At 40.0% G+C, this 144179-nt stretch overlaps 1 pseudogene; it reads left to right on the top strand.

The window, feature by feature from the left end:
* The first annotated feature begins 14150 nt into the window (after positions 1-14150).
* On the top strand, positions 14151-101159 carry LOC127484103 (nuclear valosin-containing protein-like pseudogene; annotated as a pseudogene).
* The last annotated feature ends 43020 nt before the right edge of the window (positions 101160-144179 follow it).

Genomic DNA, 144179 nt, shown 5'->3' on the forward strand with positions numbered 1-144179 from the left:
GATGGAGAAAAAGCTGGAAGTATTTTGGCTAAGATCTGGAACCAAACAAGGATCTCCATCGTCATCACTTTTGTTCAATATAGTTCTAAAAGTTTTATTAGAGCCATTAGGCAAGAAAAAGAAACCAAAAGAATGCAAACTGGGAAGCTGAAAATAAAATTATCAGGGTAGATGATTCTTTGAACTAGGAAACAAAAAGACCCCTTGAGAGACTATTAGAATTCATAAGATAATTCAGCAGTTTCAGGATGCAAAATCAACACACAGAAAATATCATTCATACATACCAACAACTACCTGTTTGAGAAAGGACTTATAAGAACCACCCCACTTACAAAACTACCAAAATAAGGACAAATTTAACAAAGGATATGAAAGATCTCTACAATGAAAATTATAAAATGTTAATGAAATAAAGAGAAAATACAAAAAATGAAAAAAATTATGGTTCAACTATTAAAGGAATTAATGTTATCCTGAATTTCCACACTATCACCAAAATTTACAGATTCATTGCAATCCCATCAAAACTTCAGGAGCATTTCTCATAGAAAAAAATCCTAAAATTTAGATGAAGATACAAAAGACATTGGCTAAAATTGTATTAAATAGTAAAGACAAAGATAGAAGCATCACAATACTGGACTTCAAGACACATTACAGAACTATTGTAATCAAAGCAGTATGTCATTGGCATAAAAATAGACATGTAACCCAAAGGAACAGAATAGACACACGAGAGGTAACTATGAACTTTTACAACCAATATTGGACAAAATTGCTGAAAATTTCCTGGAAAAAAGGTATTGGGAAAAATTGGATTTATGCATGCAGAAGTTTGAAACTAGATATCTACATTATACCCTGTACAAAAAATTGACTAAAACTGAATCAAGGATCTAACCTTAAGATGTGAAACTATCAAATTACTAGAGGAAAGCATAAAGGAAATATTGCAGGTCATTGGCCTAAGCAAAGGCTTTTTGTATAAGATCACAGAAGCACCGATAATAAAACTAATAACTTAGCTTCACAAAAGAAATTTAAAAATATTCTCTGCTTATTTCTACTTTGCATATGTCTGGGAAACATAGCTTTTTTTTGCTTTCTTGGAAGGTAAGATCAGGAATTTTAATAGTGTGTAACTTTTTTCCTCAGTTGATTGGTTAGAGTTTTCAAATCCTGATTAAATATAATTGATTATATAGGAGTTTTCCTATTTTATGTTATGCGGAGAGAATAACTATAATGATACAATATAAACAGAAGATTATCATTTCATTAATTAATTTGATAAGCTTTTATATGCTTTTTTAATAAAGTGGTCAGATTTAGAAAGAAAAAATGTCACCCATAGATTAGAATTTGAGTTAAACAACATAAATTTCAGTTTGATTATGTCCCACACAGTATTAGGGTGCCCTACATTTTATCTGGAAGACCCTCTCTTATAGCAATGCAATGTGAAATACACATATTGCATATACCTATTATCTCCCAAACATGTTTAACTTAAACCTATAAGGATTTTGCTTTAAAATTGTGTTCCTGAGGGGCTTTCAAAGTATAGAATAAAATATTCAAGAACAGCCTAAGAGAATCCAGCCAAAAAATAATAAGGTGGGATTTGGGAAAACTGGTCTTTGTTTCTAGTAGGTCAATGAAATTTTAAATACTAACTGACACAAATGAACTAAAAATAGGTCCAATCATTTGCCCTGCTTTGTTCCTTTGGCATGTCTGATATGTGGGGAAAAAGCTTGAAAGTAATTGTTCTTTGGTAAATTATAATAAATGTATTGCTGAACAAAAATAAATATTCTTGAAATCAGATAACTGTGATAAATATAGAATGTTCTCATACTGGAAAAAAGTAATACTGTATTTCATGATAAGATCTGGGATGGCATGAGTCTTAAAAATGATTGAAAATATACACTATGAGAAAACTATGCATAGATTTAAATATTGTTGCACAAAATACTTATCTGTCATTTAATTCTATTTTACCAAAATCTCAATATTTCCTTGTGTATGTATGCTAAGAAATCTCCTATGAATCCCGTGCTGTTTTTGCACTAGCAAAGTGAGTTTTAACCTACTTGTTCCTCTAAGGTTGGACCTTGTTAATAAAAAGAAATAAACATTATATCTGCAGTTGTTAAATTTGGGACTTCTTTGTTTTTAAAGGTTTATTTATTTGAAAGGCAGAGTTACAAACAGAGAGGGAGAGACAGAGACCTTCCATCTGCTAGTTCATTCCCCAGATGGCCACAGTGGACAGAGCTGGGCTCATATGAAGCTAGGAACCAGGAGTTTCTTCCTGGTCTCTCACATAGGTGCAGAGGCCCAAGTAGCTGGGCCATCCTCCACTGCTTACTCAGGCATATTAGCAGAGAGCTGGAAGAAAAGTGGAGCAGCCGGGACTCAAATTAGCACCCATATGAGATTCCAGCACTACAGGTGGTGACTTTACCTGCTATGCCTCAGTACCAGTCCCAAAATTTTAGAATTTTAAATCAGAAATTTCATTGATTAAAAATTAAAGATGTTGGTCATTCGTTCTCTCATATATTTTTGGCACTGATTACCAATAAACTCAGAGTTCCAAACTTCACTATTTGGATTGCTGTCTATTCTGATATGCACCCACCGTCACCTGTCTCTTTCATGTGAAATTTGATTATACTTAAAACACAAAATAACACAAATACCGGAATTGCTGACACACATGCAATTTATTGTAAAATAAGTTGCAAGTCTGTAGTTTCTGTTTCATGATGTAAATTTTCAAAGCAGCAAAGCCAACAAGATTAAAATGAGGAACAATAAGACTCAAAGACAATACTTAGCAGTACTTCTAATGTCAATAAGGTTAACATTTTAGTTACAGGCTCCATACCAATTAAGTCTTTCAAATTCTGACCCAAGCATACAGACCCCCTAGAACTACCTTAATGTACATTTAGAAATCTGTAGTCATGTGTAGAAAAGTGCTAATATAACCCAGCCCTCATTTGACAAGAGAAAGCATGAGAGTCTAGAAAGTGTACACGGATATAACACAGTAACAGTGAAAGAAAGCCAAGGCAAGTCAGTCCAAATGAGGAAAATTCTGCTTATTGCAATTTCAGATAATAAACTTTACAGTTGTTTTCATAGATAGTCTACACATACATAATTATCTTTCACTTTCAAAAATTTCATTTTCTAAATGGGGACAAAATGTATCAGTAAGCTTTTTGAAAGGCATTGCAAAACTGACTAGCCAATCTTTTATGTGAGTAAAGTCTACACATTCATTTCTCCAAGCTGGGACAATGAAGATACTTAACTAGCAAATGATCTGAATCAGGACTCCTAATACCCATTAAAAACACTTACGTCAAATTATTTGCCTAAACTTTATTTTTTTAGTCAAATTAGATAAAACTCAAAAGAGAAAGACTACTTTAAGCTTCTCTCTACTCTCACAATATTCTAAACTCTCCACTCAGGTTCTAAAACAAAAGTGCCTCAAAAATTTATTGTCAACACAATAATACTAAGAATATAAATCAATGATGCACAGGAATTTGATTAGCTATATTAAAAAAAATTTGTAGCTAGAGATAGACAGTGAGAGAGAGTCAGAGAGAAAGGTCTTCCTTCTGTTGGTTCACCCCCGAAATGGCCGTTACGCCCGGTGCTGCGCCGATCCGAAGCCAGGAACCAGGTGCTTCTTCCCGGTCTCCCATGCAGGTGCAGGGCCCAAGCACTTGGGCCATCCTCCACTGCCTTCCTGGGCCACAGCAGAGAGCTGGACTGGAAGAGGAGCAACCAGGACTAGAACCCAGTGCCCATATGGGATGCCGACGCTGCAGGTGGAGGATTAGCCAAGTGAACCATGGCACCGGCACTATATTAAAATTTTTTAAAGAATAAAGAAAATACTGAGGGGGCAGCAGATGATATGGTTACAGTAGTCTTAGATTAGTCCTATATATGATTCACATTCACAAATAGGCATACGTGTGGCCAAAGCTCTAAAATAAACCTTAAATCTATATTTCTTTTTCTACATGTAACTTTACTATGCTTTTAATCTTATTTGAAGAAAAAAATCTTTTGTAGGCATATATTCATTATATTACTTGTGTGATGTTACATTCTTTTTAATACGTATGATTCTCAACACATTCAGAATTTTTAGATCCTTTTTTGAGCAGCCGTTATTGCCTTCTCATTTAAGTTAGCTGGAAACATCACTCTAACCTCCACACTTAACTTTTTCAACATTTATGGTTTCTGATCTCTAGGGTTTTGCTATTTATTTGTTTTCTTTTTTTTAGATTGTTTTTTATTTTAAAGAGTTACAGAGAGAGGGAGGGAGGGAGAGAGAGAGAGCAAGAGAGAGAGCGAGTTTCCATCTGCTCCCATGCAGGTGCAGGGGCTCAAGGACTTGGGGTCATCTTCTACTACTTTCCCAGGCCATAGCAGAGAGCCGGATTGGAAGAGGAGCAGCCGGGATTAGAACCGGTGCCCATATGGGATGCTGGTGCTTCAGGCAGAGGATCAACCTACTGCACCGCAGTGCCAGCCCCTTTTTTAAGATTTGATTACATCATCCAGAATTTTTATTTTATTTTTAATTTTTATTTGTTTTTCAAATAAAGTATTTTTAATTTCTATTTATTTTTCAAATAAAGTGTCTTTCACTTTATTTGAAAGCCACAGACAGGAGAGAGAGAGATCTCCTATTTGCTGGTTCACTACCTCCAATATTCATAACAGCCAGGGATGAATCAGACTGAAGTCAGAAACTTGAAACTCTGTCTTGATCTTACATGTGAGTGACAAAGATACAGGTGCTTGAGTCATCACCTGCTGCTCTCCAAGGTGCACATTAGCATGGAGTGTGATAGAAAGTAAAGGAGCTGGGACTCAAACCCTGCAATCTAATAAGACATAGAGCTATCAAAAGTGGCTTCTGAACTGCTGTGCCAATCACCTGACCAAAGTCTTTAAAAAAAAATATTGAGCCAACTTTTGAGCTTATTCAGGGGAAAATTAATGATTGTCCTAATAGCTTTGTCAGACTACAGTTCACCTTGGCCTTTTTGCTGGAACTAGGATAGTGCAGCTCAGTGAATCCAAGCAGTCTTACACAAGAAAGAAAACTACATGCCCGTTTACTTGCATATTAATTTTTCCTTTGGTTCTGAAATAATCTTGTAAATATTCACATCACTTCTATAGAGACTATCCAATTAGAGTGGTTATAGAAAGTGTTTTCTCTTTGATACCAGCAGTATAATGATATACACTTAAAACGAAGAAAAAGTCGGATAGAGGAAACACTTGTCATAAAGATAATAGTTTTTAAATTTTTTGCCTTTCTTAAATAATGTGAAACCTTTATAACATTTTGATAACTTTTCTGAATAAAAATAGAACAGTGTCTGAACAGTAATACTTTCTTCACCCTTTAATGTGTAACTGATAGGTGATAAAGCAAAAACAATGGAGGGTGTTGCTCTGTTACCTTAGAAACTCACTTTAGTTACACACAGAGAGAATAAAACTCATTTCAAATAGATAATACATGCATAGGACTGCAAATTTCAAATTCATTTAGAGTAAAAATATTTTTTGTGAAGTTACATAACTCCCAGCATTCTTATTCATGTCAAGGTAACATAAAATTCCAATATTTCACAATTTTCGAGGAAACATAACTAGCAACATAATAACTAGAGAGAAAGAATGTTATAGTTGGAACATCAAACCTTTTAAGTATGCCTAGAAGTTCCCACACCATCTGAACACTTGAGCCTGAAGGGGTTCCCATTCCACCCACTTATATCCATTAAAACAAGTTCAAACCATAGCTCAGAGCCAATTCCCATTTATAGACAGAAAATATCAGAATTTGAGAAGAGTTGAATATTATACCATAGGTTGCAATAAGGATGAGAAATATCATGAAATATCTGACTTTGTATCTCATGATCATTTAAATTTAGTATGATACCTTCAAGTCCATCAATGTACTCCATTAAAAATTTATAAAATTTTTGGAAATAAGGTGAAAATAGTAGTTTGATAATAATATAATTATTCATGATAAGTGTTTTCATTCAACTGTTTTATCAATACCTTTAAATTTTATTAATGATGTTGTCATTAAAAGTTTTAGAGCTACCAAACTAAATCCTTAAATGTGTAAATGTATTTTATATTTGAACACACAAATAATCTTTGAAATTATGTTAATATGCTTTTTGGAAAAGTTAAATTGAGGATCTTCATCAAACAGTAAGAAAATTCAATATTTTAATATAGTTCCTGGAAATATGTACTGTACTGTGATGCTATACTGCATAAGTTTTCTATTTCTTCATTTTTGTATGATTTTCTTTATTTTCATTGTTTCAATATTCTTGGGAGTACAATAATCAGTTTTACAGTTATAAATTGATGGCAGCTTTTATTTTCATATATGGTTGAAATAATTTTTCCCATTTATTTCTTCCAAAATTATTTATTCTACAACTTCTTAACTGTTGAGAAATAGATTAAGCAGCCTTATTCTTTATATTCATTTTGTAACAGTAAATTGTGCTGTGTCATGACACATGTCCTTCAACACCTAATTTATGGAGGGATCTTTTTTTTATCATGAGAGGGAGTTGAGTCTTATCAAATGCTATCTCTTCATTTATTGATATAACCACTATCGATTTTGTTCTTCATTCTGTGGATGTGATTTTTGACATTTATTGATTGTTGGGCTATCTTTGCAGTTCCAGTAAAATCCCACTTAATTGTGATGTCTGGTTTTTTATGTGGTTTTGGATTCAAATTTGCTAATATTTTGTTGGGAATCTTTGTTTCTATGTTCATTAAGGATATAGGTTTGCAGTTTTCATGTTGTGTCTGTCCATTTTTGGTTCAAAGTGATTTTGGTCTCATAAAAAGAGTTTGGCAGATTTCCATACTATTCAATATTTTGCAAGAGCATGAAAGTATTGGAGTTACTTTCTCATTTAATGCTTTGTAGAATAGAGTGAACTCTTGAGGTCCTGAATATTTTCTGTTTAGATTGTCTATAACTTCTTGATTTAAACTTTATAGGTTATTTTTATCCAGGAATTTATCAATTTCATTGAGGTTCTCTAGTTGATTAGCTTATAATTCTTTATAATAGTTTCTTATGATCCTTTGAATTTCAATGTTGTCAGTTGAAGTGTATCAATTTTCATCTCATATGTTATTTCTCTGTGTTTTTCCTTTGTTAGTCTGACTAGAGGTTTATCTATTTATCTTTTTTTTTTTGACAGGCAGAGTGGACAGTGAGAGAGGTGAGAGAGAGAGAGACAAAGAGAAAGGTCTTTCTTTTTGCCGTTGGTTCACCCTCCAATGGCCGCCGCGGCCAGCGCACAGCGGCCGGCGCACTGCACTGATCCGATGGCAGGAGCCAGGTACTTATCCTGGTCTCCCATGGGGTGCAGGGCCCAAGGACTTGGGCCATCCTCCACTGCACTCCCGGGCCACAGCAGAGAGCTGGCCTGGAAGAGGGGCAACCGGGACAGAATCTGGCGCCCCGACCGGGACTAGAACCCTGTGTGCCGGCGCCACAAGGTGGAGGATTAGCCTAGTGAGCCGTGGCGCCGGCCTATCTATTTATCTTAAAAACGTTTTCCTTCTTGAACTTTTATATTTATTTTAGTTTCAATTTGATTTATTTCTACTCTGATCCTTACTATATATTGCTTCCTAGTGATTTTGGGTTTGGTTAGTTGTTGCTTTATAAGTATGTGAGATGCATCATTAGATCTTTAATTGGAAAAATTTCTCTTTTTCAATGTAAGCACTCAATACTATAGAATTCCCTCTTAATGATGCTTTTGCTCTGCCCCATAGGTGTTGATATGTTGTGTTTTCATTTCCATTTATTTAAAGTAAATTTTGATTTCCTTATTAATTTATTTAATGACCCATTGACTTTCAGAAGTATGTTGTTTAATTTCTAGGTAGATATGAGTGTTCTATTGTTCTTCTTGTTCATTTCTAGTGTAATTCCTTTATGATCTGATAAGACACATGGTATGAATTCAATCTTAGATTTACTGAAACTTGATTTGTGACCTAATGATCTATCCTGGAAAATGTTCCATGTGCTGATGAGAAGAATATATGTTCTGTAGTTGTAGTGTGAAATGTCCTATAAATTTCTGTTCATCCATTTGCTCAATAGAATGTTTCAACTCCAATATACATTTATTAAATTTCTGTCTGGATAATCTTTTTGTCCATTTATGAGATTGGGGTGTTGAAGTCACCCAATATTATTGTATTGGAGTCTACTTCTCCTATTAGGTCTAATAGTATTTTCTGTATATATCTGGGTGCTCTTGTATTGGGTGCATATATATTATGATACTTATGTCTTCTTGCTGAATTGAACCTTTCATCAAAACATAATGTCCTTCTTTATCTCTTTTTTGCAAGGTGATAAGTTTTTATTGGGGATAAAGCATCCTTCAGAATGAAAGGGACAGAGAGAGTGTTCACTCAGACTGAGGGAGGGAAGGTTACATGGTTGAATGGAGAGAATACACCTAGGAAGGCCAGGTGGGCTGCTCAGCAGAGAGGCAGAAGGGTGAATGCCTCTTTATTTCTTTTTATGCCTTTTAGTTTAATATCTGTTTTATCTGATATGAGGATGGATATTCTGGCTAGTATTTTGGTTTCCATTGGCCTGGTATTTTTTTTTAGCCCTTCAGTTCTTTCATTCTGTGGATATATTTGTTTCTGAAGTGAGTTTGTTACAGACAGAACATAGTGGGGATTTTTTTAATCTATTTGACCAACCAAAGTCTTTTAGTTGGAGAATATATTCTACTTAAATTCAAGGTTAGTATTGACAGATAAGAACTAAGATATGCCATTTTGTTGACTAGATACTGCTTATATATACTCTGTTAGTGAATTTGGTATTATTGTGTGTTTTCATACTGTTTACTTTTTAAAAAAATTTTATTTATTTGAAAGGTAGAGTTACAGACAGTGAGAGAGACAGAGAGAAAGGTCTTCCTTTTCCGTTGGTTCATCCCCTAATGGCTGCTGCAGCTGGTGCACCTTGCTGATCCGAAGCCAGGAGCCAGGTGCTTTTCCTGGTCTCCTATGCGGGTGCAGGGCCCAAGCACCTGGGCCATCCTCCACTGCTTTTATGGGCCACAGCAGAGAGCTGGACTGGAAGAGGAGCAACCGGGACAGAACTGGCACCCAACCAGGTCTAGAACCTGGAGTGCCGGTGCCGCAGGTGGAGGATTAGCCTTGTGAGCCACGGCACTGGCCCCAAATAAATAATCTTTAAAAAAAGAAAATATAATATTGCTTTTTTCCAATATGACAACATTCTATGTGTACAATAGTTACCTAATTTAACAATATTTTTGTTCAACAATGCATTTCCATCCCCTTTAATGAGCAATAATTACTTCAATTTTTCCTATATCAGACACATCCAGGGGACAAATGCAGGGCAACTGACTGGATTTTCTCTTTGATGTATAAGTCATTTAGTCTTGCTCATTCCCATTAACAGTTCATGATGTGCTGGAGACAAAGGACAGCTCTCCCAAAGCCAAACTCATTCTCTACTTTTTGTCTGAATTCTCTTGGGTTGCCTTTGACTATTTCAGTCAATTTCTTGAATAATCTTGAAACAGGAAGACAAACCTTTATAGGTTCAAGTTAAATATGCTTGACTGGAAGACAATGTGTATATGCAATATATGCATCACACATTGCACTGCTACAAGAGTGGGTCTGCCAGGAAGATGCAGACATCTTCACATGATGTTCCTTCCAGTGTTTCTTGTGGCAACAATCAATCAACAAATAAATAGGAAAAAGCTGGAGGTCAAAATTCAAATCTCCACCAGAAAAACAAACAAACAAACAGATAGGTCGTTGTTGGTGCACCCAAAGAGATTAGTCTCCAAACTGGATTCTAAAGTCTAGTGTCAATAAGATAAGTGATCTCTTAAAATCATCACAAACAGGGCCGGCGCCATGGCTCAATAGGCTAATCCTCTGCCTGTGGCACCGGCACACTGGGTTCTAGTCCCAGTCAGGGTGCCGGATTCTGTCCTGGTTGCCCCTCTTCCAGTCCAGCTCTCTGCTGTGGCCTGTGAGTGCAGTGGAGGATGGCCCAAGTGCTTGGGCCCTGCACCGGCATGGGAGATCAGGAGCAGCACCTTGCTCCTGGCTTTGGATCAGTGAGGTGCGCTGGCCCCAGTGCGCCAGCCGCAGTGGCCATTGGAGGGTGAACCAACGGTAAAGGAAGACGTTTCTCTCTCTGTCTTTCTCTCTCATTGTCCACTTTGCCTGTCCAAAAAAAAAAAATCATCACAAACAGAAAAAAGATAGGGAGATTACTGATGCCATAAACAAGAGTGTCAAATTGTTAAGTCAACAACAGGAGTCACTGTGTACTTACTTCTCATGTGGGATCTGTCCTTAATGTGTTGTCCCATGTGAAGTAATGCTATAACTAGTACTGAAACAGTATTTTACACTTTGTGTTTCTGTGTGGGTGCAAACTGATGAAATCTTTACTTAATATATACTAAATTGATCTGTGTATAAAGGTAATTGAAAATGAATCTTGATGTGAATGGAATGGGAGAGGGAGTGGGAGATGGGAGGGGTGCGAGTGGGAGGGAAGTTATGGGGGGGAAGCCATTGTAATCCATAAATCATACTTTGGAAATTTATATTTATTAAATAAAAGTTAAAAAAATAAAAAAATTCCACCAACAGTCTCATTTTATGCTTCTTATTTATTTATTTGAAAACATAAAAATAGAATTCAATTAAAATCAGAATTAAAATATATACATCATATATTCATTTATTATTCACTATAGATATTTTGAAATGTCTGAGGTGAAAGAAATTCAAAGGAAAGTTTATTTTGGTGCAAGAAAATTTGAAATTCATGAATGTGAGGCATCCTTAAAAACTCATTGACATGTGTATTGCAAAAAATCTGTATATGGATTCAAGTGTTTTTGAACCAAAATAATCTCTTAATTCATTTTACAGGAATTTTTGAAGTGCCATTGTACATATTGTTTTGAAATATTTACACATTGTAGAATGCTTAAAGAAGTGAACTAACATACACATTATCATGTATATTTTTAAAGGTTATAGTTCCTTAAATCTATTTTCTCAAAAATTTTGTAAAATACAATACATTGTTAGTAACTAGAGTAACCATGTTTCATCTTTTTCTTCATCTTCCAGCTCAGTCCTCTTTTATCCTTTGATTATACACCTGCATTTTTCTTCTCTTTATTAAAATATCTAAATTTGTTGTTCACTTCATCAGCTTACATGTTCTTTTCTTAGCTTCCTCATTGAAAGTTACTCCCCATTGTTATGTTTTAAGATCATGTATTATCCATTAGTGAGGACTTTCAACTATTCTGGCTAAAGCAATGGGACATTATTTTATTTTTTATTCAGAGTACTTCAAAAACTTAAACTATTTTTACAAAAATATATAATTCATGCCATCTTCTCTTCAAATGTGCTCTATAAGGGCATAATTTTGCCATTCACACCACTCCAGAATGTCATGAGAATTAACAGAAAAATCAGATATATGAATCTCTTGTGTCATTAGCATCGACACAAGTTGGCAATTAACAGGCAGCCCTGTAAAGAAAAAACACCTGACAATCAGAGCAGTTCCATTTGATATGAAATGTTGATATGGAACCTCACACTTCAGATGTTGTCAGTAGTTTATGTGGAAATGTCTAACTTAGGATATCTGGGAAATTGTATCTGCTTCTCTGAAAGAAATAAAGATATGATATATTTTAAGGGTCCATAGTCCTTTTGCAGACTTGGAAAGGGTAGTTGATGGGCTGTGATTACCTGGGAACACAAGTGTAAAGAATGGGTCTCTAATGGTTGAAGCACTAATCTACCAATCAGTACATATGGGTTTCAGAACTGGAGACACATGTAACCTGTGATGGATGCAGGTACATGGAATCAGGGATTCTGGGAGATGGACACGACTTGCACATACAGGTGTTGGAAACACAAGAAGGAATACTGAGGATGGAGTGCTCAGAGATAATTTATAGTCAAATGATTATATTAGAATAAAACACTCAAAATCAATCATTACAACTTCCTTGTTAAGAAATATAAAGAAATTCAAAAAATATTGAAGAAAAACAAGAAAAAAGATAACAGCAGACATCTATGAAGTGCTATAAAATGTACCACAAATAAACAAAGGCACGATGACTTTTTTTTATGAAAAATGTTAACAAAGTTAATAAACCATTAGGAAAAATAACTAAGAAACCAATGTGGAAAGTAACAAAAATAACCAGTTTAGGAATTAAAACAGAATCATTCCTTTGTAGATTATAATTTTGACCAAGGCGCTAGGAGAAAGGTATGAAATTCTTAGAAGTAAATTTGACCACAGAAATCAAAATCCACCCTATATTGAAAATCAAATTTGCAAAACACAAGTATAACATAAAGTAGGAAAACTATATAAATCAAGTAAGTTAAATCATATTTTGAAAACTCCAAACAACCAATCAAGAAAAAAATCACGAATCAAAATTTCAGGCCCAGAATTACAGAATACTCCAAAATTTTAGAGAAGAAAAAACAAATCTACACGTCAAAGACCCACCCAAAGTGCAAATAAGCAGAGCTTTTTTCTTAGTTTCTTTTGGAACACCTGCATTGCAGTGAGGATGATGCAAGCAGACTACGATTTGAAATAAAAAATAAGGTTTTGGACCAGGACTTGAAATAAACATTAAGTTTCATTAAAAGCATCCCGTTCATAAACAGAGCTACACATATCCACATCAAAATATTAATATAATAAATGAAATAACATATCAATAACAAGCAGGACTTAATAAAATACACAATAGTAAAGATTCTCAGACAAGCCATGCAAGTAGGTAAAAAACACAAGAAGAAAATCACATGGTTATTTAGATTACATGTTGGAAAGCTTTAATGAAGTTCAGCATCTAGTAAAAAAGAAAACTGCCTGCAGAACAACAAAAAAGTCAGTGACTTTGTTACTCTGATCAAGAGTGCAATGAACATACAGAAAACACCACAAGTAATACAGCATCATTGAAGCTTTTTCTCCCTGGGAGTAAACTTAGACCACGATTCCTGTACTCTCTTGAGCTTTCTACTTCAAGGGCAGTAAAGAAATAAAACAACAAAAAGAAATTATATGGTGTAAAGATCAATTTATAAGTTGTAAAATGTAAAATATTGTAAAAATGTAAAATATTGGATGAGGTTTATATACAGAGATAATCCAGAAAAAGCTAAAAATGAGATTAAAAAGCTAAATTAAAAGCTAAATGAGATTACTGGAAAGATTGTGTGTGTGTGTGTATGTGTGTGCGTGTATTCTAAGTGCCAGGAAGAAGCAAATAGAAAATAATATTAAAGAACAATAGGCAAACTAGAAATAAACGTGCAAGTAAAATTGGAAAGAAAGGGTTAAATTATGTTATATCTTTAAACACTCTTTAAATCAATATTAAAAAATAACATAGAAGATTCATTAGACAAAAAGTGTCACATATATGATAAAAAACAAAGGCTCTTAAGCCAATAAACAGCCATTCAATTGTAGCTGACCTGCATGATGTTCAACCTCCAAGCAGAAGCCACTCAGGAGGATGCAAGAGGGCGTCCAGTGGCTGGCAGGACCAGAGAAGAGAAGAGAAAATTCCTCCCACCCCCATTGCAGGGAGGTGGAGCCCAGGAGGTCCTAGTGTCAGAAATGAATCCCAAACTCCCTCTTGTTTTCCCATCCAGAAAGACCGGAAATTATGCATCAGCGCTATGGAGGATCCTGATTGGCTGCGTCCTTTATGTCGTGATGCGTCCCCTGGTATGCAAGCTGTCCAACCAAATCACGCGGGATGTTGACGCCATAGTAGTCCTCCCGTTCCACTGAGGAGAGAGGCCCCAGGACCGGGCTCCAGCATTCCCTGGAGGTACCTGGCATCCGCTGCTCCGTCTGTTCTCTGCCCCTCTTCCGTCGCAGGACACCAACCCCTGAGACCCGGGACGTGGTGATGTGTGGGGCCAAGCCTGAGGGGCCGGGAAGGGGAGTTGCTGGACGTTGCCAGAAAAGGCTGGCAGGACGCGAGCTTCCCAGAGGTCGGCTCTGGGGTCTGTGGGCCCCATCTGTTGCTGGCACGACCCTCCCCTCAGTGTGGGGCCAGTGTCAGGGCTGGTCTGCAGGAGGGGGGCTGGACTGGCACCCGGGACTCCAGGCGTCCTGTCCCGTTCCTGCTCACAGCACGACCCTCCCCTCAGTGTGGGGCCAGTGTGGGGGCTGTCTGCAGTGTGGGGCTGGACTGGCACCCAGGACTCCAGGCGTCCTGTCCCATTCCTGCTCACAGCAATCACAAGGGCATAGACCAGGTAAGTTAACCAAAGCAGCTTTATTTCAATCAGGGTTTTAGTCTAGGTTTTAGGGGGTCACGAGGGCGTTATATTTTGGTACTTCGACGTCATCTTAGCGTTTACATGTTCACAAGACATAATGTGATCTGTCTCTGTACTTTAAAATTGGAAATTATAGATAGTCACATTTACAAATGTTTTAAAACTTTCTGTTCCACGACAGTCTTTCCAACCACAAAGATATAACTCTAGATTCCTAAGTTAATTTTAATTTTAATTTTGATGTAGGGTGATTTTTTCAAGGTTATTGGAGTATAATTGACAAAATTTGTATATATTCAGGGCCTGCAATGTGATGTTTTGATTTGTGAGGGGACTTTTTTAAAAGTTTATGGAAAATTCCCTTTATCTTTTAATCTAGTTTTTCACAAGTCTTTTGGAGTTCCCTTGTACATGTACGTTATGAAATGATTAGGACAATCAAACTAACATGTCCATCACTTTACATAGTTTTTTTTTTTTTTTTTGACAGGCAGAGTGGACAGTGACAGAGAGACAGAGAGAAAGGTCTTCCTTTTTCTGTTGTTTCACCCCACAAAGGCCACTGCGGCCGGCGCACCACGCAGATCCGAAGCCAGGAGCCAAGTGTTTCTCCTGGTCTCCCATGTCGGTGCAGGGCCCAAGCACCTGGGCCATCCTCCACTGCTTTCCCGGGCCACAGCAGAGAGCTGGACTGGAAGAGGGGCAACCGGGACAGAATCCGGCGCCCCGACTGGGACTAGAACCCAGGGTGCCGGCGCCGCAGGCGGAGTATTAGCCTATTGAGCCACAGCACCGGCCTACTTTCCATAGTTTTTAAAAGAATAATATCTTAACAAGTTTTGAGTAGTGTATTCATTTCACTTCTGTGCTGTGTGTTAGGTCTCAAGGAGTTAATTTATCTCCTAATGATAAATGGGTGTCGTTCAACTAACATCTTACCATTTCCTTCACTCTCAGCCCCTGGAAACCACATTATTATGGTCTGTGCTTAAGTTTGATTTTATTAGGTTCCACAAATAAGGGAGATTGTGTGATATTTATATTTCTGTGTCATACCTCAATCAACTTAATATCCACATTCATACTTTTGAATCCAGGTTATGACAAAATGTCAGGATTTCCTTTTTAAGGTTGAATGTGATTCTAGTGTGTGTGTGTTTGTGTGTGTGTGTGTGTGTGTGTGTGGCATTTTCTCTATTCATCCTTTGATAGACAATGTATTTATATATCTAGTTCTTGTGAATAGTGCTCACATGAACATGGGTGTGCAGATGTGTCTTTCAGATAGTAATTTTATTTCTTTAGGTACACATCCAATAGTGCACTGCTTTATCATTTATTAATTCATTTTTAATTTTGATTGAGGCAATTCTGTAGTGTTTTCCATAGTAAGTATACCAGGTTGCATTTCTGAAAATAATTTATCTGTTCCCTTTCTCCATTTCTGTTTCAGTACTTGTAGTTTTTATTTTTTGATAATAGCCTTTTTTACATATGTAAGATCATAACCATTGTGTTCTTGATTGGCAATGCTGAAAGCCCATTTTCAAACACTTATTGGCTGCTTGTGGAAAGATGATCAGATCCTTTGTCCATTTTTTATTACAATATTTCCCTTTGAGTTGTGTAAGTTCTTTGTATTATTCTTTAATCATACTATGATCTACCAATATTTTCTCCTATTCCTTGTTTTCACTTTTCAGCTTTACCTTTAGGATGCATAATTTTTTATGTTTTTTTGCAGTCTTACTTTATTTTTGCTTTTTGTCACCTGTGCTTTTGGTGTTATTCCTAAATCGTTGTTGAGATCTGTCACAATCAGAGTTGTAGGCATTTGTGAAGTGAACCAGTGGGTGGGAGTGTTCTCTCCCCCTCTCTGTTTCTCTATGTGTCTTTTTTTCCTTAAAACTAATCAATTGGGCCGGTGCCGTGGCTCACTAGGCTAATTCTCTGCCTTGCGGTGCCGGCACCCTGGGTTCTAGTCCCAGTCGGGGCTCTGGATTCTGTCCCGGTTGCCCCTCTTCCAGGCCAGCTATCTGCTGTGGCCCGGGAGTGCAGTGGAGGATGGCCCAAGTACTTGGGCCCTGCACCCAATGGGAGACCAGGATAAGTACCTGGCTCCTGCCATCACAGCGCGGTGAGCCGGCCGCAGTGCACCGGCTGCGGTGACCATTGGAGGGTGAACCTTTCTCTCTGTCTCTGTCTCTCACTGCCCACTCTGCCTGTCAAAAAACAAACAAACAAACAAAAAAACCTAATTAATTAATTTAAAAAAACTACCTGGAGAGCTCTTCTCTTTTTGGATAAGTTAGATGATAGATGAGTTGGATGAAAGGAGTGAGTTCCTAGTGTTACATAGCATGGTTGTGTGACTATAGACCATAGTAATCTATTCCTCTTTCAAAGGAAAGGTGCTCAAAGGCCATGATCATGAAATGTAATGTCAGAGAAGGGAAAATGTTGTTTACCCTGATTTGTTCAGGACACATTGTATGCATCAATTAAAATCTCACACTGTAGCCCATATATATATATATATAAATATAATTATTGTTGTCGCTCCCCCTCTTCGTGGAGGAACGACACTAAACCCTGCATAGGTTTCCTATCCGAGTCACGGCACCATTATGTCGCTCCCCATCTTCGTGGAGGAACGACACAGGACCCTGCGCTGTTCTTTCGTCTGCTCGGCCCTCCCCGGGTTTGCTGCTGGTTCTTCCTGGGTTGGCTACTGTCCCTTCCACCTCCGTGGAAGGGCGGTTCCCCCTGGCCACTTTCCCCACTTCCGCAGGGGAGCGGCACACCGCCGGCCGGCTCTCTCGGGGGCTGCACAGGTGTTCCCCTTAGATGTTCCCCTTAGATGTTCCTGGTGCATGCCATCTCTCTCCTCCTATATAGTCCTCCTCCGCCAATCCTAACTCGGCTGCCCACACGCCGAGTACGCTGCTCTCCTCCAATCAGGAGCAGGTTCAGCTCCTGGAGGTCATCACTCAGGTTGGCAAGAGGCAGCTGCGTAGAAGCTGTTTTCTCCTCTCCCAGCGCCATATTGTGGGAGAGCAGATGCATAGAATAAGTCTTAATTCCAGTAACTCAGTCCAGTCCGGGTTGCTCCCCACAATTGTCAATAAAAAATAAACTCAAAACATCATCTTTCTTGGTGTATATGGTTAAAGGGTGTTAAATTAGTATTACAACTAATAATATTATGATCTTTGGAAGGAGTTTATTAAGACAAACATAATCTGGAAATAACTGAATTGGCATTTTCTCATTCTAAGTAGAGTGATTAGGAGGAAATACTTTATCTTAAATTGATGATTAATGCATCTTTTAAATTGTTTCATGTAACAAAAATGAAGCAGTTCTTTAAGTATATATTCAATTAATTTGAATTAGGGCAGTATCAAACAAGAAATATGGAATTAAATCACATGTCAAAGTATGAAACAAGACCCCTATCTTACACCATATACAAAAATCCACTCAACATGGATTAAAGATCTAAATCTATGCCACAACACCATCAAATTAATGGAGAGCATAGGGGAAACCCTTCAAGATATTTGGGCTATTTAGATCCTTTGACATTCTATATGAATTTTCTGTATAGTTTTTAAATTTTTTTTTCTAAAAATAACTATTAGGATATTATAAAGAATGATTTGAATCTAAGGATCACTATGATCATATTGATTTCTTATATATATTTTATAATCTGTGAACACAGGATATATTTACATTTATTTGTGTGACATAGTTTTCAACATTTAGGTATCTTATTTCCTTGGTTAAGTTTATTCCTAAGTATTTTATTCCCTTTTATGATTTTGAAATTGAATTATTATCTTTTTTCCTTTTGATTTATTTGCTTGTTTTTAAATTTTTATTTATATAAGGGGAAAAAATTTAATGCATTTCATATATTCAGATTTTGGAGCATAGTGATACTTCCTACCCTAACCTCTCTCCTGCCCAGGCTTGCAGCTTCCTCCCTCCTTCATTATTATTTTACTTTTAATTTTTCAAGAACATCCTTTCAGTTTATGTTATAATCACAAGCTTAACCCTCCACAAAGTAAAGGATTCAACAAATAGTAGAAGAAAATTCACTGTTCCTGAAAAGAATAGAAAGAGCCATCAACAGGGGCCAGCATCGTGGCGCAGTAGATTAATCCTCAGCCTGCGATGCTGGCATCATATATGGGCACTGGTTCTAGTTCCAGCTGCTCCTCTTCCAATCCAGCTCTCTTCTATGGCCTGGGAAAGCAGTAGAAGATAACCCAAGTCCTTGGGCCCCTGCACGCACGTGGGAGACCAGGAAGAAGCTCCTGGCTCCTGGCTTTGGATCGGCGCAATTCCAGCCATTGCAGCCATTGCAGCCATTGCAGCCATTTGGGGAGTGAACCAATGGAAGGAAGACCTTTCTCTCTGTGTCTCTCTCTCACTGTCTGTAACTCTACCTCTCAAATAAATAAATAAAATCTTAAAAAGGAGCTATAAACAATAATCTCAAAATGTCTATTTTACTCCTATCCATAACATTTTTGGACTCTATATATTAGTAACCATATATCACTGAAATCAGGATGTTTGTATTTTTTGAGACTGGCTTATTTCACTGAGCATAATGATTTCCAGTTTCATCCATTTTATAGCGAAAGCATAATTTCTTTATTCAGTTATCAGTTGATTGACATCTGGGTTGATTCCATATCTTAGTTATTATGAACCGAGCTGCAGTAAACATGGGGACACAGATAAGTCAATTATGCGGATTTCACTTCTTTTGCATACATTCCCAGGAGTGGGATGGCTAGGTCATATTGTAGATCTGTTCTCAGATTGTACTGGAATCTCTACATTGTCTCTAGTAATGGTTGTACTAGTTTATATTGCCAGCAAATGTGTATTAGGGAACTTTTCTCCTCACATTCTCACTAGCATTTATTGTTTGTGTGTGTGTGCACGTGAGTATGCCATTCTAACTGGGGTGAAGTGAAACCAGATTGTGGTTTTTATTTGCATTTCCTTAATGGGTACTGATCCCAAGCAATTTGTCATGTTTCTGTTGTCCATTTGAATATTATTTGAAAATGATTGTTCATATTCTTTGCCCATATCTAAACTGGATTGTTTCTATCATTCCTATTGAGTTTCTTAAGCTCTTTATAAATTCTGGTTAATAATCCTTTATTAGTTGTATAGTTTGCAAATAATTTTTTGCATTTTGTCAGTTGCTTCTTCACTTTGTTGAGTGATTCCTTTAGCGTGCAGAAGCATCTTAGCTGATGTAATTCCATTTTTTCTCTTTTTGTTTTTATTTTTATTACCTGTATTTTTAGTGTCTTTTCCAAGATCAAAGATCTAAGATATTTTTCCTAGATCTAAGAAGAATGCCATTGGTGCTTAGAATTTAATGTATAAATTACTTTTAGTAATACGGACATTTTGATTATATTAATCCTTCCAATCCGCAAGTGTGGAAGATGTTTCCATTTTTATGTGTTGTCTTGTATTTCTTTCTTTAATGTTTTGTAATTTTCCTGAAGAGAGCTTTCACATCCTTGGTTAAATTTACTCTGAGGTACTTAGATTTTCTGTAGCTACCGTGAATGGTACTGATCTTAGAAATTCTTTCTCAGCCATGTAATTTTTGTAAACAAAGGCTATTTATTTGTGTGTTGATTTTATATTCTGCTAACACTTTTATGAGTTCCAGTAGTCCCTTAGTGGAATCTTTTGGTTTCCCTATATATTGGATCATGTCATCTCAAACAGGGAAAATTTGACATTCTCCTTTCCAATTTCTATCCCTTTGATTTCTATTTCTTCTCTAATGGCTCTAAAACTTACAGAAATATATTGAATAGCAATAGTGAGAATAGATGTTCTTGTCTGCTTCCAGAGTTTAGTGGAAATGCTTCCCACTTTTCTTTCATTCAGTATGTGGGTTTGCTTTGATTGTGCTAAAGAATAAAAGTTTTTTTTTTTAATCATGAGATGAGGTTATATTTTATCAAATGATTTCTCTGCATCTATTGAGATAAAAATATGGCTTTTATTCTTCTATTTCTTAATGTGATGTGTTATATTTATTGATTTACATATGTTGAACCATTCCTTTATACCATAGATAAATACCACTTGGTCCAGATTAACAATCTTTTTGAAATATTGTTGGATTTGATTCCCTCATATTTTGTTGATTATTTTTGTATCTATGTTCATCTGGTATAATGGTTTGAAATTCTTTGTTGTGTGTTTTTCTGGCTTTTGAATTAATGTTATGTTGGCCTCATGGAAGGAGTTTGAGAGGATTTCCTCCCTTTCAATTGTTTGAAATACATTGAGATCAATCGGAGTTAGTTCTTCTGTAAGTTTGGTAGAAATCAGTGGTGAAACCATCCCGTCCTGGGCTTTTTCTATGTTGGAAGGATCTTTATTTATTATTCATTCTCTTTCTTGGTTATTGTGTTGTTTAGATTTTCAGTGTGTTCATGCCTCAATTTTGGTAGATTGTACTTGTCTAGAAACCTACCTATTTCTTCTAGATTTTTGAATTTGCTGGCATGTAGTTTTTGTCATAATTCCTGATGATTTTTTATTTCTTTGGTGTCTGTTGTAACATTTCCTTTTTTAAAAAATTATTTTATTTATTTGAAAAACAGAGTTACAGAGGTAGAGACAGAGAGAGAGAGAGAGAGAGAGAGAGAGAGAGAGAGAGAGAGAGGTCTTCCATCCACTGGTTCACTCCCCAGATGGCCACAATGGCCAGAGCTGTGCCAATCCAAAGCCAGGAGCCATGCCAATCTGAAGCCAGGTGCAAGGAGCTTCTTAGGGGTCTCAATGTGGGTGCACGGTCCCAAGGACTTAGACCATCTTCTACTGCTTTTCCAGGCCATAGCAGAGAGCTGGAAGTGAAGAGGAGCAGCCGGGACTTGAATCAGCGCCTATATGGGATGCCAGTGCTGCAGGCCAGGGCTTTAACCTGCTGCACCACATCGCCGGCCCCAGCGTTTTCTTTTTATTTCTGATGTATTAATACGTGTCATTTCCCCTATCTTTTTAGATTAATTGGGCCCATGGTGTATCATTAAAAAAAATCTTGCTCTTCAGTTCACTTTTCTTTTCTTTCTTTTTCATCTCAATTTTATTCCTTCCTTAATTTTTAAGTATTTCTTTCCTCATAGTAATTTGGAATTTGGTTTATTCTAGTTTTTCATGTCTCTGAATATGTTATTAGATCATTTGTTTGATCCCTTTCCAATTACTTTAGGTAGGCACTAATTGCTAAAAACTTACCTCTTAGTACTGCTTTTGCTGTATATCATACATTTTTATATGTATGTTGTCATTTTCATTTCTTTCCTTTTTGATTTCTTTTTTTCATTTTCAATTCTCTTTATATACAGAAGATCAATTTAGCATATATTAAGTAAGTATTTCAACAGTTTGCACCCACATAGAAACACAAAGTTAAAAATACTGTTTGAGTACTAGTTATAGCATTAAATCACAATGTACAGCACATTAAGGACAGAGATCCTACATGATGAGTAAGTACACAGTGACTCCTGTTGTTGACTTAACAAATTGACACTCTTGTTTATGGTATTGATTTCTTCTATGATCCACTGTTCATTCAGGAGAAGGTTGTTCAGACACCATATGTTTGCGTGCTTCTTAGAGTTTCTTTTTCTTTTTTTTTTCTTATGTTATTAATTTCCAGGTTCATTCCATTGTGGTCAGGAAGAAGACTTAGTATGATTTTTTTAACACTGAGCCTTGCTTTATGGCCTAGCATGTGGTCTATCCTAGAGGAAGCAGCCACCATCCACTGCTTTCCCAGGCACATCATTATGGACTGATGATAAGAATGTGTATTCTGCAACTGTGGGATGAAATGTTCTGGAGATATCAATTGAGTCATTTGGCCCCTAGTGTATATTAAATTTGTTCTTTGTTGATTTTTTGTCTAGTCGTTGTGTATATTGATGAAATTGGGATGTTTCAGTCCCCCATTATTATTGTATTGGAATCTATATCTCTGTTTAGATCCATTAATATTTGTTTTAAATAATCAGGCACTCTGGCATTGGGTGCAAATACATTTACTGTACTCACATCTTTCTGTTGGATTGATCCCTTGATTATTACATAATGCCCTTCTTTGTCTCTTTTAACAGTTTTTACTTTAAAGTCTGTTTTGTATGATATTACCATGGCTAATACTGCTCAGTTTAACTTCTTGTTGTTATAGAATATATTTTTCCATCCTTTAACTTTCAAAGTCTGTGTGTATCTTTGTTGCAGAGATGTGTTTATTGTAGGCAGTAAAAAGATGGGTTTTGTATTTTAATCCATTTAGCTAGTCTATATCTTTTAATTGGAGAATTTAGGCCACTTACATTCAAGCTTATTATTTATAAGTAATGACTTGGCTCTGCAGTTTTTCCATGAATATTCCTATTGTTTGCTTTTGATTTCTTTGTACTTTGACTAGGAGACTAAGCTTTTATGGTTTCATAATGATTGTCTTTCTCTGTTTCTATGTGTAAGCACATCCTTAGGCATCATGTTGACAAATGGTGACAAAGTCTTTCAATTTCTTTTTTATTTTTTGGAAGGTCTTCATTTTTCACTGCATTTGTAAATGGGAGCTTTGCAGGGTACTTTATTCTGGCTTGCCAATATATTTTTTTTAATACTGGACTGTGTCTTCCCATTCTCCCTTAGTCTATAAGGTTTCTGATGTGAAATCAACTGGGAGTCTAATTGCAGATCCTCTGAAGGTAATCAGGCATGTCTCTCTTGCACATTTTAAAATCTTTTCTTTATGTTTTACTATTGATAATTTGACTATAATGTGTCATGGTGAAGATCTTTTCTGGACATGTCTATTAGGAGTTCTATGTGCTTCCCGTACTTGGGTGTCCCTTTCTTTCTTCAAATTAGAGAAGTATTTTTTTTAAAAAAGATTCATTCATTTATTTGAAAGTCAGAGCTACAGAGAGGCAGAGGCAAAGGCACAGAAAGAGAGATCTTCCTTCCACTGATTCACTCTCCCAGTAGCCACAATGGTGGGAGCTGAGCTGATCTGATACCAGGAAGCTCCTCCAAGTCTCCCACATGGGTTCAACGGCCCAAAGACTTGAGCCATCTTTTGCTGCTTTCTCAGGCATATCAACAGGGAGCTGGATTGGAAATGGAGCATCTGGAACTCAAACTGGCATCCTTATGGGATGCCAGCACTGCAGGTGGCAGCTTTACCCATTGCACCACTGTGCCAGCCCCAGGGAAGTTTTTTTTTAAAGATTTTATTTATGAGATAAAGCTACAGAATGAAAGAGAGATGGAGAGAAAGGTCTTCCATCCACTAGTTTCTCCCCAAATGACCACAATGGCTGGAGTTGAGCTGATCCGAAGCCAAGAGCCAGCAACTTTTCTGGGTCTCCCATGCGGTGCAGATGCCCAAACACTTGGGTCATCCTCTAATGTTTTTCCAGGCTATATCAGAGAGCTGGCTCATAAGAAGAGCCACTTGGACAGGAACCACAAGCGGAGGCTTAGCCTACTATGCCATAGCGCCAGCCCCTTAGAGAAATTTCCTGCTATTATTTCACTGAGCAGGCTTTCTTATACATTCTCTCTTTCCATACTTTAAGAAACTCCTAGAACATGTTTGTCAGATCTTTTCATGTTATCTCAAACACTATTTTCAGTTTTTCTCATTTTTTTAAAATTTTTTTGTCTGACTGAGATATTTCCTAAGATTTGTCTTCTAGATCAGATATTCTTTCTTCTGTCTTACCAAGTCTATGTTAAGGCTTTCCACTGTATTTTTATTTTGTATACTGAATTCTTCATTTCTCATATTTCAGTTTGATTTTTCAATGTCTATCACAGGCATGTTTTTCATCTATGTTGTGTGTGAATTTCTTTAAATCATGAATTTACTTCTCATTGTTTTTGAGTAAGCTTATGATCATTCTTTTGAATTTCTTTTCAGGCGTTTAATTAATTTCCTCATCTTCACATCCTAATATTGAAGTGCTGTGGGTTTTTTGTTTGTTTGTTTGTTTTGCTGGGAGTCATATTGTCTTTCTTGTTCATGTCTCTTATTTTCCTATGTTTATTCCTAGGTTTTGTGGAACTGCTTGTTGGTTTCTCCTCAGTGAACTATGCTTCTGTGGTTTGGTGGAGTGTCTGCTTCTTCAGTGCATATTCAGATGTGTGTGTTGGGTGGGGCCTCAGGGTAAGGGGTCAGTGTAAGGATGGTGCAGGAGTCCAGGGTGACACCCTTGTTGGATGTGGTAGAGCTCTATCATCAGTATGGAGAGGATATCATGCTGGCTGCTGTGATCACTTATTTGCCTCCTCTCTGCCCAGGTGGTAAATGCCCTGGATGAGCCCATAGCGGCTACACACCCTACACACACATTCACATGAAAAGCAGGAAAGATCTTTAGCTCCTCAGAGTGAGCATAGACTCCTCTATAATCATCCACCCAAGGCACCATGGAACTCTTGGGCTATGAGGACAGAATCCATGATTTTCCAGAAGCCCAGCTACCTACACTCCATGCCCTATCATGCAGTCACAGAATTCTGCAGTCACAGAGAATACGGCATCCACTCTCAGCCCTGAAAGGCTGCTCCATCCATGAAGTGAGCCAAGGCACTCCCAGAGCTAGTTGTCAGTGTTCTACTGTGGCAGTTTCAGTACAGGCACCAGTGATAAGGGAGCACCTCATAGGCCTAAGTAGATACCACACCCCTGCCAACCTTCTCAGCCAGATTCAGTCAGTAGGGACTGCAAGTTTATCCACCACATTAAATCCCCTAGTCACAAGCATGCAAACTGCAGTAGCCTGTACATGCCTTGTGAAGGTGGTACTTCCTCCCTGCTATTCACCAGGAGCCTTTGTGAGTTGTATTGGAAGTAGACGATGTGCTCCTGTTTCACAGGGTTAGGTGGACACCCTATCCCCAACTAACACTCCAGGCTGGACTCAAAGTCTGAGTGATCCACAAGATACTCTCTCAGGTGGTATTGCCAGTGATGTGGGATGCCATAGTCTCCTCTCATTTCTCTTTAAGAAGATGACATCTCATGATGTTGATTCCGATACTAGTACGAGTTGAACAGAGGACCACTGTCTGACTTTTTGTTGCCAAATATTGTGCTTTGCAGGAGTAGGAGAGGGGAAGCAAGCAAGGCAGCTTCCCTGTCCCAAGCCCAGGACTTCCTCAGACCCCAGCCAGCTCCCCTGGCTGAAGTAAAAGTGGGTGACCATGGAATTCCTTCTTAGCTAAAGCTGCAAGCCTCAGAGTGTGCAGCAATTTCTCACTACCTTGTTATGGTATAATGGCAGCTCCCAGCTAGCAGCTGGCTGTGCTACAAGGCTAGCTGCAGCAGTGTCTCTTTCTTCTTTCCTCTTGTCCCATGGAGTCTTCATTGTTTTATTTATTTCATCACTGAAAATTCTTAGCAGTCAGGCCCCTGGAAATGTAGTTCTTCTTTTGTTTTCTTCGTATTCCAGTTCAGATGAAACTAGTGCGCTCACACCCTATTCAGCCATCTTGGCTGTACTCCTGACAGGAAGTGGTCTGCAAGTCAACAGCAAAGAGGCTTGAGAACTGAGAGCTATCACCAGGAAGATCCTGCCAAGATCACCTGGTAAACACAGCTGATGGGGTCCTGGGTGCATACTGGATGGACTTAAGCTTGTTCCTTTGTGTGTTGCAATGCATGTTCAGGGCCTCACAAATAGTACATGACAGAGGGTTTCACTTGAATGTTTACACTATGATCCAAGAAGCCAGTGTTGCAGTTCTCCTGATTACTAAGTTCGTTCACTCCAGTTACACAATTTAAGACCAGGGAAATTAACCATGTTGGGCTTGGAGAGCCAGTAGACTCTTTGAAAACTGACCTTGGACTAGGACACCATTTTCTTTTGGGGCCGCCTACACATTTACTCTGATAGAGGGCTACGATGCTGCTTTATACTTAGGATGTATAGGTCAGAAGTATTTGGACATCTATCTCAACTAACTATGTAACTTCCCACATAAATGCTGTGACAGTTCATTTTACTTAGAGACTGGAAGATTTGCTCTATATATACTTGCTGTGATATTACACAATTCTGAGAATTGCTCTTTCATTAAATCAGTGAGTTTTATCTTTGAAAATTGGCTTATGTTTAGAAACAACAGAAATATGACTGTTGGAACACCTGCCTTCACTTGTTGCATTCATCCAATATTTGTTCTTCTGATTGTATTGATTGATCTTTTATCTGAAAAATCCATGTTCTAAGGATGTATTCTTTAATAACCATTAATAGGGCTCTCTTTTTCAAGCTCACTTGGCTGCTAATTGTGTCTTTTTTGTTAAAGATTTATTTATTTGAGAGGTGGAATTATAGAGCAGGGGGGGCTGGAGCTGGGCCTATCCAAAGCCAGGAGCCAGGAGCTTCCTTGGGGTCTCCACATGGGTACAGAGGCTCAAGCACTTGGGCCAGCTTCTGCTGCCTCCCCAGGCACACCAGCAGGGAGCTGAATTGGAAGCTATGCATCTGGGCATGAACTGGAATACATATGGGGTGCCAGCACTGCAGGCAGAGACCTAACCTACCATGCCATAGCATCAGCCCCACTACTTGTGTCCTACAGAAGGTGAATACAGCTTGCCTCTATACTTAAGAGCTGCCACATGGTTCCTATTATTTGGAAGCAACATTGAAATTGCTACCTCAGTTCTCATTCTATGACATTTCTTACCATCAGGACTGACTTATAGAGGAAATCCACCTCTGTTGTTCTCAGCAATGACGGTGCCTTTTTTACCAACACATTTTGTTGCTATTGTAAATGGAATGTCTTATAGATCTCTTATAGAATATACTCAGTTTGGAGAGAGGAGACTAGAGGGAACGACCCCCGGGGGGGGGAACTTCACCAGGCTAGCTGGAAGAGAGAGAGAGGAAAAAAAAAAGGTGACTGGTACGGACACGGGTTTCTCTCTCTCCGCTCACCTCTCAAGGGCGAGCAAGACAAAGAGCAGGCGCCATCTTGGACACACGTCATAAGCAGAGCGACCTCAGGTCTGCACCGGCCCTGAGCCTAGCAGAAAAACCTGACTCTGGGCGGGGCGAATTAACAGGAGATTAGGACCTAGTAAATTTGTGGTGCTACTGAACTGAGACTGTGAAAAAAGAGACGGTGGGGGAGAGAACTCACGGAATTCACGTGAGCACTCTCCAGAGACGCTACAATTCCATAACTTTGGCAACCCAGTGGGAGACTGAAGGAGAATTTGAGCCCACTCTGAGGGCCGAACAGATTCCCTGTGTGGTCCTTGGGAAAGAGCTTCCAATCTCTGGCTCCTGTGGGTATATCATTTGCCTGCTAACTACCTCCAACTTCGTTCAGCTGTGCAGAATTACTTCCCTTTTGAATCAAAAAGAGAGAGAGAGAGAGAGAGAGAGAGAGGTTTACCATGCCTAACCTGGGAGTGTCACCTTTGGCACACCAAACAGAGCTCTCAGGCCACACCCATCTCAAGCCCTAAGGCTCCATCAAAAACAGATAGCCCACTTAATCTAGAGTCATAGTATAACAAGAAAAAGCACCACAGTGAAGAAACCAAATATCTCCAATATGCCAAATAACAAACGCAAAAACCGAGGTAATAAAGAAGTCACCATGACGCCCTCAAATGAAAAAGACACCCCAATTCAAGATTATGAAGATGATGACATAGAAGAAATGCAAGAAGCAGATCTCAAAAAATTGATAAGAACATTAAGAAGTTCTCAAAAACAAATTCTTGAACTACAGAAATCCTTAATGGACAAGATAGAAAATCTCTCTCGTGAAAATGAAATATTAAGGAGGAATCAAAATGAAATGAACCAACTAGTACAACAGGAAACTGGGATAGTGACTGAAGTGAAGAATTCAATAGATCAAATGAAAAACACAATAGAGAGCCTTACAAACAGAATGGGTGAAGCAGAAGAAGAATATCGGACTTAGAAGACAGAGAACAGGAAAGGATACAGTCGGACCAAAGAAAAGAAGAGGAAATTAGAAATCTAAAACACATTGTCGGGAATCTTCAGGATACTATTAAAAAACCCAACATTCGGGTTCTAGGAGTTCCTGAAGGCATGGAGAGGGAGAAAGGATTAGAAGGCCTTTTTAGTGAGATATTAGCAGAAAATTTCCCAGGTTTGGAGAAGGACAGAGAAATCCTAGTACAGGAAGCTCACAGAGCCCCTAATAAACACGACCAAAAGAGATCCTCACCACGACACGTTGTAATTAAACTCTCCACAGTGAAACATAAAGAAAAGATCCTAAAATGTCCAAGAGAGAAACGTCAGATTACTCTCAGAGGATCTCCAATCAGACTCACAGCTGACTTCTCATCAGAAACTCTACAAGCTAGGAGGGAATGGCGAGATATAGCGCAGGTACTAAGAGAGAACAACTGCCAGCCGAGAATATTATATCCTGCAAAGCTATCATTTGTGAATGAAGGTGAAATAAAGACTTTTCATAACAAACAGAAATTGAAAGAATTTGTTGCCACTCGTCCAGCCCTGCAAAAGTTGCTTAAAGATGTGTTACACACAGAAACAAAGAAACACGGTCATCAATATGAAAGAAGGTAAAGGAAGGAAACCAAGGAAGGAAAGCTCACAGCAAAAGATCACAGGGAATTCAAAGCATATATTAGAACTTATCTTTGGCAAATGGCAGGGCAAAGTTACCACTTATCATTAGTCACATTGAACATGAATGGCCTGAACTGTCCAGTTAAAAGACACCGATTGGCTGATTGGGTTAAGGAACAAAACCCATCTATTTGCTGCTTACAAGAAACACATCTTTCCAACAAAGATCCATACAGACTGAAAGTGAAAGGCTGGAAAAAGATATACCACGCCAACAGAAATGAAAAAAGAGCGGGCGTAGCCATCTTAATATCAGACACCATAAACTTTACCACAAAAACCGTTAAGAGAGACAAAGAGGGACACTACATAATGATTAAGGGATCAATTCAACAGGAAGATATAACAATTATCAATTTATATGCACCTAACTACAGGGCACCGGTTTATCTAAAAGATTTGTTAATGGACTTAAAGGGAGAGTTAGACCCCAATACAATAGTACTGGGGGACTTCAATACTCCACTCTCAGAAACAGATCAATAGGACAGAAGATCAACAAGGATACAGTAGATTTAAACGACACTATAGCCCAAATGGATCTAACAGATATATACAGAACTTTCAATCCTACAGCTAAAGATTTTACATTCTTCTCAGCAGTACATGGAACTTTCTCTAGGATTGACCACATACTAGGCCATAAAGCAAGTCTCAGCAAATTCAAAAGAATTAGAATCATACCATGCAGCTTCGCAGACCATAAAGGAATGAAGTTGGAAATTAGCAACTCAGGAATCCCTAGAGCATACGCAAACACATGGAGATTGAACAACATGCTCCTGAATGAACAATGGGTCATAGAAGAAATCAAAAGAGAAATCAAAAACTTTCTGGAAGTAAATGAGGATAACAGCACAACATACCAAAACTTATGGGACACAGCAAAAGCAGTGTTAAGAGGGAAGTTTATATCAATAGGTGCCTACATCAAGAAATTGGAAAGGCACCAAATAGATGAGCTTTCAAATCACCTCAAGGATCTAGAAAACCTACAGCAAACCAGACCCAAATCTAGTAGGAGAAGAGAAATAATTAAAATCAGAGAAGAAATCAACAGGATTGAATCAAGAAAAACATTACAAAAAATCAGCCAAACGAGGAGCTGGTTTTTTGAAAAAATAAACAAAATTGACACCCCATTGGCCCAACTAACTAAAAAAAGAAGAGAAAAGACCCAAATCAATAAAATCAGAGATGAACAAGGAAACGTAACAACAGACACCACAGAAATAAAAAGAATCATCAGAAATTACTACAAGGACTTGTATGCCAGCAAACAGGGAAACCTATCAGAAATGGATAGATTCCTGGACACATGCAACCTACCTAAATTGAACCAGGAAGACATCGAAAACCTAAACAGACCCATAACTGAGACAGAAATTGAAACAGTAATAAAGGCCCTCCCAACAAAGAAAAGCCCAGGACCAGATGGATTCACTGCTGAATTCTACCAGACATTTAAAGGAGAGCTAACTCCAATTCTTCTCAAACTATTCAGAACAATCGAAGAAGAGGGAATCCTCCCAAATTCTTTCTATGAAGCCAGCATCACCTTAATTCCTAAGCTGGAAAAAGATGCAGCACTGAAAGAGAATTACAGACCAATATCCCTGATGAACATAGATGCAAAAATCCTCAATAAAATTCTCGCCAATAGAATGCAACAACACATCAGAAAGATCATCCACCCAGACCAAGTGGGATTTATCCCTAGTATGCAGGGATGGTTTAATGTGCGCAAGACAATCAATGTGATACACCACATTAACAGACTGCAGAAGAAAAACCATATGATTATCTCAATAGATGCCGAGAAAGCATTTGATAAAATACAACACCCGTTCATGATGAAAACTCTAAGCAAACTGGGTTTGGAAGGGACATTCCTCAATACAATCAAAGCAATCTATGAAAAGCCCACAGCCAACATCCTATTGAATGGGGAAAAGTTGGAAGCATTTCCACTGAGATCTGGTACCAGACAGGGATGTCCACTCTCATCACTGCTATTCAATATAGTTCTGGAGGTTCTAGCCAGAGCTATTAGGCAAGAAAAAGAAATTAAAGGGATACAAATTGGGAAGGAAGAACTCAAACTATCCCTCTTTGCAGATGACATGATTCTTTATTTAGGGGACCCAAAGAACTCTACTAAGAGACTATTGGAACTCATAGAAGAGTTTGGCAAAGTAGCAGGGTATAAAATCAATGCACAAAAATCAACAGCCTTTGTATACACAGACAATGCCATGGCTGAGGAAGAACTTCTAAGATCAATCCCATTCACAATAGCTACAAAAACAATCAAATACCTTGGAATAAACTTAACCAAGGACGTTCAAGATCTCTACGATGAAAATTACAAAACCTTAAAGAAAGAAATAGAAGAGGATACCAAAAAATGGAAAAATCTTCCATGCTCATGGATTGGAAGAATCAATATCATCAAAATGTCCATTCTCCCAAAAGCAATTTATAAATTCAATGCAATACCAATCAAGATACCGAAGACCTTCTTCTCAGATCTGGAAAAAATGGTGCTGAAATTTATATGGAGGCACAAGAGACCTCGAATAGCTAAAGCAATCTTGTACAACAAAAACAAAGCCGGAGGCATCACAATACCAGATTTCAGGACATACTACAGGGCAGTTGTAATCAAAACAGCATGGTACTGGTACAGAAACAGATGGATAGACCAATGGAACAGAATTGAAACACCAGAAATCAACCCAAACATCTACAGCCAACTTATATTTGATCAAGGATCTAAAACTAATTCCTGGAGCAAGGACAGTCTATTCAATAAATGGTGCTGGGAAAATTGGATTTCCACGTGCAGAATCATGAAGCAAGACCCCTACCTTACACCTTACACAAAAATCCACTCAATATGGATTAAAGACCTAAATCTACGTCCTAACACCATCAAGTTACTAGAGAACATTGGAGAAACCCTTCAAGATATTGGCACAGGCAAAGAGTTTCTGGAAAAGACCCGGGAGGCACAGGCAGTCAAAGCCAAAATCAACTATTGGGATTGCATCAAATTGAGAAGTTTCTGTACTGCAAAAGAAACAGTCAGGAGAGTGAAGAGACAACCGACAGAATGGGAATAAATATTTGCAAACTATGCAACAGATAAAGGGTTAATAACCAGAATCTACAAAGAGATCAAGAAACTCCACAAAAACAAAACCAACAACCCACTTAAGAGATGGGCCAAGGACTTCAATAGACATTTTTCAAAAGAGGAAATCCAAATGGCCAACAGGCACATGAAAAAATGTTCAAGGTCATTAGCAATCAGGGAAATGCAAATCAAAACCACAATGAGGTTTCACCTCACCCCGGTTAGAGTGGCTCACATTCAGAAATCTACCAACAACAGATGCTGGTGAGGATGTGGGGAAAAAGGGACACTAACCCACTGTTGGTGGGAATGCAAACTGGTCAAGCCACTATGGAAGTCAGTCTGGAGATTCCTCAGAAACCTGAAGATAACCCTACTGTTCGACCCAGCCATCCCACTCCTTGGAATTTACCCAAAGGAATTTAAATTGGCAAAAAAAAAGCGGTCTGCAGCCTAATGTTTATTGCAGCTCAATTCACAATAGCTAAGACCTGGAACCAACCTAAATGCCCATCAACGGTAGACTGGATAAAGAAATTATGGGATATGTACTCTTTAGAATACTATACCGCAGTAAGAAACAACGAAATCCAGTCATTTGCAACAAAATGGAAGAATCTGGAACACATCATGCTGAGTGAAGTAAGCCAGTCCCAAAGGGACAAATACCATATGTTCTCCCTGATCGGTGACAACTGACTGAACACCAAAAAGGAAACCTCCTGAAGTGAAATCGACACTATGGGAAACGGTGACTTGATCAGCATAGATCTGACTGTTAATTTACAACTTAATACATTATCCCTCTTAGTAGTTTTTTTGTGTGTTCTACTTAATATGACTGGTTTAATTCTGTAATTAATACACAGTTATTCTTAAGTGTTGAAAATTAACTGAAATGTGATCCCTGTTAAACATAAGAGTGGGAATAAGAGAGGGAAGAGATGTATAATTTGGGACATGCTCAAGCTGACTTGCCCCAAATGGTAGAGTTAAAAACATACCAGGGGATTCCAATTCAATCCCATCAGGGTGGCATGTACCAATGCCATCTCACTATTCCAAGTTGTCGCTCCCCCTCTTCATGGAGGAGCGACACAAGACCCTGCGCTGTTCTTTCGTCTGCTCGGCCCTCCCCGGGTTTGCTGCTGGTTCTTCCCGGGTTGGCTACTGTCCCTTCCACCTCCGTGGAAGGGCAGTTCCCCCTGGCCACATTCCCCACTTCCGCAGGGGAGTGGCACACTGCCGGCCGGCTCTCTCGGGGGCTGCACAGGTGTTCCCCTTAGATGTTCCCCTTAGATGTTCCCCTTAGATGTTCCTGGTGCATGCCGTCTCTCTCCTCCTTTATAGTCCTCCTCCGCCAATCTGTGCTCGGCTGCCCACACGCCGAGTACGCTGCTCTCCTCCAATCAGGAGCAGGTCCTACAGTTTATTGGCTGAACTGGAGGCAGCTGTGCAGAAAATGTTTTCTTCTCTCCCAGCGCCATATTGTGGGAGAGCAGATGCATAGAATAAGTCTTAATTCCAGTAACTTAGACTAAGTCCGGGTTGCTCCCCACAGATCCCCCTTTCTTTTTATTTTTTGGCGTTGATACGCGCCTGTCTTCGGTGTCCCGCGGCACACACTCTGCTCTGCTTGCTAGAGTTGCCACAGGTTCTTACAAGTCCTATCAATCAGGCAAACCGAATCCGGGTCCTCTCTTCGCCATGTTGTGAGGAGGTTTTTAGGCGCTGATACGTGCCTGTGTTCGGTGCCCTGCAGCGCATGCTCTGCTCGAGCTGCCTGCTGGTGCTTACCGCCTTAATCAGGCAGACCGAATCCAAGCCTTCTAATTGCCATGTTGAGGGGAGGCCTTTCTATTTCTCTATTTCTCTATCTCCGGGCATTCCTATTTCTCCCATTTTACTTCTATCTTCCAGCATTCCTATTTCTCTCATTTTACTTCTAAACTTCTGTTTCTCTTATCCCTGCAGCCTCCCGGCGCCCGCCCCGAGGCTGCCTCTCGGCGGCTTTCCGGCTCTGAGCCGCTTCAGCCCGCGCCTCTCTCATCTGTGCGGCTCGGCTTTGCGTGCACACTCCACGGTCTCGCACTTAGCCCAGCGTTCCCTATCTACTTGTGCCCCGCACGCTCTGTCTGCGCGTGGCAGCCTCCGCGAGTCACACAGCGTAGCTTATGTCTCCGCCATTAGCATTCAATCCAAGTTCCCCGGGCTAGCCTGGCGAATTCAACCCAGCTCACGTCTCCGCCCCACGATTTGGCTTCCCGTCCTTTGCTCCCCGGGCTAATCAGACGGATCCCAATCTGGCTTACGCTTCTGCTTCTGGTTTCAACTTTTCGCCCCTCTTCCCGGGCTAACTTGAGAATCCCAAAGTGGCTTTCATCTCCGCCTCGGCCTGCCCCCCACGGCTTCAATTTCCCTAACATTTTTCTCTACCCGGTATGTTTCCCCAAGCTTTCTTCCAACAATATTCCTCCCTCATTTCTCCTGGCCTCTCCCCACAGTCCGCATCTGAGTCTGTTTGTTCTAGCTTTCACTTTTGCTTTCGACCTTAGAGATTTCTCCCAGCTTCCCCCCGTAGTCCGTATCTGAGTCTATGCCTAGGCTTTCAATAGCTCCTTCCGGCACCTTTTTCGTCCGGCTTTTCCCTAGGCTGTTTGCTAGTCTCTCTCTCCGATATTTTCCCAGTTCTTCCCGGTTTTTCCCTCCTAGGTTTCCTATCCGAGTCACGGCACCATTATGTCGCTCCCCCTCTTCATGGAGGAGCGACACAAGACCCTGCGCTGTTCTTTCGTCTGCTCGGCCCTCCCCGGGTTTGCTGCTGGTTCTTCCCGGGTTGGCTACTGTCCCTTCCACCTCCGTGGAAGGGCAGTTCCCCCTGGCCACATTCCCCACTTCCGCAGGGGAGTGGCACACTGCTGGCCGGCTCTCTTGGGGGCTGCACAGGTGTTCCCCTTAGATGTTCCTCTTAGATGTTCCCCTTAGATGTTCCTGGTGCATGCTGTCTCTCTCCTCCTTTATAGTCCTCCTCCGCCAATCCATGCTCGGCTGCCCACATGCTGAGTACGCTGCTCTCCTCCAATCAGGAGCAGGTCCTACAGTTTATTGGCTGAACTGGAGGCAGCTGTGCAGAAACTGTTTTCTTCTCTCCCAGCGCCATATTGTGGGAGAGCAGATGCATAGAATAAGTCTTAATTCCAGTAACTTAGACTAAGTCCGGGTTGCTCCCCACACAAGTGATCAATTTCAGTTCACAATTGATCATAATGAGAGGACTAAGAGTCAAGGGGAGCACATAAACAAGTCTAGTACCTGCTAACACTAACTGATAGAATAAATAAAGGGGAGAGTGATCCAACATGGGAAGTGAGATACTCAGCAGACTCATAGAATGGCAGATGTCCTAAATAGCACTCTGGCCTCAGAATCAACCCTAAAGGCATTCGGATCTGGCTGAAAAGCCCATGAGAGTATTTCAGGCATGGAAAGCCAAGACACCCTGGCAAAAGATCTCTGCGAGTGAGATCCCAGTGGAAAGAACAGGTCTTCAAAGAAGGAGGTACCTTTCTCTGAAGGGAGGAGAGAACCTCCACTTTGACTATGACCTTGTCTAAACAAGATAAGAATCAGAGAACTCAGAGGGCTTCCATAGCCTTGGAAACTCATGACTGGAGCATAGGGAGACTACTGATGCCATAGACAGGAGTGTCAATTGGTAAAGTCAACAACAGGAGTCACTGTGCACTTACTCCTCATGTAGGATCTCTGTCCTTAATGTGCTGTACATTGAGATTTAATGCTATAACGTGTTCAAACAGTATATTTCACTTTATGTTTCTATGGGGGTGCAAACTGTTGAAATCTTTACTTAATGTATACTAAACTGATCCTCTGTAAAAAAAAAAAAAAAGAAATTATCAACTCCCAACTTGATTCTCACTGGGATTAAACATGACAATAGTTCTGATCTGATTTCATCATCATTTAAAAAAAATCATCTATTATTTTTCACTTTATGTTTCTGTGTGGGAGCAAACTGTTGAAATCCTTACTTAATGTATACTAAGCTGATCTTCTGTATATTAAGATAATTGAAAATGCATCTTGATGTGAATGGAAGGGGAGAGGGAGTGGGAAAGGGGAGGGTTGTGGGTGGGAGGGACGGTATGGGGGGGAAGCCATTGTAATCCATAAATCGTACTTTGGAAATTTATATTCATTAAATAAAAGTTAAAAAAAAGAATATACTCAGTTTGTAACTTTTTCAGCTATGTCTAATATAGCAACTATAGTTTAATTCTTCTGACATTTTGATTGCTTCTTTATCCCCAGCCTGAACTATATTTCTTGATAGCTGACTCCTGTCTAAGGCATGTGTGATATGGTGATTTTATTTTGACATAAGTTCTTGAAGTCAGGAGAGCCCTAATTTGAGTAATTTTGAGAAATTAATTGTCTGCAGACTAGTTTAGCCAAACAAGAGAGTGTAGTTAATTCTACCAGCAAAGACCATTTTTCTGAAGAGTAGAGTATCGCTAGTTACTTCTTTGAATGTTATATCATCAGCAAGATTATACAAGTATGTTATGTTGATTCACTGAAATGCTATAATAATTTAACTAGTCTTATTTTTAAAGTAACTTTTTGTTTTTTCCCCAGAACCACCTGCTTGATGAATATTTGTATTAAAATGATATTCTTATTGGCAGAGTTAATCAGAGATGGAAACTAATTTTCTTGGACGAACATTATAATTGTAACTAGTTGAGTCATTAAGAAGCTTTCTACTCTTCTAGGATAAGGATGTAAACCCCATATATAAAAGTTCAAGGTTGGGCAGAAGGCACTTATCCTATACTATAGAAGAGAGTAGTGCTAAGTCACATGAGAAACACTAGAAAGCTTTCTCAGTGAGGTGGTAGAAGTTTATGTTGACAAATATTAGTAATAAAAGTATTTGAAAAGTACTTGTGTATGTGTGTGTGCATGTAATGTTTTATATAAACATTTCAAGTATGTTGCCTCATTATTGTGTTTAATTACCTAGGAAAAGAATGTATTCTTATCTTCATGTTTAGAAGGTTGAAGTTAGAACAGTTAAGTTACTTGCTGAAGATCACCCAGAAAATAAGATCAAAGACTTATTATATTTTTTTAATTTTCAACTATCTTTATATATAGAAGATCAACTTAGTATATACTAAGTAAAGATTTTGATAGATTGTACCCACACAGACACACAAAGTATAAAGTACTGTTTGAAGACTAGTTTTACTGTTAATTTGCATAGTACAACACATTAAGGACAGAGATCCTACGTGGGGAGTAAGTGCACAGTGACTCCTGTTGTTAACAATTGACACTCTTATTTATGACTTCAATAATCACCTGGGGCTCTTATCATGAGCTGTCAAGGCAATGGAACCTCTTGAGTTCACAAACTCCAACTGATCTAAGACTTAATCTTAGCTTTGCCATCTTTTCTTACCTTCTATTTGTTTTATAACCATCTGATACATAGGATGATGAGTAGGTGGCTGAGTCACAGCACTGAAGACTTTAACAGATAACATTTGAAGCCACAACATTTAGCAGACCTCTAATTGTGGCCACTGCTGCTGTCAGTACCTCCAAATCTGCTGCATTAACTTTTAGCCTTGCAGCATTTCAACAGCACAGAATGAATAGAAAATAAATATTAGAATATTAGAATCTTGGCACATTTGCCATGTCTATGGGGGTTATGATTTGTTTTGGGGATGGTGCCATTAGCAAATTTATTCTGAGGTGACTTAGGTAAGGTTGTTTTAAAGACCAGAGAGCATGGCATTTATAACTGAATCATGATGTGCTAGCAGCAAGTTTCTTGATTAATCAGAAATGCCTATCTATTTTGCTAAGAACTGTACAAGGATTTCCTTCAGAATAATTGCTGTCCCCTTGGAAAGATAATACATGTGCATATAAAATAAGAAGCATGAACAGTTTATTCTGTTAATCAGTAAGAAAAGAAATGTATTTAAGTATTTTTAGTTGGAGATACAAACAAACAACATCATTTTACCTAGTGGTAGTCCTCAAATAGAATGAAGTAAAAGCTATGCATGGATTTCAAATTTTTTGCACCAAAATAAACTTATTTTCTATTTTTCCATGAACTTTTTGAAGTCCCTGTTTGTATAGGACCATATGACCCAATAGTGGCTTTTTGTTTCCTTATAGTAAGGATTACATTTATTTATTTAAAGAAAGCTCTTTCATTATGGCTGACTTGAGTATTTAGTAGTACAGGGGATACTGGTGCCTACTCTCTCTCTCATTCTAGGTAGTTTACAAATACAAAATCATTGTATGGCAGGAGAACTGAATGTGACATTTTAAATTCTAGTCACCTCTAGTGAGAGGTTGCAATTCTGACCTTATTCATCTAGTTGAACTTCCTGACAAATGTGTGCTGTGACTGAGGTGGTTTTAAAATTGCCTCTTCTCCTACTATATCAGGTTTCTAGCAAAAGTTCTCCTTCCACAATAAAGAGACCATGGCTATCAGCTTTTCTTGATACAAGCAGATGGTAGGTTTAGGATAAAATAAGGCAATGTTTGTTCATGTTTTATCAAAAAGCACATCATTGTTTGAACTCCTGTCTATAAGTGAAAGTTGACCCTAATTTAATGTGTTAATTTTCTCACATAGGATCTTTAGAGGAAGAAAGATTAAAACTGTAGAATAACATATATGAGCTGGGAGAAACTATAGAAATAAATAAAACCCCTCATTTTATATACATGAAAGTCTGGAATCAAGGACTGGAAAGTTTTCTTCTGGTTCTAACTGCAGGACTCCAGTTGATGGTTTCCTATTCCCAGACCATATTGCTTTTACTGGATTGCAGCAATCTTCTGTTGTGGTGGAAAAGTGCAAACTAGGAACAAAGCAACATGTGAGAACCCTCCAGCCCAGGTGTCTGGGCATCATAGCTCTTCTGAATTCAATGTAGTATCTTTTAGAATGGGGATAACTACTTGGATAAGAACAGTGGCTCTTGAATCCTTCTTTGGGTCTTGATGTTGCTGCAGTTGTCTATGTGCTTATTGAATGTACTTCTTCCTTGGGTTTGAACATTTGCATCCATTAGATTTTGATGGTGATTTCCCCCACTTGCTTTTTCTTTTTCTTTCTTCTTTTTTATTTTTTTTTTGACAGGCAGAGTTAGAGAGAGAGAGAGAGAGACAGAGAGAAAGGTCTTCCTTTTTCCATTGGTTCACCCCCCAAGTGGCTACTACTGCCAGTGCACTGCGCTGATCCAAAGCCAGGAGCCAGGTGCCAGGTGCTTTCTCCTGGTCTCCTATGCGGGTGCAGGGCCCAAGGACTTGGGCCATCCTCCACTGCACTCCTGGCCCACAGCAGAGAGCTGGCCTGGAAGAGGAGCAACCAGGACAGAATCTGGTGCCCCAACCGGGACTAGAACCCAGGGTGCGGCCAGTGCTGTGGCTCACTAGGCTAATCCTCTGCCTTGTGGCACCGGCACACCAGGTTCTAGTCCCGGTCGGGGTGCCGGATTCTGTCCCGGTTGCCCCTCTTCCAGGCCAGCTCTCTGCTGTGGCCAGGGAGTGCAGTGGAGGATGGCCCAAGTACTTGGGCCCTGCACCCCATCGGAGACCAGAATAAGTACCTGGCTCCTGCCTTCGGATAAGTGCGGTGCGCCGGCTGCGGTGGCCATTGGAGTGTGAACCAATGGCAAAGGAAGACCTTTCTCTCTGTCTCTCTCTCACTGTCCACTCTGCCTGTCAAAAACAAAACAAAACAAAAAAACCATAACAAAAAAAAACAAAACAAAACAAAACAAAACAAAAAACAAACAAAACCCAGGGTGCTGCACCGCAGGCAGAGGATTAGCTTATTGAGCCATGGCACCAGCCCACTTGCTTTTTCTTCCCCTTCTTCTACATTTTCCACCAATTTTTGTTTCAGTATCTAAGTCCTCTGTTGCAACCAAATGCTGCATTACATTGTCTTACTTGTTTGATTAGATATCTGTTGTTTCTTTTACCAGATCATGTAAACTCTAACTGGGGGATTGGTGAACCATGGTCTTTAGGTTAAATCTGTCACAATGCATGATTTCAAAGCATACTACAAAGATAGAGTAATTAGAAAAGCATAGTACTGGCATAAACCAATATGTAGATAATTGGAACAGAGCAGAGAGCCAGAAATTAATCCAGATACTGACTTTTGACAAAATTAGTCTGACTATGCAGTGAAGTAAGAATGAGCCCTTCAATAGATGGTGCATGCAAAATTGGAAATTAAATCCATACCAATGTAATGTTCAGGAATAACCTTTCCCAGTTATAGCCAAGGAAATCCTTGGGAGATTTTCCTCAGAGGTGTGTATAGTATATATACATTTTAAAATGGAGAGTCTAGCAATTCATTTTTACATTTTTGAACTAACATATTAAATGAGCTGCCCAAGGAGACAACACATCATAAATAGAACCCTACTTTCTAGGATCGAAGTTTACTAAATTGCAACTTTTATTTTTAAATCTCCCTAAACTTTATACTTCATTTTCCCTCAAGAATTCAATAATCTCAAGGATTCATATTAAATACCCAGTTAAATTAGTATTTTCCTCATTGATTATCTTGATTGTACCAGGATGGCTATTACACACTGTGACATAATACATGATCCTTGTCCAGAAGCACCTTGCAGTGTATCAGAGAGATCTGGAAAGGCAGATTTTGTTCTTTATAAAGATGAGAGTAAGCAGGCAAGAGAGTGGCATAAATTGGGGTACCATGTTCAAAATTATATGGGATAGTGTGACTAGTTTTAGCGAGGCAAGGATTATGTAGGGGGTATGTAGGTGAACAAGAGGTTACTCAGGCCTGATTGTGAAGGGACTTTTCATACATGTGGACTTTATCCTGAAGTAGTGAGTTCTCTTGTGTGCAAAGGGGTGGTGGAGTGAAAGAAGAATTTATAAGACAGAAGACTGGGTAGGATGACCTAGTGATGTGGGATTTTGAAAGAATAGATATATCAATTAGGAAAACCAGAAGATACTACTTTTCAGGGAAATTGTTAAGTATAATTTTCCAGGCTGAAGACACCCCATTTTGTAATGGGGATTTTTCAAGAAAATGAAGAGATATAATGAATTCTATAACCACCAACCTTTATCCTTTTTTTGATTCATCTTGCCCCTGCAATATCTAATTTTCTTTTTATTAACTAAACTTTTATTATGAGGTTCACATGCAGCTTTAAGAAATGATATAGAAATATTCCTGCTATGCTTGTGGTAGTAACATGCAATATTTCAAGACAGTCTCACAGCCAAAATATTGACAGTGATTCAATGAATACATAGAACAGTAATATTGTCCTGATGATCCTTGTGTTACATTTTGATGACCAACTCCATTTTCTTCCTGATCCCTTTCCCATCGCCTGCATTTTCCTAGAAGTGGAAGCCCTGCCTATATTTTTCTACTGCTAGAGTATTTAAAAGTAAATCTTCATATATCATTTATTCAGTAAAAGTTTCATTTACTTCTTTTTTTAAAGATTTATTTACTTATTTGAAAGTCAGAGTTACACAGAGAGGAAAGGCAGAGAGAGAGAGAGAGATGTCTTCATCCGCTGGTTCACTCCCCAGATGGCCGCAATGGCCGGAGCTGCGCCCATCTAAAACCAGGAGCCAGGAGCCAGGAGTCAGGAGCCAGGAGCCAGGAGCCAGGAGCTTCTTCCAGGTCTCCCACGTGGATGCAGGGGCCCAAAGACGTGGGCCATCTTCTACTGCTGTCCCAGGCCACAGCAGAGAGCTGGATCAGAAGTGGAGCAGCCGTGTCTTGAACCGGCGCCCATATGGGATGCCGGCGCTTCAAGCCAGGGCATTAACCTGCTGCGCCACAGTGCTGGCCCCTACTTCTTGAAAATATAACATTTCAAAAAGATACCCACATACTTCCTTTCAAAATCAATACTTTATCCAACATTTTGTTGGTCTCAAATATATTGTTTCTACAGCTAAGTTTTTCAAATCAGAATCCAGTCTCAGACTGCTGTTTGTTAATGTGTACTTCATATGTATGTTTTTTAAGACATTTATTTTTGATAGGCAGAGTTGGAGGGGAGACAGTAAAGGGTGGAGGTGTGAGTGTGAACTTCCATCTGCTGATTCACTCCTCAAATAACTGCAATAGCCAAGGCAGGTCCAAACTAAAATAACGAGCCCAATACTCCATCCAGGTTTCCCCTATGGGTGACAGGGCCCCAAGCACTTTTGCTGGGTTCTTTGCTCTCTAAGGCATATTAGCTGGGAGCTGGATTGGAAGTACAAAAGTGGAGCAGCCAGGACATGAACCAGTACTGGCATGTGTGCCAGCATTGCTGGCAGCAGCTTAATGGGCTACACTGCATTGTGGTGCCCTTTTCATCCTATTTATGTGTTGAATAAATTCAGTTACCTGTAGAACTTCCCATATTTTGATCTTGGCTAATTGTGTACTTGGTATATTTTAAAATAATTTCCCCTTGTTGTCCATAATTCTTGCAAACCAGTATTTAGATATAGAGACTCAATTACTTTCAAGTTAGTTGGTTTGCAAAAGGACTACATGGACAGTGCTGTGTATTTCTCTTATATTGTTGTCAAAAGAACACCATAACAGGTTGTTTGACCATGAGTGGTGGTTAAGATGGACCAGTGGGTCTGGGAACTACTCTAATCCATCTGTCACGCAGATCTCCCACAACCTTTCATTTTATGTGTTATCCACTAAGAATTATTGCTGAGATCTTTATTTCATTATAGATTGAGAAAGGATAGCTTTCCAACTTTTACTCTTTTCTATTTTTAGCTGTGATTTTTTCCTTTATCACCAGTATATGAGAAATATTTGCCTTATTAATTTACAAAATAATAAGATGATATCTTACCTAACTTTGCAGGTAGCTATGAACTGTTGTTTTGGTGGTTTGTTTTATAATGAAGTATCATTATGATTTTACATAATTATTATTTATAAATATGTTTTAATTTATTGTCATCATTATTTTCCTTGTAGTTACATAGTATTCTGGCCAGTCAGAACCATTTCTGGGTAGCTCCTACTTGTATTTGTCATAAGCCATGGGGTTTTTCATAGTTTCTATTGTTTCAGCAATGACACCGTGTCCTAGTGCATTTCCTGTCCATGCCTGGAATCAGCTATTTCTCTGAATATTCTTGGTTAGTTTTAGGTGAAGATGACATTTATAGCTTACAGTCTTATTCATTATTCAACATGTTTCATTCACATGTCGTGTATGATTCAGGATACTGTAATAATAAAAAGAGCTAGAATTTATCAAATTCTTCACATGCCTTAGGGAATATTTGAAGTATTTTTCATTCAGTATCCCATTTTACATCACAATACCCTATGGGTTGGTATCCTGTTATTCTCAGTTTACAGCTGAATCAAATGAAACATAGAGAAGTCAAATAAGTTGCCCAGGACTGTATTGGTTTAAAATGGGGTTTAAACCCAAGAATTTTGATTCCGGAAGCTAAGTTATTGATGTACAATGCTACCTCATGATCTAACTATAGCAGTCATTGCTAAAGCTAAAAAAATGGTAATCCCTTGTGTGGGCTACAAAATCAAGTAACTTAATCAATGAACTGTACTGTTATTTAAGAACTGGTGCATGGTGAGCTTGATGTGGAAATGAAAAGTAAAGTAGAACTTAAGAGCTCTTGCATTTGAGCCCAGATTTCCTGGATCAAAATTAGTAACCTTGTGATAACACTTGTGCATTTCTACAATTTTGAACGGGTTGAGTTTTTCTGTTTAAACTCTTTTACCATTGATGTTAAATTCTGTGGGCATTAAAAAATATCAAACATTGAGAGAAGTCTATATTTTTGTTCAGATAATGAATTAGAGGCAAAATTAGAGTCCATACAGTGTAAAGCATGAGCAGGATATATGTAGAGGTTTTACTATGCATTGGCATTCAAAGAAATGCACCCATAGTCAGGATAGAGAACGTTTTGCATATCACAGAAATGCTTTTCATAAATTGCCTAATATTACACATAATGCTTTAAAATTTGCCATTGCTAGTAAAAATAGGAGACTACATAGGTACATAAGTACTTGACCCAGTTTTTAAAACCACTGTACATATCTTATATATCTCATATTATGGATATATCACAGTCATTTATTCATTTCCCAACCTATAGATATTGTTGTTAATGTTCTCTAAAAATAATGTTGGATTCACTCCTTCCTAGCCCTGTTGGAGCTTTCTTTATGTTAGTTTATTTTAAAAAATCTTCTATGGGGGCCAGCAATGTGGTGGTGTTTATAAAGCCACTGCCTGGGATGCTGACATCCCATGTGGTTGCCAGTTGGTGTCCTGGCTGCTCCCTTCTGATATAGCTTCCTGCTAATAGCCTGGGAAAAGCAATGGAAATTGCCCAAGTGCTTGGGCTCCATTCAGGAGACCCAGATGAAGCTCCTGACTCCTGGCTTCAGCCTAACACAGCCCTCGCTGTTGCAGCCATTTGGGGAGTGAGCCAGCAGATGGAAGACCTCTCTCTGTTTCTCCATTTCTCTTTTAAAAAAAAATATATATATAATATTTTAAAAATCTCTTGATTGTATAATATTCTTAAAATGCTGGAGACTTATTACTTTCATTTTCTTATTTTATGAAATGACAGTCTTCCTCAAAATTCTCCAAGTCTTTTCATTTGGTGAATTCTAAAAGTCTAAAAGTTAATTAGCATTTATTGCAATTTACCTAGAGAGGCTTAGTTGGTACTTGTTGAAACCCTGTCCTTAATTTTGGGAATGGGTTTTCTTTATTCCTTCCCTTGTCCATCTCAGGAAAACCTGTTTCCACAGTGCACCTGGAGCAGGCAAAGTGAGAATGCTAAATAGGCAAGCATAACTCTTCCTCCTATTATATACTAGAATTTTGTCCAATCTCTGGTGAGAGAAGACTACTGTGTGTGTATGTGTGTTCATATTTTCTTATACCCTGAGAAAAATCCCTGCAGTGTAATAATAGGGAACTAAGTTTTTTTATTTTATTTTTTGAAGGTTTTTATTTAATGAATACAAATTTCATATTTACAGCTTTTAGGAATATAGTGTTTCTTCCCCCTGTTTCTGCCCTCCCACCCCACTCCCATCCCACCTCCTGCTCCCTCTCCCATTCCATTTTCATTAAGATTTGTTTTTAATTGACTTTATATACAGAAGACCAACTCTATACTAAGTAGAGATTTCGACAGTGTGCACCCACACAGACACAAAAATTATAAAGTATAGTCTGAAGACAAGTTTTAACATTAATTCTCAAGTGCACCTCATTAAGGACAGAGGTCCAACATGGGGAGCAAGTGCACAGTGACTCCTGTTGTTAATTTAACAACTGACACTCTTATTTATGACATCAGTGATCACCTGAAGCTCTTGACATGAGCTGCCAAAACTATGGAAGCTTTTTGAGTCCACAAACTTCGTTGGTTTTTAGACAGGGCCATATGCAAAGTGGAGGTTCTCTCCTCCCTTCAGAGAAAAGTACATCCTTCTTTGGTGGCCCCTTCTTTCCACTGGGGTCTGTCTCACAGAAGTCTTTCATGGAGAACCTTTTTAGCTGCTATATCTTGGCTTTCCATGCCTGAAATGCTCTTATGTTATTTTCAGACAGATCCGAATGACTTAGGGGCTGATTCTGAGGTCAGAGTGCTGTTTAGGGCATTTGTCATTCTATGAGTCTGCTGTGTGGACTGCTTCCCATGTTGGAACTTTTTCACCTTTGTAATTCTATATATTTTAGGTAATTAAGTTTTATTCACTCAAGTGATTCACCCATAGACACTTCTTTTTTTTTTATTTGACAGGTAGAGTTATAGACAGTGAGAGAGAGAGAAAAGTCTTCCTTCCATTAGTTCACTCCCCAAATGGCCACTACAGCTGGTGCTGAGCCAATCCAAAGCCAGGAGCCAGGTGCTTCTTCCTGGTCTCCCATGTGGGTGCAGGAGCCCAAGCACTTGGGCCATCCTCCACTGCCCTCCCGGGCCACAGCAGAGAGCTGGACTGGAAGAGAAGCAACTGGGACTAGAACCCGGTGCCCATATGGGATGCCAGTGCGCACCACAGGTGGAGGATTAACCAAGTGAGCTATGGCACCAGCCCCAACCCATAGACACTTCTTAACAGCCTAAGAAGGAGTCATAACTTTGATAAGAATTTTTTTGTAGTAAGGTAAAATTGGCCTGATACCTGGTTCAAGAAAACAACAAAGCCTTTATCTTTCCTTACATCTTTAAGTAAATAGTTGAGAAACAAAGTACATAGTATGATTGGTATTGGAATCAGATAAAATGTGAAAATCCTAATGAAAGTTTTACAGCATTGATTTTGAGATCCTTTCCGTTGATCTTTTCTGCCCTCCATGTAACAGAGATGCTTTGTTTTGGAACATAAAGCAATTTTTACAGTTTTCTTGATTATATTGGAAACAATGCTAAACAATAACTTCTTGACATAATCCTACATTTTTGAAAAGCAAATGATTTTGCTTAACTAAGCCAGATTAGCAAGGATACTATCATGTCATGGCCAAAACACATCCCAAATCAGGCCTCACATACATCAGATTCTCACTGGATTATGTTTCCTTTTTTTAAAAGAAAATATTTACTTATTTGAAAGGCAGAGTTAGAAAGGGAGAGGGAGAGGGAGATGGGGAGGGAGAAGGGGAGGGATAGGGGAGGAGGAGGAGAAGGGATCGATTGTACCTACTGGTCCACACCCCAAATGCCTTGCAATAGCCGTGTCTAGGCCAGAATGAAAACAGGAGTCTGGAACTCCATCTAGGTCTCCCACAAGGGTTCTAAGCCCATTGAGAGTATGAATAATTCACACCAAATACAGATACTTCTTTGGCCAGTCCAATAGTTTCCAGCATTCTTCCTTGAACATTTGACTGAATAAACTTTTTAAAAAACTCCATATCAATTTTCATCCATTAAAAATGAACTGAAATTTATCTAAATGTTTAGATATATCCATTATAAAGACAAGGGGGACTTGTTAAAAGAGTTGTTTAACCAGGGATTTAGAAAGTTGAGGGTCTGTTTTCAGGGGAAGTAGAGACAGCACTGAGTGGTAAGAACTCATCAGGGGTCCAGACCACCCGAGAGCTCCTGGATCTCTTCTCTGGTGAGTCTGAAATCTTGAAAACATTTAACCTGTGGAGGACAGAAACCTTGGGACAAATGTTGATTCTTGAAAGTTTTCCTCATCCTTGGTGAACATGGAACATATGTCAACTTATTTCTTTCTAAATCCAAGTAAAAGTAAAGTAAAGGCTAAATAGCTTGGCTCTGGCTAATTTAGATGTGCTGTTATAACATGTAATCTAAGGTCTGTTTTGAATGCTCCAAAGAAAAATGCAGTAAAGCATAGAAGAATTGATAGCAGTTAAAATTTCTCCAATTTGAACTTTTAACTTCTCATTGTATGTGTTATATAAAAAGTTTTAACCAGGTGTATTGACTTATTAAAATTTTACATAACATTTTTAATGCTTTCAAATTCAAATTCATGTAAAATGTGACTTCCCTTATGTAAGCTGTACTGCACATTTTTGTGTAGATATGGATATAAATGCATGAGAAAGTGATGGAAGCATATAAACTGGATAAAAACAATGATTGGTTTGGGGCAGGGGATGGCGGAGAAAGGTGATATTATCTCGTATGTCCTTTTTTGAAAATATATTCATGAATTAAATTAATGGATAACCGAGCATGGTCAGACACCACAGGTATATGCCTAAATATTTTTATTAGTGATGTATCAGAAAGGACTTATTTCAGCTTTTACTCCTTATGGTATTCTCAATTAGTCAATCCTACTGTTGGGTCATAATTTCCTTTATCATCACATGAGGGACTATTAATTTTTCTGCATTTTGTACAAATCAAATATAAGAACTCCTGTCACTGAGTTAGTGCTCAAAGTCATGAGTTCTAATCATTATATAGAAAGTACAGGTAAGCAAAGATGAAGTGAGTGCCTGAGGTCAACCACCTATAAATGGATATGATTTTTCCATTTTTCTCTTATTAGAACTCCTCATGGAATCCACATTTCCAGTCCTAGTATGAATAACTCCTGCTGGCAGAGGTGTGTCACTACCACCATTCTGGAGCAGTAATTACTAGAAAAGGACTAATCAACTAACTACTTCATAGAACAAACTAGTTCTTTTTAAAAAATTTTAAAAGATTTATTTGTTAATTTGAAAGGCAGAGTTGCAGAGAAAGAGCAGGGGAAAGAGAGATCTTCCATCTGTTGGGACAGGCCAAAGCTAGGAGCCTGGAACTCAATCCAGGTCTCCCATGTGAATGGCAGAGGCCCAAGAACTTGGGCTATCTTGCACTGCTTTCCCAGGTGCATTAGCAGGGTGTTGGATTGGAGATGGAGCATCTGGGACTCAGACTGGTAACCATATGGTATGCCATTGTTGCAGAGTGGCTTAACCTGCTGCACCAAAATGCTGGTCCTCAAGCTAATTCTTTGATCCCTGCAAATTCATTTTCTATTTCAAGGAATACAACTTTGAGACCTACATATTCAGGTGCAATTGCCACTCTGATCGGAAATGGAGGGATCTAGGCTTAAAATTTTGAGGCAGGTTTCTTAATTTGCAGAAGACAATCATTGAAGGGCAAAGGCAGGATCAGAGAACAGGGAAAACCATATCTTATGCCTAGAAACAACAAGGGGTAAATTGTTGGTTCATCTCTGTTCAAACCCACACCAACCTTGACTATAGAATACAGGTTTATCTTCATTGGAAGGAGAGCAGCAATAGGAGAGGGGGTGCTATAAAACCCTTGCACTGATTTTCTTGCCTAATTGGTGGCAGAAATCACAAATGGAGGGAAAAGTTCAGGTTCAGCTGTTAAACAATGAAAATTTATTAGATAGTCAGATGGTGTATAGGTTGGACAGAGGGGCCTTATGAGTTCCTAGGTTCCAGGCAATGGGAGATCTGTGATTGTACAATGATTTTGTGGCATATCCACTTTAAAGCCCACTATTTTATTCCAGTATATGCACTAGGATAGTTTTCTCAACTAGGAAATATGATCCATTGATAGGTAATGAATTATTGTAGTACTTCAGAGAAAGCCTCTTTTTTCAAGGGTGAAATATGAGTTGCCTCAGAATATTAGTTTGTTGTTTAAGTATCTTAATGTAGAGTCATTGTGACTTTCCTTATGCTTTAAGTATCTGTAATAAATAGATATGTATTCTTTTTTTAAAAGACATTTATTTGAAAGTCAGTTACACAGAGAGATCAAGACGTAGAGAGAAAGAGACGTCTTCCATTCGCTGGTTCACTTCCCAATTGGCTGCAATGGCCAGGGCTGCACTGATCTGGAAGGATCCAGGAGTTTATTCTGGGTCTCCCACATGGGTACAAGGGCCCAAGGACCTGGGCCATCCTCCACTGCTTTCCCAGGCCATAGCAGAGAGCTGGATTGAAGTGGAGCAGCCAGGATGAGAACTGGTGCCCATAAGGGATACCCACACTGTAGGCAGTGGCTTTACCTGCTATACCACAGTGCCAGCCCCTAGATGTGTGCTCTATACCTACAATGCAGTTAACAGAAAAATAGAAATAAAGTAGTGACAAATATCATTAAACAGCAATGTTCAAATTTCTCCATTCTAGCACATTTCTTTCAAATGTGAATTTGTCAGGCTAAGAATTAATCATGAGAATCCCACTTGGATAGAGACCAATCTCAATGCATTACATGTATTCTCCAGGCAGTAGGGCTGAATAGCCAGCAAATAGACATACCACTCTTCTTGTTTCCTAGTGGAGAGTGCAGAGGCTTATGAGAAATGTAGTCTCATCATCTTGTGACATCATTAGTACAGAACCATCAGAAGGCTTTCCATTTCTTTCTGAGCATGCACCATCCTTCTTAGCCCTGCCCTGTTATTCTGAGATTTTCTAGGCCCTGTGCTTCTCCTGATGCTGCTCCACAAGCTGTGAATGAATTCTGCTTCTCTGAAGGTTGGGGATAAGGGAAATAGAGGCCTTACAGGCCCACAGGGAGCCCTAGAAAGTGAGACAGATGTTCCTCAGTAGTGGGTGCTGTACCAAAAAGCCAGTGTGTTATCTTACATGTGCAGATGTGGCTGCAGAATCTCCACAGATGGGGTGGACAATCCAAGATGGCAATGGAGAAAGGGGAGCCTATAGATTGGGTGAGCAGCAGGGAGGCCTGTGGTATGAGTCCACTTCTATCTCAGCCACTGAGGAATCCTTTTAGTGGCATGGATGACATTCTTTTATCCATTGTAGCATTAAGATATTAACAATACCAGTGAAACATACCCAACTTCCCAGAGAACTCACTGTGAAATGTGTACAGGCTGCCCTACTATTAGACAGTAGTATTTATGAGGCTTTGTGGTGCCTTCTCAGCTAATGAAGTTTCTGGCCCATTCCTGCACTGTGTATCCTGCCCATGCTCTTGTTTACACAAAATCTACTTTCCAAGGACAATGGATTCTGTGAGAACAGTTAGGAAACTGAATGCTGATCCTGTTCAGTATATTTTTTTAAAGATTTATTTATTTTTATTTGAAAGTCAGAGTTACACAGAGAGAGGAGAGGCAGAGGTTTTCCATCTGATGGTTCACTCCCTAGTTGGCCTCAACAACTGGCGCTGCGCCGATCTGAAGCCAGGAGCCAGAAGCTTCTTCCGGGTCTCCCATTCAGGTGCAGGGGCCCAAGGACTTGGGCCATCCTCTACTGCTTTCTCAGGCCATAGCAGAGAGCTGGATCAAAAGTGAAGCAGCCGGGACTAGGACCGGTGCCCATATGGGATGCCGGTGCTTCAGGCCAAGGTGTTAACCCTCTGCGCCACAGCGCCCTGATCCTGTTTAGTTTAGAACAAAGTAGTTAATGCTGTGTGAAGAAGTGGGTTCCATGAATAGGGATTTCACCTGAAGGAACATCCCTGTGGCCCAAATGCTCTCTAGTTCTTCACAGCAGAGGCAAGCGAATCCTAGAAGAGCAAAGGCCATAGCTTTGCATGGCCCAAGCAATTAATTATTCACTCTAATGCCAAGAGTGATTTAAGATTTAAATGATGATACCTCACCTAATCTATAAGCTATCAAAGATAGTGTGATGTCAGAAAGTTTGATAAGCTTTTAGAAGAGATAAGTGAGTGGGTTGAGGACAGGCAAGGATCTAGGAAGTGGTACTTAGAAATTTATTAAGGTATGGCCATCACTGGAGAGATAACCTGTCTTTTCTGAGAATCTCTGTGTTGCTCTCTACCACTTCATTTTACCTTCATTATTTCCAGAATTGGAGCTCTCTGAAACCTAGTCTGTCAACACAGTTGGTAACTGCAAATGTACTGATGCCTCCTATATCCTGATAGTTCCGGTATCACAGAAAGATTGCCACAATCTTTTTTTTATTTTTATTTTTTTTTTTATTTTTTGACAGGCAGAGTGGACAGTGAGAGAGAGAGACAGAGAGAAAGGTCTTCCTTTTGCTGTTGGTTCACCCTCCAATGGCCGCCGCGGCCGGCGTGCTGTGGCCAGCGCACTGCGCTGATCCGATGGCAGGAGCCAGGAGCCAGGTGCTTTTCCTGGTCTCCCATGGGGTGCAGGGCCCAAGCACCTGGGCCATCCTCCACTGCACTCCCTGGCCACAGCAGAGAGCTGGCCTGGAAGAGGGGCAACCGGGACAGAATCCGGCGCCCCAACCGGGACTAGAACCCGGTGTGCCAGCGCCACTAGGCGGAGGATTAGCCTAGCGGCCACAATCTTTTTACCTGACAAGGAAGATGGAATGGGCCAGTGCTGTGCTATAGCAGTAAAATGCTGGCATCCCATATGGGTGCTGGTTTGAGACCCAGCTGCTCCACTTTCAGTCTACCTCCCTGCTAACAACTGCTTCAACTGTTTGGAAAAGCAGTAAAAGAGGGCCTAGTGCTTGGGCCCCTGCACCCACATAGAAGACCTGGAGGAAGCTGCAGGCTACTGGATTCAGTCTGGCCCAGCCCCAGCTATTGTGACCATTTGAAGACCTCTCTGTCTCTCTCTGTCTCTCTCTTCCACCGCCTCTCTGTCTCTGTAACTCTTACTTTAAAATAAATAAATATTTAAAAATAACAAGAACAAAAAAAGAAAGATGGAACAAATTTTTAGGAGATAAGTGAGTTGATTACAGTCATATCATTGTAGATGTTAGCCACCTTTAATTTTGATAATTGTTCTGCATTTTGTCATAGTGAAAATTGTATTTAGTCAGCCCTTGAGGCATTTGGGTCTGGCTAAAAACCCCATGAGAGTATTTCAAGTATGGAAAGCCAAGACACTCTGGCAAAAGGAAAAAAAAAAGACCTAAATGAGAGATCTCTGTGAGATCCCAGTGGAAAAAGTGGCCCATCAAAGAAGGAGGTACCTTTCTCTGAAGGGAGGAGAGAACTTCCACTTTGACTATGACCTTGTCTAAATAAGGTCGGAGTTGGTGAACTCAAAAGGCTTCTATAGCCTTGGCAACTCATGACAAGAGCCTAGGGTGATTACTGACATCATAAACAAGAGTGTCAATTGTTAAGTCAACAACAGGAGTCACTGTGCACTTATTCCCCATGTAGGATCTCTATTCTTAATATGTTATACTGTGTGAATTAATGCTATAACTAGTACTCAAACAGTACTTTACACTTTGTGTTTCTGTGTGGGTGCAAACTGTTGAAATCTTTACTTAATATATACTAAATTGATCTTATGTATATAAAGATAATTGAAAATGGATCTTGATATGTATGGGATGGGAGAGGGAGTGGGAGATGGGAGGGTTGTGGGTGGGAGGGAAGTTATGGGGGGAAAAAGCCACTGTAATCCATAAGCTGTACTTTAGAAATTTAAATTTATTAAATAAAAGTTAAAAAAAAAAGAAAATTGCATTTAGTTTTGGTATACATTTCAGAAACGAGTCAATTTGTAACCCTGCACTTTTGAAGATTGTGTTAAAAATGTCAGATCAGCCCAGCTCTGGCCATTGCAGCCATTTGTGGAGTGAACTAGCAGATAAAAGATCTTCTCTCTTTTCTCTCTTTGGTTCTCTCTCTCTCTAACTCTGCCTTTCAAATAAATATATAAAATCTCTTTTAAAAAGTATATATACTGCAACCTGAATTTTTTGCCCACTACTCCATAGGGAAAATAAATATAAATATGTATTGTAGTAAACCCTTATGGTAATTGTCATTTTTTATCCCCCTTTAATGTCAGTTATCCATTCTAAGCAACATTAAATACAAAAGAAGTTTATAGTTAATCTATTTTATTTTATTTAAAGTGAAAAATCATATTTTGTTGCTAACTAGTTTGCTAAATACAAATAAAGCATAATTGAATGCCCACACATATGTTAAAAAGTAAGCATAGACAATGGCTCTGTGGTTGGCATGTATCATGCTTGTGGCGACTTCTATGTGAGACTATAAAATGCTGGTGAATTTCAATTATTTCTTCTCTACTCCCTGATATATACCAGCATTCAATGTGTAGCAAACCTACAAGAGATGTACAGGTTGAAAATATAATCCTTTCATTTGTAATTTTGAATCAATCTTTTGGAGGTGAGCTACACTACATAGACATGTTTTTTCTTGGATCATAAAGTAGGGTTTAATCATCTGATATCTTGATTGAGATCAATGCTTTTATTTATTTATTTGAAAAGCAGAGGTAGAGGGAGACAGAGAGAGACATTCATTTGGTTCACTCCCCAAAGGGCCACAATAGTTAGGGCTAGGTCTGACCGAAGCCAGAAGCCAAAAGCTTCTTCTGGGTCTTCTATGTGGTGTAGGGGCCCAAGTACTTGGGCCATTTTCACTGTTTTCCCAGGCACATTAGCAGGGAGCTGGATCAGATGTAGAGCAGCCAATACTTGAACCAGTACCCATGTGGAGTGCCAGCACTGCAGGCAGAGGCTTTACCCACTACACCACAGTGCTGGCCCTGGCAAAGCTTTTCAAACTATGTCTGTCTGATATATATTGATGTTCCATGGGCTAATCCAAGTAAAATGGCACAGTCAAGGGTAACTGTGTTGAAGGACTCTTTGAAGACTTGGAAATCAGGGAGGCATGTCTTTTGGAACAATTACCATAAGGGTTTACTACAATATATATTATATTTATTTTCCCTATGGAGTAGTGGGCAAAAAATTCAGGTTGCAGTATATATACTTTTTAAAAGAGATTTTATATATTTATTTGAAAGGCAGAGTTAGAGAGAGAGAGAACCAAAGAGAGAAAAGAGAGAAGATCTTTTATCTGCTAGTTCACTCCACAAATGGCTGCAATGGCCAGAGCTGGGCTGATCTGAAGCCAGGAGCCAGGAGCTTCTTCCAGGTCTCCCATGTGGGTGCAGGGGCCAAAGCACTTGGACCATCTTCTAAACTGTTTTCCCAGGCCATAGCAGGGAGCTGTACCATTAGTGGAGCAGTCAGGACTTGAACTGGGCCCATATGGGATGTTGGCTATGTTGTATCTGAGCGAGTGCAAACAAAGGAGCTCTGCACATTGATAAAATTTGATGATCCTTTATTGCCAGTGGTGGAGAGTGGGCTCATGCCCTAAAGAACTCTCAACCCTGAAGCCCAAAGCAATAGGGTTTATAAAAGCAAAAACCACAAAATTGGGAGGGGGAATTCATGGTTGCTAGGAACAGGGGGGAATACATGGTTACTGGGGTCAAGCTGACCTAAAACCTATGTGAAACTAGTATCAATTATAATCTTGACAATACCAGTTACAATCTTAACAATTCCAATTATAATCTTGACATTAATCCCGGTATTGGTTTTAATCATCTGTAGGACATAGAGAAATTACATTTTTATCATTAACCCAGGTGTAGCCTATCTACTTCCAAGCTTGAGCAATCATGCTAGGGGGTTTCTATGCTCTGCCAAGTGTGATGTAGTGGACTGCTATTGTTCAACTGTTTTAGATCATAGTTTCAGACCAGAGTCTCACGGTGTGGGGGGCACCTTCCCAGAATGGAGTCTCAAGTGCTCCAAAATGGAGTTCCTAGTGTCAAGGTGTTACTTCAGCTACACCACAGAACTGGCCCCAATATTATCCACTACATCACAATGCGAGCCCCCATGATATGATTTTCAAGTTAGATGTTATTGAGCTTGAGGTATCATTTGGACACCTATAAAGGAGGATTCAACCTGCAGTAGAAGCTTTGGTCTGAAAGCTGTGGGATAGACCCAAGCCAGAGGGAAACAAGAGTGTCAAACTACAGAGGAACTAATTTACCAAGGAGAACTGCAGAATAGAATGCATGGAAGACCAGAAGGAATACTTAGATACCCATCTGGGTCATGTTAAGTAGAAGAAACTAGAAAAGTTCAAGGAAAAAGATGAGATGCCATCAGTGTGGTCCTAGTAGAAACAGAATTTGCAGGAGAAGAGTATGCACAGTATATTCAAATAAAGCAGAGAAAAAATTGTGTAAAGAGAGAGTTAGCATTTAGCCTAGTAGCTATGATACCAATTAAAATGTTCAAGTCCTACTTTAGAGTGCTTGGGTTTGACTTCCAGCTCTGGTTTCTGATTCCACCTTCTTGCTAATGAAGACCTCAGGAAGCAGTTGTGATGACTCAGTTGGGGTCCACCAGTTTGTTCTGTTGTGGTGACTGTTCCACAAAGTGGTTGACATGTATTGATCAGATTAGGTCAATACACACACACACACACACACACACACACACACACGGCTGATTTTTATCTGTTTGGTCCATGAGTCACTAAAAGAAAAGTATTAATCATCTAACTTTGTGGATTTTTTTCAGTTTCTTATTTAGTTCTGTGGGTTGTGCCTCATGTTCTTTTAGATTTATTTTTTATTTATTTGAAAGACAGATTTACAGAGAGAAGTAGAGACAGAGAGAAAGAGAGAGAAGGGTCTTCCATCCTTTGGTTCATTTCCCAAATGGCTGTGATGGCCAGAGCTGAGCTGATCTGACACTAAGAGCCAGCAGCTTCTTTACGGTCTCCCACATAGGTGCAGAGACCCAAGAACATGGGTTGTCTTTCACTGCTTTCCCAGGCAAATTAGCAGGAAGCTAGATGGGATGTGAAACATCCAGGTCTTGAACAAATGCCCATATGGGATGCTGGCACTGCAAGCCAAGGGCTTTAACCTGCTGCACCACAGTGCTGCCCCCACATGTCCTTTGAAACTTTGTTTTATGAACATGGACATTTATGATTATCATAATGACACGTGATCCACTTATTGTGAAGAAAAGTCTCTACATCTGTGGTAACATTTTACATAAAATATTGTTATTTTGTACCAAATATGATACATACTTGAGCTTTTTTTTAAAAGATTTTATTTATTTGAGAGGTAGAGTTACAGATAGTGAGAGGGAGAGACAGAGAAAGTTCTTCCTTCTGTTAGTTCACTCCCCAAATGACTGCAATGGCTGGAGCTGCACCAATCCCAAGCCAGGAGCCAGGTGCTTCTTCCTGGTCTCCCATGTGGGTACAGGGGCCCAAGCACTTGGGCCATCCTCTACTACCTTCCCAGGCCACAGCAGAGAGCTGGATTGGAAGGGACTAGAACCAGCATCCATATGGGATGCTGGTGCCACAGGTGGAGGATTAACTTACTGCCCCACAGCACCACCCCCCCAACTTGAGCTTTTTACGATTAGTGTTCATATAGCATATTTCTGTAAAATATTTATTTTTATTTAAATGGCAGAGATGGAGAGAGGTCTCATCTCTGATTCAGTTTCCAAATACCTGCAATGACTGGGACTGTGCTGTGTTAAAATCATCGGCCAGCAATTCAGTTACTTGCATCATCCTGCCCCCTAGAGCCTGAGTTAGCAGGAAAGTAGAGCTGGAAGCCAGAACTGTGTATCAAACCAAGATACTCCAATATGGGATGCAATTTTCTTTACTACGTTGTACATCCCACTCTGCATAGTGCATCTTCTTTTGCTTTTAGTCTGTATACCTGTATTAAAATGCATCACTTATGGATATGCATAATGAAGTGTCTTTTCTTTTAATCAAACCTGACAAGTTCTGCATTAATCATCACTCCACTTACATTTAATTAAAATATGATTGAAATTATGTCTGGGCAGAGCCAAGATGGCGGAATAGTGAGGGCGCGCACCGATAGTCCGGGAAAATTTAGTTTAATAAAAGGGGAGTTACGGTAGCCTCAGAAAAAAGAACCAGGAAAATATTGCAGAGAAAACTCTTCTGGATCGAGTGGCTGTGAATCGGAGGACCTGCTGGGAGAACAAGGTCGCCCACCGTGCGGAAGCTGAGCCGCGGGTGCCGCGGAAGCCGCAGGGTCTGCGCGCCAGTGCGGGAAGGGGAGTGCATGTCACACAGACAACAGCGGGGAGAGTTGCGACGTCCAGGGCTCCGAGTCCACACATCGGCGCTGGAAGGGGAGGTGAGCTCAATAACCCGAGACATTGGTGGGGAAACGGGGGTCAGAATCTAGAGGGGGGCCGGAAAGTGCAGCAGACTCACTACCGGAAAGAAGGAAAAAAAAAAAAGCTTCGGGGTTTCTCTTTCCCTTGCAAGGCTGCAAGGCTTGAAGAATTCTCAAGAGACAAAGAGCAGGCCCCCTCTCTGGATTTACATATCAACAGCGGAGAGCTAAGGAACTGAGTCACTACAATTCAGTAGCCTAGGCAACCCAGTGGGAGTCCAGAGGAGCCTAAACAGACTCTGGGTAGAAGCCAGAGACTGGAAGCTAAATACCATCAATTCTGCACAGCCCTGCCATGCGGTGTTACTTACACCCTGAATAAATAAAAAACATAAATAAATACAAAGAGAGAGATTTACCACGCATAACCTGAGGGTGTCACCTTTGCACACCCTTAACCAGGAAGAACCAAGCAGAGCTCTCAGGCCGCACCCATCTCAAGCCTCCAAGGCTCCTCCAACAGCAGGCAGTCCACTTAACACGGACATAGTATAAAAAAAAAAAAATAAAATAAAACGCATAGTGACGAAAGAAGAATTAACTATGCCAAGCAACAAACACAGAAATCGAGGGAACAAGATCAACGATGACACTATGATGCCTCCAAATAAACAAAACACCCCAAACCAAGATTATGAAGATGATGAGATAGAAGAAATGCAAGATACGGATTTCAAAAAATTTATGATAAGAACATTCAGAAGTTTTCAAAAGCAAATCCTTGAACTACAGAAATCCTTATTGGACAGGATTGAAAATCTCTCTCGTGAAAATGAAATTTTAAGGAAGAATCAAAATGAAACTCAGAAACTAGTAGAACAGGAAAGTGTGATAGTGAAGAGAAATCAAAATGAAATGAAGAGCTCAATAGATCAAATGACAAACACATTAGAAAGCCTTAAAAACAGAATGGGTGAAGCAGAAGAGAGAATATCGGACTTAGAAGATAGAGCACAGGAAAACATACAGTCAAACCAAAGAAAAGAAGAGGAAATTAGAAATATAAAAAATATTGTTGGGAATCTACAGGATACTATTAAAAAAACCAACATTCGAGTTCTAGGAGTTCCTGAAGGCATGGAGAGAAAGGATTGGAAGGCCTTTTTAGTGAGATACTAGCAGAGAACTTTCCAGGTTTGGAGAAGGACAGAGACATCCTAGTACAGGAAGCTCATAGAACCCCTAATAAACATGACCAAAAGAGATCCTCACCACGACACGTGGTAATTAAACTCTCCACAGTGAAACATAAAGAAAAGATCCTAAAATGTGCAAGAGAGAAACGTCAGATTACTCTCAGAGGATCTCCAATCAGACTCACAGCAGACTTCTCATCAGAAACACTACAGGCTAGGAGGGAATGGCGAGACATAGCACAGGTGCTAAGAGAGAAAAATTGCCAGCCCAGAATATTATATCCTGCTAAGCTCTCATTTGTGAATGAAGGTGAAATAAAGACCTTTCATAGCAAACAGAAATTGAAAGACTTTGTGGCCACTCGTCCGGCCCTGCAAAAGATACTTAAAGATGTGCTACACTCAGAAACACAGAAACACGGCCATCAATATGAAAGAAGGGAAAGGAAGAACACCTACCAGTAAAAGAGCATGGGAAGCTCAAAGCATATACTAGAAAGTATTTCTGGGAAAATGGCAGGGCAAAGTCACTATGTATCAATAGTCACACTGGGGAGGAGGCAAGATGGCGGAATAGGAAGGGAGCACACTGATAGTCCGGAGAGAGACAGTTTAATAAAAGTGGAGATACTGCAGGTTCAAGGAAGAGTAGGGGAGGAAACAGCAGAAGAAACTCTTCCAGAACTAGTGATTCACAGCGCACCTGCATGGAGAGCGTGGGAGCCCACAGTTCGGGACAGCAGAGGCAGACTCAACACACCAGCGCTGGAATGCGAGGTGAGCCGAACCTCAATAGCCCAAGACACCGGCAGGCAAGCGGAGAGAGGAGACTAGAGGGAACGACCCCCGGGGGGGGGAGTTCACCAGGCTAACTGGAAGAGAGAGAGAGAGAGAGAGAGAGAGAGAGAAAGGTGACTGGTACGGACACGGGTTTCTCTCTCTCCGCTCACCTCTCAAGGGCGAGCAAGACAAAGAGCAGGCGCCATCTTGGACACACGTCATAAGCAGAGCGACCTCAGGTCTGCACCGGCCCTGAGCCTAGCAGAAAAACCTGACTCTGGGCGGGGCGAATTAACAGGAGATTAGGACCTAGTAAATTTGTGGTGCTACTGAACTGAGACTGTGAAAAAAGAGACGGTGGGGGAGAGAACTCACGGAATTCACATGAGCACTCTCCAAAGACGCTACAATTCCGTAACTTTGGCAACCCAGTGGGAGACTGAAGGAGAATTTGAGCCCACACTGAGGGCAGAACAGATTCCCTGTGTGGTCCTTGGGAAAGAGCTTCTGATCTCTGGCTCCTGTGGGTATATCATTTGCCTGCTAACTACCTCCAACTTCGTTCAGCTGTGCGGAATTAGTTCCCTTTTGAATCAAAAAAAAAAGAAAGAGAGAGAGAGAGGTTTACCATGCCTAACCTGGGAGTGTCACCTTTGGCACACCAAACAGAGCTCTCAGGCCACACCCATCTCAAGCCCTAAGGCTCCATCAAAAACAGATAGTCCACTTAATCTAGAGTCATAGTATAACAAGAAAAAGCACCACAGTGAAGAAACCAAATATCTCCAATATGCCAAATAACAAACGCAAAAACCAAGGTAATAAAAACAAGGAAGTCACCATGACGCCCTCAAATGAAAAAGACACCCCAATTCAAGATTATGAGGATGATGACATAGAAGAAATGCAAGAAGCAGATCTCAAAAAATTGATAAGAACATTAAGAAGTTCTCAAAAACAAATTCTTGAACTACAGAAATGCTTAATGGACAAGATAGAAAATCTCTCTCATGAAAATGAAATATTAAGGAGGAATCAAAATGAAACAAAACAACTAGTACAACAGGAAACTGTGATAGTGACTGAAGTGAAGAATTCAATAGATCAAATGAAAAACACAATAGAGAGCCTTACAAACAGAATGGGTGAAGCAGAAGAGAGAATATCAGACTTAGAAGACAGAGAACAGGAAAGGATACAGTCAGACCAAAGAAAAGAAGAGGAAATTAGAAATCTAAAACACATTGTCGGGAATCTTCAGGATACTATTAAAAAAACCAACATTCGGGTTCTAGGAGTTCCTGAAGGCATGGAGAGGGAGAAAGGATTAGAAGGCCTTTTTAGTGAGATATTAGCAGAAAATTTCCCAGGTTTGGAGAAGGACAGAGACATCCTAGTACAGGAAGCTCACAGAACCCCTAATAAACACGACGAAAAGAGATCCTCACCACGACACGTTGTAATTAAACTCTCCACAGTGAAACATAAAGAAAAGATCCTAAAATGTGCAAGAGAGAAACGTCAGATTACTCTCAGAGGATCTCCAATCAGACTCACAGCTGACTTCTCATCAGAAACTCTACAAGCTAGGAGGGAATGGCGAGACATAGCACAGGTGCTAAGAGAGAAAAATTGCCAGCCCAGAATATTGTATCCTGCTAAGCTCTCATTTGTGAATGAAGGTGAAATAAAGACCTTTCATAGCAAACAGAAATTGAAAGACTTTGTGGCCACTCGTCCAGCCCTGCAAAAGATGCTTAAAGATGTGTTACACACAGAAACACGGCCATCAATATGAAAGAAGGTAAAGGAAGGAAACCAAGGAAGGAAACCTCACAGCAAAAGACCACAGGGAATTCAAAGCATATATTAGAACTTATCTTTGGCAAATGGCAGGGCAAAGTTACCACTTATCATTAGTCACATTGAACGTGAATGGCCTGAACTGTCCAGTTAAAAGACACCGACTGGCTGATTGGGTTAAGGAACAAAACCCATCTATTTGCTGCTTACAAGAAACACATCTTTCCAACAAAGATCCATACAGACTGAAAGTGAAAGGCTGGAAAAAGATATACCACGCCAACAGAAATGAAAAAAGAGCGGGCGTAGCCATCTTAATTTCTGACAACATAAACTTTACCACAAAAACCATTAAGAGAGACAAAGAGGGACACTACATAATGATTAAGGGATCAATTCAACAGGAAGATATAACAATTATCAATTTATATGCACCTAACTACAGGGCACCGGTCTATCTAAAAGATTTGTTAACGGACTTAAAGGGAGACTTAGACCCCAATACAATAGTACTGGGGGACTTCAATACTCCACTCTCAGAAATAGACAGATCAATAGGACAGAAGATCAACAAGGATACAGTAGATTTAAACGACACTATTGCCCAAATGGATCTAACAGATATATACAGAACTTTCAATCCTACAGCTAAAGATTTTACATTCTTCTCAGCAGTACATGGAACTTTCTCTAGGATTGACCACATACTAGGCCATAAAGCAAGTCTCAGCAAATTCAAAAGAATTAGAATCATACCATGCAGCTTTGCAGACCATAAAGGAATGAAGTTGGAAATTAGCAACTCAGGAATCCCTAGAGCATACGCAAACACATGGAGATTGAACAACATGCTCCTGAATGAACAATGGGTCATAGAAGAAATCAAAAGATAAATCAAAAACTTTCTGGAAGTAAATGAGGATAACAGCACAACATAGCAAAACTTATGGGACACAGCAAAAGCAGTGTTAAGAGGAAAGTTAATATCAATAGGTGCCTACATCAAGAAATTGGAAAGGCACCAAATAGATGAGCTTTCAATTCACCTAAGGATCTAGAAAACCTACAGTAAACCAGACCCAAATCTAGTAGGAGAAGAGAAATAATTAAAATCAGAGAAGAAATCAACAGGATTGAATCAAGAAAAACATTCCAAAAAATCAGCCAAACGAGGAGCTGGTTTTTTGAAAAAATAAACAAAATTGACACCCCATTGGCCCAACTAACTAAAAAAAGAAGAGAAAAGACGCAAATCAATAAAATCAGAGATGAAAAAGGAAACGTAACAACAGACACCACAGAAATAAAAAGAATCATCAGAAATTACTACAAGGACCTGTATGCCAGCAAACAGGGAAACCTATCAGAAATGGATAGATTCCTGGACACATGCAACCTGCCTAAATTGAACCAGGAAGACATCGAAAACCTAAACAGACCCATAACTGAGACAGAAATTGAAACAGTAATAAAGGCCCTCCCAACAAAGAAAAGCCCAGGACCAGATGGATTCACTGCTGAATTCTACCAGACATTTAAAGAAGAACTAACTCCAATTCTTCTCAAACTATTCAGAACAATCGAAGAAGAGGGAATCCTCCCAAATTCTTTCTATGAAGCCAGCATCACCTTAATTCCTAAGCCGGAAAAAGATGCAGCACTGAAAGAGAATTACAGACCAATATCCCTGATGAACATAGATGAAAAAATCCTCAATAAAATTCTCGCCAATAGAATGCAACAACACATCAGAAAGATCATCCACCCAGACCAAGTGGGATTTATCCCTGGTATGCAGGGATGGTTTAATGTGCGCAAGACAATCAATGTGATACACCACATTAACAGACTGCAGAAGAAAAACCATATGATTATCTCAATAGATGCCGAGAAAGCATGTGATAAAATACAACACCCGTTCATGATGAAAACTCTAAGCAAACTGGGTTTGGAAGGAACATTCCTCAATACAATCAAAGCAATCTATGAAAAACCCACAGCCAACATCCTATTGAATGCGGAAAAGTTGGAAGCATTTCCACTGAGATCTGGTACCAGACAGGGATGTCCACTCTCATCACTGCTATTCAATATAGTTCTGGAGGTTCTAGCCAGAGCTATTAGGCAAGAAAAAGAAATTAAAGGGATACAAATTGGGAAGGAAGAACTCAAACTATCCCTCTTTGCAGATGACATGATTCTTTATTTAGGGGACCCAAAGAACTCTACTAAGAGACTGTTGGAACTCATAGAAGAGTTTGGCAAAGTAGCAGGGTATAAAATAAATGCACAAAAATCAACAGCCTTTTTTTTTTTTAGCTTTCAATTATTTATTTTTTCTTTTTTTTATATTTTTTTAACTTTTATTTAATGAATATAAATTTCCAAAGTACGATTTATGGATTACAATGGCTTCCCCCACATACCGTCCCTCCCACCCACTACCCTCCCCTTTCCCACTCCCTCTCCCCTTCCATTCACATCAAGATTCATTTTCGATTATCTTAATATACAGAAGATCAGCTTAGTATACATTAAGTAAGGATTTCAACAGTTTGCTCTCACACAGAAACATAAAGTGAAAAATAATAGATGATTTTTTTTAAATGAAGATGAAATCAGATCAGACCTATTCATGTTTAATCCCAGTGAGAGTCAAGTTGGGAGTTGATAATTTCTTTTTTCTTTCTTTCTTTTTTTCTTTTTTTTTTTTTTTTTTTTGCAGAGGATCAGTTTAGTATACATTAAGTAAAGATTTCAACAGTTTGCACCCCCATAGAAACACAAAGTGAAATATACTGTTTGAACTCGTTATAGCATTAAATCTCAATGCACAGCACATTAAGGACAGAGATCCTACATGAGGAGTAAGTGCACAGTGACTCCTGTTGTTGACTTTACCAATTGACACTCCTGTCTATGGCATCAGTAATCTCCCTATGCTCCAGTCATGAGTTTCCAAGGCTATGGAAGCACTCTGAGTTCTCAGACTCTTATCTTGTTTAGACAAGGTCATAGTCAAAGTGGAGGTTCTCTCCTCCCTTCAGAGAAAGGTACCTCCTTCTTTGAAGACCTGTTCTTTCCACTGGGATCTCACTCACAGAGATCTTTTGCCAGAGTGTCTTGGCTTTCCATGGCTGAAATACTCTCATGGGCATTTCCACTGAGATATGGCACCAGACAGGGATGTCCACTCTCACCACTGCTATTCAATATAGTTCTGGAGGTTCTAGCCAGAGCTATTAGGCAAGAAAAAGAAATTAAAGGGATACAAATTGGGAAGGAAGAACTCAAACTATCCCTCTTTGCAGATGACATGATTCTTTATTTAGGGGACCCAAAGAACTCTACTAAGAGACTATTGGAACTCATAGAAGAGTTTGGCAAAGTAGCAGGGTATAAAATCAATGCACAAAAATCAACAGCCTTTGTATACACAGACAATGCCATGGCTGAGGAAGAACTTCTAAGATCAATCCCATTCACAATAGCTACAAAAACAATCAAATACCTTGGAATAAACTTAACCAAGGACGTTCAAGATCTCTACGATGAAAATTACAAAACCTTAAAGAAAGAAATAGAAGAGGATACCAAAAAATGGAAAAATCTTCCATGCTCATGGATTGGAAGAATCAACATCATCAAAATGTCCATTCTCCCAAAAGCAATTTATAGATTCAATACAATACCAATCAAGATACCAAAGACATTCTTCTCAGATCTGGAAAAAATGGTGCTGAAATTCATATGGAGGCACAAGAGACCTCGAATAGCTAAAGCAATCTTGTACAACAAAAACAAAGCCGGAGGCATCACAATACCAGATTTCAGGACATACTACAGGGCAGTTGTAATCAAAACAGCATGGTACTGGTACAGAAACAGATGGATAGACCAATGGAACAGAATTCAAACACCAGAAATCAACCCAAACATCTACAGCCAACTTATATTTGATCAAGGATCTAAAACTAATTCCTGGAGCAAGGACAGTCTATTCAATAAATGGTGCTGGGAAAATTGGATTTCCATGTGCAGAATCATGAAGCAAGACCCCTACCTTACACCTTACACAAAAATCCACTCAACATGGATTAAAGACCTAAATCTATGTCCTAACACCATCAAGTTACTAGAGAACATTGGAGAAACCCTTCAAGATATTGGCACAGGCAAAGAATTTCTGGAAAAGACCCGGGAGGCACAGGCAGTCAAAGCCAAAATCAACTATTGGGATTGCATCAAATTGAGAAGTTTCTGTACTGCAAAAGAAACAGTCAGGAGAGTGAAGAGACGACCGACAGAATGGGAAAAAATATTTGCAAACTATGCAACAGATAAAGGGTTAATAACCAGAATCTACAAAGAGATCAAGAAACTCCACAAAAACAAAACCAACAACCCACTTAAGAGATGGGCCAAGGACCTCAATAGACATTTTTCAAAAGAGGAAATCCAAATGGCCAACAGGCACATGAAAAAATGTTCAAAGTCATTAGCAATCAGGGAAATGCAAATCAAAACCACAATGAGGTTTCACCTCACCCCGGTTAGAATGGCTCACATACAGAAATCTACCAACAACAGATGCTGGCGAGGATGTGGGGAAAAAGGGACACTAACCCACTGTTGGTGGGAATGCAAACTGGTCAAGCCACTATGGAAGTCAGTCTGGAGATTCCTCAGAAACCTGAAGATAACCCTACCGTTCGACCCAGCCATCCCACTCCTTGGAATTTACCCAAAGGAATTTAAGTTGGCAAACAAAAAAGCGGTCTGCAGCCTAATGTTTATTGCAGCTCAATTCACAATAGCTAAGACCTGGAACCAACCTAAATGCCCCTCAACGGTAGACTGGATAAAGAAATTATGGGATATGTATTCTTTAGAATACTATACCGCAGTAAGAAAAAACGAAATCCAGTCATTTGAAACAAAATGGAGGAATCTGGAAAACATCATGCTGAGTGAAATAAGCCAGTCCCAAAGGGACAAATACCATATGTTCGCCCTGATCGGTGACAACTGACTGAACACCAAAAAGGAAACCTCCTGAAGTGAAATGGACACTATGGGAAACGGTGACTTAATCAGCATAGCCATGACTGTTAATGAACAACTTAATACATTATCCCTCTTAGTAGTTTTTTTGTGTGTTCTACTTAATATGACTGGTTTAATTCTGTAATTAATACACAGTTATTCTTAAGTGTTGAAAATTAACTGAAATGTGATCCCTGTTAAACATAAGAGTGGGAATAAGAGAGGGAAGAGATGTACAATTTGGGACATGCTCAAGCTGACTTGCCCCAAATGGTAGAGTTAGAAACATACCAGGGGATTCCAATTCAATCCCATCAAGGTGGCATGTACCAATGCCATCTCACTATTCCAAGTGATCAATTTCAGTTCACAGTTGATCATAATGAAAGGACTAAGAGTCAAAGGGAGCACATAAACAAGTCTAGTACCTGCTAACACTAACCGATAGAATAAATAAAGGGGAGAGTGATCCAACATGGGAAGTGAGATACTCAGCAGACTCATAGAATGGCAGATGTCCTAAATAGCACTCTGGCCTCAGAATCAGCCCTAAAGGCATTCGGATCTGGCTGAAAAGCCCATGAGAGTATTTCAGGCATGGAAAGCCAAGACACTCTGGCAAAAAGATCTCTGTGAGTGAGATCCCAGTGGAAAAAACAGGTCATCAAAGAAGGAGGTACCTTTCTCTGAAGGGAGGAGAGAACCTCCACTTTGACTATGACCTTGTCTAAACAAGATAAGAGTCGGAGAACTCAAAGGGCTTCCATAGCCTTGGAAACTCATGACTGGAGCATAGGGAGATTACTGATGCCATAGACAGGAGTGTCAATTGGTAAAGTCAACAACAGGAGTCACTGTGCACTTACTCCTCATGTAGGATCTCTGTCCTTAATGTGCTGTGCATTGAGATTTAATGCTATAACGAGTACTCAAACAATATATTTTACTTTGTGTTTCTATGGGGGTGCAAACTGTTGAAATCTTTACTTAATGCATACTAAACTGATCTTGAAAAAAAAAAGAAATTATCAATTCCCAACTGGACTCTCACTGGCATTATACATGACAAAAGGTCTGATCTGATTTCATCATCATTAAAAAAAATCATTTATTATTTTTCACTTTATGTTTCTGTGTGGGAGCAAACTGTTGAAATCCTCACTTAATGTATACTAAGCTGATCTTCTGTATATTAATATAATTGAAAATGAATCTTGATGTGAATGGAAGGGGAGAGGGAGTGGGAAAGGGAAGGGTTGTGGGTGGGAGGGACGGTATGGGGGGGAAGCCATTGTAATCCATAAGTCGTACTTTGGAAATTTATATTCATTAAATAAAAGTTAAAAAAAAAGTCACATTGAACATTAATGGTCTGAATGCTTCAGTTAAAAGACACCGTTTGGCTGACTGACTCACAGAACACAACCCAACTATTTGCTGCCTACAAGAAACACATCTCTCTAACAAAGAGGCATGCAGACTGAAAGTGAAAGGTTGGAAAAAGATATTGCATGGCAACAGAAACCAAAAAAAGCAGGTGTAGCCATATTAATATCAGACAAAATGAACTTTAATACAAAAATTGTTCAGAGAGAAAAAGAGGGACACTTTATAATGATTAAGGGTTCAATTCAACAGGAAGATGTAACTATTATAAATGTATATGCACCTAATTGCAGGGCACCGGTCTATTTAAAAGATTTGTTAACAGACTTAAAGGGAGACTTAGACCCCAATATAATAGTACTGGGGGACTTCAATACTCCACTCTCAGAAATAGACAGTGTGGGGAGCAACCCGGACTAGACTAAGTTACTGGAATTAAGACTTATTCTATGCATCTGCTCTCCCACAATATGGCGCTGGGAGAGAAGAAAACATTTTCTGCACAGCTGCCTCCAGTTCAGCCAATAAACTGTAGGACTTGCTCCTGATTGGAGGAGAGCAGCGTACTCGGCATGTGGGCAGCCGAGTTAGGATTGGCAGAGGAGGACTATAAAGGAGGAGAGAGACGGCATGCACCAGGAACATCTAAGGGGAACATCTAAGGGGAACACCTGTGCAGCTCCCGAGAGAGCCGGCCGGCGGTGTGCCGCTCCCCTGCGGAAGTGGGGAAAGTGGCCAGGGGGAACCGCCCTTCCACGGAGGTGGAAGGGACAGTAGCCAACCCGGGAAGAACCAGAAGCAAACCCAGGAAGGGTCGAGCAGATGAAAGAACAGCGCAGGGTCCTGTGTCGTTCCTCCACGAAGAGGGGGAGCGACATAATGGTGCCGTGACTCAGATATGAAGCCTAGGCAGGGTTCAGTGTTGCTCCTCCACGAAGAGGGGGAGCGACAGACAGATCATCCGGACAGAAGATCAACAAGGAAACAGCAGATTTAATTGACACTATTGCCCAAATGGATCTAACAGATATCTACAGAACTTTCAACCCTACATCTACAGACTTCACATTCTTCTCAGCAGTGCATGGAACCTTCTCTAGGATTGATCACATACTAGGCCAAAAAGCAAGTCTCAGCAAATTTAAAAGAATTAGAATCATACCATGCAGCTTCTCAGACCACAGCGGAATGAAGCTGGAAATTAGCAACTCAGGAAACCCCAGAAAGTATGCAAACACATGGAGACTGAACAACATGCTCCTGAATGAACACTGGGTCATTCAAGAAATCAAAAGAGAAATCAAAAACTTTCTGGAAGTAAATGAAGACAACAACACAACATATCAAAACTTATGGGATACAGCAAAAGCAGTATTGAGAGGCAAATTTATAGCAATAGGGGCCTATACCAAGAAATTGGAAAGGTACCAAATAAATGAGCTATCAGCGCACCTCAAGGACCTAGAAAAACTGCAGCAAACCAAACCCAAATCTAGTAGGAGAAGAGAAATAATTAAAATCAGAGAAGAAATTAACAGGATTGAATCCAAAAAAACATTACAAAAAATCAGCCAAGCGAGAAGCTGGTTGTTTGAAAAAATAAACAAAATTGACACCCCATTGGCCCAACTAACTAAAAAAGAAGAGAAAAGACCCAAATCAATAAAATCAGAGATGAACAAGGAAACGTAACAACAGACACCACAGAAATAAAAAGAATCATCAGAAATTACTACAAGGACCTGTATGCCAGCAAACAGGGAAACCTATCAGAAATGGATAGATTCCTGGACACATGCAATCTACCAAAATTGAACCAGGAAGACATAGAAAACCTAAATAGACCCATAACTGAAACAGAAATTGAAACAGTAATAAAGGCCCTCCCAACAAAGAAAAGCCCAGGACCAGATGGATTCACTGCTGAATTCTACCAGACATTTAAAGAAGAACTAATCCCATTTCTTCTCAAACTATTCAGAACAATCGAAGAAGAGGGAATCCTCCCAAATTCTTTCTATGAAGCCAGCGTCACCTTAATCCCTAAGCCAGAGAAAGATGCAGCACTGAAAGAAAATTACAGACCAATATCCCTGATGAACATAGACGCAAAAATCCTCAATAAAATTCTCGCCAATAGAGTACAACAACACATCAGGAAAATCATCCACCCAGACCAAGTGGGATTCATCCCTGGTAGCAGGGATGGTTCAACATTCGCAAATCAATCAATGTGATTCACCACATTAACAGACTGCAGAAGAAAATCCATATGATTATCTCAATTGATGCAGAGTAAGCATTTGATAAAATTCAACACCCTTTCATGATGAAAACTCTAAGCAAAGTGGGTATAGAAGGAACATTCCTCAATATAATCAAAGCAATTTATAAAAAACCCACAGCCAGCATCCTATTGAATGGGGAAAAGTTGGAAGCATTTCCACTGAGATCTGGCACCAGACAGGGATGCCCACTCTCACCACTGCTATTTAACATAGTTCTGGAAGTTTTAGCCAGAGCCATCAGACAAGAAAAAGAAATCAAAGGAATACAAATTGAGAAGGAAGAAGTCAAACTATCTGTCTTTGCAGACGATATGATTCTTACTTAGAGGATCCAAAGAACTCTACTAAGAGACTATTGGAACTCATAGAGGAGTTTGGCAAAGTGGCAGGATATAAAATCAATGCACAAAAATCAACAGCCTTTGTATACACAGACAATGCCATGGCTGAGGAAGAACTTCTAAGATCAATCCCATTCAAAATAGCTACAAAACAATCAAATACCTTGGAATAAACTTAACCAAGGAGGTTAAAGATCTCTATGATGAGAATTACAAAATCTTATAGAAAGAAATAGAAGAGGATACCAAAAAATGGAAAAATCTTCCATGCTCATGGATTGGAAGAATCAACATCATCAAAATGTCCATTCTCCCAAAAGCAATTTATAGATTCAATACAATACCAATCAAGATACCAAAGACATTCTTCTCAGATCTAGAAAAAATGATGCTGAAATTCATATGGAGGCACAAGAGACCTCGAATAGCTAAAGCAATCTTGTACAACAAAAACAAAGCCGGAGGCATCACAATACCAGATTTCAGGACATACTTCAGGGCAGTTGTAATCAAAACAGCATGGTACTGGTACAGAAACAGATGGATAGACCAATGGAACAGAATTGAAACACCAGAAATCAACCCAAACATCTACAGCCAACTTATATTTGATCAAGGATCTAAAACCAATTCCTGGAGCAAGGACAGTCTATTCAATAAATGGTGCTGGGAAAACTGGATTTCCACGTGCAGAAGCATGAAGCAAGACCCCTACCTTACACCTTACACAAAAATCCACTCAACATGGATTAAAGACCTAAATCTACATCCTGACACCATCAAGTTATTAGAGAACATTGGAGAAACTCTTCAAGATATTGGCACAGGCAAAGAGTTTCTGGAAAAGACCCGGGAGGCACAGGCAGTCAAAGCCAAAATCAACTATTGGGATTGCATCAAATTGAGAAGTTTCTGTACTGCAAAAGAAACAGTCAGGAGAGTGAAGAGACAACCGACAGAATGGAAAAAAATATTTGCAAACTATGCAACAGATAAAGGGTTAACAACCAGAATCTACAAAGAGATCAAGAAACTCCACAAAAACAAAACCAACAACCCACTTAAGAGATGGGCCAAGGACCTCAATAGACATTTTTCAAAAGAGGAAATCCAAATGGCCAACAGGCACATGAAAAAATGTTCAAGGTCATTAGCAATCAGGGAAATGCAAATCAAAACCACAATGAGGTTTCACCTCACCCCGGTTAGATGGCTCACATACAGAAATCTACCAACAACAGATGCTGGCGAGGATGTGGGGAAAAAGGGACACTAACCCACTGTTGGTGGGAATGCAAACTGGTCAAGCCACTATGGAAGTCAGTCTGGAGATTCCTCAGAAACCTGAAGATAACCCTACCGTTCGACCCAGCCATCCCACTCCTTGGAATTTACCCAAAGGAGTTTAAATTGGCAAACAAAAAAGCGGTCTGCACCCTAATGTTTATTGCAGCTCAATTCACAATAGCCAAGACCTGGAACCAACCTAAATGCCCATCAACGGTAGACTGGATAAAGAAATTATGGGATATGTAATCTTTAGAATACTATACCGCAGTAAGAAACAATGAAATCTGGTCATTTGAAACAAAATGGAGGAATCTGGAACACATCATGCTGAGTGAAGTAAGCCAGTCCCAAAGGGACAAATACCATATGTTCTCCCTGATCGGTGACAACTGACTGAACACCAAAAAGGAAACCTGTTGAAGTGAAATGGACACTATGAGAAACGGTGACTTGATCAGCATAGCCCTGACTGTTAATGAACAACTTAATACATTATCCCTCTTAGTAGTTTTTTTTGTGTGTTCTACTTAATATGACTGGTTTAATTCTGTAATTATCACACAGTTATTCTTAAGTGTTGAAAATTAACTGAAATGTGATCCCTGTTAAACATAAGAGTGGGAATAAGAGAGGGAAGAGATGTACAATTTGGGACATGCTCAAGCTGACTTGCCCCTAATGGTAGAGTTAGAAACATACCAGGGGATTCCAATTCAATCCCATCAAGGTGGCATGTACCAATGCCATCTCACTATTCCAAGTGGTCAATTTCAGTTCACAGTTGATCATAATGAAAGGACTAAGAGTCAAAGGGAGCACATAAACAAGTCTAGTACCTGCTAACACTAACCGATAGAATAAATAAAGGAGAGAGTGATCCAACATGGGAAGTGAGATACTCAGCAGACTCATAGAATGGCAGATGTCCTAAATAGCACTCTGGCCTCAGAATCAGCCCTAAAGGCATTCGGATCTGGCTGAAAAGCCCATGAGAGTATTTCAGGCATGGAAAGCCAAGACACTCTGGCAAAAAGATCTCTGCGAGTGAGATCCCAGTGGAAAGAACAGGTCATCAAAGAAGGAGGTACCTTTCTCTGAAGGGAGGAGAGAACCTCCACTTTGACTATGACCTTGTCTAAACAAGATAAGAGTCGGAGAACTCAAAGGGCTTCCATAGCCTTGGAAACTCATGACTGGAGCATAGGGAGATTACTGATGCCATAGACAGGAGTGTCAATTGGTAAAGTCAACAACAGGAGTCACTGTGCACTTACTCCTCATGTAGGATCTCTGTCCTTAATGTGCTGTACATTGAGATTTAATGCTATAACAAGTACTCAAACAATATATTTCACTTTGTGTTTCTATGGGGGTGCAAACTGTTGAAATCTTTACTTAATGCATACTAAACTGAAATTCTGTAAAAAAAAAAAGAAATTATCAATTCCCAACTGGACTCTCACTGGGATTAAACATGACAATAGGTCTGATCTGATTTCATCATCATTTAAAAAAATCATTTATTATTTTTCACTTTATGTTTCTGTGTGGGAGCAAACTGTTGAAATCCTCACTTAATGTATACTAGCTGATCTTCTGTATATTAAGATAATGGAAAATGAATCTTGATGTGAATGGAAGGGGAGAGGGAGTGGGAAAGGGGAGGGTTGTGGGTGGGAGGGACAGTATGGGGAGGAAGGCATTGTAATCCATAAGTCGTACTTTGGAAATTCATATTCATTAAATAAAAGTTAAAAAAAAGAAATTATGTCTACTATTTTATTATTTATTTTGTTTATCTCATTTGATTTGTTTCTCTGCTTTTCTACCTTCTTTTGAGGTCATCAAATATATTAAATTATTTTTAAAAACCTTTTTATTTACATTGCTTATTTGGTACACATTCGGAAAGAATTCCCATTCATTGTTTTACTTCCCAGCTGCCTGCAATGACTGCAACTGAGCCAGGCTGAAGCCAGAACCTGGGAACTCACTGAAGCTCTTCCTCCCTTTTCATGTGGATTCTGAACACCAGTCCCTTGAGCCATTGACACTGCCTACTGGGATCCTCCCAAGAAGGAAGCTAGCACTATGAGTCTGAGCCCAGGCCCTCAAATCTGGCACACATGCATCTTAACTGACATCTAAGCACTAGGCTAAAAGCCGGTGCCAATAAAGTGTTTTAAATATTTCATATGGCATTCCTGTTGTATATTTAGGTCTATGTTATAGATGAAAAATGTTTTTCCAAAATATGTATGTGGACATTCATAGGACCTTCAAATGAGTAATTGAGATTAATAGGGTCCTTTGCATGGGCCCTTATCCAATTCAACTGCTGTCTTTGGAAGAGAAACACCAAGGATAGGGCATAGGAAAGATCAAGTGAGGACACAGAATTTGGCCATCTTCCAACCAAAGAAAAAGACCTAGGAGAAACCAAGTCTGAAGAAGCTCACTCTTGAATTTTCATTCTCTAGAACTATGAAAAAATAAATTTCTGTTGTTTAATACACTAAGCCTATAGTATTGAATTATGGCGGCCTTAGCAAGGGCATACAATGCTTGCTTGCTTGTTTGCTTTTTCTTTCTTTCTTTCTTTTTTCTTTTTTTCTCTTTCTTTCTCTCTCTCTTTCTCTTTCTCTCTTTCTTCCTTTCATTCTTTCTCTTTCTCTCTCTCTCTCTCTCTTTCTTTTTATATATTTATTTGGAAGTCAGAGTTACAGAGAGAGAAAGAGAGGCAGAGAGAGAGAGGTCTTCCATTTGCTGATTCAATCCCCAATTGGCCGAAATGGCCAGAGCTATGCTGATTCAAAGCCAGGAGCCAGGAACTTCCTCTGGCTCTACCACATGGGTGCAGGGGTCCAAGGAGTTGGGCCATCCTCCACTGCTTTCCTGGATCACAACTGGAGCAGCCAGGACTTAAACCAGTGCCCATATGGGATGCTGGCATTGCAGGTAGCAGCTTTACCCGCTACACCACAGTGCTGGCCCCTATCATGCTTTCTTGTATTAATTTTCTTCAATTGACACATAACTATATGCATTAATTGCTCTAAGGAATTACAATATGAATAATTTATCACAATATACATGAATAACACTGCTCTGCATTATATAAATATAGGGTATTTTTCAAACAACTATTCCATTTGTGATCCCTGTACAATGTGCTATTTTTATACCAATGTGTACATACTGAATTAACACATGTGTGTCACACATGGTGTGATAGCTTTTGCTTCAAATAACCATCTCTCTTTTAAGGAAATTAATTATCTATATTCACTACTGCACATGTTTGTCATCTTTAGTGATTCTGATTTGTCCCTGTACATCCAATAAGAATCTTCCAACATTTTTTTTTCAGCTTTAGACTTCCTACAGCATTCACTAGTGTAGGTCTGCTGATGACTAATTATGTTAGTACTTTTGTTTGGAAATTTCCTTTATTCACCTCATGTTTTAATTTTTATGTATTTTTATTCATTTGGAAGGCAGACTGACAGATCTTCCATAAATTGATTCACTCCTCAAATGCACATAGCAGTCAGGTAGGGCCAGGCCAAAGCCAGGAGGACAGGATTCAATTTAGGTCTCCCTTGCAGAGATCAGGGGACCAAGTACTTGAACCATCATCTCATGCTTCCCTGAGTAGCAGTAGTGGTAGCAGTGGCAGAAGCAGGTAGGTTGGTGAAAGCATCCCAAGCAGCAACTTAATCTGCTGTGCCAAATGCTTGCCCTTATTCACCTCACATTTTGGAATGTTTCACTCAATAAAGAATCAGGAAAGGGGGCCAGAACTGTGGCGCAGTGGGTTAAAGCAGTCATAAAAAGGTGGTGGTCAGAACTGTCATCCAAATCAGAAATCAGAAATGATGGAAATATTCAGATTTTAAGACAACAATTAAGTGGGTTGTGGGAACAAGAAAACCATCTTACTTTGGTTCCAGGATATACTGGTAATATAGCTAAGGATGTAGATGCTTATTTATTACAGTTGCATTGAGAGATTTCATCTACTAAACAGCATTTGGTTATTCGAGACATCCTGGGACTATAGGATTTCCAAAAATAGGTCTCTTCTGAGAACTGTGAACTGTGGAAGAAATCAAAATCATTTTTTCTTTTAAAAAGCCACAAATTGAAACCACTAATGAAACCCTAACAATCTACTTCACATTGAAGTGGAATAGTATCCAAAATGAGCAGCTTCAACTTCAATGAGGTGAAAGTGCACTATGAAGATTCTTCCCCTTTGCTGCATTTGGGGTCTGTATGGTTATTTGATAACATTGTTTAAGAACTACTGGGTCTTAATGCAATCATGCATAAGAATATAATTTATACTCTGCAAAAGTAAGACAAGAGTTATTACTAGAAACTACAAAGACCAATCGTGATTTTTTTCAAGATTGTGTTTTATAAAAAACTTAAATGTGTGCAGCTATTTTCTTATGTTGAAAGACTTTGAAAGTGAAAACATTAAAGTAAATAATATTAAAAATGTTCACACTGAAATGCTGTTTATGCAAAATGCCTTAATTATTAACTAAGCCAATATATTATGATACCAATATCTGTTTTAAAAAATTGAAACCAACCATACTTCTGGCGTGATAAAATCCTGGAATTAAATCAGGGGTTTACATTCACATAGAATGTTATTGTTCAGATATATTCCACACAATTTTTAAAACTTGAGAATATTTTTAGTATCTCTGATTTTTTTTGCCAGAATCATCATGCCATGTATGTATGTATTATCCCTATATAAAAAAGGTGAATATGTGTATGAATGTTTAACTGGAAATGTCCATGGAATTAGCTAATTTATATTCACTTTTTATTGTATATATATTTCTAATATTTTTCATTTCTGTATCATTTAAACTTTCTTCACTTGAGTAAATTCACTAAATATTTCTAAAACAAACAAACAAAAAGAATGTCAATTGTTAAATCAACAACAGGAGTCACTGTGCACTTGCTTCCCATGTAGGACATTTTCCTTAATGTGTTGTACTATGTGAATTAATGGTAAAACTAGACTTCAAACAGTACTTTATACTTTGTGTATATGTGTGGGTGCAAACTGTTGAAACCATTACTTAGTATAGAGTTGATCTTCTGTATATACAGATAATTAAAAATGAATCTTAATGAAGAATGGGATGGGAGAGGGAGTAGGAGATGGGATGGAATGGGGCTGGGAGGGAGGGTATGGGGAAGAACTATCAACCAAAAGTTGTATCTATGAAATTTATATTTATTAAATAAAAGTTTTCTATAAAAGCAGTTAGTTGATATATCATACTACTCAATAAGAGAATATGCATTACATTCAAGTATACATGCAACATTTTCCAGAGAAGACTATTTGCTATATCATAAAATAACTTGAATAAATTTAATAGGGCAGAAAGCACATAAAGTACTTTATTTGACCATAATGGATTTCAGCTGAAAATTAGGACTGTTTGGCTTAGTGATTAAGATGATTCTTGGTGTATCCACATACAATATCAGAGTGACTGAGTTCTGGTACTGCTTCGATTCCTGCTTCCTATTAATTTGTATCCCAGGATGAAGCAGGTGATGGCTCAAGTAGTTGGAAAACTGACACCCTTGTTTAGGCCTGGCTCCCAACTTTTGCCTGGCCCAACCTCAGCTGTTAGTATTTAGGGAGCAAACTACCAGATGCCCAATATCTTTCTCTGGTTTTCAAAGCATATATATAGATATAGATACAGATGTAGAAATACATATAGATATTTATAAAACTTGAAAACCAGAAGCAGAAGGATAATTGAGAAGTTCAAAAATATGTAGATAATAAGCAGTATACCCTTGTATACTGGGAAAAAAATTACAAGGTAAGTTATAAAATACTATCTCATAATTAAAAGTGAAAATACAGTGTACAGTAATGCATGTGGTTAAAATGGGAGTTGTATGAAAATTAATATTAATAGTAATAAGTATCTGTATTTTAAAAAGAAAATAAATTTTATAGTTTATAAGGTGTGCTTCCAACTTAGGAAAGGGGGAAAAATCAAGAAAATGAATTCCAAAACAAGCAGCATGAAGAAATAAGGGGTAGAGTGCAAAATGATGGAGAACTTATGCTCTGGTTTTTGCCACTTTCTGCTAGGGAACCTGGGGCTGGGATGAGATGCCTTTGTTCATCAGCATGTCCCAGACTCTCTACTCAGCCACTACTGTCAGGTTCTGTCATGGATACTTACTATTTTTCCCCTCTCTGTACTCCTTGATGCTGATCCAACAGGCATACTGTCCCTTAGCATGCATGGAATCTCTACATTGAGTCCATGGAAGGGCCAGGTCAGCCATAGCCAATCATTCGCTCTTTTACACACATCTATTGCCAGGCATGGTTGGCTTGCAGAGTGGGAAATCTGCAGGATGTAAACCATGCTGCACTTGAAAGAAGCCAGTGAGACTGCTTGATTCTCAAGGGTACTGGGAGGGTATTGAGACCTGGATCAGAGACAAACAATTGTGCTGCTCAAAGTTTAGCACACAGATTTGATAAAAAATCACCCCTAACTCCTATATGAAGATCCAGGGATGACAAAAGGAATCCAGACAGAAGCTGTATGCAAGTTGGACAAGAATGAAAGGAACCCAGAACTGCAGTCTAGCCTTATGCTCAGCTGCACATACATAGCAAGCAGCAAACCAATAAACTCCTACCCACTCCCATTTTTATGCCTTGCATCAGCAGGGCTGCCCAGGCATTCAGGAACTGAAACTGCTTTGCATCAGAGCAAAGCTCATAATCTGCAGAGGATTGGTGGGGTCTGGAGTATGCCTTTATATATGATCCAACCTCCATGCACAGTGAGTCATACCACTCCCAGCCACTCCCACCATCCTCCTGATCATATTTTCGAGATTTGTAGCCCCAGGAACTGGGACCCAGAAGTAGGTTCCCCTCATGTGAGCATGGTTCCTGCTGCACTCAAATGCACCTCTCTCCTTCTGTTCATTTCTGATATCCCTAGAACTCCCTCAGACTGTATGAAGGAACATCTGTGGTCAGCAAATAAGTTACCATAGTCTGCAAGAAGCTGATCTGTTGGAAAGAATCTCTAGGGTGGGACCAACAACAGATCTTCAAGAATAATTACTCTGCAACTCTTCTGGGATGTGCAGAATCTGGGCTCTGGCAAGCTCTCATTTTTTAAAAAGATTTATTTATTTATTTATTTGAAAGTCAGAGTTATAGAAAAGATCTTCCATCCACTGGTTCACTCCCCAGACTGCTGCAATGACTGGGCCTGGGCCATGCCAAAGCAAGGAGCCAGGAGTTTCTTCTGGGTCTCCCACATGTGTGTCAGGGGTCCAAGCATTTGGGCCATTTTCTGCTGCTTTTCCTAGGCCATTTATAAGCAGCTGGATTAGAAATGCAGTAGTCAGAACTCAAACTGGCACCCATATGGGATGCTGACATTTTAGACGGTGGTTTTACCAGCTACACCCCAACACCAGCCGCTCCCATGAGTTCCTATAGGTCAGAAGATAACTTCTGAATTTTGGGATGATTATTGTGCTTTTGAATATTTTCCTGACATAATGAAATTCAATATTTGGGGCATTTTGCTTTGAATGCTGCTAATAAGACATTTTTGTGTCTATTCATTACCTCCATTTCTACACTTTACTCCCACTATGATTGTCTCCTCCATTGTATTGCCTAATTTTCACTTTATATATATAAAAAATAAAGTCAAGTTGGAAAAATCATAGACACTTTGAATTATTATATCACCTGAACATAGAATTCTTTAACAGTATTTAACTTCATTTTTCTTTGAATGAGCATCAGTATTTTGCCTTTGTTTTGTTTTTAAACTCTTTAAAATATTTATTCAATTATTTGAAAGCAGAGTTATAGGGAGGCAGTGGCAGTGGCAGTGGCAGAGGCAGAGAGACCTTCCATCTGCTGGTTCACTCCCTCAGATGGCCACTATGACCAGAGCTGGACCAATCCTAAGTCAGGAGCCAGGAACTTCTTCCTGGTCTCCCATACAGGTGCAGGGGCCCAAGCACTTGGGCACCATCTACTACTTTCTCAGGCCATAGCAGAGAGCTGCCTCAGAAGTAGATTAGCTGGGCCTCAAACTGGCATATAGGATGCTGGCACTGCAGGCAGTGGCTTTACCCAGTGTGCCACAACACCGGCCCCTATTTTGTTTTTTAAATGAAATATACAAAGCATTTACTTGGCTTTTAAACTGCTTAACCTAGGATTTGAAATTTCCATTTCATGTTTAGCACTTGGAAGATCCCCAGAGGGCATTACCAGGGCCAGTTTAGGTGGAAGAAATGACTTACAGGACTGTCTTCAGCTAGATCATCTATCATCGCATCTTTAGCCTGGTCACACAGTAATGGACATGCTACCTGAGTCAAGTGTCCATCCTCTGTGGATATGTACTGAGATCTGAGCTGAATATAAATCCAATAGGAACCCAGAAGGGGCTTTATGGACGGGGAAAGAAAGTAAATATAAAATAAGGTCACACTGAGTGGAACGGGATAATGAAACCAAAACAATTGCATTAAAATAAATCTGAAACTATAATAATATCAGACAGTATTTTATTTATGCACTAGTGTCTCTTGTAGGGGAGATCTACTGGCTTGATTTCAGTCCATGATCTTGTTACCAGGTGAGGGAATTCAAGGAAGATAGGTAGATAAAGGAGAGCAGGAAACAAATATTTATTTCAGGGATAGTACATTCTTAGGAGTGTGGAAACTCTCAGGAGGAAATTAGTGCTGCAATTTTTAAGATTTGGGTGGACGATGCTGTGGGGTAGTGAATTAAGACACAACTTGCAGTGCTGGCATCCCATATGGGTGCCAGTTCTAGTCCTGGCTTTTCTACTTCCAATCAAGCTCCCTGATAATGCACTTGGGAAAGTATCAGAAGATGATCCAAATCCTTGGGTCCCTGATGCCTACATGGGAGACCCAGAACAATCTCCTGGATCCTGGCTTTGACCTGTCCGAGCCTCAGTTATTGTGGCCATTTGCGGAGTGAACCAGTGGTCAGCAGATGGAAGATTGATCTCTCTCTTTCTCTCTCTCTCTCTCAACTCTGCCTTTAAAATAAATAAATAAATTTTGAAAAATGGAAGTAGGTAATGTTAGGGCTGGTGACGTGCAGCAGGTTAATCCTCCACCTGTGGCACCGGCATCCCATATGGATGCTGGTTCTAGTTCTAGCTTCTTCTCTTCGATCCAGCTCTCTGCTGTGGCCTGGGAAGGCAGTAGAAGATGGCCCAAGTGCTTGGGCCCCTGCACCTGCATGGGAGACCAGGGAGAAGCACTCGTCTCCTGGCTTCGGATTGGCATAGCTCCGACCATTGCAGCCATTTGGGGAGTGAACCAACGGAAGGAAGACCTTTCTATCTCTCCCTCTCACTGTCTGTAATTATACCTCTCAAATAAATAAAGAAAATCTTTTTAAAAAGAAAGTAGGTAATGTTAAAAAATTATAAGTTTTGGGGTTGTCATTATATAGGATAGAAATTTCTGTGTAAGATAGCATCTAAATGAATAGTCAAATATGGCACATTAAGGTAGGGCTTGGGTACTGTCTGTTCCATACTCTTTTTTTGGAAATCTCAGGACTATAATAGGATCAAGTTCATGTGTGGTTGGAGAACAGAAGTTGAGTACTAGTAAGTGCTGTGTTATATGGTGCATGATGGGGAGTGAAGTTCAGACGCTTGTTGGGGAGTGAGTGTGCTGAGCCTGCAGTTATGCTGGATATTTCTATGTAGCACAACTGCAGCAGCTACACAGAAAGAGTGGATTTTGGGTAGCACAGCCTGGAGCACTGGTGTTGCTGGCAGTACTCTGTTCCTAATGCTCACTAGTTACTTATCTGTATCTTTCCCAAATAGTAAATGAAATAAACATGAATGAGATAATTCCAGATAAGTTTTATCAAGTATTCAATTAAAAGTAGAAGCAACCCACCACAACAGAATGGAAGAAGAACAGCCCAAGAAACAAAAATAAGAATAAACATTGGCACAGAATCAATCTCAGGAAGATTACCTTCATGCAAGGCCCTCTCCAATCTATAAACAAATTGCTGATGAAAATCCAGATCTATACAGAGACAAGTCTGCAATTCCTATAACTATAAAGGTCACTGCAGATTCACTTCCTACCCTGGACAAAACACTCATTATTAGGGGCTCAGGGTACACAGAGAGAACCTTGCTGACCACTCTGACTTTGATTACAGGCTGGAGTGTTAGTAGGGGGCAGGGTACCCACCTAACCCCTTGAAGGGAAAGGATATTTATTTTTCCCCATCCCCCTACAAGAGTGCCCAGAAACAGAGGGAGAAAGTGCTATCTTATTAATATGAGTAGATGCTGTTGCAATTCATGCACACACATCACTAAGGGATTTTATCAGAGGGATAAATCCACATCCCCACTTACATTGAGTCTGGCCTAGAGGGTATGGGGACAAGGCACCTATTTAGGACTGTGAGATGCTCCTTTCCCCCATTTCTATCCAGGCACTTGGACTCAAATTGGCAAGGTGGAATACCAACAGGCAGCTGGCTCTGGGAATGCCTCTGCTCTCTCTGTGGGTGAGGTAGGTTCATGGGACTGAGAGTAGATTTCTTCCTTTAACTAGGAGCCTTCAGCTCTATGACTGTGGGAATTCAGTGAATGCACGATAGGGCATTCATTACACCTGGGTCTCTGTGAAATCACTCTGGCTTCAGAGGCTCAGAGTTCCCTGAGTGCCTGGGGTAGGTCAATGCAAAGCTTTTGTGCTCAGATTGAGGCCTGAACAGATCCTTTGTGTGGTTCAGGCACCTCCATGTGTGCTAACACCTGGCACTGATCACCTTGGCAGAGAGGAGATGAGGCTGTGATCGTGCCCACTGATATGGGCATATTGTCACTCTCTGCTGACAGAGATCTATCATGACTTGGATGTCACCCTGGACTCTTGACCCATTCTTGAGCACTGACAGGAGCTCCAAGTCCCCACCCAGCACATCCTCTGCATATCAACTGAAGGAGCAGACACAGCACTAAGCCATAGAGGCATAGTCCAAAGATTAAAATCCATCAGAGGAGAAAACCAAATGTTAAAATAAACTAAAATAAACGTGGAAATACAAGAAACATGATCAAGGAAGAAACTACAGCTCCCCAAAAGAAACACAAAGACACTTTGATATTAGGAAGTAAAGATGAAGAGATTTAGTAGGTGCTTGAAAAGGAATTCAAAAGAATGGTAATAAGATTACTCAAAAATATAGAGAAGCAAATAAATAACAGGGATGAAAAATTCTGCTTGGAGATAGAGATATCGAAAGAGCAAGACCCATCTGTTTGCCACCCATAAGAAACAGACCTCACCAACAAAGATGTATGAAGACTGAAAGTGAAAAAATGGAAAAAGTTATCCATGCTAACAGAAAGCAAAAATGAGCAGGTGTAGCCAGTCTAATTTCATACAAAGTAGACTTTAACACAAAGACTGATAAAAGAAACAAAGAAGGGAATTATGTAATGATTAAGTATAAATTCGACAAGATGATGTGACTATAGTAAATGAATATACAGTTAATGTATACATTTAATGCTAATGGATCTAAAAAGAGATATGAACTCCAATACAATAGTAATGGGGGACTTTAACACTTCAATTTCATCAATGGACAGATCAACTAAACAAAGAAACAGCAGAGCTAATCAATGCTACAGACAAAATGGACCCAATTGGTAACTATAGAACTCTTTATGTCACAGTTGCAGAATATACATTCTTCTCAGCAGTAGATGGAACCTTCTCTAGGATAGATCATAGGCTAGGCCATAAAGCAAGTCTCAACAAATTCAAAAAAATTGAAATCATAGCATATATGTTTTCTGACCACAAAGAAATGAAGCTGAAAATTGACAACTTATGAAACTTGAGAATATGTAAATACATAGACTAAACAACATGCTCCTAAATGAGCAGTGGATCATAGAAGAAAAAAAAATGGGAAATCAAAAAAATCTGGAAATGGAGATAATAACACAAATTATCAAAACTTAAGGGATACAGAAAAAGCAGTGTTAAGAGGGAATTTTATGGGGGCGGAGCCAAGATGGTGGAATAGTGAGGGCGTGCACCGATAGTCTGGGAAAATTTAGTTTAATAAAAGGGGAGTTACGGTAGCCGCAGAAAGAAGAACCGGGAGAATATTGCAGGGGAAACCCTTCTGGATGGAGTGGCCGTGAATCAGAGGACCTACTGAGAGAACAAGGTCACCCACCGCGCGGAAGCCAAGTCGCGGGACCGAGCCGCGGAAGCCCCAGGGTCTGCGCGCCAGTGCTCCAAGGGGAGTGCATGCCACACAGACAACAGCGGGGAGACTTGGGACGCTCAGGGCTCCGAGTCCACACATCGGCGCTGGAAGGGGAGGTGAGCTCAATAACCCGAGACATTGGTGGGGAAACGGGGGTCAGAATCTAGAGGGGGGCCGGAAAGTGCAGCAGACTCACTACCGGAAAGAAGGAAAAAAGAGGCTTTGGGGTTTCTCTTCCCCCTAGCCTTGCAAAGGTTACAAGGCTGCAAGGCTTGAAGAATTCCCAAGAGACAAAGAGCAGGCCTCCTCTCTGGATTTACATATCAATGGGGGAGAGCTAAGGAACTGAGTCACTACAATTCAGTAGCCTAGGCAACCCAGTGGGAGTCCAGAGGAGCCAAAGACTGGAAGCTAAATACCATCAATTCTGCACAGCCCTGCCATGCGGTGTTACTTACACCCTGAATAAATAAAAAACATAAATAAATAAAAAGAGAGAGATTTACCACGCATAACCTGAGGGTGTCACCTTTGCACACCCTTAACCAGGAAGAACCAAGCAGAGCTCTCAGGCCGCACCCATCTCAAGCCTCCAAGGCTCCTCCAACAGCAGGCAGTCCACTTAACACGGACACAGTATAAAAAAAAAAAACTCAGTGACGCAAGAAGAATTAACTATGCCGAGTAACAAACACAGAAATCGAGGGAACAAGATCAACGATGACACTATGATGCCTCCAAATAAGCAAAACACCCCAAGCCAAGAGTATGAAGATGATGAGATAGAAGAAATGCAAGATACGGATTTCAAAAAATTTATGATAAGAACATTCAGAAGTTTTCAAAAGCAAATCCTTGAACTACAGAAATCCTTAATGGACAAGATTGAAAATCTCTCTCGTGAAAATGAAATTTTAAGGAAGAGTCAAAATGAAACTCAGAAACTAGTAGAACAGGAAAGTGTGATAGTGAAGAGAAATCAAAATGAAATGAAGAGCTCAATAGATCAAATGACAAACACATTAGAAAGCCTTAAAAACAGAATGGGTGAAGCAGAAGAGAGAATATCGGACTTAGAAGATAGAGCACAGGAAAACATACAGTCAAACCAAAGAAAAGAAGAGGAAATTAGAAACCTAAAAAATATTGTTGGGAATCTACAGGATACTATTAAAAAAACCAGCATTCGAGTTCTAGGAGTTCCTGAAGGCATGGAGAGAGAGAAAGGATTGGAAGGCCTTTTTAGTGAGATACTAGCAGAGAACTTTCCAGGTTTGGAGAAGGACAGAGACATCCTAGTACAGGAAGCTCATAGAACCCCTAATAAACATGACCAAAAGAGATCCTCACCACGACACGTGGTAATTAAACTTACCACAGTGAAACATAAAGAAAAGATCCTAAAATGTGCAAGAGAGAAACGTCAGATTACTCTCAGAGGATCTCCAATCAGACTCACAGCAGACTTCTCATCAGAAACACTACAGGCTAGGAGGGAATGGCGAGACATAGCACAGGTGCTAAGAGAGAAAAATTGCCAGCCCAGAATATTATATCCTGCCAAGCTCTCATTTGTGAATGAAGGTGAAATAAAGACCTTTCATAGCAAACAGAAATTGAAAGACTTTGTGGCCACTCGTCCGGCCCTGCAAAAGATACTTAAAGATGTGCTACACTCAGAAACACAGAAACACGGCCATCAATATGAAAGAAGGGAAAGGAAGAACACCTACCAGTAAAAGAGCATGGGAAGCTCAAAGCATATGCTAGAAAATATTTCTGGGAAAATGGCAGGACAAAGTCACTACTTATCAATAGTCACATTGAACATTAATGGTCTGAATGCTTCAATTAAAAGACACCGTTTGGCTGACTGGCTCACAGAACACAACCCAACTATTTGCTGCCTACAAGAAACACATCTCTCTAACAAAGAGGCATGCAGACTGAAAGTGAAAGGTTGGAAAAAGATATTCCATACCAACAGAAATGAAAAAAGAGCGGGCGTAGCCATCTTAATATCAGACAAAATAAACTTTAATACAAAAACTGTTAAGAGACACAAAGAGGGACACTATATAATGATTAAGGGTTCAATTCAACAGGAAGATGTAACTATTATAAATGTATATGCACCTAATTACAGGGCACCGGTCTATTTAAAAGATTTGTTAACAGACTTAAAGGGAGACTTAGACCCCAATACAATAGTACTGGGGGACTTCAATACTCCACTCTCAGAAATAGACAGATCATCCGGACAGAAGATCAACAAGGAAACAGCAGATTTAATTGACACTATTGCCCAAATGGATCTAACAGATATCTACAGAACTTTCAACCCTACATCTACAGACTTCACATTCTTCTCAGCAGTGCATGGAACCTTCTCTAGGATTGATCACATACTAGGCCAAAAAGCAAGTCTCAGCAAATTTAAAAGAATTAGAATCATACCATGCAGCTTCTCAGACCACAGCAGAATGAAGCTGGAAATTAGCAACTCAGGAAACCCCAGAAAGTATGCAAACACATGGAGACTGAACAACATGCTCCTGAATGAACACTGGGTCATTCAAGAAATCAAAAGAGAAATCAAAAACTTTCTGGAAGTAAATGAAGACAACGACACAACATATCAAAACTTATGGGATACAGCAAAAGCAGTATTGAGAGGCAAATTTATAGCAATAGGTGCCTATATCAAGAAATTGGAAAGGTACCAAATAAATGAGCTTTCAGCGCACCTCAAGGACCTAGAAAAACTGCAGCAAACCAAACCCAAATCTAGTAGGAGAAGAGAAATAATTAAAATCAGAGAAGAAATTAACAGGATTGAATCCAAAAAAACATTACAAAAAATCAGCCAAGCGAGAAGCTGGTTTTTTGAAAAAATAAACAAAATTGACACCCCATTGGCCCAACTAACTAAAAAAAGAAGAGAAAAGACCCAAATCAATAAAATCAGAGATGAACAAGGAAACGTAACAACAGACACCACAGAAATAAAAAGAATCATCAGAAACTACTACAAGGACTTGTATTCCAGCAAACAGGAAAACCTATCAGAAATGGATAGATTCCTGGACACATGCAATCTACCAAAATTGAACCAGGAAGACATAGAAAACCTAAATAGACCCATAACTGAAACAGAAATTGAAACAGTAATAAAGGCCCTCCCAACAAAGAAAAGCCCAGGACCAGATGGATTCACTGCTGAATTCTACCAGACATTTAAAGAAGAACTAATCCCATTTCTTCTCAAACTATTCAGAACAATCGAAGAAGAGGGAATCCTCCCAAATTCTTTCTATGAAGCCAGCGTCACCTTAATCCCTAAGCCAGAGAAAGATGCAGCACTGAAAGAAAATTACAGACCAATATCCCTGATGAACATAGACGCAAAAATCCTCAATAAAATTCTCGCCAATAGAGTACAACAACACATCAGGAAAATCATCTACCCAGACCAAGTGGGATTCATCCCTGGTATGCAGGGATGGTTCAACATTCGCAAATCAATGTGATTCACCACATTAACAGACTGCAGAAGAAAATCCATATGATTATCTCAATTGATGCAGAGTAAGCATTTGATAAAATTCAACACCCTTTCATGATGAAAACTCTAAGCAAAGTGGGTATAGAAGGAACATTCCTCAATATAATCAAAGCAATTTATAAAAAACCCACAGCCAGCATCCTATTGAATGGGGAAAAGTTGGAAGCATTTCCACTGAGATCTGGCACCAGACAGGGATGCCCACTCTCACCACTGCTATTTAACATAGTTCTGGAAGTTTTAGCCAGAGCCATCAGACAAGAAAAAGAAATCAAAGGAATACAAATCAAGAAGGAAGAAGTCAAACTATCCCTCTTTGCAGACGATATGATTCTGTACTTAGAGGATCCAAAGAACTCTACTAAGAGACTATTGGAACTCATAGAGGAGTTTGGCAAAGTAGCAGGGTATAAAATCAATGCACAGGTCTCCCGGCAAGATGGCGGAATAGGAAGGGAGCACACTGATAGTCTGGGGAGAGATAGTTTAATAAAAGTGGAGATACTGCAGGTTCAAGGAAGAGTAGGGGAGGAAACAGCAGAAGAAACTCTTCCGGAACGCGTGACTCACAGCGGACCTGCGTGGAAAGCGTGGGAGCCCACAGTTTGGGACATCAGCGGCAGACTCAACACACCAGCGCTGGAACGCGAGGTGAGCCGAACCTCAATAGCCCGAGACACCGGCAGGCAAGCGGAGAGAGGAGACTAGAGGGAACGACCCCCCGGGGGGGGGAAGTTCACAAGGCTAACTGGAAGAGAGAGAGAGAGAGAGAAAAAAAAAAAGGGTGACTAGTACGGACACGGGTTTCTCTCTCTCCGCTCACCTCTCAAGGGCGAGCAAGACAAAGAGCAGGCGCCATCTTGGACATACGTCATAAGCAGAGCGACCTCAGGTCTGCACCGGCCCTGAGCCTAGCAGAAAAACCTGACTCTGGGCGGGGCGAATTAACAGGAGATTAGGAGCTAGTAAATTTGTGGTGCTACTGAACTGAGACTGTGAAAAAAGAGACGGTGGGGGAGAGAACTCACGGAATTCACGTGAGCACTCTCCAGAGACGCTACAATTCCGTAACTTTGGCAACCCAGTGGGAGGCTGAAGGAGAATTTGAGCCCACTCTGAGGGCCGAACAGATTCCCTGTGGGGATCTTGGGAAAGAGCTTCCGATCTCTGGCTCCTGTGGGTATATCATTTGCCTGCTAACTACCTCCAACTTCATTCAGCTGTGCGGAATTACTTCCCTTTTGAATCAAAAAAAAAAAAAAAAAAAAAAAAAAAAGAAAGAAAGAGAGAGAGAGAGATTTACCACGCCTAACCTGGGAGTGTCACCTTTGGCACACCAAACAGAGCTCTCAGGCCACACCCATCTCAAGCCCTAAGGCTCCATCAAAAACAGATAGTCCACTTAATCTAGAGTCATAGTATAACAAGAAAAAGCACCACAGTGAAGAAACCAAATATCTCCAATATGCCAAATAACAAACGCAAAAACCGAGGTAATAAAAACAAGGAAGTCACCATGACGCCCTCAAATGAAAAAGACACCCCAATTCAAGATTATGAAGATGATGACATAGAAGAAATGCAAGAAGCAGATCTCAAAAAATTGATAAGAACATTAAGAAGTTCTCAAAAACAAATTCTGGAACTACACAAATCCTTAATGGACAAGATAGAAAATCTCTCTCGTGAAAATGAAATATTAAGGAGGAATCAAAATGAAACGAAACAACTAGTACAACAGGAAACTGGGATAGTGACTGAAGTGAAGAATTCAATAGATCAAATGAAAAACACAATAGAGAGCCTTACAAACAGAATGGGTGAAGCAGAAGAGAGAATATCGGACTTAGAAGACAGAGAACAGGAAAGGATACAGTCAGACCAAAGAAAAGAAGAGGAAATTAGAAATCTGAAACATATTGTCGGGAATCTTCAGGATACTATTAAAAAACCCAACATTCGGGTTCTAGGAGTTCCTGAAGGCATGGAGAGGGAGAAAGGATTAGAAGGCCTTTTTAGTGAGATATTAGCAGAAAATTTCCCAGGTTTGGAGAAGGACAGAGAAATCCTAGTACAGGAAGCCCACAGAACCCCTAATAAACACGACCAAAAGAGATCCTCACCACGACACGTTGTAATTAAACTCTCCACAGTGAAACATAAAGAAAAGATCCTAAAATGTGCAAGAGAGAAACATCAGATTACTCTCAGAGGATCTCCAATCAGACTCACAGCTGACTTCTCATCAGAAACTCTAAAAGCTAGGAGGGAATGGCGAGATATAGCCCAGGTACTAAGAGAGAACAACTGCCAGCCCAGAATATTATATCCTGCAAAGCTATCATTTGTGAATGAAGGTGAAATAAAGACTTTTCATTGCAAACAGAAATTGAAAGAATTTGTTGCCACTCGTCCAGCCCTGCAAAAGATGCTTAAAGATGTGTTACACACAGAAACACAGAAACACGGTCATCAATATGAAAGAAGGTAAAGGAAGGAAACCAAGGAAGGAAACCTCACAGCAAAAGATCACAGGGAATTCAAAGCATATATTAGAACTTATCTTTGGCAAATGGCAGGGCAAAGTTACCACTTATCATTAGTCACTTTGAACGTGAATGGCCTGAACTGTCCAGTTAAAAGACACCAATTGGCTGATTGGGTTAAGGAACAAAACCCATCTATATGCTGCTTACAAGAAACACATCTTTCCAACAAAGATCCATACAGACTGAAAGTGAAAGGCTGGAAAAAGATATACCATGCCAACAGAAATGAAAAAAGAGCGGGCGTAGCCATCTTAATATCGGACAACATAAACTTTACCACAAAAACTGTTAAGAGAGACAAAGAGGGACACTATATCATGATTAAGGGATCAATTCAACAGGAAGATATAACAATTATCAATGTATATGCACCTAACTACAGGGCACCAGTTTATCTAAAAGATTTATTAACGGACTTAAAGGGAGACTTAGACCCCAATACAATAGTACTGGGGGACTTCAATACTCCACTCTCAGAAATAGACAGATCATCCGGTCAGAAGATCAACAAGGATACAGTAGATTTAAACGACACCATAGCCCAAATGGATCTAACAGATATATACAGAACTTTCAATCCTACAGCTAAAGATTTTACATTCTTCTCAGCAGTACATGGAAGCTTCTCTAGGATTGACCACATACTAGGCCATAAAGCAAGTCTGAGCAAATTCAAAAGAATTAGAATCATACCATGCAGCTTCTCAGACCATAAAGGAATGAAATTGGAAATTAGTAACTCAGGAATCCCTAGAGCATACGCAAACACATGGAGATTGAACAACATGCTCCTGAATGAACAATGGGTCATAGAAGAAATCAAAAGAGAAATCAAAAACTTTCTGGAAGTAAATGAGGATAACAGCACAACATACCAAAACTTATGGGACACAGCAAAAGCAGTGTTAAGAGGAAAGTTTATATCAATAGGTGCCTACATCAAGAAATTGGAAAGACACCAAATAGATGAGCTTTCAATTCACCTCAAGGATCTAGAAAACCTACAGCAAACCAGACCCAAATCTAGTAGGAGAAGAGAAATCATTAAAATCAGAGAAGAAATCAACAGGATTGAATCAAGAAAAACATTACAAAAAATCAGCCAAACGAAGAGCTGGTTTTTTGAAAAAATAAACAAAATTGACACCCCATTGGCCCAACTAACTAAAAAAAGAAGAGAAAAGACCCAAATCAATAAAATCAGAGATGAAAAAGGAAATGTAACAACAGACACCACAGAAATAAAAAGAATCATCAGAAATTACTACAAGGACTTGTATGCCAGCAAACAGGGAAACCTATCAGAAATGGATAGATTCCTGGACACATGCAACCTGCCTAAATTGAACCAGGAAGACATCGAAAACCTAAACAGACCCATAACTGAGACAGAAATTGAAACAGTAATAAAGGCCCTCCCAACAAAGAAAAGCCCAGGACCAGATGGATTCACTGCTGAATTCTACCAGACGTTTAAAGAAGAACTAACTCCAATTCTTCTCAAACTATTCAGAACAATCGAAGAAGAGGGAGTCCTCCCAAATTCTTTCTATGAAGCCAGCATCACCTTAATTCCTAAGCCAGAGAAAGATGCAGCACTGAAAGAGAATTACAGACCAATATCCCTGATGAACATAGATGCAAAAATCCTCAATAAAATTCTCGCCAATAGAATGCAACAACACATCAGAAAGATCATCCACCCAGACCAAGTGGGATTTATCCCTGGTATGCAGGGATGGTTTAATGTGCGCAAGACAATCAATGTGATACACCACATTAACAGACTGCAGAAGAAAAACCATATGATTCTCTCAATAGATGCCGAGAAAGCATTTGATAAAATACAACACCCGTTCATGATGAAAACTCTAAGCAAACTGGGTTTGGAAGGAACATTCCTCAATACAATCAAAGCAATCTATGAAAAACCCACAGCCAACATCCTATTGAATGGGGAAAAGTTGGAAGCATTTCCACTGAAATCTGGAACCAGACAGGGATGCCCACTCTCACCACTGCTATTCAATATAGTTCTGGAAGTTCTAGCCAGAGCTATTAGGCAAGAAAAAGAAATTAAAGGGATACAAATTGGGAAGGAAGAACTCAAACTATCCCTCTTTGCAGATGACATGATTCTGTATTTAGGGGACCCAAAGAACTCTACTAAGAGACTATTGGAACTCATAGAAGAGTTTGGCAAAGTAGCAGGGTATAAAATCAATGCACAAAAATCAACAGCCTTTGTATACACAGACAATGCCATAGCTGAGGAAGAACTTCTAAGATCAATCCCATTCACAATAGCTACAAAAACAATCAAATACCTTGGAATAAACTTAACCAAAGACGTTAAAGATCTCTACGATGAAAATTACAAAACCTTAAAGAAAGAAATAGAAGAGGATACCAAGAAATGGAAAAATCTTCCATGCTCATGGATTGGAAGAATCAATATCATCAAAATGTCCATTCTCCCAAAAGCAATTTACAGATTCAATGCAATACCAATCAAGATACCGAAGACCTTCTTCTCAGATCTGGAAAAAATGGTGCTGAAATTTATATGGAGGCACAAGAGACCTCGAATAGCTAAAGCAATCTTGTACAACAAAAACAAAGCCGGAGGCATCACAGTACCAGATTTCAGGACATACTACAGGGCAGTTGTAATTAAAACAGCATGGTACTGGTACAGAAACAGATGGATAGACCAATGGAACAGAATTGAAACACCAGAAATCAACCCAAACATCTACAGCCAACTTATATTTGATCAAGGATCTAAAACCAATTCCTGGAGCAAGGACAGTCTATTCAATAAATGGTGCTGGGAAAATTGGATTTCCACGTGCAGAAGCATGAAGCAAGACCCCTACCTTACACCTTACACAAAAATCCACTCAACATGGATTAAAGACCTAAATCTACGACCTGACACCATCAAGTTACTAGAGAACATTGGAGAAATCCTTCAAGATATTGGCACAGGCAAAGAATTTCTGGAAAAGACCCGGGAGGCACAGGCAGTCAAAGCCAAAATCAACTATTGGGATTGCATCAAATTGAGAAGTTTCTGTACTGCAAAAGAAACAGTCAGGAGAGTGAAGAGACAACCGACAGAATGGGAAAAAATATTTGCAAACTATGCAACAGATAAAGGGTTAATAACCAGAATCTACAAAGAGATCAAGAAACTCCACAAAAACAAAACCAACAACCCACTTAAGAGATGGGCCAAGGACCTCAATAGACATTTTTCAAAAGAGGAAATCCAAATGGCCAACAGGCACATGAAAAAATGTTCAAGGTCATTAGCAATCAGGGAAATGCAAATCAAAACCACAATGAGGTTTCACCTCACCCCAGTTAGAATGGCTCACATGCAGAAATCTACCAACAACAGATGCTGGCGAGGATGTGGGGAAAAAGGGACACTAACCCACTGTTGGTGGGAATGCAAGCTGGTTAAGCCACTATGGAAGTCAGTCTGGAGATCCCTCAGAAACCTGAAGATAACCCTACCGTTCGACCCAGCCATCCCACTCCTTGGAATTTACCCAAAGGAATTTAAATTGGCAAACAAAAAAGAGGTCTGCACCCTAATGTTTATTGCAGCTCAATTCACAATAGCTAAGACCTGGAACCAACCTAAATGCCCATCAACGATAGACTGGATAAAGAAATTATGGGATATGTACTCTTTAGAATACTATACCGCAGTAAGAAACAACGAAATCCAGTCATTTGCAACAAAATGGAGGAATCTGGAACACATCATGCTGAGTGAAATAAGCCAGTCCCAAAGGGACAAATACCATATGTTCTCCCTGATCGGTGACGACTGACTGAACACCAAGAGGGAAACCTGTTGGAGTGAGGTGGACACTATGGGAAATGGTGGCTTGATCAGCATAGCCCTGACTGTTAATGAACAACTTAATACATTATCCCTCTTAGTAGTTTTTTTTATCTGTTCTACTTAATATGACTGGTTTAGATCTGTAATTGATGCACAGTTATTCTTAAGTGTTGAAAATTAACTGAAAGGTGATCCCTGTTGAACATGGTGGTGGGAATGGGAGAGGGAAGAGATGTATAATTTGGGACATGCTCAGGCTGACTTGCCCCAAGTGGTGGAGTTGGAAGCATACCAGGGGATTCCAATTCAATCCCATCGAGGTGGCATGTACCAATGCCATCTCACTGTTCCAGGTGATCAGTTTCAGTTCACAGTTGGTCATGGTGAAGGGACTGGGAGTCAAAGGGAATACATAGACAAGTCTAGTACCTGCTAACGCTAACCGATGGAGTAAATAAAGGGGAGAGTGATCCAACATGGGAAGTGAGATACTCAGCAGACTCATAGAATGGCAGATGTCCTAAATAGCACTCTGGCCTCAGAATCAGCCCTAAAGGCATTCGGAGCTGGCTGAAAAGCTCATGAGAGTATTTCAGGCATGGAAAGCCAAGACACTTTGGCAAAAGATCTCTGTGAGTGAGATGCCAGTGGAAAGAACAGGTCATCAAAGAAGGAGGTACCTTTCTCTGAAGGGAGGAGAGAACCTCCACTTTGACTATGACCTTGTCTAAACAAGATAAGAGTCGGAGAACTCAGAGGGCTTCCATAGCCTTGGAAACTCATGACTGGAGCATAGGGAGATTACTGATGCCATAGACAGGAGTGTCAATTGGTAAAGTCAACAACAGGAGTCACTGTGCACTTACTCCTCATGTAGGATCTCTATCCTTAATGTGCTGTACATTGAGACTTAATGCTATAACGAGTACTCAAACAATATATTTCACTTTGTGTTTCTATGGGGGTGCAAACTGTTGAAATCCTTACTTAATGCATACTAAACTGATCCTCTGTAAAAAAAAAAAAAAAAGAAATTATCAATTCCCAACTTGACTCTCACTGGGATTAAACATGACAATAGGTCTGCTCTGATTTCATCATCATTTAAAAAAATCATCTATTATTTTTCACTTTATGTTTCTGTGTGGGAGCAAACTGTTGAAATCCATACTTAATGTATACTAAGCTGATCTTCTGTATATTAAGATAATTGAAAATGAATCATGATGTGAATGGAAGGGGAGAGGGAGTGGGAAAGGGGAGGGTTGTGGGTGGGAGGGACGGTATGGGGGGGAAGCCATTGTAATCCATAAGTCGTACTTTGGAAAATTATAAGCATTAAATAAAAGTTTAAAAAACAAAAAAAAAAAAAAAAAAAACAAAAAAAAAAAAAAAAAAACAAAAAAAAAAAAAGAAGAAATAAATTAAATAAATAAAAATTGTGGTAGAGAAAGCAAAAAAAAAAAAAAAAAAAAAAAATCAATGCACAAAAATCAACAGCCTTTGTATACACAAGCAATGCCATGACTGAGAAAGAACTTCTAAGATCAATCCCATTCACAATAGCTACAAAAACAATCAAATACCTTGGAATAAACTTAACCAAGGAGGTTAAAGATCTCTACGATGAGAATTACAAAACCTTAAAGAAAGAAATAGAAGAGGATACCAAAAAATGGAAAAATCTTCCAGGCTCATGGATTGGAAGAATCAACATCATCAAAATGTCCATTCTCCCAAAAGCAATTTATAGATTCAATGCAATACCAATCAAGATACCAAAGACATTCTTCTCAGATCTAGAAAAAATGATGCTGAAATTCATATGGAGGCACAAAAGACCTCGAATAGCTAAAGCAAGCTTGTACAACAAAAACAAAGCCGGAGGCATCACAATACCAGATTTCAGGACATACTACAGGGCAGTTGTAATCAAAACAGCATGGTACTGGTACAGAAACAGATGGATAGACCAATGGAACAGAATTGAAACACCAGAAATCAATCCAAACATCTACAGCCAACTTATATTTGATCAAGGATCTAAAACTAATTCCTGGAGCAATGACAGTCTATTCAATAAATGGTGCTGGGAAAACTGGATTTCCACATGCAGAAGCATGAAGCAAGACCCCTACCTTACACCTTACACAAAAATCCACTCAACGTGGATTAAAGACCTAAATCTACGTCCTGACACCATTAGGTTATTAGAGAACATTGGAGAAACCCTTCAAGATATTGGCACAGGCAAAGAATTTCTGGAAAAGACCCGGGAGGCACAGGCAGTCAAAGCCAAAATCAACTATTGGGATTGCATCAAATTGAGAAGTTTCTGTACTGCAAAAGAAACAGTCAGGAGAGTGAAGAGACAACCGACAGAATGGGAATAAATATTTGCAAACTATGCAACAGATAAAGGGTTAATAACCAGAATCTACAAAGAGATCAAGAAACTCCAGAAAAACAAAACCAACAACCCACTTAAGAGATGGGCCAAGGACTTCAATAGACATTTTTCAAAAGAGGAAATCCAAATGGCCAACAGGCACATGAAAAAATGTTCAAGGTCACTAGCAATCAGGGAAATGCAAATCAAAAGCACAATGAGGTTTCACCTCACCCCGGTTAGAATGGCTCACATACAGAAATCTACCAACAACAGATGCTGGCGAGGATGTGGGGGAAAAGGGACACTAACCCACTGTTGGTGGGAATGCAAACTGGTCAAGCCACTATGGAAGTCAGTCTGGAGATTCCTCAGAAACCTGAAGATAACCCTACCGTTCGACCCAGCCATCCCACTCCTTGGAATTTACCCAAAGGAATTTAAATTGACAAACAAAAAAGCGGTCTGCACCCTAATGTTTATCGCAGCACAATTCACAATAGCCAAGACCTGGAACCAACCTAAATGCCCATCAACGGTAGACTGGATAAAGAAATTATGGGATATGTACTCTTTAGAATACTATACCGCAGTAAGAAACAACGAAATCCAGTCATTTGCAACAAAATGGAGGAATCTGGAACACATCATGCTGAGTGAAGTAAGCCAGTCCCAAAGGGACAAATACCATATGTTCTCCCTGATCGGTGACAACTGACTGAACACCAAAAAGGAAACCTCCTGAAGTGAAATGGACACTATGAGAAATGGTGACTTGATCAGCATAGCCCTGACTGTTAATGGACAACTTAATACACTATCCCTCTTAGTATTTTTTTTGTCTGTTCTACTTAATATGACTGGTTTAATTCTGTAATTATCACACAGTTATTCTTAAGTGTTGAAAATTAACTGAAATGTGATCCCTGTTAAACATAAGAGTGGGAATAAGAGAGGGAAGAGATGCATAATTTGGGGCATGCTCGGGCTGACTTGCCCCAATTGGTAGAGTTGGAAACATACCAGGGGATTCCAGTTCAATCCCATCAAGGTGGCATGTGCCAATGCCATCTCACTATTCCAAGTGGTCAATTTCAGTTCACAGTTGATCATAATGAAAGGACTAAGAGTCAAAGGGAGCACATAAACAAGTCTAGTACCTGCTAACACTAATCGATAGAATAAATAAAGGGGAGAGTGATCCAACATGGGAAGTGAGATACTCAGCAGACTCATAGAATGGCGGATATCCTAAATGGCACTCTGGCCTCAGAATCAGCCCTAAAGGCATTCGGATCTGGCTGAAAAGCCCATGAGAGTATTTCAGGCATGGAAAGCCAAGACACTCTGGCAAAAAGATCTCTGTGAGTGAGATCCCAGTGGAAAGAACAGGTCTTCAAAGAGGGAGGTACCTTTCTCTGAAGGGAGGAGAGAACCTCCACTTTGACTATGACCGTGTCTAAACAAGATAAGAGTCGGAGAACTCAGGGTGCTTCCATAGCCTTGGAAACTCATGACTGGTGCATAGGGAGATTACAGATGCCATAAACAGGAGTGTCAATTGGTAAAGTCAACAACAGGAGTCACTGTGCACTTACTCCTCATGTAGGATCTCTGTCCTTAATGTGCTGTACATTGAGGCTTAATGCTATAACGAGTACTCAAACAGTATATTTCACTTTGTGTTTCTATGGGGGTGCAAACGATTGAAATCTTTACTTAATGTACACTAAACTGATCTTCTGGAAAAAAAAAAGAAATTATCAATTCCCAACTTGACTCTCACTGGGATTAAACATGACAATAAGTCTGATCTGATTTCATCATCATTTAAAAAAAATCATCTATTATTTTTCACTTTATGTTTCTGTGTGGGAGCAAACTGTTGAAATCCTTACTTAAGGTATACTAAGCTGATCTTCTGTATATTAAGATAATCGAAAATGAATCTTGATGTGAATGGAAGGGAAGAGGGAGTGGGAAAGGGGAGGGTTGTGGGTGGGAGGGACGGTATGGGGGGGAAGCCATTGTAACCCATGAGTCGTACTTTGTAAATTTATATTCATTAAATAAAAGATTAAAAAAAAAGAGGGAATTTCATAGCTGTTAGTGCCTACATTAAAAAATTGGAGGGTCTGGCATTGTGACTTAACTGGTAAAGCCATGAACTGCAATGCTTGCATCCTGTATGGGCACGGGTTCAAGTCCTGGCCACTCCACTTCTGATACAGCTTCCTGCTAATACGCTTGGGAAGGCAGTGGAAGATAGTTCACATCTTCAGCCCCTGCACCATATGGGAGACCTATATGGGGCACTTGGCTCCTGGCTTCAGCCTGGCTCAGCCCTGGCCTGTGGCCATTTGGGAAGTGAACCAGTTTATGGAACATTGATCTCTCTCTCTGTCTCTCTGTCTCTCTCTTTCTCTCTCTTTCTCTCTCTCCATCCCCCTCTCTTTCTTTACCTCTCTCTAACTTTGCATTTAAAATAAATAAATATTGAAAAAAGAAAGAAATCATAAAGATGAGACGCAATGAAACCCAGACCCAGGTTTCATGGATAATAAGCTAAGCACCACATTATCCATTATCCAACCAGTAACAGATGTGGCAAATATGTGGACACTAAAGTCTGAGCACTTGATTTAAAACCAACGTGCAATATAGATTATGAGCAAAAAAGAGAAATGTTTTTAGGATTCAGGTGGAAAAATACCTTTAGCATAATTGGTAGTGAGAAGGATTTTAAGAATTTAACAGAATTAGAAGATGCGTATAGGGCAAAAAAAGTAAGACGAGATGAAGAGGACAAGGACTGAGGTCTTCTGAAGGCTACTCTGATGATGACTCAAATATGGAAGATTACTCAGATCCACTATCAGCAAATCACATGAACAGCTCCCTACTGTCACTGTATCAGAAAAGAAATCTTGATTCTGTTTCAAGTGCTCCTGAGATGGAGCAAAGAGGAACCACTGATTGAACACCATGGATAACTTCCAAAAGAGGCTGCATTCCTTTGAAAATCCCTGCCTGAGAGTCTGAGAGAGGATGTTGTATTGAAAAAAACTGAAGATAGAAATAAAGACCATTTTTTCTTGGATCTTCCCATTAAGAAAAGTAATTATAAGAAGCCATTATCTGAGATACAGTATTCAAAATATTCTTCTCTTCTAAATAGAGATTTTTAAAAAAGAAAAGGAAGATAAAAAGCAAAGAAGGCAAAAAGTATCTTTAGGAAGTACACTGGAAAATAGAAGCTGTCCTGCAAAAGAAAACTAAATCTAGGAAGCTGGAATTGCAGAACTCCACTGCAAAGTTTGAAATATCTAGAAGTGTGCAAGCATCCCCAGAGGTTGTGTCTGGCATGTCAGGAGTGTCTAAGCAGATGCCTAGTGAAATGTTAACACAGCCATGTCACATACACTCTGTGTTGTTTTCATCAATGAGATGGCTGCTATTACCCTCTAAAAGAGAATTGCTTCAAAAGACACAAGATGAAGAATTGTAGCCCAGCTCCTAACCTTCATGGAAGATTTGAACAACATGCCCACCACAGTTCAGGTCCCAGTATTTGGAGCTACTCATCACACACTCATTAGACCCTGCTTTGAGATGGACAGGAAAGTTCTACTGAGAAACAGGCCTGGGTATCTCAGATAAAGCATCCAGAGAAAAGATACTTCAAACTTTGTATAGAAAACTGAGACTTATTGAAACATTTAACTTTTGTCACTTAGCACACCTAACATCAGGCTTTGTTGGTGCTGATCTGATGGAATTATGCTGGGAGGCTGCCATGTGCTCAGTCAATAGGGGGCATCATGAAACTGCAGCAGATGAAACATCTGAAAGCTGAAGAGTTGCCATTTGGAGCAGGCCAAGAGGAGTTGCTGGTAACTGAGCCACTTCTGCAACACAAGATTCTTGGAATTGCTAACAGACTAGAGTCTCCTCTCAGAGGAACAAATACAAGGACTGTGCATTGCATTGAATAATTTCATTATTTCCCTGTCATCAGTCCAACTCCCTGCCAACCAACTGCCACTGTCTGTAGTGTGATGTGGGCAGATGTTGGTACCATGGAAGATTATTAGAGAAAAACTCACCATGGAAATATTGGCACCAATTCAGAACCCGGACCAATTCAAAGCTCTCAAATTGATGCCCTCAGCTGGAGTCCTCGCTGGTTCTCCAGGCTGTTGGAAAACTGCTGGCAAAGCCTGTGGCAAATGAGTCTGGACTAACCTTTCTATCTGTCAAGGGGCTTGGATTACTAAATATGTACATTGGTGACAGTGAATGTGTTGTGTGACAAGGCAGCTCTCTGCTGTGGCCCGAGAGTGCAGTGGAGGATGGCCCAAGTACTTGGGCCCTGCACCCCATGGGAGACCAGGATAAGCACCTGGCTCCTGCCATTGGATCAGCACGGTGCGCCGGCCGCAGCGCGCTGGCCACGGCGGCCATTGGAGGGTGAACCAACGGCAAAGGAAGACCTTTCTCTCTGTCTCTCTCTCTCTCTCACTGTCCACTCTGCCTGTCAAAAAAAAAAAAAAAAGGTTTTTCAGAGAACCAACAACTCATCTCCCTCTGTGATATTCTTTGAGGAAATAAGTGCTTTGTGTCGTTGGAGATCAGACTGAGGGGTAAAATTGTGCAGGTGTTGCTTGAGGCATGGACCTGTTTCACAAGCAGACAAGTTACCTGTCTTGTCTTATTACTGTCCATGGTCGAAGCATGAGCAGGATAATCAGAGAATGGGTTTGTTTTTCAGAATTACCTTTTGAAAAAAAAATTAAGGATGAGAGAGGGTAGGAGCACCACTTCATGGCAAACTTGCCATTTAGATGTAACTCATGAATTTTGAGTGATTTGAACATTTAATAGAATTTATTTGGAGCCAATCAATTTACAAGTTTTAACAATAGCTGCTATGGTCGTAACCTTCATAAATTCACCATGCAGTTGCCTATGATTGTCCTGGATTTCTAAATCTTTTCTTGATTTTTTTGTAAGAACAAGAGTAAGCAAACTTCTCAACCTTAAATGATAAAAGCCACAATGAGAATCCTTTGAGAATTTTCCATTCCTATGTATCCTTAAATTTCTAATTTCTTCCTATTATTTTTCTCTCTTGCTTGCATGATTTGGATATTTTTATGAGCTAATTTTCCTTTAGTCCTACCAAATAAACAGTAACTAATACTTGGTGCCATCTTTTCATAAAACTGTCAGTCTATGAGGTAAATGCTATTTGACTTACACTTAGGTTATGATTGTCATTAGGTACACACAAGGGTTTACCAATATGGAAAATGTGCAGTATGAAAAAATGCATAAATTTCAGCAATTTTTGTAACAAAATAAGTTTGTTTGCTAATTACACTTCATATGAACTTTCTAAAGTACCCTCATAAGTCTATGTAACCCCTAGAAAACAGAGATATTTACTCTTATTCTCCTTGTCTTTATTGATATTGGTCATTCTTTCACTTTTGTGTTTAACCTACCAGTTAGATCAGCAGATAATTCTTTCTGACTCATATTGCCCATCCACCAAGGGTCATGTTTATGTTTGTTCCTTTTTAGTCACCCCGGATTGCTAGTGTCTGTCCTTCCTTCCTTCCTTCCTTCCTTCCTTCCTTCCTTCCTTTTTTCTTTTCTTTCTCTCTCTCTTTCTTCTCTTTCTTTCAGAAGTTATTTATTTGAGAGGAAGAAAGAGAGAAAGAGAACTCCACCTGCTGTTTCCCTCTCCAAATACATGTACTTGACTGGTCCTTGGCCTGGAGCTGGAAACTTGGTCTAAGTCTGCAATGAGGATGGACAGAATCCACACATTTGAGGCATCATCACTCCTGCCCATGGTCCAAATTAGCAGGGAGCTAGGGTCAAGTCCCAAAGCTGAGAATCAACCCCACATACTACGATGTCAAACATGTGCATGCTTACTAAATTCTCTGTACTAAATTCCCACTCCTGCATTTGATTTTTGCATGTTATTTTTATATTATGTTAACTTATCCTATTATTCTGATAGGAATTGCTTTCAGGAGATTCTTTGGGTTTTGTAGATATAATTAAATGGAAATCATAATTATTTCCAATTGTGCTTCTTTCATTCAACTAATACCTATCAAACAGAACTAAAAATTGCTCTGATGAGGTATGGGGTTGACTGGGAATTTGGCATGGCTGGAGAGGGGGTTGGCAAGAGGGTTGGGTGTCAGGGAACCTGGTGTGAGGGTTCCGAGTGGCTGTAGGAGGCCTGGGCTGTCATGGGGTCAAGTGGAAGATGGCAATCTTGGGCATGGAAGGTTGAGGGCACCCCCTGTAGGAGGAGGCACAGCTGCTATGGCCGCCTGGCTGCTGGGAGCCAACAGCTTTGCACAGGGGTTGTTTCCTTACCAGATTATAAGATCCTTTAAAGAAGGAATCATGTTTTATTCATGTTTTCATCTTCAGAGTCTACTACCATTCCTGATACATAGTTTCTGCTGAATTTTGGGACGTGGCCACTGCTTTACCAGAGTCTGATATTAACAATAATGACAGTGGAAGGTTGCAGTTGCAGGCAACTGTTTCTAGCACCAAGTTAAAGTGAAAAAAAAAAACTAGTTTAGAAGAGCAATATATATATATATATAGGAGTAGTTGTATATAGAGGAAAAAAACAGCAAAATTTAGTAGTCCTTATAATCCTAAATGGAATGAACAGCTAACTATAAATATGACCCCACAGATTTACATTGGAAATTTGGCTTTGGAGTCACCACATTTTAAAAGCAGATGGTTTATCAGGAAAAGTAAGGATAGATTTCAAACATGCTCTGTTAATACACAATAGAAAACTGAAAAGAGTGATTGATAATGCTTCCACAATGAGTGTTCCAGTAGTACCTTAAAAAACCCACCTTGTCTTCAGACTGCACTAGCACTACTGTTGAAGATCCTCCCATTCAAGAGGTGCTCAGTTCATCAGAAAACAATGAATGCATAGCATCTACCAGTGCTAGAAATGTATTATATCCTGAAAAAGCTAACTCTGAAAATAGTTTTGCCTTTGACACATTGAGGCAGCCAGAGGGGGTGTGTGGATCTGTACAGCAGCAGTCTGGAAATGTCAACACAGATAATTTGCCATCATGGTGGAAAGGGAAGATCATGATGCTTTTTCCTCAGACTGCATTTCACAGATGCCCTGAGCAGACTGAGAAACGTATTTTAGATACCAAAAATCATTCTTTCCAAAGGGACTGACCTAAAAAACCATCCTAAGAGACACAAGAAAGCATGTCTTTCTGAATTGTCCTAGCCTGGTGGGCATTCTTGTCTTGGAGCTCATTACCAAGACAGTCTAAATCAAGATCCAAAGACCAAAAGGGATGACATCCTGACAGAGAGAGTGAAGCTGCCTCCTGGGACACTGGCATCCCAAATGAGAGCCAGTTTGAGTCTCATCTACCCCATTTCAGATCCACCTCCATGCTGATACCCCTGGAAAAGTAAAGGGTTTAGACCTCAGCCACCTTTGTGGAAGACAACAATGGAATTCCAGGCTCCTAACTGCTGCTCCTCCGCACGCGGAGGAGCCGCACCGGACCGGGCGCTTGTTGTTTCCCTTTTTTTTACAAGTCCTTTCTATAGTAAAGTAAGAATAAGTAAACAGCAAACTCCCAAAGCAAGAATGAGTAGAGAAAAATGAGAAAGAACGAAGTAACGAACTTCCCCGCGAACTCTCCAACGCACTCTCCAACCAACCCACACCACCATGCCGTCTCTCTCCTCCTATATAGTCCTCTCCACCAATCCCAACTCGGCTGCCCACACGCCGAGCACGCCGCTCTCCTCCAATCAGGAGCAGCTCCTGCAGCTTGTCAAGTTGGTGAGAGGCAGCTGGGTGGAAGCTGTTTACTTCTCTCCCAGCGCCATATTGTGGGAGAGCAGATGCATAGAATAAATCTTAATTCCAGTAACAGTATAGTCCGAATTGCTCCCCACACCTAACTTTGGCCTGGCTCAGCCATGGCTATTGTTATGGCTCTGTAGAAACCATGAACAAGCAAAACCTCCCTGAATGAAGCCATCACCTGCCCTATCTTGGAGGTAAGATACAAAGTAAATTATCTGCGAGCCTTTCCCTATCATCTCAATGCCTCCTTATTAAGCATTTCCAGGTAGCCAGTTATCTAACCCTTGTACAGTGACCATGAAAAGATGTCATGTGACCAGACATCTGTGTGCAACAAGAACACCTTGTTACTATATAGTTGTTTTAGCCCAGGGATTAATGACCATTTCAGGCTTACTCAGAGCAAAAGTCTTTTGCAATTGAAGTTGGTCTTTAAATTGTACTTAAAATTAAAAGATCAGATCATCTTCTGATCTGTATAACTTTCTCCAATGTAATTTTCTCCTATGTACTCAAGGACTGGTCTGGATCATTGTCCTCAATTCCCACAGTTTCTCTATGAAGGAAGAGCCACTACTCTCACTCCATCTTACACATGGGGAAACAAAGGCACCAAGAGATCTAGCCACTTGCAAATCACACAGTCAGCAAGCAGCAGTGGTAGAGCCAAGGCTGTAACCCCACAGACCACACCAATCGCTATTTTATTAATTTTAAAGGCAGAAACAGGCAGGGAGACATCTCCCATTCAGTGGTTCATTTCTGAAATTCCTTCAATGACCAGGGTTGGGCCAGAACACAGCCAGGATGTGGAGTGCATTCAGCCTCTCCCAAATGAGTGGCAGGGGCCTGGCATCTTAAGCCATCACCTGCTGCCTGCTAGGATGTGTATTAGCAGGAAGCTGGTATTGGGAATTGAGCTGAGGCTCAAAGGCAGTCACTCCAGATAAGAGATGTATGGTATTCCTGGGGGCAACTTAACAACAGCACCATATGCTCACCCTGAAGTAATTTTACTAATGTTATGACATTCTGGAAAGCTTCATATGCTTGAGACAGGTAAATGATTCCCTCAGACACATTGAACTTTCAGTTTTTCGTTTCCATTTTGAAGCTCTACTTACTTAACTAAAATTGATAGAGCAACAGAAATTAGGATAGTTAATCAAGGGAAGTGTACTGGTTTATTGGAAACCATACTGCAGCAGCAAAATTAGCCTTTTCTGTCTCAGATGTTCAGTCGGATGTTGTTCCCTAAACTCTGCATTGGACACTTCTAGCATTTTCCAGTATCCCAGTTCTGCTTCTTTTTGGACATAGCTGCTTCTTGATCTTTTCATCTCACCACTACTTCGCCCTGCCACCTTTATGTTAGCAGGAGAGTCATGGGTTGGAGGTGACAAGCAGGCTGAGAACAGTGAGAGAACAGACACATTGAATCCTTACACACTTGGGAAAACTGAAACGTCCCTGCAGTTCCTCAAGGGGAGGTGAACTCGATGATGATGATGAAGAAGTGAGAAGCCACACCCAGGGCAGGAAGCCACATGCCCTGAGCCCATCATTGCAAAAGGCAAAGAGCTGCAGTCTGGCGGTCACGGCATGGGAATCCCTCCCCATCCCATCCCATCCCACTCAGAACCTGAATGGCAGGTCATCACTGCCACCACCACTGCTTGTGTCATACTGTTACCCCTGTGCAGAAACTGCCATTTCCTCCCTCTCAGAAGGATGAGTATTTACTGGTTCTGTGGACACCCAGGTGTGGCAATCCAAGGAGGTAAATGTGATGTTCAGCCACTGTCTACTGTTCAGACAACAGCAACAGCAAAGAGGGAAAGCCTGGATGGATGGAAACTTGGAAAGGTTGCTAAAGAATCTGAAGTGGATAAAGAAGGAATGCAAGGATGTGTTGGAGACAGGTGGTACTACAGGTAGAGGGGACAAGAAGATCCAGAGTGAAGGTCCTGACAAGATCTCAGAGCAGTGTAGATACAAAGAAACAAACTCAGAGGATACAGTCAGAATGCTTAACAGGGCTCCATGAAGTGGCCTCAAAAGTAGGAGAGTTCCAGATGACAGGGCCCAAAGAATGACTGCAGGTGACTCAGGTTGAGGGAAGAGAAATGTCCCTGATGGAGAGAAGAGGCCAAGGAAGTGGCAAGTCGGTCAGGGTCATGAATGGACCATTTACATTGAACCCTATAGTTAACCAAAGGACAAAATAGCCCTAGGAGCTAGAGTAGAAAAAGAAATATGAATCAAATGCCACAGTAATCATTTTTCTGTAACAATGTATTTTTTTGACAGGCAGAGTTAGACAGTGAGAGAGAGAGAGACAGAGATAAAGGTCTTCTTTTGTTGGTTCACCCCCCAAATGGCTGCTATAGCCAGCACACTGTGCCAATCCGAAGCCAGGAGCCAGGTGCTTCCTCCTGCTCTCCCATGCAGGTGCAGGGCCCAAGCACTTGGGCCATCCTCCACTGCCTTCTTGAGCCACAGCAGAGAGCTGGACGGGAAGAGGAGCAACTGTGACAGAACTGGCTCCCCAACCGGGACTAGAACTTGGAGTGCCGGTGCCACAGGCAGAAGATTAGCCTAATGAGCCATGGCACCAGCTGTAACAATGTGTTTATTTATTTAAAATACAAGCTAACAGAGGAGAGAGACAGAGATCTTCCATCCTCTCATTACTCAAATGGTCACAAAAGGCAGGGCTGAGCCTGGCTGAAGCGAGGACCATGAATTCCATCCAGGTCTCCCAGGTGGCAGGAGCCCAATCACTTGTGCCAACTCTGCTGCTTTCCCAGGCACATTTCTGGGAGCTGGATCAAAGAGCAGACAGAACTTGAACCTGTGTCCATAAAGATGCCCACATTGCAGGTGAAGGTTTAATCTGCTACACCACAACATGGGTCCAGCAATCAACAGGATATACTTTCCCACAATATTTCTGTTCACTCATTCTCTCCTGCTTCTCTCTCTGTTTGGACCGCTACTTATATTTATTCCTAAGTCTAAACTATAGAACTTAATTAAGTATGTTATATATTAATGTTAGCCATCGCAAAACATACTGGACACCGGAGTAAGGGAAAGGGTTTATTGGGGAACACCCTACAGACCGGAGTGAAGGGGCGGCGAAGAAAAGAGAGAGAGAGAATATAAGAGATAAACAGAGAGGAGAGGAGCTAGCAAGGAGAGAAGATAGAGCAGAGGAGAGGAGAGAGGAGAGCAGAGCCAAGAGAGAAGAACCAAGAGCCAAGAGAGCACGTGTTCAGGAACAGGCCCTTTTAAAACTTTGCCTGAGGGCGGGCAGGGAAGCAGGAGCAGCCAATCCCATTAGAATGGGGGTGGAGCCTGGCTCAGGTAGCTGGGCCATGCGGCCACCTGGCTAAAACTGCACCAGTTTCCTAACAAAGTAAGGTTAAATTATGTAGTTTCTTTGCAACTCAAAAATAGCTAATTAAAAATATCTGTGTACCCAACAGCATTTCTGATAATACTAACTTTTAAGAAACTGGGGCAGTTTTAGCCAGGTGGCTGCATTGCCCAGCTACCTGAGCCAGGCTCCACCCCCATCCTAACGGGATTCGCTGCTTCTGCTTCCCTGCCTGCCCTCAGGTGAAATTTTAAAAGGGCCTGTTCCTGAACACGTGCTCTCTTGGTTCTTCTCTCCTGGGCTCTCTCCTCTCTCTTGGCTCTTGACTCTTCTCTCTCGGTTCCTCTCTCTAGCCTCCTCCTCTCGTCTCTTGGCTCTTGGTTCTTCTCTCTTGGCTCTGCTCTCCTGTCCTCTTCTCTGCTCTATCCTCTCTCCTTGCTAGCTCCTCTCTCTGTTTCTCTCTTACATTCTCTTTCTCGCTTTTTCCTTCGCCACCCCTTCACTCGGGTCTGTAGGGTGTTCCCAATAAACCCTTTCCCTTACTCTGGTGTCCGGTGTGTTTTGCGACGTCTAACATTAATATATAACACTAACAAGTCCTTGTTGAATAAGGAAATTCTTACTACCACATTCTTATTTAAGGTAACAGGCATAACTAGTCCACATGGGAAAAAAAATACCAAGAAAATAAGAACACAAAGTCTAGAATCCGACAAACACCACCAACAACGGATACTTACTTGAGGCTTACACAAAACTGCACGCTGAATTCTGAACAGCCAAGCTGTTTTACTTTGCTCACATCGGAACGAATCTGTTCTTCAGGCTGTGAGCAGAAGGCCAGCAGCGCAGACATCACCACCACCACCACCTGCCTCCCAACACACACACACACACACACACACACACACACACACACACCTACTTGGCCGACAGCGCGTCGTAAGCCAAAGTGAGAAAAACAGCGCCTGGCCTCCGTCCAAGGTCCCGGGAGGTTGATCCACCACCGGGCCCCACGCAGAGTGTGCTGCGCATGCGCTCTAACGCGGGCCACGCCTCCCACTGTGCGCTCGCTCGCAACCCTGGAAGCCTGGTGCTCCGCCCCTCCCCTCTCGCGCGTCACAGAGCCCGAGTTTCTCTCTCCTCCGGGATTGGCTGCGGCGGAGCTGACCCGCCCTTTGCCGCCAGGCCCCTCAAGGGCCCACTGCGAGGTCGCCTCCAGGTGGGCGTCGCGGCCTGAGTGCGGGGACGGCGCTCCCGGAGCCCGGCTCGATCATCCACTCTGCGGCGCTGGTGTGAGAAGAACGCGTCCTAAGGCCAGTCCCAGCAGCTCCTCTGTTTCTCGAGGCCAGAGTCTACTGGTTTGTGCAAGCCCGGAGGTTTGGGCTGGGGAGGCGGGCGCGGCTGTTGCTGTGTTCACCTTGGGGTCCACACCAGGGCTCAGATTTGGGGTCAGCTCCCCGTCTCCTTTTAGCAGTTGGAAAAGAGAACACGGACTTCTCCTCGAGAGTCCCCACTGATTTCAGCGCGGGGCTCGAGGAACCCCTGCCGCCCAGGTCTTTCAGTCGCTTACTATTCCGTTTATTCAGCAGCTCCATTGCCGATCTAATGCGTGGTGCGGTTCCCCAAGGGCACGGGGGACCGCAGCTGAGCCCGGGCGCCCCAAGCTCGAGAAGTGTAGATGCAGTGAGGAAATCTGGAGGACTTGATGTCAGATGGGGCGGGGCTGGGGCGAAATCGCTGCTTTAATGCAGGAGATCGCCACAGTGCATAGGCGCATCTGGGGACTTGTGCGGGGACACGGCATCTTATTCGTACTTTTATCATGCTTGACTTGGTTTAAATGAGAATTTTATGGACCCAGACGTGTAAATTGATGATATACTAGTAGGACTCACATGTCAGCTAATCCTATACATTTATTTCAGTATTTAAGTGATTTCTTTGTGATATTAGTAGAGAAATTATTTTTAGTCCTTATTGTGAACAAATCTCTGATGTGAATTTTTCTATATTATGGCATACGTATTTCCAGGGACCAACAATCATTGCATCAGTTCACCTTAGTAAGTGGCGAGTAGGTCAGTTCAAGTGGAGGTGTCTCAGTGGCCTACCTCTGCTTCCCAAACCAAATGTTCCGGTTCCCATGGGAGCCACTGAAGTCTCAATCCTCCAAGAAGCATTTTTTGTTGTTTTTATTGTTTGAATTAAATGACCTCTCTTAGGTAAGGAAATGAAATATATTTATATATATAGTAGTGAAGTTATTTCAGATGGTGTGATAGTACAAAGAAAAAAACAAGAGCTATCAAAACTTACTAAGAAAAGAGTGGATATTTGGGCTAGTGGTTAAGTGAATGGTTGAAATGTCCACATTTCTTATCAGAGTGCCAGGGTGTATTTTAGGGGTCAAAAGTAGGTCCGGGCCGCCCACCACTAGACAGTTCATCAGAGATGAGAGTCAGTGAAAGGAACCAGGTTCCCTTAAGAACCAGGTTTCTTCAAGAAGCCATCATTCTTGGGAAAGAGCATATTTGGGATCAAAGAGGTCTGCTTTTACTCCAAGAATGCTGGTGTCTTAAATAAAGCAGTGCACTTGCATCAGCAATCATCTCTGGTGTACTGGCTGTTCAGGGGTGAGCAGCCTGGGCCACATTTTGACTGGTAACAAATGGCAGCCAGGAGTAGGGGTCTAGTCCTTACATGTTATTGGGGAAGGGCAAGCACTGCTTGTGTCCTCCAGGCTGCTCTTGGGGAGCTGACCCCAGGGTTGGGATTTCAGGGATATTCCAGAAGCTGCTGAGTCCATTTTTGTGGATGCCTTACTTTCAGTTCTTACTGTGACATCAGCTGCCTATAAGTACTTTGTTGGTACAAGGAAATGGTACTGTTTGGAATCTGGGGGCTCAATGACTAAGTTGAACTCAGTGGACACTGGGAATCCTGTTTCTGTGCCATTTGTTTGGGCTTCCTGCCAGTTGGGCCTCACTAAGGTCATTTGTCCCAGTTCTGGTTGATGTGAGACAAGAATCTAAGACTAATCCCAGTCCCTCAGCAAGGAGGATTTGGTTTCCGTGAGTACACTGTGTGAGAATTAATCTTTAGTAAAATATGGGCAACTCAATTCACCTGAAAGCCCTCTGAGATATCCCAACTGATTTGTGCACCCTGTAATTATTGTTGTATGAGAACAAAATTGGAAATACTGCATGGTCTTATTATGTATGTAGTAGATTCCGAAGACTGAGGTCTAGGACTCCCCTTGTTCTCTTAAAGCCAGTTAGAGCTTCCCACAGAAGCCCCTGGTGCAGTTGCCAGTGGGGAACAAGAATCATAAGAATAATGCCATAGAAAGCATCTCTATTAGAGTGTCAATTAAAGGCTCTCAAATTCAGGTGTAGTATTCATTAAATGTTCAACTCCTTTGCTGGGATTAAGTTTTTTTTTTGCCATAAATATTCAAGTTACATTTTTTTCCTCTGCATGTTCCTGCTGAGATGTTGATGTGATAGTTTAAAATTGCTTGGTTTTTTAATTAAACACAATTTTTAGTGAAAAATATCATAAGAGCAAGAAATAAAAATATAATTTTGTTAAAAGAAGACAGTAATAGTTTTTTTTTAAAAAGATTATTTATTTAAATATCAGAGTTACACAGAGAGAGAGAGAAAGAGAGAGAGAGGTCCTACATCTTCCGGTTCACTCCCCAGTTGGCCACACCAGCCAGAGTTGCTCCAATCCGAAGCTGGAAGCCAGGAGCCTCCTCTGGATCTCCCATGCAGGTGCAGGGGCCCAAGGACTTGGGCCATCTTCTACTGATTTCCCAGTCCATAGCACAGAACTGGATCCGAAGTGGAGCAGCTGGGAATTGCACCAGCTGGGATTCCGGCACTGCAGGCAGCGGCCTCACCTGCAATATTAGACTGCACCAGCACTCTAATATTGGATGATGGTATAGCAGGTGGTTTAACCTGTGGCTCCACAATACCGCCCCCTTTCCCTCAACTTTCTAGGCAGCTCTTGTAAGCATTTTTCTCCTCCCTGGTTCTAACTCTGTTATGACCAGACCATAAAAATGCTTATCTCAAAAGTGGCTTGTGTTGTGACACAACAAGGCTACATTAGCTTCCTGCTAATTCACCTTAGCTTCAAGAGTTAAGATTATTGATATGCATTTTGAAAAATTAGTTGTTTCAAATTAAGTCATTTGACCATGATTTCCAGCTGAAAGCCTAAGGATCCTCAAAGAATCTACCCGCCATTCAGTAGGGATGATTGCTAATTAGACACCTAGATGATATATATCGAGTATTGCTGAGTTGTAGACTCATGCTAAATTTAAAGTTACTTTCACATATATACATTATTGATATAAATATTCTATAGGTTATATGACAATAATGTCTGCTAGTCCTGATGTGATGTTATTTTTTATGATTGTTATCTTCATAATAAAAGACTGGGGTCTGTAAAAATCTTTGGAGTTGCCCCTCCCTTTACAAGTATAGAGGCCTCAAAAGTTAAATAGTTTTGAAAACACTACTGTGGTTTAAATATATTAAATACAATAAATATTTAAATACATAAAAATGAAAAATTGAAAAATTTCTAAATATGAGATTAATCTGTATCAAATAAGCTTTTCTTACTGTACTTATACAGACAGCAATAATATGCCTACAATTACATTGCTTGTTGTGTTTAAGATACAACTTGATTTGTTATACTCTTGTTAGTTTGTTGTGTATTCTTGCTTTTGGGCATTTTGCCTATCACCTATCAGACTTCTGCAAAAGAAAATTCACAGCCAGATTATGCTGGCCTAAAAAAAATAAAAGTGTTTGTAAAAATACTCCTCTCCTTATCAAAATACTATATATAATAAATGTAACTATGTCACTTTGTTTTCCAGTAAATTGTTATTCAAATTTTAATCATGGTGATTTTAAAGTTTTTTTTTTTTTTTGCCATCCACAGTGCTGTTTCTTCGCTAAAAACATTTACAAACAGAAAAGATTCTAACAAGTATTTATAAATACAGGTTTCTGATGAAATGAACAAACTAAAAAAATTCTGATTAAAGGAAGCTGACAGATTTATAAAACTGTTACTATAGATCATACAAATGAATAAATTCATAGAGACTTGAACTGGTCAAGTTGTAGGTTTCTGTGTCTTACTTAGAACATTGTTTCTCTACTTAAATATTTTCTCTTAAGTTTAAAGATTTACTGTGATTTCTAGAGTTTATAACACTCTGGTGGACTATGTTTTTATAAATAAAAGTAAAGATATTTACTTTTCCTTCCCACTAAATTCACCCAACATTCAAAAACAACTTAATGAGAATTTTTGGTTTACATGACAATGTAATTATTTTCAAAAATTAGTTTAAAAATATACTTTCACAATAAAACCTAATTTAAACACTGATTAATCTAAAAATAAACGAAAATGCCAGACTTCAAGTACTGGCATTTCAATGAGTAAATAAAATGATCCCTTCTTAATAGATCTTGGGGCAAGCATTGTAGTGTAGCAAGTAAAGCTGCCAACTGTGGTGCCAGGCTCCCATATCATTGCCAATTTGAGTCCCAGTTGTACAGTTCTGATTCAGCTCCCTGATAATGTGCCTGGGATAGCAGTGCGAGATGGCCCAAGTGCTTGGGTCTTGCACCCATGTGGGATACCCAGAAAAAGCTAAAGCTCCTGGCTTCAACCAAGCTCAGCCATGGCTTTGTGGCCATCTAGGGAGTGAGCCAGCAGATGGAAGATCTCTCTCTTGCTCTCTCGCTCTCTTGCTCTCTCTCTCTGCCATTCAGATAAATAAATAATTCATTTAAAAAGGAGAAAAGTAAATTGTTAAAGATTTATTTATTTATTTGGAAGGTAGAATTACAGAGAGGTGGTTGCAGAGAGAGATAGATCTTCCATCTACTGGTTCACTCCCCTAATGGCTGCAACAGCTGGAGCTGGGCCAATCTGAAGCCAGAGCCAGAAGCTTCTTCCATGTATCCCACATAGGTGCAGGGACCAAAGAACTTCGGCCAGCTTCTTATGATTTTCCAGGCTGGAGCAAAGAGCTGGATCAGAAATGGAGCTTTCAGGACTGGAACTAGCATCCATATGGGATGCTGGCACTGTAGTCAGAGGATCTGTGCAATAAGTTGCCTGCCAGCTGTGCAGCTAAACTACCTTGGATGGTAACTATACCCACTGACCACACTGGGTTTGATCATGAAACTACACTTAGACACATCTAGAAACTTTAGCCCAGGTGCAATATAATGGAACCAAGTAGTGTTTGTGAGTATTATATATTATGTTTTATAATGTCTTGTTGTACTTGCTTAGTTGGTACAATCTTTGGGTGTTATGTTCACACTCATGTATATTCAACTCCCCATTTTTGGCTCTCTGCAGAAGTAGAAACACATGTAGATTTTATGGCAAGGATACTTAAAGTGGTCGAGTATTGTAAAAATGAACTTGGGAAGATGAAGGTACCAATTTTCTATTCCAGCATGACCTTCTGTCCTCATCTTTGTACCTCTACATCAACCAATAGCTGGTAACCAACAGGCCCACCTGCTTTTCTAGCTGCCCACAGCTCTGCTATTTAAGGGCTTGGGTCTGGGCCATTTTTGTCTGTAAAACCCCATAAGCAACTGGTGAGCAGATCTAGGTAAGATTATTGTAAAACACTATTGTGCTATCTATAATTCTACATATAATAGATATAACTTAGCCTCCTTGTTAACCACTAAACTATTCAAATTTTCACTGTGGTGATTTTATGTCTTGTCATGCACAGTTCTGGTTATTCTCTAAAAGCATTCAAATTCTGATGAAAAAAACTGAGATATTCTTGAAACTGATAAAGTAGATCAAACAGCACAAAAAGCAAGCAAAGGCAGCTAGAGTCTGTTCCTTGTGTATTTCTCACCACCAGTGTGAATGAGGGCAGTGGGCTGGGTCACTCTGAGAAGCAAGATACAGAGACCAAGAGACATACAGTTGAAACAGAGAGGGATGCTGAAGTTGTTGGAGCTCAAGAATATCCCACTGAACATGGACAGACAACAGCACAGCCACATCTGCTTCAAGGCAAATAGAAGGCAGCACAGCCAGTGGCAGCTGTGGGTGGAAGAAAATGCCATACACTCTCTGGAATGTAGGGATCTTCAACTTCCAGGTTGCACCCATTGCCAAAAGACCACACAACAAGTGTAATGGTTGCATCCTCTTGGTGGGGACAACTTGAAGAGTTCAGTGTCATTCAAGGTTTCTGATTCCACCCAATTTTAGGAGTTTAGTGTTGGAAGGGATCCTGTTCTTGGGGCTGAACCCAAACCAATGAATGTCTCTAACTTACATTTAACCTTACATCCCCAAACTGATGTAACGTTATGATTTGAATTTGTAATAATTGTTTAATGTAATGGCCAATATTTGTAACTATAAATGTGTTCCATTCTGTAAACAATGGGATGATAAGCTGTAGTTCCCTTTAGGATATGAAAGATAGGCTACTGAGCTTATTCCCTCATGAAATGGATACAACTTGATGGCTACTAATACCCTGGACTGAACAGCTTTGCAACAGTGACCAACTGATTTGCTTTTTGGATGTGAAGCAGTTGCCTGCCAGCTCTGCAGTTCATCTAACTTGGAGGGTATCCATAGCCACTAGCCACATTGGTTCATGAAATTACACCTGGACTCATTTAGAGACTTTAGCCCAGGATCAATACAATGAATTTCAATGAAGATTTGGGGCATTCTGTTATGTCTTATACTTTCCTGTTGTAACTTGCATTGTTTTAGTGACCATTTGATGTACTATTCCACACACCATGTGTATTCTTCAACTCACACTTGGATCTTTCCAGAAGAGGAGGCACCTGTAGATTGTACAGTGATGATGCTTGAAGTGACATGATGTTAAGAAGATGAACTTGTAAAGATGAAGGTATCAAGTTCTCATACTTTTATGCCTTTGACTACTTATCTGTCTGTCTCAATGGCAACCAATACCTTCAAACCAACAGGCCCAACTGCTTGACTAGCTGCCTACAACCATGTTACATAAGGGCTTGGCTCAAGTCACTATCATCTGTTATCTCCCATAATTACCTGGCAGGCAAGGGAAAGTGAAGCTATTATCTAGCACTGTTGTACTTTCTACATCACTAGATGTAACTATATATATATAGCTAAGGGGGGGCAGTGCTGTGGTACACTAGGTTAATCCTCTGCTTGCAGTGCCATTATCCCATATGGGTGCCAGTTCTAGTCCTGGCTGCTCCTCTTCCAATCCAGTTCTCTACTATGGCCTGAGAAAGCAGCCTGGGAAAGCAGTAAAAGATGGCCCAAGCAATTGGGATCCAGCACCTGCTGGGAAGCCCTGAAAGAAGCTCCTGGGTTTGGATTGGCCCAGCTCTGGCCATTGCAGCCATTTGGGGAGTGAACCAGTGGAAGGAAGACCATTCTCTGTGTCTACTTCTCACCGTCTGTAACTCTGCTTCTTAAAAAAACAAATAAAATCTTTTTTTAAAAAAAAGATATAGCTAAGCCCCCTTGTTAACCACTAAACTGTTACTCATATTTTCATTAGCAATATTTTCAGTTTTTTTTTTTCATCAACAGCCCTGGTTCCATACTACAAACTTTTACAATCCAAAACAGCTTTAACAAATATTTATAAACAAAGATTTCTGATGAAGGGGACTACAAAATGTACAGAGGGTTACCTGTTGATAAGATGAAATTGAGAAGGTGGACTTCTGAAGAAAATACAGAGATTCATGAAGATTCTACCATATATCTTTATTTACGGAAAATTAACCACATAGAGACTGAAACTGATGACTGTAGACTTACATGACTGTTAACTGACAACAATATTGGTCTCTCCTTAATTGTTTTGTCTCAAGGCTTAAAGATTTTCCTCTGACTTCTAACACCTATAACACTCTGGTGGATGTTTTTATAATGAGAAGCCAGAACATTTACCTTTTCTTCCTCCTAAATTCTTTCAAAATTCAGAAACTGCTTATGGAAATTTTTGGTTTTCTTGACATCATTATTTTCAAAACTCTGTTAAAGCTCTATGTTCCATTCATAATAAAATATAAATTAAAACAATGATTTGTCTGAAAATATACACAGACAATCTCACTTCAAGGCCTCCCAGCCTTTCAGTGAGTACATACAATGATGACTTCTAAATAGATCTTAAATCTCAAAAGGATTATTCTATAGTTTAAAAAAAAGTAAAAAAACTTGGTTAGAAATTTTTCTAAATCTATAATAAAAAATTTTTAAAAATCAACTTTTATTACTGACTTTGGATGTTGAATACTAGTGTGACTACAGTTATTTTGCTTATGGTTTTTCAGATACACACTTGATTAGCTATACTGTTGTTGTTTTCTTGTGTATTCTTCCTTTGTAGCTTCATGTCTTTTACCTATCAGCTTCCTACAAACATCTAATTCTCAGCCAGAATATGCTGACCTGATATTTTGACATGATGGCTATTTCCCACAGAACTGATTAAGTTAATTTTAAGAATAGACTGTAAATGCTTACTCTAAGAGCTCCGTCAAAACATCTGTGCTCCTTAAATATGTGGCTAAAGGGATTTATAACCCTCACTCTTGGTTGTCAACCATGTCCACCCCGACATGGGACCAAATCAAATCAAGGACCAAGAACAAATCCATCTTGACTAGAAGAGCATTAAGAGCATGTCTACAGGATGATAGATCAGCAATATATTTCTTTTTGTTAAACAGAAAAAAAGAAAAAAACAAGACAAGATGAGAAAGTGGAGGGCAAATTGAAGAGAGTGTCACCAGTGCCAATCTTAAGAGGTAGAAATCCAAGAGTTTCTTAAAAAATGCTCTTTTACATGATTATCTGATAGTAACAATGACAATAACTCTGCTAGGACTACAACATGTAGAGAGGGTCACCTGTTGTGAAGATGAAATTGGGAAGGTGAAGTTTTCATGTTCCAACTCCATAATATCCTTGCCCCCTTATCTGTGTGCCTTTATGGCCATCAAAGTCCTGGTAACCTACAGAACAACCTACTAGGCCTGTTGCAAATAACCCCTTAATAATGCCTTGGCTCTGGGCCTCTATTGTCTGTTAACCCACTTGAGCAACTGGGGGCATGGCTAGGTAGAGCACCTATATGTGGATGTGTGCAGCTCTGTGTGTGTGTGTGTGTGTGTGTATGATTGCCTCAAGGGACACAAATGCAGATATCACCTGTGGCTCTATTGCCATTGGGGTCTAGTGTCTGTTCTTTGTGTATTTTTCACTGGTACTGTGTAGAGGTAGAGGGTTGAGACCATTTGAGAGCCAACAAGCAGAGCCCAGGTGATGCACAGCTGAAGCAGAGACAGATGCTTCAGCTGCCATAGCCTGAAAACAACCCATAGGACCTTGATTACAGCAACACAGCCACATCTGTGGGAGACAAAGAGAAGAGAGGACAGCTGTGCAGTTGGGGATAAAAGAAGTGCCATCTACACCCTGGAAGGGAGTGATCATGGCCTCCAGGTGTTCCCAGTGCCAAGAGACACTAAAAATTGTCAGTGTTGAGTCTTCCAGTGGGGGGAACAATTCAAAACCTTTAGTGTTATTCAATGTAAGGGGTTAATGCGGTCCTGTTCTTGGTGCCAAGCCCGAAACATTGAATGTTTCTAACTGTGCATTCAGTTTCATGGCCCCAACCTGAATCATTCTATGTTTTGATATAGCAATAAGTGGTGCAATGTAATTGTCAATATATGTAACAATATATGTGTTCCATTGTGTAAACAATTGGATGATAACTTGGGATCTCCTTGGGAGATGGCAGATAGACTACTGGATTTTGCCCTCATCAGATGGATATAATATGGTGTCTACAAATACCCTGGTGGACTCTACAGCTTTGCTGTGGTGACCAGTAGATCAGCTTTTTGCATGTGCAGCACCTTGCCTGCAAGATCTGCAGCTCAGAATGTAGCCATACCACTGACCAGACTGGACTTGGTTATGAAATTACACTTGGACTCATCTAGAAATTTAGCCCAGGAACAATATAATGAAACTCATAAGGGTTAGGGGTGTTCTATGTTATGTTTGTAATTTCTGGTATTAACTTGCATTGTCATTATGGCCTTTCAGTGTAATGTTCCTCACCCATGTGTACTCTTCACCTCACGCTTGGATCTCTCTAGAAGAGAAGGCACATGTAGATTACACATTGAGGATATTTGAAGTGGCAGAGTGTTGAGAGGATGAACTTAGGAAGATGAAACTGTCAAGTCCCCAAATCCTTTTGCCCTTGCCCTCTTATGTGCATCAATGGCAACCAATGTCCTAGTAACCAACAGGGCCATCTTCTTAGTTAGGTTCCCACAACTGTGTTATATAATGGCTTGGCTAAAGCTCATTATTGTCTGCAAACTCCCATAAACAAATGATGGGCAAGTATGTGAGGCCATTATAAACACTCTGTGCTGTCTATAATGCTATACAAGAGATATAAGTTAGCCTCCATGCTAACCAGTAAACTGCTATTCATATTTTCATTGTGGCAATTTTATGTCTTTTGTCACCCACAGTTCTGGTTTGTCTCTAAAAATATATACAATGCAGAAAGGTTCTAATATTTATAACACTGGTTTCCAACAAAGTGAACTAATTACAAAATCACACATTCTTATGAAAAAAAAAACCTGACAGATTGAGGAAATTGGTACAATCAAACAGGACAAAAAAGTAACCACATAGAGACCCAAACTGGTCACATTGTAGGTTGATGTGACTGTTAACTGACAACAATGTTGATTCTCATTATTTTGTCTCAATGCTTAAAGATTTTCCTGTGACTTCTAGTTACATTTTTATAAAGAAAAGCCAAAACATTTACCTTTTCTTCTTACTAAATTCCACCAAAATTCACAAACTGTTTATGGGAATTTTTGGTTTTCATGACAATGTAATTATTTTTAAATCCTTATTAAAACAGCCTATTCTGTTCATAATAAAGTATAATTTAAAACATTGATATGTATAAAAATATACACAGAACACTTGATTTCAAGGCCTCCCAGCCTTTCATAAAAAGATAACTCCTTAATAACTCTTGAACTTCAAAAACTCTTAAGTGTCTTAATAGCCTTTTTTTTAATCTAGGACTTTCTTGCTTAGGCTTCCTCCATTAAAACATTTTCTAACTCTGAGATCAAATTGAAGGAAATAAACTTTTTGTACTGACCTTGGATGTCCATTTGAATATGACTATAGTCATACTTTTATGGTTTTTCAGATACAAACAATTAATAACCAGAATATATGACATAAAGAAATTCAGCAACAAAATACTCAGGAAGAAATAGGCAAAGGACTTAAACATTTTTCAGAAGAGGAAATCCAAATGGCCAACAGATACATGAAAAAATGCTCAGGATCACTAGCCCTGAGGGAAATGCAAATCAAAAACACAATGAGGTTTCACCTCATCATGTTTGAATGGCTTTCATACAGAGATCAACAAACAACAAATGCTGGCAAGGATGTAGGGAAAAAGTACCCTAATCTGCTGTTGATGGGAATTGATCAAATGCAACAAAATAGATGAATCTGGGGAACATTATACTTAGTGAAATAAGTCAGTCACAAAAGGACAAATACCATATGTTCTCCCTGACTTATGAAAAATGAGCACCTAAAAGGCAATCTATAGAAGTGAAATTGAAACTTTGAGAAGCAGTGACTTGAACAGTGCTTGTCTTGACTTTTGAGTAACATTTTTTCCCATACTATTTGTTGAACTCTTTACTTAACATAGAGTTAGTCAAGTGTATTAAGTCAATTTAAAATAGATATTAGTATATAAGAGTGAGAATATGAGAGGAAGGAGCAAGAGGAGTGGGAGTATAAGTGGGAGGGCAGGCTCAGTGGAAAGAATCACCATGGTCCTAAAGTTGTAATTATGAAATGTATGAAGTTTGTATCTATAAAGCTGTATAGTTCTGCATACATTTTATGGACTCTCTTCCAAGGGTAATTTAAAAACTTGCCATTGGACTCCGAATCCCCTTAAGCTTGGTGGTAAAAATACCATCTTCGCCGGCTGCGGCGGCCATTGGAGGGTGAACCAATGGCAAAGGAAGACCTTTCTCTCTGTCTCTCTCTCTCACTGTCTACTCTGCCTGTCAAAAAAATACCATCTTGAGTGTTAAAGTGAACATATAGATAGCATTAAGCACTAAAGTGATCATATAAATAGGATTAAAAATGCCTGGTCTGAGAATCAGACCTTAAGGCATTTGGATCCAGCTAAAAAGCCCATAAGAGTTTCTCAGGCATGGAAAGCTAAGTCACTCTGGCAAAAAAAAATGACCTAATGAAAGATCTCTGTGAGATCCCAGTGGAAAAAAAATGGGCCATCAAAGATGGAGGCACCTTTCTCTGAAGGGAGGAGAGAACTTCCACTTTGACTATGACCTTGTTTAAATAAGATTTGAGTTGGCACACTCAAAAGGCTTCCATAGCCTTGGCAGCTTATGACAAGAGCCTCGGGTGATTACTGACATTATAAATAAGAATGTCAATTGTTAAATCAACAACGGGAGTCACTGTGCACCTACTCCCCATGTAGGACCTCTGTCCTTAATGTGTTGTACTATGCAAATTAACAGTAAAACTAGTTTTCAAACAGTACTTTATTCTTTGTGTGTCTGTATGGGTGCAATCTGTTGAAATCTTTCCTTAGTATATACTAAGTTGATCTTCTGTATATAAAGATAATTGAAAGTGAATCTTAATGAAGAATGGGATGGGGGAGGGAGTAGAGGATGGGATGGTTTGTAGGTGGGAAGGATGTTATGGAGGGATAACTGCTATAATCCAAAAGTTGTACTTTGGAAATTTATATTTATTAAAAGTTTTCTAAAAAGGAAAACAGTTGAAAAGTAAAAAAAAAAAAAAAGAAAGAAAGAAAGAAATTGACTGACAGGGATGCTGGCATTGTTGCACCACTACTCTTATTCCACAACGGAAATTTCAAAAATACATACTTAGGAGTCAACATTATGGCACAGCAGGTTAAGCTGCCATTTGCAACACTGGCATCACATATCAGTCAGGATGCAGTCTGGTGTGCCTCTAATCCAGCTTCCTGCTAATGCACCTGGGAAAGCAGCAGCAGTTGGCTCAAGTCTGTTAATGGAATATAGTACCATTTATACTCCAATAAATTACACTTCAAACAAAATGCTTAAATATTCTAATACTAATAAAATTTAAAAACATGAAATTCATAAAAATGGGAGAGTAAACCTGCAGGATATTCAGGACTATTAAAAGGGAAGTAGAGTATTGATTCATAATCATGCTCCCCAATGCAAGACACCATCTAGAGTAACAGAAGTTTCAATAATAAATTGCCAAACTGCAGGAAAGGACAAGCATATTTAATCATTTGCTGAATAACCTGTCAGGGGTACAGCAGGGATTTTCCCCCACAACTCATATATCTGTTACATTGTGATTCTTTCATGTTAAGGTAATGGATTAATAGTTATGATTGATATAATTGTGGTGGATAGGAAATGGGCCAGTGGGAGGTCTTTAGGTTCACTGGGGGAGTACCCCTTGAAAGCGGTTCTCAAGAGAGGTTTGATCATTTCACTTCAGGCTCTGCCTGTTTTATCTCCCCTTCCTGGCAATATATGATCATGCCTCCACATACATGAGCAACCTCTATCCATGATGTACAATGGAGCCACCAGATCCTGTAGCCTCCAACCATAAGCTGAAACAAGTCCTTTCTTTCCAAAGAAACTCTTCTCAGGTATTGTAGTTAAAGTAATGTAAAGTAGAATAATGCATACCCTTAGGTATTTGGATTTACTTCTGGAGCAAAGTTAAATTCAATGGGGAAAAATCTCCAGGCCCACATGAGAGAAACATGTATACTAGAAAGGTAATATGACATTTCATATAAGTTAAAAATTAATTTTTCAACAAAATATATTGAAATAACTGTGTTTGAGAGAATATGTGGGTGGTTCTTCCAGGATTTCTCCCACCAAGTTTTAGGCAATTTCACAGAGAAGATCCAAATGTTTAACATAAGGACATGCCTGGCATTTCTAATATTTTCAGCTCTGAGGCTTTAATAAAAGTGTTGAATGCAAGGTGATTAACTGTTGTCTTCTTTTTTTCTGCCATCTGAAGTTCAGTTTCAAATTCTGTTCCTGATGTTTCAGCTTACTTCTCTACCTCATCAACCTCTTCTTACCAGCTTTTCTTACTGACGCAGGATAAGTAAGAATACATCTCATTTACATCATGCAGCACAATGTGTTTTAAGAACACACAAATGTGTTCACACAAATGTTGTGAGCTGAGTGCTGGAGTAGAATCCCAGGTTTTTGACCTCCTGAAAAGTACTTAACCTGTGCTTCAGTGTCCCCATCTATGAAGCTGAAAGCAGTGATCCTGTCACAGGGTTGTTGTGAAGACTGAACATTCCTTTATTATTGAAGGGCCAGGGTTGTGTACATTTCTGAGTACATAAAATGGAATGGAAATGTAGTTCATTATACTTCCAAGGACTGAAAATTCATGGACTAGAGCATCCTGAATAAATGTAAAAACAATGATAGCACTTCAAGGCAGAGATATTTCTGTATAAGTTTACTAGTTTTTTAAAATTTACTTATTTGAAAAGCAGAGTTACAGAGAGAGACAGAGAGCAAGATCTTTCATCCCCTGGTTCCTTCCCCAAAGGGATGCAAAATCTGGGACTGGGCCATTCTCAAATCTTGATACTGGAACTCTGTCCAAGTTTCCCATGTAGGTAGCCCAGGCCCAAGAATTTGGACCATCTTCTGCTGCTTTCCCAGGTGCATTATCAGTGAGGTGGATCAGAAATGGAGCTGCTGGGAATTGAGTAGATGCTCTTATGAGATGCTGGCATTATAAGCAGAAATTCAACCCATTGAACCACAATGATGACCTCTAAAGCACAGGTATTTAAAATAGAAATTATTATTTTATCACAGGAAATTTAGAGGGAAAACACAGAAAGGAAGCCTGATGCCATTAATTTGGTTTTGGCCCCTGTGTTTACTAACGGATTATTTGGACTTCATACAGGGTGCTGGCACCTTCAAGGGGAAAGGTAATATTGAAGTACAGATGGCTTCAGAACTAGCCATTGCTGCACTTGGGGAAAATGTTGTCACTACACCCTCTGACCCAAAACATCTGGGTAAGCTTCTCTTCTTGTCTATTTCTTTTTCTCCTTTTCCCTCGTTGTCTCATACTGCCTGCTGCTTTTGAATTAGTTGGTGAATAATAATTATTGGCAGTAATTGCTTGGGCTGCATGTATCACATGGGCTAATATGACGTAATGAGTAAGGCATGTTGCTGACAGATGGACCAAGGTGCAAAGAGCCTCTAAACCTCTCTATTCTCCAGACCCTGCCTGAACCACCTTTCACTGAATACCTCATATAGATCTCAAGCCTAACATTTCTGGAGTGTCTGTTTTTCTCTGTCACCTCAATGTGCTCTTGCAGTATTTTCTAAGTCAGCAACAATTTTGTATTTTTGGGTATTTTAGCCCAAAATGTGGTGTCCTCTGGACTCTTTATACCCTGCACCCCCTGTGAGTTTTGTCTTCAGACTTTGCTTATGATCCTCCTGCCTCTCTGGGTGCTGCTCTTCCCCACCCTCTTGCCTGAGTGGTGGTAGTACCTTCTAGCTTACCTCTCTGCTGCACTCCTACCTACAGTGGGGCAATATAGCCCTGGGTTCTTTCTAAGGCATGGACTGCCACTCTTCTGCACAGAACCTCCAGTGGTGTCCATGCCATTCTATGAGGTTGGATGTAATTTGCACCACCCCATACTCCTTCTAATGCTTCCTTTGTGCAGACCTGTTGCTGGCTGCTGCACCAGCCTTTCTCCACAGGCTGAGCTCCTTCAGGTCTCTGACCCTGCTGTTCCCTCTGCCTGGTGACTTGTCTACCTGTAATTTTCATAGCTCACAGCCCCATTTTTCCAGGACTCTGCTTATTAGGGAGATCTTTCCTGACTATGCTAAACAGAAGAGAACACATAGTTGCACAAGCCCACACATGCACACACACACACACACACACAGTCATTCTTCTCCCCTTGCCTTGTGTGGTGTTTTCCCTGGGCAGCTATCGCAAATGGTCTAAGTATGATTTTCCTTGACTTCTGTTTGTTCTGTGATTCTAATCTCATGATGATGGGGACCTTTGTTCACTGCTCTATCTCTAGCTTGGAGAGTGTTTTCTGATGTATAGAAGTGACTCACTTAAAATTTGTTGAATGAACAAACTGAGTTTTTATAAGCTACAGACATGAAAATCAATTGCAGCTTGTTGTCTAAATGCTTTTACCAGGATTTGAGTGCTCTTACATTCAAACATGAGTTAAACATTTCCTGATCAAACTGCCCAATTGAAAATTCTTTTGTTAAAAGATTTATTTATTTAATTGAAAGAGTTACACATATTGAGAAGGAGAGAGAGAGAGAGAGAAAGTCTTCCATCCACTGGTTCACTCTCCAGTTGGCCGCAGTGGCCTGAGCTATGCCAATCTGAAGCCAGGAGCCAGTAGCTTCTTCCAGGTCTCCCATACAGGTATAGGGGCCCAAGGACTTGGGTCATCTTCTACTGCTTTCCCAGTACATAGCAGAGAGCTATATTGGAAGTGGAGCAACTGGGATTCAAATCGGCACCCATATGGGATGCCAGCACTGCAGGCAGTTGCTTTACCCACTATGCCACAGTGCCAAACCCTGAAATTATTTTTAAACTCAATATATAAAAGGTAAAATGAGTATACTTATATTCTCTGAAAATCAAGAATTTGAGAAAAATAACTACCATTCCATTTTTTTCATAATTGGAAGCTTTCTAGAAATATTCACCGTATGATTCTCTCTTGTGGTGGAATGAGAAGGTGAAAAGGTCATGCCAAGATGGCCACTGACAACAGAAACTGCCTGGCAACAGGCCGTGATTGGATGGCTTCGGAAACCACATGACAACAGAGCCTGACTGGCAACAGGCTGTGATTGGATGCTTTGGAAACTGCCTGGCAATAGGCTGTGATTGGCTAGGGCACAGACCGCTGCTTGACCTGATTGGCTGCCTTGGCTATAGAAGCAGCTGTAGCAATTGAAATAAATGAGTCTGAAGGCTGCTTGCCTCATGCCTGCTTTCACCCGACTCCCGGGGTCTGTGTGGTGACTCTGTGCCTCTTGCCCCCACCACGCTCCTCCTCTCAGAACAAATCCTCTCAGAAGAAATCTACCACAACATTCTCTCTCTCTCTCTCTCTCTCTCTCTCTCTCTCTCTCTCTCTCTCTTTTTTTTTTGGACAGGCAGAGTTATACAGTGAGAGTGAGAGAGAGAGAGAGAAAGGTCTTCCTTTTTCTGTTGGTTCACCCCCCAGGTGGCCACCACAGCCAGCATGCTGCAGCTGGAGCACTGCACCAACCTGAAGCTAGGAACCAGGCACCTCTCTCTGGTCTCCCATAAGGGTGCAGGGCCCAAGGACCCAGGCCACCCTCCACTACACTCCTGGGCCACAGCAGAGAGCTGGACTGGAAGAGAAGCAACTGAGACAGAATTCAGCACCCCAACCGGGACAAGAACCTGGGGTGCTGGTGCCACAGGCAGAGGATTAGCCAAATGAGCTGTGGCACCAGCCTCACTATATGATTCTCATTTCACTCTACTCTAATTTATTACGGATGAGCTTTCTTCATTTGCTCCGTCATTTACCATTTTCAGAGTGAGCTGCTTCAAATACAAAAATAAGTGTTTTATTGCAAAACAGTCACAGGCATTTTGGAATGTCTTGCAATATAGAGTATTTTTAAAGTAATTGTCACCACAGAGTTTGGTAGTGGTGGTTGTGCAGCAGTCAGAAGTCAACTGATGTCATGGGTGGGAGGCCTGGGCAGAATCAGTGCCCTCAGAATCTTGGGCTTGTTCCTCCTGGGCAGCTTTGCAGTCATTCTAGGAGGTATTCATTGAAAAACAGTAAAACAAGCCTTACCACAGGCTATCTGTTAAGTTGTAATTTGACATCTGAATAATTTAGTTGATTGTTCTATAGTTTTCTGAGTTACGGAAGAATTTTTTAAAAATAGATTTATGTGAAAGTGTGACAATGCAGAGATCTCCCATCCACTGATTCAATCCCAAAATTGCAGCAACAGCTGGAGCTGGGCCAGGTTGATGAAGCTAGAGGCTGGGAACTCAATCTGGGTGGCAGGGACCTAACCACTTCCATCCATCTGCTGCAACCAGTGTCTGCAATAGCTGCAAGCTAGGATTGGGGGTTGAGGCAGGACTTGAACCCAGGCACTCTGTTACAGCATGCAGTCATTCCAAGCTGTGTATTAACCACTACACCATAGGTCCACCCTACAAAAAATGTTTAGGGCACATTTTTATTTCTCTTAGAGGGTCAATTTCAGAATAAGAAGAGTTATTTATCTTGGGCAAACTTTATGGAAGGAAGTTTATGCCATATAATTTTTAAATGCTTAGAATACTCCATTTTGTTTTTGAGGTTTGCTACCTATTGTTTTAATGGGAAGATGTTGATATCAGCAAGTTATTACCTTATTTTTCAGTATTTATGTAGGAGTTAGTAGCCAGAAGCACATTTTTGTCAACTTATTGGAGCTTTGGGTGGCTATAACATCCAGTGTATTTTGGACCTATCTGAATTTGGAGTGGGTTAGTGCATGTGGTTTATTTGGTGGTGGTGGAGTAAAGCACACAAGCCATTTAGCAGTGGAACAAGGATCCCTCTCAGACTACATCATTCCACTACACTGTACTTCTTTTTGTGCTGCCCATTTTCCTTCAAAAATGTTTTTAGAGAAAAAGGTGCTCAACTAAAATATTTCACAATACTATTTGATAATAATTTCTTGCTGAGTCAAGAACTGAAATACTGGGGCCAGAACTGTCATGTAGTGGGCCCAGCTTTTACCTTCAAGGCCAGCATCCCATAAGAGCACTGCTTTGAGGCCCAGCTGCTCCACTTCTGATCTAGCTCCTTGCTAATGTGTCTGAGAAAGCACAGGAGGATGACTCAAGTTCTAAAGCCCCTGCACCCACATGGGAGAAACAGAAGAAGCTCCTGGCTCCTGGTTTCAGATCCACTTAGCTCTGGCCTTTGTGGCCATTTGGACAGTGAGCAAGCAGACTGAAGAGCTATCTCTCTGTCTTTCTCTCTCTCTGTCTCTAACTCTGCCTCTTAAATAAATACATATTTTAAAAAAGAACTGAAATACTGAGTAGCCCTGTTAAGTGAAATAATATAGGATTATCGAGAGCCTCAGTTGGCTTTGGCTGGTTTTGTTTCTGTAATTACAAGTCTTAACTCCAGAAGACATTTTCCAGTTTTCATTTCTTTATGTGGCTGTTCCTCATTTACCCTGTGTTGGCATACTGCTAGAACATGAAATGTGCTAGAGTAACTGTCACATGCTTGTATTTAACAGATATTTAGTCAGTGGTTAGTGTTTGCCAGATACTGTCTGATGGTATAGAAAGAGTAGTTTGAGTTGTGAGGCTTTCCAACTCTAATATTATATTTTGGTGAGTGTTAACTTTACTGAATTACAGGTACTGTGCATGCATGAATGAATTACATAGATTAAATCATGTAGATTTCATAATGGCCCCATTAACGTATATGCTGTTATATTAAGGTTCTCAGTAAGTTCTTTAATTCTACTTTGATTTTTGTGAGCTGTTTAATGTTTCAAGTTGTGTGTAAGTTTTCATTGTTTAAAGCACAATGAGTAGGCCATCACTGTACTCATAGAGTTATTTATTTGTGTTCTAACCTCAACTAAAGACCCTGTGATATTGGTGGTATTTTGTGCATAGGACTTCTCTTACTACTTAACCTTAAGACATTTCAGGTACTTTAAAAAGTTTAAGGCCAAACCAGGATTGGTCAGCATCCCTCTGTTGGTTGCTGTCACTAAGATATCTTCTCTTGCTCGTTGGTTAAGAGAATTCATTTTTATAACTTGGTTTCTCAGAAATCATAAGGCTCCTACCTAATTTCTTTTTTTGAATAATTTATTATTTACTTAAGAGATATAACTACAGAGAGAGGGGGAGACAGAGAGAAGTCTTCTATCTGCTAGTTCACTCCCCAAACGGCCATAATGGCCAGAGCCAGGCCAATCTGAACCCTGGAACCTGGAGCTTCTTCTAGATCTCCCACATAGGGGCGTGGATCTGAGGTCTTGGGCCACCTTCTACTGCTTTCCAAGGCCTTCTTCAAGGGGCTGGAGATTCTTCCAGGTCTCCCACATGGGTGCAGGGGCCCAAAGACTTGGGCCATCTTCCACTGCTACCCCAGGCCATAGCAGAGAGCTGGATCAGAATTGGAGCAGCTGGGTCTCAACCTGGCACCCATATGGGGTACTGGTGCTTTAGGCCAGGGCATTAAGCTGCTGTGCCACAGCACCAGCCCCACATTTCTAATTTTTTTAACTGTTGAGAAAGATAAGAGGATTTAAAAAGGGTTCTTGTGGTCCAGTATCATGATATAGCAGGCTAAGCTGCTGCTTGTGATGCTGGAATCCCATATCTGATTGTCAGGTTGAATCCTGGCTGTTCTGCTTTAGATCTAGCTCCCTGATAATGTATGTGGGAAGGCAACAATGGAAATGCTTGGGACCCAGCCACCCATGTGGGACACTATGATGAAAGTCTTGGATCCTGTCTTCATTGTAGCCCAATCCTGGATGTTTTGGGCATTTTGGAAGTGACCTAGTAGATGGAAGATCTCTCCGTTGTTCTGCCTTTTTAGTAGATAAAAATAAATAAACACTAAACAATTATAACCATCAGTCTGTAGAAGCCAGTATTTGGATTTTTCTTTTTATTTACCACTTCCACATTTAAAAAGAAATTCTATGCAATCTTGTTCCATTCTTTCTGTGTGGATAACCCTTTCACCTGAAGCACTGGTGCCAAGTGCTGTCATAACATGGTAGATCTTGTCAAATTTCCTGAAGCAAAACTTGAACTCACCAAGAAATACAGTTGTATTTTAAACTGCTATCACTACAGACAAACTCTTCTAAATGCTCAGTACTCCAAAGGATTCAAGGCAGGTTTTCTTTGGTTTTGCTCTTGGATGGGTGATAAATATGGCAGACAAGAAAATCCTGAAATCTATAGATGAGAATTTCCTCAACTATTATAGTTTGTAAATTCCATTCCAAAGAGCAAAATATGGAAAGAGTATCAGAAAAGAGACCAAACAATACAGATTTCTCAATGCATTTTCCTAATATGTAATTCTCCAAATGCCAATATCAGTTTTCAGTGCATTTTTTTTTGTTTTTTAAATTTACATCTAAAATTAAAATAAATCTCAGGAAACAAGGACTGCCTGGAAGAATTGAGTCTGTGTGTTCCATCTCTGTTGAAGGAACACAGTAACCATTTTAGACCCTAAGACCGTATGAGCTTTTCCCCCTGGGTCCCCTCTTGTTATTAAGGCAAGTCAGAATGAAGCTGCAGTAGATTGGGTCTGATCAATAGGCTTAGCCAAGATTGGAGCAGGTGCTCATGAGCTTTTCAGTAGTCTTGAGGAAACTCTGCTGCCTAGTGTCAGGGTGGCAAACACTCAGCCATGGAAGGAAGGCTGCAGGCTCAAATGGCTTCCAAGTAGCACATTTTCAGGCAACATTGAGGGGGTTAGAGAAACAAATTACCAGTGAATGTGCACTTACTCTTCATGTAGGATCTCTGTCCTTAATGTGCTGTACATTGAGGCTTAATGCTATAACGAGTACTCAAACAGTATATTTCACTTTGTGTTTCTATGGGGGTGCAAACGGTTGAAATCTTTACTTAATGTACACTAAACTGATCTTCTGTTAAAAAAAAAGAAATTATCAATTCCCAACTTGACTCTCACTGGGATTAAACATGACAATAGGTCTGATCTGATTTCATCATCATTTAAAAAAAAAATCATCTATTATTTTTCACTTTATGTCTCTGTGTGGGAGCAAACTGTTGAAATCCTTACTTAATGTATACTAAGCTGATCTTCTGTATATTAAGATAGTCAAAAATGAATCTTGATGTGAATGGAAGGGGAGAGGGAGTGGGAAAGGGGAGGGTTGTGGGTGGGAGGGACGGTATTGGGGGGGGGAAGCCATTGTAATCCATGAGTCGTACTTTGGAAATTTATATTCATTAAATAAAAGATAAAAAAAAAAACAAATTACCAGTGAATTCCTTTTCTTCACTCTATGATTAGACAATATTGATCAAACCAGTAACATTTTTTCTTGAAAAAAGATACATTCAAATTCTAACTGATGTAAGTTTGTTTGTGTCAGAGGTTGTAGACCTTTATATTTCAGTCATTTCAAGTGATTTTCAGAAAATTGTTTAATGATTATAAAAGTCATAAAAACTATAGGTATTGTGAAAATTAAACTTTATTAATATATAAGATTCAGCCATTATTAAGCTTAATTAAAGATTGATCTTAAATAACTCATGATAATTCTACCACAGTAGAAATAAAATGATTCCTGTTTTTTTTTTTTATTTTCTTAAAGTGAAAATAGTGAAACCGTACACAGGGGTAAATATTTAGCCTAGCTTTTAAGATGTCTGCATCCCATATTGGATTCCCTGGGATTGATTCTCAGCTCTGACTCTTGATTACAACTTCCTGCTAATGCAGACCCTGAGAGACTGTGTTGCTGGCTCATGCGTTTGAGTCCCTGTGATAAGGGCAGGCAGATAGGATTAAATTAATTAGATTCATGAGCTGGAAAATCATACCCCCTGATCTCTGCATGATCTCATGCCCCTACTTGATATTTCATGTATACATCCAACTGTTGATTAGATGACACAAGCACTCCCCTTTGTAAGTGAATAGAGGGTGTGGAGCATGCTGGGCCTGCCCCATGTTCTCCTGTGCCTTTAGGCTCATACCTTTCAGCCACCCTTCACCCTGCTTTTCTGCTACATGCTACCCTACCTGTGATAACTCCTAATCACATGCTTTGATTTGTGCATCTCCAGCTTATGGATTTCTCAAACATGGCTCCTGGCCTGCTCTCTACCTGCTGTTGATTTCCCAGGTCATGTTTCTAAACTCTTTCTCCCTTTTATAAAGCCCCCCTTTTCATGTGTATTTTTCTCATTCTCTAAATCAATGCTAAACTATGTTGCCTGTTTTCTTCAAGCTGATATTTAGAATTCTTATCTAAATAGAGAGATCCCTTGTGATATTAATAGTAAAATAATTAATAATTTTAGAATAAAGGTAAATTACTTCACCTGCTACCTATTTGTTATACCATGCTTAAGTTTGTGGTTCCTGGTTTTGGCCCAGCCAGTCCTGGCCATTGTGGGCATTTGGCAGAAGAAACATTGGAAGGAGTACTCTCTCCCCTCTCCTTGATCCCAAATGAATAGAAAGTACATATATTGGTGTAGAATTCTGTGAGCCTAAACCTCCTATATTGGAGTGCTACATACAGCAAGTTAGAAAATAAACAATAACTTGATTAGTTCTCAATCTTAGTATGCAAAATGTTCTTAGTAGTGTGGTGGTAGAGCACCAGAAACTGATAGAATCATGGCTAGCCTCATTGTCTCCCCCTCTCCCAATATGGAGATGAGTCTGAGGACCTGAGAAACATCAAGCAACATGGGGACCACTGTTATGGGATAGCAGGTAATTCTGCCACTTGCAACATCAGCACTTTGCTCCTGATTTGGGCCTGGCTCCGCCCTGGCCATTTTGGCCACCTTGGGCATGAATCAGCAGATGGAATGTCTCTTTCACTCTGTCTCACCCTTTTTTTCTCTGTATCTCCTTCAAATAAGTATTTTACACTTTGTGTTTCGGTGTGGGTGAAAATTGTTGAAATCTTTACTTAATTTATGCTAAATTGATCTTCTGTATATAAAGATAATTGAAAATGAATCTTGATGTGAATGGAATGGGAGTGGGAGCGGGAGATGGGAGGGTTGTGGGTGGAAGGGAAGTTATGGGCGGGGAAGCCATTGTAATCCATAAGCTGTACTTTGAAAATTTATATTTATTAAATAAAAGTTTAAAAAAATTAAAAAACAAAGTTCAGAACAACTATTTAAAAACTTCATTAGCTGGGTGCTGTGAAGGATGTTTTGTTACTGTGGACTTTCTTGATCATTTTACAGATTCTGCTTATTAATCTTTTATCAGTTGTGTAGCTTGCAAATAATTTGTAGTTGCAAATAAAAAAATAATTGTGTAGTTGCAAATAAAAAATTCTGTAGGTTGACTCTTCACTTTCTTGACTGTTTCTTTTGCTGTAAAGAAACTTCCCAATTTGAGGTAATCCCATTTGGCTTTGACTACCTGTGCCTCTAGGGTCTTTTCCAGGAATTCTTTGCCTGTTCAAATGTATTGAAGGGTTTCCCCTTTGCTCTCTATTAATTTGATGGTGTCGTGGTGTAGATTTAGATCTTTAATCCACATTGAGTGGATTTTTGTATATCGTGTAAGGTAGAGGTCTTGCTTCATACTTCAACATGTGGACATCCAGTTTTCCCAGCACTATTTGTCCCTATTCCAAGGGTTGGCTTTAGCTCCTTTGTCGAATATGAGTTGGTTTTAGATGTTTGAATTTATTTCCGGTGTTTCTATTCTGTTCCATTGGTCTATCTGTCTGTTTTTGTACCAATACCAGACTGTTTTGATTAGAATTGCCCTGTAGTATGTCTTGAAGTCTGGGGGGAGGAGGAAGATGGCGGAATAGGAAGGGAGCACACTGATAGTCCGGGGAGAGACAGTTTAATAAAAGTGGAGATACTGCAGGTTCAAGGAAGAGTAGGGGAGGAAACAGCAGAAGAAACTCTTCCGGAACGCGTGATTCACAGCGGACCTGCGTGGAGAGCGTGGGAGCCCACAGTTCGGGACACAAGCGGCAGACTCAACACACCAGCGCTGGAACGCGAGGTGAGCTAAACCTCAATACCCCGAGACACCGGCAGGCAAGCAGAGAGAGGAGACTAGTGGGAACGACCCCTGGGGGGGGAAGTTCACCAGGCTAACTGGAAGAGAGAGAGAGAGAGAGAGAGAGAGAGAGAAAGGTGACTGGTAAGGACACGGGTTTCTCTCTCTCCGCTCACCTCTCAAGGGCGAGCAAGACAAAGAGCAGGCGCCATCTTGGACATACGTCATAAGCAGAGCGACCTCAGGTCTGCACCGGCCCTGAGCCTAGCAGAAAAACCTGACTCTGGGCGGGGCAAATTAACAGGAGATTAGGACCTAGTAAATTTGTGGTGCTACTGAACTGAGACTGTGAAAAAAGAGACGGTGGGGGAGAGAACTCACGGAATTCACGAGAGCACTCTCCAGAGACGCTACAATTCCATAACTTTGGCAACCCAGTGGGAGACTGAAGGAGAATTTGAGCCCACTCTGAGGGCCGAACAGATTCCCTGTGTGGTCCTTGGGAAAGAGCTTCCGATCTCTGGCTCCTGTGGGTATATCATTTGCCTGCTAACTACCTCCAACTTCATTCAGCTGTGCGGAATAACTTCCCTTTTGAATCAAAAAAAAAAAAAAAAGAGAGAGAGGTTTGCCACGCCTAAACTGGGAGTGTCACCTTTGGCACACCAAACAGAGCTCTCAGGCCACACCCATCTCAAGCCCTAAGGCTCCATCAAAAACAGGTAGTCCACTTAATCTAGAGCCATAGTATAACAAGAAAAAGCACCACAGTGAAGAAACCAAATATCTCCAATATGCCAAATAACAAACGCAAAAACCGAGGTAATAAAAACAAGGAAGTCACCATGATGCCCTCAAATGAAAAAGACACCCCAATTCAAGATTATGAAGATGATGACATAGAAGAAATGCAAGAAGCAGATCTCAAAAAATTGATAAGAACATTAAGAAGTTCTCAAAAACAAATTCTTGAACTACAGAAATCCTTAATGGACAAGATAGAAAATCTCTCTCGTGAAAATGAAATATTAAGGAGGAATCAAAATGAAACAAAACAACTAGTACAACAGGAAACTGGGATAGTGACTGAAGTGAAGAATTCAATAGATCAAATGAAAAACACAATAGAGAGCCTTACAAACAGAATGGGTGAAGCAGAAGAGAGAATATCAGACTTAGAAGACAGAGAACAGGAAAGGATACAGTCGGACCAAAGAAAAGAAGAGGAAATTAGAAATCTAAAACACATTGTTGGGAATCTTCAGGATACTATTAAAAAACCCAACATTCGGGTTCTAGGAGTTCCTGAAGGCATGGAGAGGGAGAAAGGATTAGAAGGCCTTTTTAGTGAGATATTAGCAGAAAATTTCCCAGGTTTGGAGAAGGACAGAGACATCCTAGTACAGGAAGCTCACAGAACCCCTAATAAACACGACCAAAAGAGATCCTCACCATGACACGTTGTAATTAAACTCTCCACAGTGAAACATAAAGAAAAGATCCTAAAATGTGCAAGAGAGAAACGTCAGATTACTCTCAGAGGATCTCCAATCAGACTCACAGCTGACTTCTCATCAGAAACTCTACAAGCTAGGAGGGAATGGCGAGATATAGCCCAGGTACTAAGAGAGAAAAACTGCCAGCCCAGAATATTATATCCTGCTAAGCTCTCATTTGTGAATGAAGGTGAAATAAAGACCTTTCATAGCAAACAGAAATTGAAAGACTTTGTGGCCACTCGTCCGGCCCTGCAAAAGATACTTAAAGATGTGCTACACTCAGAAACAAAGAAACACGGCCATCAATATGAAAGAAGGTAAAGGAAGGAAACCAAGGAAGGAAACCTCACAGCAAAAGATCACAGGGAATTCAAAGCATATATTAGAACTTATCTTTGGCAAATGGCAGGGCAAAGTTACCACTTATCATTAGTCACATTGAACGTGAATGGCCTGAACTGTCCAGTTAAAAGACACCGATTGGCTGATTGGGTTAAGGAACAAAACCCATCTATTTGCTGCTTACAAGAACCACATCTTTCCAACAAAGATCCATACAGACTGAAAGTGAAAGGCTGGAAAAAGATATACCATGCCAACAGAAATGAAAAAAGAGCGGGCGTAGCCATCTTAATATCAGACAACATAAACTTTACCACAAAAACCGTTAAGAGAGACAAAGAGGGACACTACATAATGATTAAGGGATCAATTCAACAGAAAGATATAACAATTATCAATGTATATGCACCTAACTACAGGGCACCGGTCTATCTAAAAGATTTGTTAACGGACTTAAAGGGAGACTTAGACCCCAATACAATAGTACTGGGGGACTTCAATACTCCACTCTCAGAAATAGACAGATCAATAGGACAGAAGATCAACAAGGATACAGTAGATTTAAATGACACTATAGCCCAAATGGATCTAACAGATATATACAGAACTTTCAATCCTACAGCTAAAGATTTTACATTCTTCTCAGCAGTACATGGAACCTTCTCTAGGATTGACCACATACTAGGCCATAAAGCAAGTCTCAGCAAATTCAAAAGAATTAGAATCATACCATGCAGCTTCTCAGACCATAAAGGAATGAAGTTGGAAATTAGCAACTCAGGAATCCCTACAGCATACGCAAACACATGGAGATTGAACAACATGCTCCCGAATGAACAATGGGTCATAGAAGAAATCAAAAGAGAAATCAAAAACTTTCTGGAAGTAAATGAGGATAACAGCACAACATACCAAAACTTATGGGACGCAGCAAAAGCAGTGTTACGAGGAAAGTTTATTTCAATAGGTGCCTACATCAAGAAATTGGAAAGGCACCAAATAGATGAGCTTTCTATTCACCTCAAGGATCTAGAAAACCTACAGCAAACCAGACCCAAATCTAGTAGGAGAAGAGAAATAATTAAAATCAGAGAAGAAATCAACAGGATTGAATCAAGAAAAACATTCCAAAAAATCAGCCAAACGAGGAGCTGGTTTTTTGAAAAAATAAACAAAATTGACACCCCATTGGCCCAACTAACTAAAAAAAGAAGAGAAAAGACCCAAATCAATAAAATCAGAGATGAACAAGGAAATGTAACAACAGACACCACAGAAATAAAAAGAATCATAGGAAATTACTACAAGGACTTGTATGCCAGCAAACAGGGAAACCTATCAGAAATGGATAGATTCCTGGACACATGCAACCTACCTAAATTGAACCAGGAAGACATCAAAAACCTAAACAGACCCATAACTGAGACAGAAATTGAAACAGTAATAAAGGCCCTCCCAACAAAGAAAAGCCCAGGACCAGATGGATTCACTGCTGAATTCTTTTTTTTTTTCACTTTTCAAATAATTTTTTTACAGTTATATCTACATTTTTTAAACATTTATTTAATGAATATAAATTTCCAAAGTACGACTCATGGATTACAATGGCTTCCCCCACATACCGTCCCTCCCACCCACTACCCTCATCTTTCCCACTCCCTCTCCCCTTCCATTCACATCAAGATTCATTTTCGATTTTCTTAATATACAGAAGATCAGCTTAGTATACATTAAGTAAGGATTTCAACAGTTTGCTCTCACACAGAAACATAAAGTGAAATATAATAGATGATTTTTTTTAAATGATGATGTAATCAGATCAGACCTATTGTCATGTTTAATCCCAGTGAGAGTCAAGTTGGGAATTGATAATTTCTTTTATTTTTTTTTTTACAGAAGATCAGTTTAGTGTACATTAAGTAAGATTTGAATCGTTTGCACCCCCATAGAAACACAAAGTGAAATATACTGTTTGAGTATTCGTTATAGCATTAAGCCTCAGTGTACAGCACATTAAGGACAGAGATCCTACATGAGGAGTAAGTGCACAGTGACTCCTGTTGTTGACTTTACAAATTGACACTCCTGTTTATGGCATCAGTAATCTCCCAATGCACCAGTCATGAGTTTCCAAGGCTATGGAAGCCCCTTGAGTTCTCCGACTCTTATCTTGTTTAGACAAGGTCATAGTCAAAGTGGAGGTTCTCTCCTCCCTTCAGAGAAAGGCACCTCCCTCTTTGAAGACCTGTTCTTTCCACTGGGATCTCACTCACAGAGATCTTTTTGCCAGAGTGTCTTGGCTTTCCATGCCTGAAATACTCTCATGGGCTTTTCAGCCAGATCCGAGTGCCTTTAGGGCTGATTCTGAGGCCAGAGTGCTATTTAGGACATCCGCCATTCTATGAGTCTGCTGAGTATCTCACTTCCCATGTTGGATCACTCTCCCCTTTATTTATTCTATCGTTTAGTGTTAGCAGATACTAGACTTGTTTATGTGCTCCCTTTGACTCTTAGTCCTTTCATTATGATCAATTGTGAACTGAAATTGATCACTTGGAATAGTGAGATGACATTGGCACATGCCACCTTGATGGGATTGAACTGGAATCCCCTGGTATGTTTCCAACTCTACCAATTGGGGCAAGTCAGCCCGAGCATGCCCCAAATTATACATCTCTTCCCTCTCTTATTCCCACTCTTATGTTTAACAGGGATCACATTTCAGTTAATTTTCAACACTTAAGAATAACTGTGTGATAATTACAGAATTAAACCAGTCATATTAAGCAGAACAGACAAAAAAACTACTAAGAGGGATAATGTATTAAGTTGTTATTAACAGTCAGGGCTATGCTGATCAAGTCACCATTTCCCATAGAGTCCGTTTCACTTCAGGAGGTTTCCTTTTTGGTGTTCAGTCAGTTGTCACCAATCAGGGAGAACATATGGTATTTGTCCCTTTGGGACTGGCTTACTTCACTCAGCATGATGTGTTCCAGATTCCTCCATCTTGTTGCAAATGACTGGATTTCGTTGTTTCTTACTGTGGTATAGTATTCTAAAGAGTACATATCCCATAATTTCTTTATCCAGTCTACCGTTGATGGGCATTTAGGTTGGTTCCAGGTCTTAGCTATTGTGAATTGAGCTGCAATAAACATTAGGGTGCAGACCGCTTTTTTGTTTGCCAATTTAAATTCCTTTGGGTAAATTCCAAGGCGTGGGATGGCTGGGTCGAACGGTGGGGTTATCTTCAGGTTTCTGAGGAACCTCCAGACTGACTTCCATAGTGGCTTGACCAGTTTGCATTCCCACCAACAGTGGGTTAGTGTCCCTTTTTCCCCACATCCTCGCCAGCATCTGTTGTTGATAGATTTCTGTATGTGAGCCTTTCTAACCGGGGTGAGGTGAAACCTCATTGTGGTTTTGATTTGCATTTCCCTGATTGCTAATGACCTTGAACATTTTTTCATGTGCCTGTTGGCCATTTGGATTTCCTCTTTTGAAAAATGTCTATTGAGGTCCTTGGCCCATCTCTTAAGTGGGTTGTTGGTTTTGTTTTTGTGGAGTTTCTTGATCTCTTTGTAGATTCTGGTTATTAACCCTTTATCTGTTGCATAGTTTGCAAATATTTTTTCCCATTCTGTCGGTTTTCTCTTCACTCTCCTGACTGTTTCTTTTGCAGTACAGAAACTTCTCAATTTGATGCAATCTCAATAGTTAATTTTGGCTTTGACTGCCTGTGCCTCCCGGGTCTTTTCCAGAAACTCTTTGCCTGTGCCAATATCTTGAAGGGTTTCTCCAATGTTCTCTAGTAACTTGATGGTGTCAGGTCATAGATTTAGGTCTTTAATCCATGTTGAGTGGATTTTTGTGTAAGGTGTAAGGTAGGGGTCTTGCTTCATGATTCTGCACGTGGAAATCCAGTTTCCCAGCACCATTTATTGAATAGACTGTCATTGCTCAAGGAATTGGTTTTAGATCCTTGATCAAATATAAGTTGGCTGTAGATGTTTGGGTTGATTTCTGGTGTTTCAATTCTGTTCCATTGGTCTATCCATCTGTTTCTGTACCAGTACCATGCTGTTTTGATTACAACTGCCCTGTAGTATGTCCTGAAATCTGGTATTGTGATGCCTCTGGCTTTCTTTTTGTTGTACAAGATTGCTTTAGCTATTCGAGGTCTCTTGTGCCTCCATATAAATTTCAGCACCTTTTTTTCCAGATCTGAGAAGAAGGTCTTCGGTATCTTGATTGGTATTGCATTGAATCTATAAATTGCTTTTGGGAGAATGGACATTTTGATGATATTGATTCTTCCAATCCATGAGCATGGAAGATTTTTCCATTTCTTGGTATCCTCTTCTATTTCTTTCTTTAAGGTTTTGTAATTTTCATCGTAGAGATCTTGAACGTCCTTGGTTAAGTTAATTCCAAGGTATTTGATTGTTTTTGTAGCTATTGTGAATGGGATTGATCTTAGAAGTTCTTCCTCAGCCATGGCATTGTCTGTGTATACAAAGGCTGTTGATTTTTGTGCATTGATTTTATACCCTGCTACTTTGCCAAACTCTTCTATGAGTTCCAATAGTCTCTTAGTAGAGTTCTTTGGGTCCCCTAAATAAAGAATCATGTCATCTGCAAAGAGGGATAGTTTGAGTTCTTCCTTCCCAATTTGTATCCCTTTAATTTCTTTTTCTTGCCTAATAGCTCTGGCTAGAACCTCCAGAACTATATTGAATAGCAGTGGTGAGAGTGGACACCCCTGTCTGGTACCAGATCTCAGTGGAAATGCTTCCAACTTTTCCGCATTCAATAGGATGTTGGCTGTGGGTTTTTCATAGATTGCTTTGATTGTATTGAGGAATGTTCCTTCCAAACCCAGTTTGCTTAGAGTTTTCATCATGAACGGGTGTTGTATTTTATCAAATGCTTTCTCGACATCTATTGAGATAATCATATGGTTTTTCTTCTGCAGTCTGTTAATGTGGTGAATCACATTGATTGTTTTGTGCACATTAAACCATCCCTGCATACCAGGGATAAATCCCACTTGGTCTGGGTGGATGATCTTTCTGATGTGTTGTTGCATTCTATTGGCGAGAATTTTATTGAGGATTTTTGCATCTATGTTCATCAGGGATATTGGTCTGTAATTCTCTTTCAGTGCTGCATCTTTTTCCGGCTTAGGAATTAAGGTGATGCTGGCTTCATAGAAAGAATTTGGGAGGATTCCCTCTTCTTCGATTGTTCTGAATAGTTTGAGAATTGGAGTTAGTTCTTCTTTAAATGTCTGGTAGAATTCAGCAGTGAATCCATCTGGTCCTGGGCATTTCTTTGTTGGGAGGGCCTTTTTACTGTTTCAATTTCTGTCTCAGTTATGGGTCTGTTTAGGTTTTCTATGTCTTCCTGGTTCAATTTAGGTAGGTTGCATGTGTCCAGGAATCTATCCATTTCTGATAGGTTTCCCTGTTTGCTGCATACAAGTCCTTGTAGTAATTTCTGATGATTCTTTTTATTTCTGTGGTGTCTGTTGTTACGTTTCCTTGTTCATCTCTGATTTTATTGATTTGGGTCTTTTCTCTTCTTTTTTTAGTTAGTTGGGCCAATGGGGTGTCAATTTTGTTTATTTTTTCAAAAAACCAGCTCCTCGTTTGGCTGATTTTTTGGAATGTTTTTCTTGATTCAATCCTGTTGATTTCTTCTCTGATTTTAATTATTTCTCTTCTCCTACTAGATTTGGGTCTGGTTTGCTGTAGGTTTTCTAGATCCTTGAGGTGAATAGAAAGCTCATCTATTTGGTGCCTTTCCAATTTCTTGATGTAGGCACCTATTGAAATAAACTTTCCTCGTAACACTGCTTTTGCTGCGTCCCATAAGTTTTGGTATGTTGTGCTGTTATCCTCATTTACTTCCAGAAAGTTTTTGATTTCTCTTTTGATTTCTTCTATGACCCATTGTTCATTCGGGAGCATGTTGTTCAATCTCCATGTGTTTGCGTATGCTGTAGGGATTCCTGAGTTGCTAATTTCCAACTTCATTCCTTTATGGTCTGAGAAGCTGCATGGTTTGATTCTAATTCTTTTGAATTTGCTGAGACTTGCTTTATGGCCTAGTATGTGGTCAATCCTAGAGAAGGTTCCATGTACTGCTGAGAAGAATGTAAAATCTTTAGCTGTAGGATTGAAAGTTCTGTATATTTCTGTTAGATCCATTTGGGCTATAGTGTCGTTTAAATCTACTGTATCCTTGTTGATCTTCTGTCCTATTGATCTGTCTATTTCTGAGAGTGGAGTATTGAAGTCCCCCAGTACTATTGTATTGGGGTCTAAGTCTCCCTTTAAGTCTGTTAACAAGTCTTTTAGATAAACCGGTGCCCTGTAGTTAGGTGCATATACATTGATAATTGTTATATCTTCCTGTTGAATTGATCCCTTAATCATTATGTAGTGTCCCTCTTTGTCTCTCTTAACGGTTTTTGTGGTAAAGTTTATGTTGTCTGAAATTAAGATGGCTACGCCCGCTCTTTTTTCATTTCTGTTGGCATGGTATATCTTTTTCCAGCCTTTCACTTTCAGTCTTTATGGATCTTTGTTGGAAAGATGAGTTTCTTGTAAGCAGCAAATAGATGGGTTTTGTTCCATAACCCAATCAGCCAATCGGTGTCTTTTAACTGGACAGTTCAGGCCATTCACGTTCAATGTGACTAATGATAAGTGGTAACTTTGCCCTGCCATTTGCCAAAGATAAGTTCTAATATATGCTTTGAATTCCCTGTGATCTTTTGCTGTGAGGTTTCCTTCCTTGGTTTCCTTCCTTTACCTTCTTTCATATTGATGACCGTGTTTCTTTGTTTCTGTGTGCAACACATCTTTAAGCATCTGTTGCAGGGCTGGACGAGTGGCAACAAATTCTTTCAATTTCTGTTTGCTATGAAAAGTCTTTATTTCACCTTCATTCACAAATGATAGCTTTGCAGGATATAATATTCTGGGCTGGCAGTTGTTCTCTCTTAGTACCTGCGCTATATCTCGCCATTCCCTCCTAGCTTGTAGAGTTTCTGATGAGAAGTCAGCTGTGAGTCTGATTGGAGATCCTCTGAGAGTAATCTGACGTTTCTCTCTTGCACATTTTAGGATCTTTTCTTTATGTTTCACTGTGGAGAGTTTAATTACAACGTATCGTGGTGAGGATCTCTTTTGGTCGTGTTTATTAGGGGTTCTGTGAGCTTCCTTTTTTATTTATTTATTTTTTTTTATTTTTTTGATAGGCAGAGTGGACAGTGAGAGAGAGAGACAGAGAGAGAAAGGTCTTCTCTTGCCGTTGGTTCACCCTCCAATGGCCGCCGCTGCAGCCGGCGCACCGCGCTGATCCGATGGCAGGAGCCAGGATCCAGGTGCTTTTTCCTGGTCTCCCATGGGGTGCAGGGCCCAAGCACCTGGGCCATCCTCCACTGCACTCCCTGGCCATAGCAGAGAGCTGGCCTGGAAGAGGGGCAACCGGGACAGAATCCGGCGCCCCGACCGGGACTAGAACCCGGTGTGCCGGTGCCGCAAGGTGGAGGATTAGCCTATTGAGCCACGGCGCCGGCTCTCTGTGAGCTTCCTGTACTAGGATTTCTCTGTCCTTCTCCAAACTCTCCAAACCTGGGAAATTTTCTGCTAATATCTCACTAAAAAGGCCTTCTAATCCTTTCTCCCTCTCCATGCCTTCAGGAACTCCTAGAACCTGAATGTTGGTTTTTTTTAATAGTATCCTGAAGATTCCCAACAATATGTTTTAGATTCCTAATTTCCTCTTCTGTTCTTTGGTCTGACTGTATCCTTTCCTGTTCTCTGTCTTCTAAGTCCGATATTCTCTCTTCTGCTTCACCCATTCTGTTTGTAAGGCTCTCTATTGTGTTTTTCATTTGATCTATTGAATTCTTCACTTCCGTCACTATCCCAGTTTCCTGTTGTACTAGTTGTTTCATTTCATTTTGATTCCTCCTTAATATTTCGTTTTCACGAGAGAGATTTTCTATCTTGTCCATTAAGGATTTCTGTAGTTCAAGAATTTGTTTTTGAGAACTTCTTAATGTTCTTATCAATTTTTTGAGATCTGCTTCTTGCATTTCTTCT

The sequence above is a fragment of the Oryctolagus cuniculus genome, chromosome 15, assembly GCF_051225735.1.
Source record: "Oryctolagus cuniculus isolate XC-2025 breed Fujian yellow rabbit chromosome 15, ASM5122573v1, whole genome shotgun sequence".
Lineage (NCBI taxonomy): Eukaryota > Metazoa > Chordata > Mammalia > Lagomorpha > Leporidae > Oryctolagus > Oryctolagus cuniculus.